Source organism: Chelonia mydas, chromosome 10, assembly GCF_015237465.2.
Source record: "Chelonia mydas isolate rCheMyd1 chromosome 10, rCheMyd1.pri.v2, whole genome shotgun sequence".
Classification (NCBI taxonomy): domain Eukaryota; kingdom Metazoa; phylum Chordata; order Testudines; family Cheloniidae; genus Chelonia; species Chelonia mydas.
Window position 1 is genome coordinate 1,638,431 of NC_051250.2, and position 143,504 is coordinate 1,781,934.

General features: G+C 50.0%; 2 protein-coding genes and 1 long non-coding RNA gene across 4 annotated transcripts in view; 2 read left to right on the forward strand and 1 right to left on the reverse strand.

The window, feature by feature from the left end:
* The first annotated feature begins 37,678 nt into the window (after positions 1-37,678).
* Positions 37,679-43,529, forward strand: LOC122461875. Its single transcript, XR_006284097.1, has 3 exons — positions 37,679-37,740; positions 38,261-38,326; positions 42,761-43,529. It is a non-coding gene; the product is annotated as an uncharacterized LOC122461875 (long non-coding RNA).
* Positions 43,530-55,751: 12,222 nt separating this feature from the next.
* Positions 55,752-117,991, reverse strand: USP31 (ubiquitin specific peptidase 31). Of its 2 annotated transcripts, XM_037910362.2 has the most exons (16): positions 117,259-117,990; positions 88,475-88,612; positions 85,515-85,603; positions 84,109-84,201; positions 82,513-82,648; positions 81,694-81,838; positions 77,132-77,312; positions 76,020-76,131; positions 74,507-74,601; positions 72,095-72,172; positions 71,460-71,589; positions 69,039-69,158; positions 68,298-68,523; positions 66,958-67,116; positions 64,937-65,089; positions 55,752-63,982 (listed from the first exon to the last, which is right to left on the reverse strand). In XM_037910362.2, exons 1-16 carry the CDS (start codon positions 117,862-117,864, stop codon positions 62,430-62,432), a joined length of 4,014 nt encoding a protein of 1,337 aa, XP_037766290.1. In that variant the 5' UTR covers positions 117,865-117,990; the 3' UTR covers positions 55,752-62,429. The 2 variants fall into 2 exon arrangements, with proteins under 2 accessions (XP_037766290.1, XP_037766291.1); XM_037910363.2 differs by lacking the exon at positions 69,039-69,158 and having other exon boundaries at positions 117,259-117,991.
* A 14,560-nt stretch (positions 117,992-132,551) lies between these two features.
* SCNN1G (sodium channel epithelial 1 subunit gamma) overlaps positions 132,552-143,504 on the forward strand; it is a 16,006-nt gene continuing 5,053 nt past the window's right edge. Inside the window, exons 1-8 of the mRNA XM_037910366.2 lie at positions 132,552-132,665; positions 136,983-137,307; positions 138,458-138,755; positions 139,386-139,579; positions 140,073-140,176; positions 140,659-140,822; positions 142,305-142,403; positions 143,315-143,432. Coding sequence (XP_037766294.1) covers positions 132,635-132,665; positions 136,983-137,307; positions 138,458-138,755; positions 139,386-139,579; positions 140,073-140,176; positions 140,659-140,822; positions 142,305-142,403; positions 143,315-143,432 — 1,333 coding nt within the window. The 5' untranslated portion in view covers positions 132,552-132,634. The remainder of the gene's footprint in view (positions 132,666-136,982; positions 137,308-138,457; positions 138,756-139,385; positions 139,580-140,072; positions 140,177-140,658; positions 140,823-142,304; positions 142,404-143,314; positions 143,433-143,504) is intronic.

Sequence of the window (143,504 nt, forward strand, 5' to 3'; positions counted from 1 at the left end):
ATCCAGCCGAAAAGATGGCGGTGTGACGTGATGAACATGATCGGGAGGGTTCATTTAATATTGTTCCTTCCTCAGCTGGGTGTGCGAGGTGCAGACAAGGGCCTGCAGGTTCCCGACAGGCGTGACACCCTAATCCAGCCAGTGCGGCCAGTACCTCCCCAGCCATGTAATCTCCGAAGCGCGGCCAGGGTCCAGCAGCAGGTCCCACCTAGATACATGCAGGGTCATAAGAATCGGGCCAAACCCCAGCTCGCAATTTTCAATCCCTCCTTGGAGCCCTGTTATTTTCTGCAAGCCGACTGTACGTACTGGGACGGGTGTTCCTGGGCCTGACAAGGGCTTTACACAAGATTTTAAAATACGATCACTTCAAAGAACAGGGAAATCTATCTGGGGGCAATTTTATGGGACCCATTTGTAACAGGTTTAACACTGACCCAGTTTCATATTTTCTTTAGCTCTATTGGGAGAGCTTAATTTCCTGTGAAATGCAGGTTGCAAATGAATTTGGATATGCAGCCAACCAGGAAAGTGGCTCAAATAAGTGATTTCATTTCAACTGATCAAAAACTCCAGCCTCTGCCAATGTCCTGGGCTGGGATGCGAAGCCATAAGCCTCTCAAGCCGGACAGTCTGACACATGCTTGGGGTTAATTTTGATTATATTTGTAACCTAGCAGAGTGAGTGAGACTACGTCTGAACCAGGTAGGAGAACCATCCCACTAGATGCTCGAGACAGGAGGGGTTTGCTTTACTGAGGTTTCATTGAATTTCATTGCTTTCCTCCAGGGAGTTCTTGGCACCGTTTCCCAGGCAGTGAGTGGTTCAGGAGAATGGCAGTTAGGTGCTATGTTCAATATTTTTGAATTTCGTTCTAGTTAGGGTGACCAGACATCCCGATCTTTGTCTTATATACTCAGCTATCCCACCCACCCACCCACCCCCGAAAAACAGTGTCCTGAGATGGCACCACAGCAAAGGCCCAAGCTGGCCCTGGGGGTGCCGCCTACCTGGGGAGAGAGAAAAGCGAGGGCCTGGCCACACCCAGGCATTGAAGGTCCCAATTCTCCTCCTGCTCCCACCTCAATGAGTGCAGAGTCCGAATTCACCCCTCGGGCACAGATCACGGAGTCTGGCAGTTCCGCAGTCAGCGGGAGTTTTCAGAAATACTTTGGAGGAAAGAATGAGCAATCTTTCATTTGCCATGGATGGACACTACAAACACCTGATTCTTGTCTGGTGTTAGCAACATTGACACAAAATAACGCACGTCTTGAGAACGAAAATCTAGCCACAGGGGTGGTTAAAGATACAGGGGTCAAATACAGCCCTGGGGTGAATGAGTGCAACTCCAGGGGAGTCCCTGAATTTGCATATTGCCCCCCAGGGGCTGAATTTGGCTCATATGTCCCGGTACTAGGGCAGTTACTGTATTTACATTTACATCTCTAGATGTGCATTCGTTTGTCCTTGGGGGGCCGGGGGGGGGAATATCTGCTAATGATTCTACATCATTAAACCTCCCAGCTGAGGCTTTGCCATCATTAGATTCGAAGTTCATTTAGCTGGGAGGCAGAGGAGTTTGCAGGGGGCTGCAAAGAGATTGCCAAGACAGGGGGGGCATAAACAAGAGCAAGCCACCAACTGCTAATGTTTAAAATGCCACAATTACGGACAGTCACGGTTCCCAAGAGGCTGGAGTTGCTCAGTCCCTGCTTCGGGCCTAGGAGCAGGAGTCACTGCTGCGGCCGGGGTGTCATATGAAAAGCAGGACATTTGAACCGTCTGTGAGCCACACAGCTGGTGTCCAACAGCATCTGCTTTGCTAATGGGAATATTTAGGAATATAACAACAACAAACCCCTAGAACAGACCCCAGCAATTATGCTAACGAGGAGTTTTGGGTCACGATCCACCGAATAAAATATACATCATGTAGGTTCGGGAGCAGGCCTCCTTCCCCTGCCTGGCCCGGGAGAAGGGGTTACCTTTATCGGGAAAGCACCCCTCCTTGCAGCTGGGCGATGGGGGAAGGTCCTGGCTGGTTTGATTTGTCCACACTGAAAGACTGGGGATCTCCGGCTCAGAGCGAAAGACCAACCTGGGTGCGTGCCAGCACCGGGCCCAAACACCCGCAAATTTTAGGGGACCCAGCACAAGAAGCAGGAGCTGAATTTTCCTCATGGCCCACACTTTTACAACAGGCCAAACCAAAACCCAGCCCCCAGCCATGCCAAAGAACTATGCGTATTTGAACCCTCAATCTTCGCACTCTGAGCCCCTCTTGAGTTTCTGCAGGAGGTTGATTTAGCTGCTTAGCAGCTGCTAACAAAGTGGCCCACCCACTACTAGCCAATAACCAATGAGGCTTTCACGGGGCTGCTGCCCCCTCCATCTCTTAGCGCCTGTCTCTCCATCCTCACCTTCCCCATAGGGTCCAGCAGCATAGTTTCAAACCAGAGTCTCCGCAGCGGCTGGGGTTGGACCTCGAGTCCCCCACGCAGGTTTGTGCTGTGGAGAGACCGTCAGGGCTCTGTGCTTGAAAGATCATTTTTAATTGCACCTACCAACCATTCCTGGTGCTGGTGACAAACAGATGCAAATATATGAGCAAGAGGGAAAGTCTCTTGGATTTTTAGAATACTCGGTAACAGCAAGAGACGGTGATGCATTATTTAAAGGCTCATCTAAGGAAGGAAAATAATTTCAGCTTAATTAGCTTTTTAGGACAATATAAGCAACGAGTGGACGCTGCAGGCAGCAGTGCAGGTGATGAAACGTGAAGCAGCTTGGCCTGCCGCCCTGTCAGTGGAAAGGCTGCCACGCATTGCACTGTCCCAGCGGCTCGGGTCACCTGGGGCTGCTCAGAACTATTCGTTAAAAGTCTCAAAGTACAGAAGGTTGCTTGACTCATGGCTAGCGGCTCTCTCAAGGCAGCTGGGAAAGACAAGCTCTTCCAAGGCCCCAGGGGCAGAGCAGAGCAGCACTGCAGCAGTGGGGACAGGCTCCAATACTCAGGGTAAGAATCCGTTCTAGTGGCCGGCTCCCAGGGAGAGGCCCCAAGAGCCCCAAGCACCATGAGCCCGGCTCCCTGTATGTGCAAGGCTCAGACCCGCCAAGCAAGCTCAGCCAAGGCCTAGGGGAAGCACAATGCATTCTCTGGACGTCCAGGTCCCAGCAATGGGACATTTCCAGGCTGTACAGCCATAAAGGGATACATAAGAATGGCCATATCAGGTCAGACCAATGGCCCTTCTAGCCCAGTATCCTGTGTCCTGACAGTGGCCAGTGCCAGGTGCCCCAGAGGGAATGAACAGAACAGGGAGTCATCCAGTGATCCATTCCCTGTCCCCCATTCCCAGCTCCTGGCAAACAGAGGCTAGGGACACCATCCCTGCCCAGTCTGGCTAATAGCCATTGAGGGACCTATCCTCCAGGGACTTATCTAGTTCTTTTTTGAACCCTGTTATGGTCTTGGCCTTCACAACATCCTCTGGCAAGGAGTTCCACAGGCTGTGACTGTGCGTTGTGTGAAAAAATACTTCCTTGTGTTTGTTTTAAACCAAGGGTAGTGGCATATGGGGGGTTCTGTTTGATTGCTGTACCCCGCAGGCCTGCGGAGCACAATCCACAACCCACGTTATGTTTTCCTGGTTGTAAGAAAACCGTAATGATGGACGACAATAAGCCTTAATGGGCAAGTGCAGCGGAGGAGTTCATTGATAAATTAGGTGTCACTGGGTTTAATCCAGAGTCATTAGGCATCCTGAACACTGACACGCCATTTGTTAAGCTAATGGATTGCTGGAGGTCACTGGGTAATCAGAAGGGGGTAGGAGGGTTATTAGTTTTTAATCAGACATTAATTGGCTAAAATCAATTACTTATTTGGCATTTGCAGTGTATTAGGGGTACTTTTTTTTAATCAGAATGCACTTCAGTTGGGAATGGGCTGGTGCAGCCAGAGCTGAGCGATTAGCCAGGGCCCAGGTCGAGCTGGGAAAGGGCAGCTTTCTTTGGTAATTTCTCCAGGCTACAAAGCACTGTGCCAGTGCGGCTAGGCCAGTGCTGAGCCCATAAAGAGCTGGCAAAGCCAGGACAGGGACACATGGTGAGGACAGTCGTCTGGTCTCCTGTGCACACACTTTGGAAACCAGAACAGGTTGCAAAGAGCTCCTGCTCTCACTCCTCCAAACGCTGCCCCCTTCCTCTCCGCCTGACCTGCCAGGGCTGAGCGCTGCCGGAGACGTCTGTAACTCAACACAGCCATGGAACGAGGTGGGTTTCACTTTCCTCTTTGCAACTGGCTGCTCTGCTGATGGCCACTCAGCCTCTATTTTGCTGTCCTGACACAACTGAAAAATTAAACCCGGAATTATAAAGCCAGCACCCACGTCATGCCATGGAGTGGGTGGGGCCCAGCGATAAAGCAATGGACTGGCAGACAGGAGATGACCTGGAATGCGGACGGGGTCGAGGAATTAGAGCAATGGAACCAGGACCCCTGGGTTCTATTCTTGACTAGGCCACCACTTGTGTGACCAGCCGGGGCCTCAATACAACGGTCACAGCCATATTCACGAGCTTCCCTTGCCGGGGCTGGCAGGGGTGTCTGAGCGCCCTGAGGAACGGCGTTAGAGCAGCTGGGGCCTCCCCATTTCTAAGCATTTCCATAATGAAGGTGAAAGGCTCATTCCTGAAGATTAACAGCAGCTGTCTAGCTTGCATCTACCCTCTACACACAGTGCAGCCTTCGCTGCCTATGCATCTACCAGATGCCAGTCACTCGAACTGTGCCCCGAGCCATGGCTCGCCCTAGCACAGACTATTACCACAGTAACAGCTTTTATAACTCTCCTCTCTCCCAGCCACAAGTGCCACTCAATACTGTGGGGAAAGGAAGAAATTATTTTGGAACAGTTCAGGTGATACCACATTTATCTAACAAGCTTCCAAATGAAAACTAGTATTTGGACTTATTGCGTTCTGGCTCAAAATTTGATTACATTTTTCTACAGCTGTAAATCTGCCTTCCTTTCTGCAACATTATTATTAAAGCTAGCATTGACTTGGTGGTGTGATACGTAAAATTTCAATCCTGGCTTTGACATTCCCGGAAGTTAAAAACCAATTACAGAGTGTGCTTTGCCTCGGGACAGAATGAATCACTGAGCACAGCCACTTCACCAAAAGAAATTAAAGGTTGGAGCAGCAACACGGGAAAGGCATTACGGTGAGAATCAAAGGTCAATTAAAGTAAAACGAAGTCTATTTTATTTTTAAATTTTTGCTTACATTTTCATTCCTTCCAAGGAACAAGGAAGTGAACTAAATTTGCACTTTTATTTATTGGCTAGGTAATAAATCGATGCTGAAGTTTGTTTCGAAAGCTAAGAGGAAACATTCAGGTGATAAAACTCCCAGTCCAATAACCCACATTAATCTCACCATAACAAAGGCTGCATAATAATTGAGGGCAGCCTATTCTTCCCCCAAAGATCAGCAGTGGCTCAAAGCGCTGGCTTACCTTTCTGGGAGAGCTCCAGCACTGCCATAATTAGCCACAGCTAGAAGAGGGGAGCAGCCAATTCTGGGGGAGGAAGGACTCTCCCTGGCCCTCTGCCCCTTCAGTACATGCAGGACAAGCCCCACAGGCCAGTCTAAGCACTCCAACCCAGCAAGGGCTAGGCACTGGGGACACAGCCTTCAGTAATGTTCTGCCCAGCCAGGACGCCTGGGTCTCTTCTTGGCTCTGGCACTGACTTGGGTGGCCTCTCTTCACTGCTCATCCCACAGCTCCCAGCATCACTCACTGGCCTCCCAAGAGGCCTGGTGCGTGTCCACGGAGAGACTGTGACAGGGCTCCAAGCAGAGACCGAGTCCCAGGGGTTTCAACCCGCTCTGAAACTGGCCAGTCAGCACCTCAGGTGTGTGTGTGTGTGGGGGGGTGTATTTCTGGACACACTGGAAAAGCGAAGAGTCTGGGACACTGGGGCAGGTGAGGGCAGCAGAACCAACCGGCCAGCATCTGGCAATCACCTGTAGGCCCCACGCCTGCCAGCACAGGGCACCCGGGCAGCCCTGCTGAGTATGGTTAGAGGTGTTAGGGGTGACAGTGGATGAGAAGCTGGCTATGAGTCAACAGTGTGCCCTTGTTGCCAAGAAGGCCAATGGCATTTTGGGATGTATAAGTAGGGGCATTGCCAGCAGATCGAGGGACGTGATCGTTCCCCTCTATTCGACATTGGTGAGGCCTCATCTGGAGTCCAGTTTTGGGCCCCACACTACAAGAAGGATGTGGAAAAATTGGAAAGAGTCCAGCAGAGGGCAACAAAAATGATTAGGGGTCTGGAACACATGACTTATGAGGAGAGGCTGAGGGAACTGGGATTGTTTAGTCTGCGGAAGAGAAGAATGAGGGGGGATTTGGTAGCTGCTTTCAACTACCTGAAAGGGGGTTCCAAAGAGGATGGCTCTAGACTGTTGTCAGTGGTAGCAGATGACAGAACAAGGAGTAATGGTCTCAAGTTGCAGTGGGGGAGGTTTAGGTTGGATATTAGGAAAAACTTTTTCACTAGGAGGGTGGTGAAGCACTGGAATGCGTTACCTAGGGAGGTGGTGGAATCTCCTTCCCTAGAAGTTTTTAAGGTCAGGCTTGACAAAGCCCTGGCTGGGATGATTTAGTTGGGGATTGGTCCTGCTTTGAGCAGGGGGTTGGACTAGGTGACCTCCTGAGGTCCCTTCCAACCCTGATACTCTATGATTTTATGACTCGGGTTACAGAAAGGAACAGGACATCCCAATGGCCAGGCTTCTCCCAGCCAAGGCCTGCCCCCTCCCCAATTCCCCCAGGCGAGGCCAACGCTTGGCTCCTTTCATAACCCCTTGGGACTGGTAATAGCTGCATTCAGGAAAGTGCAGGCCTACTGGGTTAACCCTATCTCTGCCAGCCACAGGATGGGGGCCACACCTAATCATAGAATCATAGAATATCAGGGTTGGAAGGGACCTCAGGAGGTCATCTAGTCCAACCCCCTGCTCAAAGCAGGACCAATCCCCAATTTTTGCCCCGATCCCTAAATGGCCCCCTCAAGGATTGAACTCACAACCCTGGGTTTAGCAGGCCAATGCTCAAACCACTGAGCTATCCCTCCCCCTCCATCATGAGCGGTAATAACTCCTGGAGGCAGAAGTTGGCATCTTCCTGTTTCTAACCTCCCTACTGTGAGTGGGGGCGGCAGGCGCCTAGGGCAGCTGCATTCGTTCCCATAAGCTGGGATCATTATAACCAATGAGACCCTAACTACAAACAGCCTACACTAGCCCCGCAGACAAAATCCTAACACTCATATTCCTGGGTCGGGCGCTCCAGCACCCCTCAGCCTTGCCAGCACACACCCTGCGGGGAGCGGTCAAAGCCAGCCAGCCTGCCTCCACTCCTACAGTGAAGAGGAACAAGACCAGTGGCTCATAAGAATCTGGGTGCTTGTGCCTTTTCCCCCAGAGCAGCCACGCGGGCTCCGGACCAGCAGGGACAGGAGTGGGCCCTGTTCCAATACATTTGGATAAATGGTCTTTCCTCAAATTACCATGCTCGGTGTTTTTGGTGAACTGTTGGTGTCAAGCTGTCCTGCCGTGACTCCAGGGCGTGAGCACCAGCCTCAGGGCAGACTGATCAGAACCAGGGACCAACCCCAAACTGGCTGTGAGCTCTATACATAGATATCATCAAGTGTAAACTCCTCGGTCACTAAAACAGCCTAACCATGGAGTCACAGACCATCCTCTTGGGTACTCCCACCTCTCTGGTCATCTAGGCAAACCTGCCTGTGAGACAGATGGTCCCTTACACCAAGGATCACAACAATGTTCAGGCTGCTCCTGGTCCCGAAGGACCAGTCATTTACCTCATGTCCATTGCACCTTAGATCTCACCCCAAAGACAACGCTTATGGCCAATCCTATAATAAACTAAAAAGAGTCATTAACTAGGAAAAGGAAACGAGAGTTATTTACAAGGTTGACTCAGGTAAACAAACATACACATGCCAGTGATTTTCAGTCTTAAGTTTCAAAAGGGAATAGAAGCTTCTCGCTGTGTGTGTCCTTCAGGGCTAACCCAGGCCAAACATTGGGATCTCCTGGAAGTCCAAGCAGCAGAAAGATACAGTTTCTTCTTGTTAGGGGTTTTTATCCCATCCCCCAGCCTTGTGCTTCTCAGCCGATGGGAGGAATTCATTTGCAAGACTCATTTTTTTGAGGGGGTGTGGGGGCAGGAGAGAGGGGACGAGCAATTGACAGTCTTTTGTCCCCTTTAAGGTTCCACAATAGTTTGGTGTCGATGGGCTCTCTCTCTGGGGCAAGGCGTGACGGCCTCTGCGGGAAGGCAGCATCTCACACGAGTGACTGTCTCTCCCATCGGGTGAGTTACGCAGTGACAGAGGGTTACAACGCGAGCCATTCACCTTATAACACGGGATACAGGTGCTGGAAGGGAGATTAATGCAGGCCGCAACTTACAAGCTTTTCATAAAGCCGAAACGCGTTTTTATAACTCTAATGCCTGTTCTAACAATCCTAACGCCAGGCGGATTCCAGCCAAGGAGCGGTCAGTGTTCAGCTGAGAAGTGGGTCCTTGGCATGAGCTGGCCCCTGGCCTGGCAGCGTCACAGAGGGGTTGGCCTGGCAGGGCTGAGTTAGCCATGTCTAACCTGTGTGCAGGTCAGGGCTGTGCTTGGAGAGGAGCTCATCATTAACTGATGCGTGGAGAAGAGGGGCGTGCTCATTAGTGCTGGGGTACAGGTTGGGGTAAAGGAGCCGGGCCGGCTGCACCCCTCCAGCCATTCCGTGGCTCTGCAGGAGAACAGCAGGCTTTGGAGGATGGGGGTTCAGACTTTTTTCAGGCTATGGTGCCAGCTTTGCCAGGAAGTGGGAAACAGGGAGCTCAGGCCCTGCCTGAAGCCTCCCAGGGAAGGGAGTCACACAGCTCCCACTCACGGCAGTTATTTCTGGCTGAGCAGACAGCTCACAGCGTCACCATGGCCTCTGCTTGGGGACCCAGGGAAACGTAACTGCAGTTGCAGTGCGAGAGGGCCTGTGCCTCCCCTCGGTGCCTGCCTGCGGGGGCCAAAGGCCACCACGCACTCAGTCGATGCCTCCTTCCATGCTGACTTTCTGTCTTTACTGAGCCCCCTCTGCTCTTCTGCAGCCATTCACCATCACCTGCTGTGGCCAACTCCCAACACCAGCCCTGGCGCCGATGCTCTGCGTCTGCCTGGCCCTAACCCGGAGACCGGCAGAATCCAGGCACACCGCTGCCTGCTGGAGCCGATCTGCCCTTCGGGGGCGGGAGGGGGCAGGAGTATCCATAAGAACAGGCTCAGAAAGGAGCCCGTCTCTCTGTCTGCACAATCCCCTCACCCTAATGCCTAAAGCACAGAAACATCACCACAGGCGTGCCCCTGGTGCCCCGTCAGCTAGAGAACTACAGCTCCCCGGCTCCATCCCGCTGCCAGGCACCAGCCCCAATCTCTGCTGCAGTAGGGCCCTCAGCAGCAAGGGGAGAGCATTTCCCTCTCCCTCAGCAAAACACACAAGACAAGCCCCGCAGGCAAACACAGCATGGGCAGCAGCCTCCAGCGAGCCTGCAGCTCCCGGGTGTGCCCCACACTTACAGGGACCGGGCCGTGGACTCCTGGAACGGCACCGACAGCCCCGCTCAGCTGTCAGAACCTCCCCGGGTCTGCTTGCCTCCCCGGAGGAGAGGCTCAGCTGCTCGCAGACTGGCCAGCCAGGGGGGTCCCAGGCACCGTCCCCTGAGCCACCCTGTAGAAGTCTGGCAGGATGCACTTCAGAGGAAGCTCTCGCCAGCTACTTCCGCACTCGAGAAGGGGTCACACGGGCTTTGAAGGTGCTGCTTTCTGTCCAGAGAGCTGGCGCTCGGACTCGAGGAGTTTGGACTCCATGGGACCCCGTTCTCCACTCACGCCTAGAAGCAACTACCCCAGACACCCCGAGAGCTGCACCCACATAACCCAGGGCATGGCTGGGAGCAGAGCTCCCCGCAGTACCTGCCGCTGAGCCGCTTTCTCACAGTTCTGCCCTTGGCCTGGCGCTGAGCTCGGAGCTGCTGCCCTCGTGGTGGACGCGGTCCAGGAGCCGATGTCCCAGCTGCAGCAAAGCAGCCCCCTGCATGCTGGGTTACTATCTCCACCTCGTGCAGCCGGCTCCATCCTCAGGGGACGTTGTCAGCTTGGGTCCCCTGGCGCTGGCCCGCTGGGTCCGGTTAGAGCTGCCTTAGGGGTCGTTTATCGAGTGCGAACGTTCGGATGGAAGCGTGGTTTCCGAGTGAACAGGGGCCTTTCAAGGAGATTAGCAGCAGCTCTCAGGCTCTTGGCAGATCACCAGCGTGGCCCTAGCTCAGATGGAGGAAGTCTGGGAGGCTGTCTCGACGTTAAAGTGCCCAGGAGAATGATGTGGGGCTCCAGGGACAGGGCAAAGGATTTGCTTTAAACCCCGGTTTGCACTGATGAGAGGCTGGCAGCAGAGCGCACCTTTGACAAGAGGGTCACCAGGCCAGGCAGGAAGCCCTCCAGCTCCTGCAGGAAACCTCCTCTGACTTTCGCTTCAGCGACGTGCTTTCCCCAGAAGCCGGTTGACTGGGTTTGGGCAGGGTCCGGGATTGCAGGCAGTGGCTGCTACACCCTATGCCATGACCGACCTGCTAATAGCCTTTTGTGAGCTTATAGCTTTCCTGGAGGCTTTGCAGTCCCGTTTCACGTTTACTTCTAAAAGTATCTTTCCGGGCCTGTTTAAGCCTGAGTTGCCAGGCCTGCTCCTCCCCTGCCCCCCAGCTACTGTAGCAAGAGCAAAGCTGGCCACAGCTGTACAGTTCTTTAAACATTTCATCCAGGTAAGAAAACACAGGCCTCCCGCTCCCGCATTGTCTCCTGGTGCTGGTCTGTGCCTGCTTCCATAGCCAGCACTTGGCCACACCCACTGCTCTTTAGTTTTACGCTTGCTTTCCTTAGCAGGCCCCAGTCTGCCGCGGCGGACGCCGAGACTATCCTTCAGGTGCCACCTGGCATTTCGAAACAAAAGGGCAGTCATTGCATGGTTGGGATGGATGCTGCGTCCCCTGGTTTATATTTACAAATCGGGAGCATGTCCATTTCGAGAAGCCAAGATGCTCATCGGGCTTGTTTGAAAGAGGCCGGCCTTGACGGGGCAGATTAGAATCCAGCTCTTTCCCAAGCTAACAACGAACCCTGGCTGCTGCACTGTCTTAAAGGGAGAAGTAAGATGCCACTGTACCACGTGGCACCAGGTAGCTGCCTGTGTTATTCTGCAATAGGCCAGATTTAGTTCCAGGCTGCAGCCCGGGCTACCTCCTCCCAGGTGCGAGTCTCCCCAGTACGATGGTTAGTGTGGCCCCGGGACACGCCGCAGGCCCCACCCGCTCGCTGAGAAGGGCAGAGGTTTCTGCTCTGCGCCGGCTGCAGGGCACTGGGACGTGGCTGTGCTGTGGAGCTGGGGGGCAACGCTGCAATACACCGAGCTTGCTCCACTGGCCCTCCCCCCGACAGAGCGCGGCCACACGGAGGAGACGCTGGGCGGAGAAGAGCCAAGAGAACCCCCCGGCTGCAACGGCTGGGATTGGGCTGCACCCGGTAGCTCCCGAGAGCCAACACCACAGCTGCAAGAGACGTGGCGGTGCCAACGGGCTTTATTTTTCTCATCGTAAAGCCAGGCTGTGCGCTCGCTAGGGCAGAGCCCGGCTGCTCCCTACACATCTGTCTATATGGCGCCCGGCACAGCGCTGGCTGGCGTCCCTAGACACTCCTGTAGGACGGGCAGGGCTGCTGGGAGAACTGCCTAGGAGGGACAGGCGTGGGCCCCAGCATGCACCACGTCTCGCACCCTCTTTGAGGTCTTCGGTGCCCCCTGGCCTGGGGGGGAACGGCCCGGCAGACGGAATCCTTGTTGCGCTGGGGGACACGTGGCAGCCCCGTGAGGTTCTGTAGCTGCAAAGAAACCTCAGCTGAGGTTTGGGTGAAGGTTGCAGCTGGCTCCCACTTGCTCTTAGGCACATCCCAGTACCAGCTGCCTTGGCAGAAAGTCTGTGGCCTGGATGCCCGAAGGATGCTGGGCGGGAGGGGGCATGGGGTGCCCGAGGGATACATGGCTCTTTGGCCGGGACGCGGCATCCCTTCCCTCAGAGGTCTCTGTCTCTTCCCTGCTGTGCTCATCAGTACCTGGCAGGAGGTGGGGCACGGCTGCTGCCAGAGAGCCCTGCGTGCGGCGCTCATTCCCAGTGCGTGCCGGCTGTCTGCACGTTTCCCTCCTCTCCCCGCCCCGAGCAGCGGTGCCGCCGCGCACCGGCATGCCCACAGCTTGGGGATGGCAGGAGCAGCGAGGTGGAACAACACCGGCGTGGGGAGGCACCGCCCCATGCCCATAAACGACCAGCAAGCACGTTCTCCTGAGGAGAAGGCATCTCACAGCATTAGTGACAGGCCAGTGCTCTCAAAAATAATTGATGTGTTGACAAACGAGGGCAGCTCGTCACTCCCACACCGGTTCGCACCATTTAAAGTGTTTGCAAATGTGAAGTGAGACAGCAAGGCTGGATGTGCAGCAACATGACACAGCTTGGAGCTCTGCAGTGAAAGGGTCTCATGGAGAGAGCAGCTATTGCGGAGCCAGCTGGTTTCCAGCCATGGCTGGGGGAAGCCTCACAAGACTTGGGGGCTCCATTGCACACACAAAGCTCACCCCAACTTCTCCAAACCACCTGGGGCTGGCAGTGCACCAGGCCAGACTGACTTGCAAGACACCAAGTTTCTCCTGGGTTCAGATAAACAAGAAACATTCCAAGCAAGGCTGTTCCCATCGCATTTCTGCTCCCATGTCTGGCTGGAGCTGCGCTCTCAAGAGAGATCCCCGATAGTCCACCCTGAGCATCCCTAGCGCCCAGCAGGCGTATCCTGGTCAGCGAAGCCAGGTTCCTTCCTGGACCCCTGCCATCTTCTGCCCCAGGTCTGCACACACAAGTGTTTTCTGTTAGTAATTGGGATTGGCCAATGGTCTGTTACTGGAGGCAGTGGGCTAGTGGGATTCCCCTCCAGCTCCCCGTGGAGCCCAAACGTTAGTGAAACATTTCCATTCCATCCTGGCGGCGCTTACTCTACCAAGATCTCTGTCAGGAGGGCGGGAAGTCTGCCAAGGATTCCGTTGTCCCACAGGGTAGCGGAGTTTGAGCAAGACGGTTCTCAGCAGAGGCCATCTCTGTTAGGGTAAGGGGGAGGCAGGAGCTCAGAACCACTCCAGTGCATGAGCAGTTGCAAAACTGATGTACATAGGGCGTGGGCTGGTCAAGCAGGTAAAACACTGTCATGAGTCCAAGAGATCCTTGAACTTCAACTCAGTGGAGACAAGGGATCAAATGCAAAGATCTGCTACTATCCTCCCAACAGCAGCCCGTAATCCGCATAAAGCTGTAGCCTCTGATCCAAATCTGATGAAGAAATTACAGTTCATAATTGATTGTAAGATGTGATTTGTTGCTCATCCTGGAAGCCAGCTGTAGCGTGCAGACCCTCGATGGTGCAGGGACGTTTGTATTGCTTCACAGCCTGGCTTACCGATGCTCCAGGCAGCCATGTGGACGTGGGCTAATCTGCCCTGCGAAGGAGCTCTCCCCAGCGCTGGAACAGCCCATTCCTCTGGCGTAAACGCAAAGGGGAGCGAACAGAGCTGCAGCACTTGCTATACTGGAGCAGAGTGCTTCCTTGTGAGCTCAGCGAGCACGGCTTTCCTGACAAGGACCCTCACCAAAGGCTCTTACGCAAAGTCAGCTTTCACGGGATAAGAGGGAAGGTCCTCTCATAGATCAGTGACTGGTTAAAAGATCAGAAACAAAGGGTAGGAATAAATTGTCAGTTTTCAAAATGAATAGTGGTGTCCCCCAGGGATCTGTACTGGGCCCAGTCCTATTCAACATACTCAAATGATCTGGGGAAAGTGGTAAGCAATGAGGTGGCAAAATTTGCAGATGATCTAAAATTACTCAGGATAGTTAATTCCAAAGCAGACTGCGAAGAGCTACAAAGGGATCGCTCAAAACTGGGTGACAAAATGGCAGATGAAATTCAATGTTGATCAGTGCAAAGTAATGCACATTGGAAAACATAATCCCAGCTACACATACAAAGAAAGATCTTGGATTCACTGTGGACAGTTCTCTGAAAACATCAGCTCAACGTGCAGTGACAGTCAAAAATGCTAACGGAATGTTAGGGACCATTAGGAAAGGGAGAGATAAGAAGACAGGAAATATCATAATGCCACTAGATAAAGCCATGGTACCCCAACATCTTGAATACTGTGTGCAGTTCTGGTAGCCCCATCTCAACAAAGATATACTGGAATTGGGAAAAGGTTCAGAGAAGGGCAACACACACAGACACCGACTTTTGTTTTTGCCAGTGAGTGTTCCTCTCCGCCCCCTCCCCTCCATGCAAACAGTAGGCAGGGCCTTGGGGGGAAGAGGCTGAGCAGGGGCAGGGCCTCAGGGCGCGGATGGGGTCTCGGGGGGAAGAGGCCACGTGGGAGCAGGGCCTTCGGGCAGAGCAGGGGGTGGGCATCCCCTATTATTTTCAGTGGGTGATGAAGCCCTGGAGCACCCACCGAGTTGGCATCTATGGCAACAAAAGTGATTGGGGCAGGGAACAGCTTCCATAAGAGGAGAGATGAAAAAGACAGGGACAGTTCACCTTGGAAAAGAGACGACTAAAGGGGAATATGACAGAGGTCTATAAAATCATGACTGGTGGGGAGAACGTGACTAGGAACATGTCGTTTACCCCTTCACATGACACCGGAACCAGGGCTCACCCAATGAAATTACCAGGCAGCAGCTTTAAAACAAACAAAAGGAAGTGCTTCCTCACACAGGGCACCGTCAACTTTTGGAACTCGTTGCCGGGAGATGTTGTGAAGGCCAAGGCTAGAACAGGGTTCAAAAAGTAATTAAATAAGTCGTGGAGGATAGTTCCACCAATGGCTATTAGCGGAGATGCAACCCCAGGCTCTGGGTGCCCCTAGCCTCCCACTGCCAGAACCTGGGGCTGGACGACAGGGGATGGATCACTCAATTGCCCTGCTCTGGTCATTCCCTCTGGGGCTCCTGCCATTGGCCACTGTCGGAAGACAGGATACGGGGCTGGACGGATCACTGGTCTGACCCAGTGTGGTCATTTTAATGTTCTTATGAAAAGCAAGTGAAAATATCCATGAATATTAAACTACATGTTGATTTACTAGTTTCCTCTGTTAGACTGAGAAAATTCAATGATTTCAATTTCAAGGACAATCTACTGCACCGTTTTACTGCTAAAGTTGGTTGCTGGGAGAATGTAATTTTAGATTTTAACCCTATGGCACAAAACCTTTAAAATGAATTAATACCTAGGTTCAGTCTGCATTTACAGCCACCAGTGGAATGACCGACTGTAGGTCTACGAGCATGAGCTAGCTCTCCCTTCCAGCACACACACACACACACACACACACACACTTCTGTGCAACAAAGACACATTCAAAGAAATCACTTTTCAGTGCCAATGGAGGACACTCTCAGGGTATGTCTACGCTGCCGTTAACACGCATGGGTGGCCTGTGCCAGCAGACTCGGGCTTACCGGGCTCGGGCTAAGAGGCGGTTTCATTGCGGTGTAGACGTCTGGGCTCGGGCTGGAACCCGGGATCTAGGACCCTGCGAGGGTTCCATAGCTCAGGCTCTGGCCCGAGCACAGACGTCTACACCGCAGTGAAACACACAGGGAGTCAGCTGGCCCGGGCCAGCCGTGGCTGTGTAATTGCAGTGTAGACACACCTAAGTATAGCTGTGGCTACGGAGCAAACTTTAGTTCTGGAGGGGCGCGTCCACACGGGGGTTTAACATGCTCTGAATGGCACCCTTCATTAGCTCAGCGTAACCCTGCTGCGTGGCCAGGTGTGGACGAGCCCTTCGAGAGCAGCAGACATCTCCGAAGCGCTGGATGCAGCCACACAGACCCGTGAGCTGGGCAGGCGAGAGCCTTTCGCAAGCACCCAGCCCACCACCCTGCGTCGGCGGGGCCTACACAGGCAGCATCCTCCTCGCGCTGCCTGGCTGAGCGACTCGCACCAGGGCCGAGCAAACGGCGGGTGTGAGCCCGGGCCAAGGGGCGGTGCCGGAGTTGCTACAGGCAGGGGAGGGCCACCGAGCTGCTGCAGGGCCACCCTGCAATGGCAAACGAGGAGATGCCGAGCCTGGCACAGACCGACCGAGTGACAGAACGAGACGGAGACGGACCCAGCGACCTTGGGAGCGCCTGGATGGGGAGAAATAAGGTTCCTCTGAGGAGAGCTGCCCCCTCATCCACCGCAGATGCCTATGTGGGAGGCAAGCTGCTTCTAGAGCCCCTGTGCACAGAGGGGGGACGTGGACTCCCAGGGCCCAGTGGCAGCGAGTCAGACGGTGCCGGGGGGGGGGGGAGGGGGCACAAGGGTTAGGGTGCTGGTCTGGGATTGGGAGACCTTGGTTCAGTTCCTGGCTCTGTCACGGACTCCCTGTTGCCCCGCGACAAATCACCCAGACACCGTGCCTCAGTTTCCCCTCTGTACAATGGGAATATAGCACGGCCCTACCCCAGGGCTGCAGGCAAGGTAAGTACATCACAGGTTGTGAGATGCTCAGACCCAGCGAGGGGGGGGTCAGGTCAGCACCTCATGGGGCAGCATGGCCAAGCTCACCAGTGCAGCGTGTCAATGCACACAGCCACCCCCAAACCAGTCTGTCCCTCCCAGCGCCTGGGCCCTGCCCCCAGTGCCGCTGCCCCATAGCCTCCCCCTCCCTCCCGGCCCATCTGGGTGCGCCCCCAGGTCAGCGCTCGGCTGCCCACAGCCCACTCAGAGCCCGGGTCTCAGCTTCACCCCCTTTGCTGCCCACGGGCCAGCTCCGCCCCTGCCACCCCTGGGAACCCCCTGGAAGGGGGTCGGGGGAGAAAACAGTCATGGGCCCTTGATGGCAAAGTCCCCCTGCTCTTTCCGGCGGGGGGGGGAGGGGGAGAGTTGTCCCCCCCACCCCATGGAACAGATCCCTGTGACTGTCCCTGACCCCCACAGATCCCAGGGACTAAGGAGGCAGGAGGGAAGCCAGGTCCACCCGCACAGGAACTCCGTGTCTCCAGCATCAGAGGAGCCGCCCCGGGGTCCCTGTGCCCCATCTGCACCAGCACTGCCCCCAGGCCCCACGGCTGAAGAGCAGGAATGGGAAAGGGAAAGGCCTGAGGCCAAAAGCACCCACAGCTGTGGGAAGTGAGAACTGTAAATATCTGACGCCATCCGGTGGAAACAGCCAGTAACAGGCCAGCTCCTCCTGACTGCGGCACGGAGGGGAGGGTGCGAGGCTCCAGCCAGGAGCCGAAGACGGGATCTATTCCCCACTAGCATGAAGGGGATGCTGCCCCCGCTGCAGTGACCCCCAGGACTCAGCGGCTACATAGCTTGGCTACGGTGGGTGCAGGCCACGCCTCAGGCGCTGAACTCTGCAGCGTCTGTTCCAGCAGCGCGGGCCTCTGCCCTGGCGTTACAGGAGAGTCGCCAGCAGCCGCCCAGAGTCAGATCCTCGGTACCTTATGCTCACGCTCAGGCCTCCAGGCACCAGAGGGCAAGATCATTAGAAAACACTTCAGCTGCTCCAACTGCATCCAGCCACGGCACCTGTACGTACAGACACAGGACCACAGTGCAAGGTGTGTCCCTAATGCACTGGTCTAACGTGCGCAAGCATCTCCCCTCCTCTAGTGCCTGATCCCAGTGCCTGTCCATCCTCCTCCTCGCTGCTAGAGGAGCCCTCTTATAACTTGGCTGGTAAAGGCTTATGCTTTATGTGCGGAAGATCCCAGGTTCAATCCCGCTCCGTGACCTTCCCATTGGCCCCCAGGGCTGCAGTAACTGGGCTTCTTGGAGACATGGATGAATTTATTCTCACAGCTCCCCTGGGAGGCAGAGAGGTTATCATCAGTGAGGCATTAAGTAACATGACCAAGGTCACACAGGGAGGCGGTGGCGGAGCTAGGAATTGACCCCAGCTAGTTCAGTTCTCAGGCTGATGTCTTACCCATAAGGTCATCCTTCTGCGTTGGCCTTGAGGGCTGTGCACGTGTGGCTATAGTTCTTTACCCTCTGATGGGAGAGTAGCTGCCCTCTCAGTCACTGACCTGAGCCAGGGGCTACCAGAATCCGCACTCTCTCTCCAGGAGCAGTCCAGCTGGCTGGTACAGCAGCCCAGCTCTCTCTCCAGCCAATTCCCATTCAGATAACACATCAGTGCTCCTCACAGGCAGCTAATGACGGACTCGAGACTAAACTCATCCCACTGAAGACAGCACATTAGACTTCAACCATTTCCCCAGCAATGAAAAGTCACTTCGTGGCCCCTTCTCTCCCGGGGTCAGGTTCTGCTCTCAGTTACACTGGTAAATCCCAGGCACCCCCAGTGAAAATCAGTAGAGCGACTCCGGATTAACTAAGAGCAGAATTTGACCAGAAGGACCCAGCAAAACCAGAAAAACATGCGCCAGGAAGGCAGATGAAATCCAGTGCCGACAAGCACGAGGTGAAGCACCCTGGAAGGTACCATCTGAACCACTCAGATGCTGATGGAGTCTAAATCAACAGACCCCTCAGGAAAAGACCTCCGAGTCTGTGAGGGCAGCTTGGCGAAAACAGCTCATTGGGCAGGAGCAGTCTGAGAAGCAAAGGCGCATGGGGGAAAAAGGACAGCATGATAGTATCAATATGATAATGCTGTTCCCTAAAATCAAAGGGGTGTGCTGCCCTGCAATTCTGTGCCCAGTCCTCATCACCCCATCTCAGAAAGGAGATGGCAGAGAAGGAAGAGGTGCTAAGAGGAAAGCAGCCATATAAAGAGAAGAGAGAGAGACTGGGACTGTTGCATTTAGAGAGAAGAGACCGAGAGACAATAATGCATGATCCAGAGAGGGTAAGTTGGACCCTGCTATTTACCCTCTAACAACACACGAACAAGGGGCCACCTACTGAATCCAAATTTACACCAGCCGGGGTCTGCTTCCCATCCCCCTCTGAACGTGTGTCTATGTGCACACCTCGCAGCTCCCAGGCCCTGGTGTACACCTCACTTACCCTCTTCTCCGGGGGAATCTCCCTAACAATCCCCGGGAAAGAGCTGAAGTTAGTTTGATGGCAAATAATCCTGAAGTGAGGTTGAAAGAATGGCTAATTTGCAGTGACTTTTCTAAAGCTAAATTAATGTCTTATAATACTAATAACTAATTAAAGCCACACTATAAATAGAACATAATTATAAAGCATCTGATGGGAACTAGTGTTTCTCCTAGTACTTTGTGGCTGATTGTTAAGCAGGACCCAATCCAGCATGTTGGTGACAAACTGTCTTCAAATCCCTCCCCCCTCTGTTTGCTCTGTGTATATAGCGCCTGGCACACTGGGGTTCTAGTCCATGACCAGGACTCCTAGACGCTATGCTCATCATCAGTAATATTAATACGGCCAAAAATCAGTCCGCAGGTGGGTTTTGCCCGACCACAGAAAAAAAGTGGCAGTTGTTGACAGCCATGGTACAATTTCAGATGCACCGAGTGCATGAGCTGACAAAGCATCACAGCGGTTGGTCCTCACCTGGGAACAGTCACGAAACAGGAACTGAGTCTTGCAAAGCTCCGGTGCTAATCTTCGGGCCCTTAGCTCCTGATCGCTACGGGAGCGACGACCAGCCAGTCACTCCCCGGGAAAGGAAGATTAGATCTGCAATAAGAAAATCGCACTCCCAGCAGAGTGATGGGACCAGCTGGGCAGCAGGAGGGTTGCCTCACCCAGCACAGGGCATTTCTGCAGGACTCTCGCCTAACCCTGCTCACGTGCACGTGCCCCCATCCAGCCACCAACTCCCTTTCATAGAACAAAGGGCCCAGGCTGGGGGTGGAGTGCTGCATGTAATATCACTAACACCTCTGGTCCCCCACAACATCCACTCTGCGGCCTGGCAGTAACATTGCATCGGAATCCCGGAAACCCCGGAACATACCTGGGACAACGCAGCTGCCCAGCAGCTCTCGTCTAGCTGGATGCAGCCTGGGGCCAGCAAGAGAGCAAGTGCATCCTAATTGCACACTAGAGGATTTGTTTTTGAAGTATGGCGATTACATAATAAAAACAGAGCTCTCCACATTGACTGCCGTCACCCTCCATAAATGTGTGTCTAGTACTGAACAGCGAATGGCCTATTACCTTCCATCACCAGCCCGCTACCCCACCTCAGACTACTGCCAGCGAGAGCTCGTGAACAAAACAAGAGACAACACAGGCATTGGCTCAAAATGCAAAACCGGAGTTCCCACCCAAAGCCAGCTGTACTGGGTCATCTTACACACACACCCTCCCCCTCCTCCTGGTTTGCAAAGAGAAGGCTCTGGTCCAGCCCAACAGAAAGTTTTGCTTCAAGCTAAAGCCTGACCCTGTTCTCCAAGATCCAGCTGACCTGGGCTAGGTGACCAGTGATTGACGGCTTTATGAATGGAATTGGAGACAAACAAACAAGCATCCTTCTCCCAAACTGCTTGGAGCATAACCAACCCTGGAGATGATCACATCAGGTGCCAAGGACTAGAAACCAACATAGCAATCGAGTGTGAATCAACTCGGCCCTGGACTCCAAACTCAGCTCTAGATACGCACGGGTCACTGTGCGAGCCTGCACGTGGAGTCGCCGGAGAGCAAGCTGTCCACAGCGCAAAACCCAGAGTCATTAATATGAGAGAACGCAAAGGTAGGTTATCTCCCACGTGGGGACAGAAGCAGCTGACCTCTCCTGTTAAACAAAAGATAAGTTGTACTTTACTTTCCATTTCCTGTTAGCAATATGTCATCTGCAGCTGCCTTTCATGGTGCCAGCTTTAATATGTAATCCATACCCTTGAAGTGGAGTATATCATCTGCTCATTACCAATGATAAATCATTTGCAAAATATTAAAATGCTTAAAGACTGTCATCTGGTCTTCATGAATTGCTTTGCAATCCATACGCTTCTGCCTGTTAAAGGAGAAAATGTATTAATCACAGAGCCGGGCAGCGCTATCATATTCCGCTTTATTTACCGTCTGGAATACAAAGCTATCAGAGGTTCACAGCAGTGGAGAAAGAACCACCTCCATGCCCTACCATTACCAGCCTTCCTAGATAAATCGGACCTCAGCTATGGAAACTCATTAAGGTCATTAGGAAACGTGCCAATTCTCCAGGGAGCCGGCTTCTCTTAGATTAAAAAGAGAGAGAGAAAGAGAAAGAGGGAGTGTTGCTAACTGTGCAGTTTATTCACATCTACACAAGTGCACAACCTCAGGGAGAGAATAATCTAATACATTCTCCGTCAATTTAAACTCATTTCAATAAAAAAAGAATTAGATGGCAGCAAATGGCAGCCAGAGCAGATGTTACAGTATTTTTGACACCCAAAAGAACAAGCTGATAGAAACGTACCGTGCAGAGAGGGTCCTGTTCACCTTAGAACGGGGGCTGGGAGGAAGCCAGTGCAAGAAGATAGGAATAAATCACTCAGGACAGAGAAATAAGGGAAGCGGGAGGGTGTGGAGCACCAGCAGGCCAGGATCCAGCTGTCAGTCCTGGAGTAAATAACGACGCAGCAGCAGGTATGAATCCAACAACTTTCCCCTCTGAAACAACCCCTTCCACTCCTGCTTTCAAATTGCTCTGCCTGCCTGCCACCTTCCGGAGGGCCTTCATTTTTCAGAGCTGAGCCGTGCGGGACGGAGCTTAGGCCCAGAGAGATTGTTCATTTGCATTCTCGTCATGCTACAAGGCCCTGACTGAGATCCAGCCCCATTGTGCTAGGTGCTGCACGAACACACAGCGCGAGACACAGTCCTCATGGGTGGGAGGGGGAACCTGGAGCTCAGAGTGATGAAGAGACTTGCCCAAGGTCACCCAGCAGGTCAGTGGCAGAGTTGGGAAAAGAACCCAGGTCTCCCACTTACCAGTCCGGTGCCACAGATGATAGAAAGTATCAGATCCAAGAGAAGCCAGGCCAATTCAGGGAATCCGTCTTTGAACCAACAACCCATCCCAAAAGCCATCTCTTCAGTAGCATAGAGCACCTGTACGAACACGCCCCACACTCCCAGGATGCGGCCACAAACACGCCCCCCCGGGGCACGGGGCCGGGGCTTAGTCAGGTATCAGGACCTGGCTGGAGTGGACAGAACTTCCTGCAGGCCAGACCAACCCCAATATCGACTCCCCAGAGTGCCATCCAAGGACACGCAGCTACTTCCCACATGCTCCTAACTTAGCCTGCTTTGCTGGGCCTGCCTGGCAAAGGGGCTTCCTTGGTGTGTGGCCATGCGCAGAGAGAGGCCTTCGTTCTGAGCTGCGGTCTCCGATGGCTCAGATAGAGTGGGGCTTTCCAAAGAGGTGGTGTCCCGCATGCTCTCTCCAGGGCCTCTCCAGGGCCAGCAAAGAGTAGCAGAACCAAAAGCCCCGTCCACATTGGCTACAGCTCCCTGGCAGCCTCTGCAGACTGAGGTCAGACAGGCTTCCCCACGCAGACGCATGGCAGGGGCGGAGCTGTGCTCAGCACGGAGTGCACCTGCCCAGGAGCAAGACGACAGGGTGCAATCGGCTGCATTGCATGCGGAGAGAAAATCAGTCCTGGGGGGAGGGGCTCTGTAGCCCGGGAGCCGAAGCAGGACTGAAGCGGTGCCTAGACCTTATACAGGGCCCCTCTGCCCAGGAGGGATTTTCACCGATAAGCTGCACCCCTCACGTTCCTGACAAGCGGCGAATGGGGCCCTTGGTTGAGCAAAGCCTGGGCGTGAGCCCTGTTCTCGTCAGCCCTGTGGAACCGAGTGCTTGTCGTCCTCCAGCTACACAGCTTCCTTCACCAAGTCGCAGTAAAGACCCCGATGATAAATGTGTCGGGGGCATGTTTCCCGGGGATGGAGAGCAGCGTGCGCTGCCCAGCTCTCACTCCCAGCTGGAGTAAGTTGGGCTGAACCCACCTCATGCTGAGGCCTCACTGAGCACGGACAGAGACCGAGCGGGAACCCGTCTGGCTGACCTGTGGGTTGGCATGGCTACAATGTGGGTTCGAGTTATTCAAGTGTGTTTAGATTTCACGAAATGCTTGTGAGTTGCTGCTTGCGCTAATCTCACTTAGGATACCTGGATCCCAGGCTACGTGTTAGTCTGTAAGCATTTGCTCTGGAACGGTAAACCCCACCCCCAGGCAGGAGAGACGCATTACCAGGTGTGACAGAGCTCCTGGGGCAAACTGCTATCTCCTGCCCACCACAGACACCGGACACGCCAGCGTGGAACATCAGATGACACCTCCTCTGGCAAACCACTATTTCACCCTCCAGCCACGGCGTTAATAACTTGTGGGGAAAAGTGCCCATCTGCTTTACTGCCCCACAGTCACAGTGTGGGGAGGAAACCAGGCCAAGCTGGTGGATGGTTGCAGCAACTCTGGACGAAGCAGAGAGTAGCCGGCTGAACCTGTCCAGGATCTGCCATCAAGCGGACAGGGATGCAGGTGCAGCAATGGACCCTGGAATGTCCCTAATGTGCCAGACTCTCTCCCACCCATCCTGTGCTGTAAGAACAGCGTTCGGTTCCCTGGTTTTGCTGAGCATCAGCGCGTGGTAAAGGGTCGGGAGCGCTCTTGTCCAGAGTGCACGAGCTGCTGTAGCAAAAGGGTGTCAAGAGATCAGCCACGGGGTCACAACCCCGTCCGCAGGATTCCTCCCTGGAACATGAACAGGCATTTGAGTTGGTCCTGCATGTTGTCTCCTGTCTGTCCACCAGAGATGCAAGATTGGGATCATCTGTCACAGCTTTCCAGGCAGCCTTAACTGTCACTGCATCTCCTCAAAGGTCTGGAGGAGCTACATGCTGGCACACACGGGCCTGAAATTGGTGTATAATTCAAGCAGCCACTAAGAATAGGAGTGGACGAATTCAGCTCCGTGGTGACAAGCTGAGCGTGGTGGCCCCGGCTGCAGAGCAGCGTTCGGCTGGAGCAAGCTCCAGGGCCAATGCAGATGTACGAAGGACCGAAGTGTCTGCTCCCCAGGAGGCTCCCCATCGTTGGTGCATTGAGGCAGTGCGGGAAGAGATTCATTTTCAGGTGTTCCAGTGAGGCTGGCATGTCAAGCTCCAATCACGTTTTGCTCCCAAGTACGTGACATTTGGTTGGAACGGCCATAACTGGCTTGCCCAGGGATCGAGGTGGGTCGACAGGCAAGAGGGTTGTCTTGATGGAAAGTCCTGGTCTCACGGAGAATCGCACTTCATAGCTGGAAATAAGTAGCCAAAAGATCTCTGTCTTGGTTGAGATTCCCTTCAATCCGGGGAAAGCCATTTCCAGAGCTGTACTTGCCAGCCTGCCTTTCAGGAAGCTCACAGGTGAGTGCATCTTGAACAAGCGGGGAGGCCAAGCAGACCCCGGGGAAAGCCGTCGTGGAGAGGTTTAAGGGGACTGATTTTTCTCCCCTGCTTCTCGGCTGAATCTGCAGTTACTAGCCAGCTCTTGGCTGAACCGCACCATCGGCCTACGGGGAGTAGCTTACAGCAGTTTGGCAGTAGCCCAAGGCCCCGCGCAGTGCCATAGGCTGCCGGTAGCCCACTAAGGACGGGGCCAACTTTCTTCCCTGACTCTGTTGTGTACGTCTTGAGTCAGACGAAGCACCTGGCATTGGGTGCGTTGTCCCCTCCTGAATCCAGCCTGAATGGAAGGCAGAGGAGGATTTACTACATCAATCTGCACCAACGTTAGTCTCTCCAGCTATGCCCTTGACAGGCGGGAAAGGAAGAGGGTTGGGGTTATTTCTATTTTTAAATACTCGCGGGGTACCTGCAGGAGACGGGGCAATGCAAACAGACATGACCGTGGCAGAACATACAGGGTTAGTTCAGTAACATCTCCACCTGCCTGCCCTTTCCCCAGCCTCTCCACCCTCTGAAACCCAAACGTGGGACCGAGACCCGAAGAGGCCAGGAAGCCTGAAGTTATCTGGCATCAGCCCGCTGAGCAGGAAGCATTTGTCTGTAGCCTTAGTGTCCTGACTCAGCATTTCTGAAGTCAATAATTTACACGAATGAAAGCCAGAGAGCAGCCGTCTGGGCGTGGACGGAGGGGGATCGGGACATGAAACAAGAGACAAGTGAAAGGTTTGAAGACATTTTCAAAGAAAACAGTGAATTAAAATCCCACAGCTCACAGCAAGAGGGTGAAGGAATTTGTATCAGATGCTGCTGGCTAGAATTTCATAGAATATCAGGGTTGGGAGGGACCTCAGGAGGTCATCTAGTCCCCCTGCTCAAAGCAGGACCAATCCCCAAATAATTTCAAAGAGACTTCGGTCCAACCCGCATTCCGGGGGTGGCACTTCCCTGGGCCCTTTGGTCAATGCAAGAATAGCCTGAATGGTGAAGAAGGAACCACTTGGCTTCATGGAAGCCAACCTTGGAGCAGCCGTTGTGGTGCGTCCATCCGAGAGATGCATGGAACAGCTTCGTACCAGCTGCACCAGACCTCTCGGTTATCAGGATACACGGGGGCTCCAGCACCGGCCTCCCCCGAAGCACTGTGTTCTCACAAACGTCATGGCTGGAAATGACGGTGGCTCCCTCCGAGTCAGGGCCATGATCTGCCACCCAGGCTGGGCCTTGGCCTGCGGCAGGGAAGCAGCAGAATGGGCCCTGCTGCTCTGTGGAGCTCGTTGGCTCAGGCGGTTTCACCTTCACTTCTAGCAGCTTAATCCAGACCTCCTGCCCCAGCAGGCTCCAAACCCCCTTCTCCCTCCCCACGCAAAAGAGACGCGTGCTAGTGGGAGCTGAGCCAGGCCCTGGGGAATCAGGCTCTTAAGGGCCTACTCTTGTTTCTGTTGTGGGGATTGGGGCCCCCTTGAGCCGGGTGCAGCAAGGACAGAGCTAGAGCCTGTCCCAGCCCCAGAGAGCTCGGGCTAGTTTGAGACCGATGCAATGAGAGTGCACCAAACCCCCGGGGTGGAAGTGGGGGGTGAGGGGAGCAGCAGGAAGCTAGGACTGTAACAGGGTTTAAAAGAGAACTGGATACATTCATGGAGGTTAAGTCCATTAGCCAGGATGGGTAAGGAATGGTGTCCCTAGCCTCTGTTTGTCAGAGGGTGGAGATGGATGGCAGGAGAGAGATCGCTGATCATTACCTGTTCGGTTCACTCCCTCTGGGGCACCTGGCATTGGCCACTGTCGGTAGACAGGATACGGGGCTGGATGGACCTTTGGTCTGACCCAGTATGGCCGTTCTTATGTTCTCCCATAGGGACACAGACTGGCCGCGTTTAAGAACCAGCACCTTGTCCAGGAACTAATTTCTTTCTCAAATAAAAACCAGCCCCATAACCAAGCAGCACAAGCCAATCACCACGGAGCACCCGACTCCTTGCAACCCCACCCTTTGCTGAGATGCCTGCAACCAGGGGAGGGTGGTGGCTTTACAGATGAACGCAGGCAGGAGGGGCAGCGGGAAGGGAGTACCAGGATGTCTGTGGGAGGAGCAGCGAAATTGGCATCATCAAGGCTCAGGGAGACCCCAGCTCCTGTGAGTGCAGCCCCCACCAGAGCTTCTGGACGTTCCAGAAGCCTCGGGAAGCAGAGGGGAAGCCAAGAGTGTCCGAGAGCTGTGTCCGTGACCTTTACAGACAAAGGCCAACACGCAGTGGGGAGAGGGGGAAAGGGCCCAACCAGCTCCCAGCGCCAGTCCCACAGACGGGGCAGAGCTCTTCTCCGTTCGGAAGAGGCTCCCTGGAGCCATCGACACTCCTGCAGAGCAGCTCCCCAGGGGCAAGCGCATCTGAACTCCTACCTGGCTGCTGAAGTAGAGGGGCACGGAATGAGCAGGGCAGGGGGGAAGCAAAACGCCCCTTGCCCCTCCCCACTCCCGAGAGCAGCTGGCCTGGGATGCCCATGAACGCATAGGGCAAATAACGACATTGTTAGAAATATTCTAGAAGCCCAAGAACGGCGGCCCATTAAGAAACGATGAGGTCCCTGCTTTCCAAGCAGCAGCAACGATCTACGTGCGTTGGCCTCCTGGGAGAGGGATTTAACATAGGGCGTCAGCTGGGGCCGACAGCTGTATTTGTCGTGGGGCTGATGAATAGTTTAAGAAACATTCGATACATTTCAGAAGATCAGTTCATCATGGCTTGGTTCAGGCTGAGGGGAAACATGCAGCCATCCATATTCCACGTGGTTATTAAGAAATTCACGTCGTGATGTTAGACATGAGGTTTCTTATCATTTTTCCACTGGATGAAACGGGTGTGAAAAGGAGACCACGTGGGGACGTGACAAATGGCTCCAGCAGCCAACAGTGAGTTCGTTATTCCTGATTTAAACATCTTCAGTGGGGGGTCGGGGGGGTGGGGGGGACACTTAGTTTCAAAGTAATGAGCACTTGCAGCTCCCAGCAGGGCTGGGATTGGGACTTGCCTTCAGTTACCAAATAAATACCTTTCACATGATTTGCTATCGTGGCAATTACCAGAAGTTCCCCTTGGGCCCCTGCAGGTCACAGCGACGGACTATCCCCGGATCTGGACACCCGGGGCTCCGGGAACAGGAGTTTTTAGACTGAATGACAGCTGGGTCAGAGCAAAGACCAGCGTGGCCAGCGAGCAGGGAAGGAGGTCATGGGCATTGAATGGGGCTTCAGAATGTGTTTGCATGTCACTCGTTACCTCCCCAAACGCTCGGCTCTATAGACACACATCCTGGTGTCTGCTGAGCTGCTACACGACAAATTAGTGTTGGTGTGTCACAGAACAGGCAGGCAGAGGCCGCGAACGGAGAGGAAGCAAAGGGCGGCCTGGCACGCATTCCGCTCGAGAAGGCGAGCCGGGGGGTAGAGCTCCTCCCTCCCTCCCTGTGCGATTTACCCGGCCAACAGATCTGCGCTAACGGTGGCTCAACAAGCCAGAGTTCGCTTTGAACGAGTCCCTCTCGGGCCATTGCAGCAAAGGAGTAACTCGTGTTCTCCAGCAGCAAAGCCCAGCTTCGCTATTTCCCGTCGGCACATTGGGTTTATATTCTCAGAAAGGCCGCCCAGGGCCCAGGGCGCCCGCTACACTCAGCGGCCGTAGCTGGAGTGGCAGCCGGCTGAAGACCACCGCGCTGCCAAAGCTGGTGAATTAGTGCAGAGGGGAAGGCACCGTGGCTCTCACAGTCCCTGCCGGGCTCATTGCTGCTGCTTGTCGGACACCGTTAAGGAAGTGATGCTGGTAGATAAGAGACCCCGCGCCCCTCCCAGGCCTCCCCAGCGGGAAGCAGTGCAGCGGGACCTGAGCCTTGGGGAAAGGGATGCCAGAGCCACAGCCTTTGCTGCCAGGGGCCGGCAGGAACATCGAACTCCAGAGGACATGAGACGAGTTCACTGACCAGCTCTCCCAGCCCACGACCCTGCTGGAGATGCACAAACACACCACCCTGTACCATCATTTTACGTTCAAACTCCCCCTTAGCGTCTCCCCCTATTTCCCCTCGGAGCGCTCACTGCCATGGAAAAGGTCCCCGCTCCAGCTGCTGCACAACCCACCTGCCCCACCATCAAAGCCATGTGCCAGCGGGGACCTAATGCCATCTCCCCCTAGCGCGGCCAGAGGGGCCTCAGTTTCTCTAGGGAGGAGAGGGCCTAGTTCTCAGGCAGAAATCCTTGTCTGCACTCGCTGCAGAACCCTGCTAGGCCCTTTGAGTGGAGGACGCGTCTACACGGCCATGGGCAGGAGCCCCTGCAGGCTGGTTAGCCAAAGCTAGCTTGGCGCTAGCTAGCGGGAGTACCAACAGCAGTGAAGATGCGACGGTGCACCGGCTGTACAAGCCCCAGTATGGCCAACCCCAAACGTTCAAAAACCATGAGTCAGGCTCACCCAAAATCCAGAGATTGGCTTTAAAGTCAGGAGATTGTGTAAAAATACTAGCTTTGGGGGGTCATTTGCCTTCTGCCTTTTAAGCCTTTAGGGTGCACTGGGGTCACATGTTGAAGCTTTCTCCATAGCCCTGAGGGCTAGAAACTCACTTTTTCTGTAAGAACGAAGGCTGAAATCATCACATCTCCACCTGACTCCAGGAGCTGGGGCTTTAAGGAAAACAATAATTATCATGACAAAATCATGAACGTGGGCAACGCTGAAGCCCGCCCAGATAAATCGAAGTATATTCATTGCGAGCCCGTACCAAGATCCACAGTGCCATGTCAGAGGCTGGCTCCCTCCGGTGAGCCCTGAAATCAGGGTATATAAAAGTGAGGTCACCATGTGGGACCCCAGAGTTGATGCACCCACAAAGAAGCTACAGAATCCCCACTGCAAAAGATGCCCAGACTAGCCGGAAAGGACTCGCCCCCGTGCCAAGACTAACAGAATAAGAAGTGATGGGTTGCATTGCAAAGCTTATAGTAAAGAAAAGAAGGAGAAACACAAATAACCAACATTTGAAATAAGTGAAATTGTTTCTGATGTTCTAAACTTAGCTCTTTTGGACCCACCAGCAGGGATCAGACTCTCAAACGTGCCTTAAAGAAACGTGGGTCATTGGTCCAAGGAGAAATAGCGGGAAGGCAATGAGTGTGTTAGGTACTAAAGAACTGATGATCATAAGTCAATGTAATGAGAAATCTTGGTGATTTGCATTGATCCTTGGTGTAACGACAATTGCCTGCAAGACGGTACCTACCTAGAACCTTAGTTGTGTCTATACTTGATTGATGAGCTGTATTGCATACTGAGGTGGTTCTGGGTGAATTAATAAATTGCTGATTGGGTAAAATAACCACATGCCCTGATCTGATAAATACTGCTCCAGTTAAAAGTTGACCTGAAAAGAGCCCAGCATTACATTAGTAAGTGAATGCTCACTGGACTCACTACAAGGTGGTCACCCTTTTCGATTCCATTCTCACCATGGCTTTAACATGCAGACTGGAAAATCTAGTTTGTTTAATTCATCTTCAAGGTCTAAGTGGAACCTCAGCAGATTCACAGAATCGCCCCCCTCTCGCACTGTAAAAGGCAGGGAGTGGCTGGCCAGGGATTCTCTGTGAGGGCTCCAGGTCTCTGGAATTTGCTGTCACTTGGGCTAAAGCAGCCCAAACGTGGTGACCTTTGGGGCATGCTGCAAAGGGCACCTGTTCCACAGGGGCCTGGAGAGGGCTCTGGGTGCACTCCCCACAATGCTGAATGGGTAGGGAGGGGGTCCTGAGGGCAGCTGGCTGGGATCTTGTGTGAGATGATTGGTTTTGCTGCTGGGGTTTTATTGTTTCATTAATGACGTGCTAGGGGACCTACCCCGTTCCCAAAAATACAATGCACCCTCCATCCTACCCTGCTGACAGCCCCTCCCTTTGCTGCTCCCCATCCAGCAGGCGCCGGCACAGGGGAGACGAGCGCTCGCTTTCAACAGGACCAATTGTGCCTCCTGCTCCTGGATAAAGCGCGCGGGGCTGGCTGAGACAGTGTCCCACCAACGGCCTTGTTCACACGAGGACTGGAGAGGAACAGTGTTAGATGCACCTAACCCTTGCCCTAACTTACAAGGAAAGGGCTGGGGAAAGGCACCTGCTTTCCTTGCATTTTGTCCTACCCTCACCCCTCGGGCCAGTGCCCTCTCCCTCCCCTGCTCATTCCCAGCTCTCTCTGCTGCTGCCCCATCTCTCAGCCCCCTCAGAGATCACCACATCCCCCCAGCTGGGTGACAGCACAGACTCCGCTCCCTACCGAGGAGGAAGTTAGACAACCTCTACTACGGATAAATCTATTTAAATCAGCAGGCCTGGAGAAACTTGCACCCAAATGAGTTGACCAAGAAGATCTCTGGCCCACTGAGGTTAATTTCTAATAAATCTGGAAGAACAGGGAATTCCAGAATACTGGAAGAGGGCTAACGTAATGACAATGTTCAAAAAGAGCGAACAGGATGACCCGGGTAACAACAGTCCAGTTAACCTGAACATCAGTCCCAGGAAAAATTATGGAAAAGCTGATACAGGATCAAAGGATAGGAATAAAGTGCCCGTCAACATGGTTATATGGAAAACAGGTCTTCACACAAACCTGATTTCATTCTTTGATGACATTACATTTGGTTGATAAGAGTAACTGTGTAGATTAATACACTTTAGTAAGGTGTGTCACATAGTACCATGCAACATTCTAATTTAAAAAATTAGCACTATACAATTTCAACAAAGCACACGTTACATAGATTATAAACAGACTGTCAAATCCCTGGAAAGAGTTTTCAATAGAAAATCACCATCTAATGGGGGTGTTTCTAGTGGTGTTCCGCAAGGATCAGTACCAGGTCTGACACACACATTCTCATCAATTACCAGGAAGTAAACATTAAATCATTGCTAATAACATTTGTGAATGACTCAAAAATTGGCGGAGTGGCAAATGTCGATGAGGACAGGGCAGTCAAAACAATCGGGATCGTTTGGTAAACCAGACCCATTCAAATTAAATGCATTTTAAAATACAGCAAAATGCAAAGTTACACATCGAAGTACCAATATTTCAGACCAGACCTACAGAATGTGGGGCAGGACCCTAGAAAGCGGTGACACTGGACAAGCAACTCAGCGTGAACTCCCAGCGCGATGCTGTGCCCAAAAGGACTGACGTGATCCCTGGATGCATAAATCAGAAGAGCAGTGGGCATGAGTGGGCAGTTGATTTTCCCTCTGGATAGGCCATGGGTGAGACAGGCGCTGGATACTGGGGGCCGTTCTAGTGACCATATTTTAAAAAGGCTGTTGAAAAATTGGAGCAGGGGCAGAAAAGAGCAACAAAGTGATTCAAGGGCTGGAGGAAACGCCCGGCAGCGAGAGACTCAGGCTGGTCTACACAACCGCTTAAGTCGATGTAACTTATGTCACTCAGAGGGGGTGAGAAAGCCCCCTCCCCCCGAGCGACGCAAGTTACATCAACCTAAGCGCTGTCCTGCCAACACAGCTTCCGCCTCTGGCAGAGGTGTGGAGTAACGATGCCGACGGGGAGAGCGCTCTCCTGTCAGCATAGAGCGTCTTCACCACACACGCCACAGCCGTGCGGCTGCGCCGATGTAGTGCGGTCGTGTCGACCTGCTCTTATTGGGCTCCATCTGTTTAGTTCGGCAAACAGACAGTCTACAGGTGACTTGATTACAGTGTACAGACCCCTTCGCGGGGAGAAACCACCCAGACTAAAAGGCTGTAATCTAGCAGAGAAAGGCATAGCAAGAGCCAATGGCTGGAAGATAAAGTCCATTAAATTTAAGCTAGAAATAACGCATTTTCTTTTTGTTTTTTGAACAGCGAGGGTGATTAACTGTTGGAGCAAACTCCCCAGGCAAGTGGTGGATTCTTCATCTCTTGACATCTTTCCGGAAGATGCTTTAGTCAAACAAGTGATTGGGCTCAGTACAGAGTAACTGGGTGAGACATAATTGCCTGCAACGTACAGGCCACCAGAGCAGATGATCTCGTGGCCCCCAGGCTCTGTTAGACTCTGTTAATCGAAGTCTTGTCCTTCTGCCGTCTCACTTCCTAGATTAGGGATCCAGTTGCAAATGTAAGGCACAAACTGGCAACTTAGCCGTAATTCCAGCTGAAACTACTTCTAAAAATACTGAGGCGGTCGTCGACTTAGGCTGAGCCCTCACTCTGCTCACGGACACGAGAGAGCAGGGGAAAGTGCCTCAGAGACAAAGGGCAATGGACGCCGAGGGGCCAGTCAGTGTGGGCGCTGAAGAGAGCGGGATGCAGAAGCAAAGTATTTCCCCCCTGACCTGACGGGCTGGGCTTTGGGAGTCATCCACTCCTCCACTTCTGTTATCAAAGGAAAAGGAGCCTGTCAAGTGAACCTACCTGGCCCTGCTGGATGATCCCGGATCACATCTTCAGGGAACATGAAAATCCACAGTTTCCTTACTGGGGTGAAAAACTCCTTCCGGATCACACATTTGGCATCAGTCTAACGCTGTCCATGTAAGCAAGAACAGTCGTCACAATGAGCCTCTAATAATCCCATCATCCAGCCTATTCCCAGGGCCCCAGTGGGCCCCGGCAGGAGTCCATTCACTCTGAAATCCTGGTAACAGACTCAATCCATGGAGAGAAAGTTCAAAACTCTCATTGTCCCTCAGCAGCCACCCCTCTTTCGAGCAGACGATTGACTGAGCGGCTTGTTAGACCAGCAGCCGTTCACATCTCAAGCCCCGACACTCGACTGGAAGTCCCATTTGACTATTAGCCCAGACGCAGCTAGTGTCTTAGGGCACCACAGTAAGGAACTGTTGACGAAAGGGGGATAGGATAGAGGTCTATAAAATTATGACTGGTGTGGGAAAAGTGCATTAGGAAGTGATATTCACCCCTTCACATAACACAGGAACCAGGGGTCACCCAATGAAATTAATAGGCAGCAGGTTTAACACAAACAAAAGGAAGTCACACACAAAGCCCAGTCAATCCATGGAACTCATTGCCAGGGGATGCTGTGAAGGCCACACTGTTGAACTGGGCTCAAAAAAGAATTAGATAAATTCATGGGGGACAGGACCATCCAGGACTGGCTCTAGGCACCAGCCAAGCAAGCACAGGTTTGGGGCGGCACGATTCCAGGGGCGGCGTCCGGCCACCCCCCTTTTTCTCTGCTTGGGCAGTTGAGCTCTCTGAGCTTGGGGTGGCAAAAAAAAACCTAGAGCTGGCCCTGGGACCATCAAGAGTTATTTGCCAACCCCATGCTCTGGGTGTCCCTAAGCCTCTGACTTGCCGGAAGATGGGACTAGATGACAGGGGATGGATCACTTGATAATTGCCCTGTTCATTTCCTCTGAAGCATCTGGCATCGGCCACTACCAGAAGACAGGATACTGGGCTCGGTGGACCATTGGTCTGACCCAGTCTGGCCATTCTGGTATAGCAGAGAGTCATCTTCTCACCCCACTATCCTTGCTCCCAAGCGGAGGTGACTGGAGTGACTGTCTCCGAGGACAGAGTGGAAACTCAACAGCCCACGCCATTGAATCAGCCATGGAGTAGCGGATGCTAAGCCTGGCCCTGGAGAGGCCTTTCCTCATCTCAGAGTTCGGCTCCCTTCTCCCTCTGCTTGGGGCCTGAGCACAGACGTACCAGAGACGGGCGGAAGTGGGAAGCAATGAACCCCATAGCGAAAGGCGTGGAGCTGGCATGGGGTGGAGCCCTAAGAACCTGCCATTTTCCCCCGAGTCTCTACAACCTCCACTGCAGTTCAATGAATAAAACCACCCATCAGCTCTGAACTCCTCACCAGCTTCCTTCCAGCCCAGACACAGAGCGAGGCCTTTTCAAACCTAAATGAGAGATTTCGCCAAGGCGCAGATGGAGGCGATAGCATGGCAAATCTCTGCAAGCGTGTAATTGTGCTCCAGACCGCAGCTATTCAGTGCAGCCCTCGAGGAGCGCTGTTCTCGGCACGGAGCTCGGCTGCACTCAGATGGTAATAGGAGAGGATCCTATCTCCCCACTCTTACCGGTCTCCTTTCTGTACCTCATAAAAAAGCTGCACACAGATGTCTCTCTGCCGGGGGAGACAATGATTTATCAGGAACACGATCATACAAGCCCCACTGATGCCCCTATTAACTGTCAGGAGAAGATGTGAGCCTCCTGAGCCCGTGGAGGGGCCAATAGCTCTCACTGGTTTCCACTGGCCCCTGTAGCTTCAATTAGCTACCTAGATATTTATGCAATACTCCGACAATTGAAAGACTCGGTGCTACAATAAAAATCCCTACGTGCAAAATGACTAGCGGCACGGGTGCGCCCTTACCTGCTAAATCCATCCCATAGTCAGGTCAGGCTGCCTCCAGGAGGCTGGTGGCCACGGTTTTATTAAAAGCTGTGCTTTTGCGGCAAGAGGTACTGGCTTTATGTTACCATAAATTGTCAACAGTTGGTCAGATCCCCGCAGAGAACGGATCGATACCCAGCAGAGGGGAAAAGTGCTGAGACAGGGAAAGCAATGCTCTAATTGGAACAAAATTTAAGAGTCCAGGGCTACCGCTGACAGTGCCTAATATGTTATAATTTATTGACGTCCCCTAAGATTAGGCTTTTGTTCTGGCTCTCGTCGTGAGGCTGCTGGGTGTTCATAAAATATCATAAAGCCTCGTACCTAAGTCCAGGGAATGGGCGACGCTTGTGCGCATATTGCCTGCTGCTTGTGTCCTACAGCCAGGGTAACGAATGATCCTCCCTCCGAGAGCGGAAACTCCATCGCTCGTGCTCTGCAGAGCGGAGCCCGTCTCCCACGCGTCTTTCTCTCGCTGACCTCTGTCAGCGCCCGTGATTTCCCTGCTAGTACAGTGCATATTAAATAGTGCCCCCTCCCTGACTGGGATCGTACAGCCCTACTTAAAGGTCATTCACAATCCTGGTACCCAGGAGAAGGCAGCTTCTTCTAGGGTTCGCAGCACTCAAAAGGCCCTTCTGCTGCACTGAAGTGAGGCTGGAAGCCAGGGTGCAAGTCTCCAGAAAGCGGCGCCAGGCCGGGGCTCGCAGTTTGCTCACGCTGCCCATCCGCCCGAACAGCACGATTTGGAGCGTGGCTTTTATGCCTCCACAGAACCGGCCAGCCACATCAACAGCCGACATCTGAACCCCACCCAAAGCCAGATCCCCACAGAGCTGGTCTGCGCACACAGGAAAGAAACCCCACCAGAATCACCGCCTAGGCTGGCACGGGAAGGGGAAACAGGCAGTTTGATTCGTAGGGACACGTTATAGCCCCACCAGCCAGCACAAGACTCTTCTCAGCCACCCGTCCTGAGGCGGGCCGAGCACACTCACGGCTCACCTGCAAGAGACACAGGAGATATTGCAAACGGCCCAGGGGCCGCGCTAGCCATGGAAATCCAGGCAGCTCCCAAGGGTGGCCGACTCTGCTTAGGGCCGCAGGGGTGCCAGGCCAAGCCTGCATGGTGCTGCAGCCCTGTGCACCAGGTCCAAAGCCACTCCTCAGATTTGGCCCAGCCAGCCCTCTGTCATGGAGGAGGGGTGGCCGGGCAAATCTGAGTGAGTGGTGCAGCAACCTGGTGGTTCTCCCCACACCCCATTTCTGCCATAGCCACTGAACTGTCAGAAGGATCACTGCACCCCCAGGAAGTCCAGTCCCCCCCCACCCAAGCTGAGAACCTCTGATCTCGGGGGTCGGAGGGGGCGGCACCCTGTGGCTTTGTCTAGGGAGGCGGATTGTCTTGAACTACCTGAAATGGCCAGTTATGCTTCCAGTCCCTGCCCCTCACCAGACCCGAGAGGGGCACGTAACCACCCCTGAGGGAGAGGCAGCCCAGGTTGCAGCCAGTGGGAGCCGCGGAGCCAGCGCTCGGGGTGGAGCCTCCAGATGGGGGCAGCACGCGGAGCCCCCTGGCTGCCCCTGTGCCTAGGAGCCAGAGGGATGGGACACCACGTCCTGGAGGCCACGCAGAGCTGGGCACGGAGCCTGTCTGCCCTGCTGTGGCCAAACAGACTTTTAGCGGCCTGGTCAGCAGTGCTGACCGGACCCAGCAGGGTCCCTTTTCGACCAGGCATTCCTGTCAAAAACCAGACGCCTGGCAACCATAGACTCGGATCAGCAAGCACTCAGGACCCAGGACTCACCTCACATGGGGGGAGCCAGAGTCCGACTGAGACGTGGGTCCAAGCCTGTTACTTTGCAGTGTGGACGCAGCTCAAGCCCCAGACCCGAGTCAGAGGATCTAACCACAGTATGGCCGCGTTAGCGTAGTGGAGAGACCCGAGCCCAGCAATCGTCAACCCAGGGTTCCAGCGGAGTAGCCTAGCAGCCCATCCCTGCCCCAGGCCGCACACAGTCCCAACTGACCAGGCAGGCTCAGGATGGGAGAAAGGAAACATCTGCCCTGCTCCACACATGGGGAACTGAGGCCCAGAGCTCAGGAACTTACTTCAGGTCCCATGGGGAGGCTGTACTAGAGCCGGGAACTGAGGTCTCCAGGCCCGGGCCTGCACCACAGGCTCATGGAGGCTCTGCGCAGCCAGCCGGGGAGTGCTAGCGATGGGCTGCAGGACCCTGGGCTCCCTCGGTCACTGTAGTGGGGTTTGCCCGGGTGGAATGGGGGGGGGTCAGTCCTGCAGCTTTGTGCTCCTGGGGGCACTGGAACAATCTAGTAAATCTCAGGTTCCCAGACTCGCTCCACCCCCTCCTTCACACATTGCAGAAAAGCCACCCCAAGAGGCAACCCCCAGCTCCATCCAGGACCCCATCCACACAAGCCAGGGCCCAGCCTTCCTGCTCCTCTGCCCCCCACTGACTCCTGACCGGCATGCCCAAGCTGAGCCTCTGGCTGCATTAACTGCAGAGGTCTGGGGGCACCACGCCCTCGTTTGCTTCCTAGGCTGCAGCGCCAGCTGGCCTCGTTAGTCCTTGGCTGACAGCACTGGCTGCAGCTCCGCACTAATCAGTGTGACCTTTTGTACTGGCTGTAGGTAAAAGGGCCTCCAAAGGTCACACTGGCGTGCAATGCAAGCGAATCCTTTCACGGCCACCCGGCAACAGGCTTCCCCACCCCGCCGCAGTGAATGAACTTCAGTCCAGGTCAGATTCACCCTTGCGCCGTGCTTGCTCTCCGACAGGGGCAGGGCTGGCTCCCGGTGTGAAACCACAGCCCCTTGCAGGAGACGCGTGAGAACGGCAGGGGTTCTGGAGGCACCGCGTCCCCTGGAGCGCAGCCCCTGCACCATCTGCTCCCCTCTGCAGCTGGCTAGCTCCGCTTCGGGGGCGCTCAGCCTGCAGAGTCCTTGTGCAGGGGCTGCCGCTGTGTCTGGCTGCGTGGGGCCCCGTCTCCACTTCATCCTTGTGCAGCGCACAAGGGCCAGCCCCCAGCCAGCCCTTAGATTGCAAACCCCGGGACGCAGGGCGCGGCCTGTGGGTTCACGCAGCACTAGCCCAGTGGGGAGAAGGACAGGGTCACTGTGGCTGAGGATCACAACTAAGCCCTGGGGAGGGTTTGGCGGGTGGTTCCACAGGCCAGTTTGAACCAGGACAGGAAATTTTACCTTTCCCAACAAGAGACGACTCTGTAATGACTGAACCGATCTCTGCACATTCCTACCAGCCGGAGTGCGGGGGAGAGAGGGTGAAGAGAAAGGAGCCTCACAGCCCAGCCCTGTGTGGGACTAAGGTAAGGTCTCGTTTACACTGGGACTTAGCCCCAGTTCCAACCTCTGGCATCGCCGCCCCGGGTGCAGCACAGCCCAGTTGCAATGCAGGGGCAGCTGCACCTTGCAAGTCACCACCGTCACCGTTCAGGGTAACTTAGGGTGACCAGGTGTACAATTTTCGACTGGAACACCAGGTTGTCACGGAGTTCCCGGGCCATGCTCTGGATCTGCTCCCTATGAAGCCAGGCAGGACTCTGGGGAAGTCTCCTTTCTATGAGCAGCCTGTCTGCAGGACACACAGCTCACACAGCTTCCCCCTTCCTGGGTCTGACCTTGGAGCATTCAGCCTCCTCTGCCCCTCCGTGCGCTTCCCACAGCGAGTCCGCCCAGGCGGGGTCCTGGGGGGGCCAGAGGGTCCTGCCCCCCAACTCCGCAGTCAGACGTGACTCTCAGCCAGCCAGCGAAACAGAGGTTTATCAGACGACAGGAACATGGTCTAACACAGAGTTTGCAGGTGCAGAGAACAGGACCCCTCAGCTGGGTCCATTTTGGGGGGCAGTGAGCCAGACAACCACGTCTGCCCTTCACTCCATGTCCCAGCCAGCCCCAAACTGAAAACTCCCTCCAGCCCCTCCTCCCCTGGGCTTTGTCCCTGTCCCGGGCCAGGAGGTCACCGGATTCCTTTGTTCTCCAACCCTTTAACTCTCACCTGGAAGGGGGGAAGGGCCCAGGCCATCAGTGGCCAGAAAACAGGGTGTCGGCCCTTCTCTGCGTCCAGACCCCTGCACACACCTGCCCTCTAGGGCTCTGCAATGATCATACACCCTTACCCCACCACCTAGATACTTAAGAACTGCCTAGGGGAAACTGAGGCACCCCTACACTATTCAGAGGAACCATTAAGAACAGTCCCACTTCATCACACAGGTCGAAAAAGGACCCTGGCGGCTCCGGTCAGCATCGCCGACTGGGCCATGAAAGGTCCAGTCAGGGGTGCTGCAAGGCTAAGGCAGGCTAGTCCCTACCTGTCCTGGCTGGCATCGCACTGCGACCCGGAAGCGGCCAGCAGGTCTGGCTCCTAGCCGGGGGGGCCACGGGGCTCTGCACGCTGCCCCTGCCCCGAGCACCGGCTCCACACTCCCCTTAGCCAGTTCCCAGCCAACTGGAGCTGGGGGGGGCCTGTAGCAGGCAAGAGCAGTGTGCGGAGCCTCCTGCCCCCCCCCCCCCACACACACACACCTACTAGTGTCGGACCTGCTGGCCGCTTCCGGGGTGCACGTAACGCAGCGTCAGGACAGGCAGGCAGCCTGCCTTAGCCCCGCTGCACCGCTGACCGGGAGCCACCCGAGGTAAGCCTGCACCCCAACCCTCTGCCACAGCCCTGAGACCCCCCCAACCCAGAGCCCCCTCCTACACCCCAACCCACTCATCCCTGGCCCCAGAACCCTCACTCCCTCGTACCCCAACCCCCAGCCCCGAGACCCCCCCCAACCCCCTCGTGCATGCCAAAGCACTCATCCCCAGCCCCACCCTAGAGCCCACACCACCAGCCCAGAGCCCATACCCCCTCCTGCAGCCCAGAGCCTCTCCAAACCTGGAGCCCCCTCCTACATCCCAAATCCCTGGTCCCAAACCAGAGTCTTCACACCCCAACTCCAGCCTCGGGCTCTGGTGCGTGTCAATGCTCCAAAGCCCACAACTGAGTTTGCCCCATAGTTACAAGTTCATAACGGTCTCCAATCCAGAGCCCGAGCCCCACCTGGGCGATGCAGCCATTTCTGCTAGCGCCTTTGATCTCCAGGAACAGGCAATCAGCAGACAATGACCCGCTGCCCGGGTGTGGCATCAACAGGCTGGGTTTTGCCTAACTGGAAGTGGGGGAATTTGCATTAACTTCTCCCTAGTGATTCCCCGAGAAGTCCACTGCACGCTTGGTTGTCCCACAAGTCCATCCTTGGCTGGCAGACTTTCAGTTAAGTCCTTTCCAACTCCCAGGCCTCGCATCACATCCCCCCTCCCGCCCCCTGAGAGGTTACATGTGACCCTGCATTTAATACAATGGACCCCAAAGGTACTTAACCCTAATGCAATAAGGTCTCCTGAGGATACTGCAGGAAACTGCCACATCTGTCTCTGCCGCTTGGGTTGGTTCTGCCTGTCTACGCCAGGGTTGGCCCTGGTGCAGCTGCCCCACTGGGGCCGGAGGCAGCAGCCAGTGCGCGGGGGTGGGGGGTGGGGGGCACACTCAGAGGCCTGGGATGGGCCCACTGGCTTGGGAGCCGCACTGGCTGCAAAGGGGCTACAACGGGAAATAGCACGGAAACCTGCCAGGCACCAGAATCTAAAGCCAATCAGCACCCCGTACTGCGGCCCGGAGAGCTCGCAGTCTGGTTTGATTGTTAGCGTTTGGGGGCAGGGTCCGAGTCTGTGTTCCGTGTTCATACAGCAGCTGGTACACTGGGGGGGCCGGTCCAGGACGGGGGCTCCTCGGCATTCCCACAAGACAAAACATGCTGAAGATTCTCCCTCACCAGGGAAAGGAAATGGAAGATTTGCCCTGGGTTCTGCAGGCCAGGCAGGCACCCGCAGGAAGCCAAATGAGGCAAAGGAAGGCACAGTGATGATGTTGAGAATCGCCTTCTCCTGACACAGAGCGTCTGGTCCAAAGCAAACCCCTCAGCTCAACCCCCACCTCATCATTAGAAATCTTAGCCTTGTTTCACAATAACCTAATCCTGGTTTAGCCCTGCAATAATCCTGGCCAAGCAGTCAAATAACAGCTGGGCTTGCACGCTCTGCTCTGGTACTTAACCTTCTCTGGTGACCTAGATTTAACCACTGCACGTTCTAAGCTACTGTCCGCTCATTTCAAAGACTACAAAGCACCTTATGCAGGACCCTTCATAAAGCTAAGGAGCAATACAATCTAATCACAGCAAGATCAAAGCTCTCAAGTGTTTTCCAATTGTCTGGTCAATACCCTTCCAGCTCTGTTAGGGGAGTTGCAGGGGGGTCTCAATTGAATAAGTGGCTGTAAAAACCTGCCAGGATTCGAAAAATATTGGCCAATAAGACTTAATATATTTTATTGTGTATAATTCCATAAAGCGTAAGGCTATATTAATATATCTTTACTATAATCATCGATAAATAAATGATGGGTGTATGATTTAATTTGACATCTGTCATACTCATCTCCATACAGGATATGAAGCAATTATGCTCTTTAAAATGTAATAAAAATATGGATTTCATCTGCGTCCGTGACCTTACGGTGAAATTTAGAGGCCAAAGCTGGGGGTAGCCAAGCAACAGAAAAGGAGAAATGCAAGGTATTCTGGGACGGCGAAGGGTAAGTGAAAACTCGCTGGTAGTGAGCTGTACAGCACTGTTGGCATGCAGGGGCCTTCACAATCAACACAATTGCTTGGCTGCTGCTCCAGGGTCAACACCCAGTGGGAGAGGACAAGAGGGGAGAGGGGCCTGTGGTTATGGCAGGAGAGCAGGGCTTGGAAATAGAGGGAATTTTCCAGTGACGTGGGTTTTTTTGATCAGAAAATGCTTATTTGTCGCCACCAAAACTCTTGGCGGAAGCGTGTCAGTTTCAAGGAAACTTTTATCCTTGGGAAGGTTTCTCAGGCCCAGGATGGAATTTCTGATCCAAAGAAGAGGGATCCCCCAGACTAGTTCATAGCCCAGTGCTCAGGGCACACACCTGGGGTAGGGGAGACCCAGGGTCAAGTCCCTACTCTGCCCAATTCGGCACAGATCACGAGAGATGAGACGGGGGGAGTGGCCGAACCACTGGGCTATTGGCTAGTCTGGGGGTGCCGCCATTTGTGAAAAACATGACGAGGGCTCTGGTTTGCTCCGCACTGCAATGAAAACAAGTTCTGAAACTTTGTTTTTTCCTCATGGCCCAGCCAGCCCTCCTCAGCAAGTCAGTGCCTGGCTTCACCACCAGCTCCCCGCAGGACCCCCGTTTAGTCTCCCTGGACCCCAGCTCCCGCTCTGTACCCTGGGGTAACAGCCCTGCCAGACGGCCCACGTGGGTGGTGGGAATGGAGTCCGTAAGTGTCTGCAGGGGATGCCTGTATGGCCGAGAGCAGGGCTCTGGAGGACAGGTCGTGACACGGGCTTGTTAAATAGATGTCGATCGCTTTGCCCTCTGGCCAGGAGCTCCAGAAGGGTAGAGCTCTCTACCCCTTCTACGGTGCAAAGGGAAAAGTGGTGCCATAGAGACACTAAATTTGGATATGCTGCCTACCCACAATTCCTCTGGTGGCACGTGAGGAGTCACTGTAACCGTGCATGAATTTGGATTTTGGGGGGTAGTGGGCTCTCAGAGCAGCCTGGTGGGGGAGGTATCTTGTGGCCAAGAGGTTATTTCCAACCAGTCAGGACTTTGCTCAAGAGTCTTATGAGTTCTTGGCCCCTCTCCTGTGCGGCTTTAGCTGTGAGAGGTGACCCAGATTGAGGACTCTGCAGCAAGACGTGACCGAGGACAGCAGCAGTGTTCTCCATTGAAACTCCACCTACCCAACACCTCAATACAGCTGCTCCGTTAAACTGCATTAAGGTGATGGCATCTCCTGAACAGCCAGCAAAGCACTTGAGACAGACGTGTAAAGAGCTACTCAGTCCGCTCCTACTCGCTGATTCCAAGCACGAGTTGGATTTGGTGGTGCAGTCCAGGGCCTAGCTCCTGTGGGACACTCTCAGCGGTGTGCAGGAAGGCAGCTGAGACTGACCACTGCCGGAGTGACCGGAGTGGGGCAAATTTTACTCTTTATTTGCTCTTTTGACTGTGGCTGTCTTTTCCCAAGCGCAAGCTCTGCTCCTTGCCTTCCCACCAAGCCCCTCGCACGCACAGCCTCAGAGTTCTTGTGAGCAGGGAGATTGTGCCTGTTACGGGCACCCACGGAGGGGCGTTTAGTTTCCCAGATTTCTGGGTGGGGGCTCAGGGTGGTTTAATTATTTGTCCGGAGGGACTCTAAATACATTGTACCCAGCCCCGTTGCTGCGGTGGCCCACCTGGCAGAAGGGTTACATGGCCAGCGTGTGAGGTTTCATTGATACAGGGGGCTGGAGCGAAGGCCGGCAGTGGCCGGGTCACTGAGGGAAAGGGAGCCTGGAGGGAGGATTTGGAAAAGAGGAAAGTTGTCTGGGTCAGGCCAGGTGACCCCACAGCAGGGGCCAGCCCAGGAGAAGGCCCAGGACAGTTTGTGGGCGAAGGAGCTTGGAGCTGCTTCTGCGACAGAGCTCACTGAGGGAGCCGGGGTGCTGGGTGGAGAGCCAGGCAGCTGGAGGAGACCTGGGCAGAGCCCACAGCAAGGCAGGGAATTCAGGGAGGGGTGTGTGGCGGAGGGGCCCTGCTGCCCAAAGATGGGGAGGAGGGGGCAGTAGCCAAGGCAAGGGCTGGCCTGGCCCCAGCCGCCAGAAAGGCTGAACTTTGGAGACACCGGGGAGGAAGAGCCAGCAGCTCAGCAGGAGACTGGAGGAAGAGAACACGAATCTGGGCCTGAGGCTGTGAGCCTGGAAGGTGGCAGAGAGGGGCGCTGGCAGGGACAGGAGCTGCAAGGGGGCAGGTTGGTGCCCACATTGCACAGAAGAGGCCTCGCGGCTGGAACACCCAGCTACAGCCGATTGCCCCGCAGGGCCTGGCCCGTTCCCTCAGCCCAGCCCCACACCACGTCCCCATGGGCCAGGGGCTGAGTGGTAGCTGATCCTCATGGCCAGCCGGGCTGCTGTGGGGCCAGTGAAGGCCAGCCAGAGGTGCCCCCTCCTTCCCCTATTTCCCTTCCAGGAGGCAGCAGCTCCTTGATTTGGGGGGGCGGGGGGAGGGGGAGGTGCTGAGGAGCAGCAGGGGGTGCTGGCTGAATGGGAGAGGCCAGTGGTGAGACCCCATATCTCTGCCACCCACCTCTGCACCCCTCCTGACCAGCAGCTGCAGCCACCCGAGGGCCCTGCCCCCCTCGCTGCTCCCGTGGCCCCACTGAGGCAGGCGGTGCCGTGCCGTGCACACGGAATACAGCAGCGGGGCCGGCAGGAGCCTGAACGCACGTCTCGCGTCCCGGCCCCCAGGGGCCGAGTTTGGGCTGCGGCCCGCGTGTTGCCTCCCGGGCTGCAGCCACGCACAGCCAGGGTCTCGCTGGCCCGCGGTTCCCACGGCCTCAGGGAGTGGCCAGCCCCGGAACCCGCTTCCAGCGGGAGGAGAGGAGTCCACAAGGCGAGTCTCCAGCAGGGATCAGAGACACACGCAATAGCCTAAGAAACCCTCAACCAGCCCTTGTGGGTCAGAGCAACGTACCCGGCTTGGCTGCCGGCGCTGCTCCCTCTGGACCCTGGGTCAGACTCGGTTCTCGTCGTCAGCGCCCTCCGCGGGGTTGGCCCAGGCTACCCACGGGGGCCTCAGCCTGCGTGCCCATGAGCTGCCCTGGCCACATCCCCCGAGACCATGGAACCGTCGTCCCCAAAGGCCAGGCTCGGACCTGCAGCAGGTGGAGACTTCTCAGCCACTGGCCCACGGCTCGTGAACTGGCTCCTGGGAGAGACCGGAGTGAGCAGGGGCCCCAGATCCCCAGAGCAAATGGCCCCCAGAGCCGCCTCCCCCTGGCAAACTGCCCCCCCCCCAGCCGCCTTCCCCAGGGCAAACTCGCCCCCACACTGACTCTCCAGAGCAAATGGCCCCCAGAGCCACCTCCCCCTGGCAAACTGCCCCCCCCAGCCGCCTTCCCCCGGGCAAACTCGCCCCCACACTGACTCTCCAGAGCAAATGGCCCCCAGAGCCGCCTCCCCTGGGCAAACCAGCCCCAGAGCTGCCTCCCCCTGGCAAACTGCCCCCCCAGCCACCTCCCCCTGGCAAACTGCCCCCCCCAGCCGCCTTCCCCCGGGCAAACTCGCCCCCACACTGACTCTCCAGAGCAAATGGCCCCAGAGCCGCCTCTCCTGGGCAAACCAGCCCCCAGAGCCGCCGCCCCCAGGCAACCTGCGCTCCCCAGAGCCGCCTCCCCTGGGCAAACCGGCCCCCAGAGTCACCTCCCCCAACAGGCAAAACAGCCCCTCCCCTCTGCCCCCAGAGCCTCTTGCTGTGATTTTTGGGCAAAAATCCACAAGGGACTAGAAATAGCAACAAACTAACTTCCTCTCTGACCTCTCCTGAGGACCGAGGAGAGGCCAGGTCACCCATTAACCTCCAGCACCAGGGTCCTTTCATCCCTCCGCTTTCCAGCCAGGCGTAAGTCACATGGCCCAGTCGAGAGTTAGGTGGGGACTGGTAACAAGGACTGCTGTGCTCCTGAGCCTTTGTCAGAGGGATACTCGCATGGCAGGGCCTGCCCGTTACTCTGGCTAGTCTCCCAAGGCCTGTGACCCTTGTCCAATATGCTTTGAACATCTCCCAACTTGGTGTCCTGTTACCTGCACACTCTAGGGCACCCACATTTACCTTTCTGTGGGCTCAAGGCGTAACCCCATTAATGTAGGCACCCCCACCCTTTACTAGGTTCTAGGGCTCAGGGCCACCCATACCCAACTCCTAGGGCTCAGAGTGTAACTTGGTTAATTTAAGTACCCCTCCTTATCCAATTCCCAGGGCTCAGGGCATAATCTTCTGCCAGTTTGTGGGGCCTTTTACCAGTGAAAGAGCCTTACACAAGGATATCCTTAACCTCTATTTATTATCAGTTCCCAAACCAGAACGCACACGCTGAGCATTTGATGCTCACCACTCCCAATAAGGCAGACAAACGTTTCCTAGGGGCCAGTCAGGATCAGGTCATCCAGGGCTCCTCCAACTTCTGCGTGATATAGTTGGCAGGGTGTTGAGATCTGGCAGCTCTGATCTTGGGCTGGGTCCTGGGGTTAGGTTCCAAAGAACTTCCTGTTGGACCCCAGTTTATATAGTTAAACCGGAATTCTGCTTAGCTGTACCTTAACCAATCATTTTAAACTAAAGTTCTACAAAACAGTGTTTTGTACCAATCCTAGCCCACTACAAAACAATTCTTTAACCAATCAGACCCCACCACTATAGCTGATTTAAATCTTGCAAAATTAGTTATGCAACGGACAAACAATTAAAGAATCAGACAGAAACCATTCAGATAAACAAGAGAGAAGTAGGGACCATAAAACAATAAAGAAGTGTTGATTTCACACTCACAACTGTTGATAAGCGATTCCCTGCCAGACAGATGCCATCAGACAAAGTTTTCTTTAAACCTCTTAAGATCTGTATCTTTATCTGGTGAAGGTGGATTCTATTAGAACAGGATCTCCTTAACAGCCCGATATTTCATTGTTTGGATAGAACTGAGAGAGAATGTGACTTTCTGCTTCTTGGCTCATGGCTGCTGCCGTCCTAACGTAGCTGCAGAAAAAGATCTCTGGCCTTACAGTCCCCCTCTCCCATTCAGAAAGTTTGCATGGCTCCCAGGAGGTCACAGCTTGCTCGCCTGCTGAGGTCTCTAAGCATTTGATGGACGCTTGACTCTAGTGATCAAGTGTCATTGCTCTAACAGCCTACGGCAAAGTCGCCAAGCCAGAGGCTCAGATCCCAGACCAGCAACTCTGGGTCAGCTTCCGAGCACCCCCCATAGGGCTGGCTCCTTAGCAGCGCCAAGGCGGGAGTCAAGGCTAACTAGGGCATCACCCCTCCTTCCTTTCCCAGCATCCCCGGCGTTTCTTAGCTTTGCCAGCGAGGACACTAGTTCTGCTCTGGTAATGCTCAATCTAGAGCCTGGGCAGGCCTGTTCCTGCTGTGGAAATTCATGTGGCGTTTAAAGCTTCACCATCGCTCATCTAGCGACCTGGAGTCTCACCCAGCTGGGTACTGGGTCCATTTTGGGTGCTGCCACCCCCCGGGAAATCTATTTGCGAACATCCCCACTGCAGACAAAACCTGGCAGAGGATTTTGAACTGCTCAGAAATCTTTGCTTTGCATTCCTTCACCCTCACTGCCCTGCAGAGGATGCATGCGTCCCTTGTAAACAAAGCACAACTCCGGGGGGGGGGAGCCAGTCTTGTCTATTGCAGCCAGCTGCTGCCTCCCCGAGCTCTCCATCTATGTACCGAGCAGGCACAACACAGTAACCGGCTGCCAAAGCAACATTCAATCCAGCCCTCAATTTAATCAATACAGAACAGGCTGGTCCGGGGGGACTGCAAAACCCTATTTAAGGCTACTCAGATCAGGCTGCTTTGAGAAGGGCAGACTTTCCTTATGGAGGATACAGACTCCGAGGAAGAAGCTGTCACTTGTACCAATGCACTGGCCCAATTAAGCTCCTGCATTATTCAGAACATGATCTAGAAGCTTCAGAGCCAAGTGTCAGCACGTCAGCGCCCGATGCGTCACCTGGCCCCTCCGGAGTCCAGGCCTCTGTGTAGGGGAAGCTTCCAACGGCAGGAACACACGGGATTGGTCTTGGGCTCCGAGTATCAGCTACTGTCCTGCCTGCAAGGGGAGACGCACTGGAGAGGAGCCAGCCCCCCAGTTGAGCCTGGGGTCGCGGCGCGTTCACACCAGTGAACAGTCACATCGTGGTCACGTCTGTGGTAGCTCCTGCAGAGCGGTGGGCACTAAGGGAAACCATGGCGTCCGCTCAGCAGAGCCCTTTAGTCCAGAGGCACAACGGACCCGCTAGTCTCTGGGCTGCTGCTGCAGACGCAGCTAGCGGAGGGAGCCCAAGTTAACTAACAAACCCAGAGCTGTGCTGACACAGGCGAGGCAGATTCCCAGAGCCAGGTGCTCAGCCGGCCACGACACCTGGTTTCCTGCTCCCTACGGAGCCCAGGAGTCAGAGCCCACTTTGCCTAATGGAAAAGACAAGCCCAGGAGGGGAAGGAGCAGCATGCAGACAGTGCTGCTAATAGGCAAATGCAGGGGAATCCCTGCAGCAGCTGGGAAAGAACAGAGCACGGGGCCCCCACCTCCGCCAGCCTCAAGCAGCCCTGGGACCTGGATGCTTCCAGACAATCACCACAATCCCATCTGAAGTCTCACCCCAGCGGCTGAAGAAGGGACAGAGCAAGACTCCACTAGGGAGCTGCAGCATCGGTCTCTTCATTAGCTTCTCCGGGCTCGTGTCTGACACCAGCGGTAAATGAGATAGTTAAAGCATGGCTGGTTTCTCAGCTTGGTTAAAATCAATGTGGTGACGCTGGCAGACCAGGTGCCAGCTCCTGCCAAGGCCCCTACACTTCACTGGACACGGAGATGGAGCGTATCACCAACCAGCAATTCCAGATAGCTGGAAACCAGTCTGGCTGACCTGTGCATTAGCCTTGTTAAAACCGATGTGAAGCTGAAGGTGTTTAGACTAGGGTAGGGCTGTCAATTAACGCAGTTAACATACATGATTAACTCAAAAAAATTAATCGTGATTAAAAAAATTAATTGCTATTAATTGCCATTTTAATCACACTGTTAACCAATAGAAATTAAATATTTTGGATGTTTTTCTATGTTTTCATATATATTGTATTCTGTGTTGTAATTGAAATCAAAGTGTATATTACTTTTGATTATAAATATTTGCACTGTAAAAATGATAGACAAAAGAAAGTATTTCTCAGTTCACCTCACACAAGGACTGTAATGCAATCTCTGTCGTGAAAGTGCAACTTACAAATGTAGATTTTTTTTTTGTTACATAAAACTGCACTCAAACAAAACAATGCAACTTCAGAGCCTACAAGTCCACTCAGTCCTATTTCCCGCGCAGCCAATCGCTAAGAGAAACCAGTTTGTTTACATTTACAGGAGATAATGCTGCTCTCTTCTTATTTACAGCGTCACCAGAAAGTGAGAACAGGCATTTGCATGGCACTTTTGTAGCCAGCGTTGCACGGTATTTACATGCCAGATATGCTAATCATTCACATGCCCCTTCGTGCTTTGGCCACCATTCCAGAGGACATGCTTCCACGCGGATGCCACTCATTAAAAAAATAATGAGTTAATTATATTTGTAACTGAACTCCTCAGGAGGAGAATTGTATGGCCCCTGCTCTGTTTTACCCGCAGTCTGCCCTATAGTTCATGTTCTAGCAGTCTCGGATGATGACCCAGTACATGTTGTTCATTTTAAGAACATTTTCACTGCAGATTTCACAAAACACAAAGAAGGTACCAATGGGAGATTTCTAAAGCTAGCTACAGCACTTGACCCAAGGTTTAAGAATATGAAGTGCCTTCCAAAATCTGAGAGGGACGAGGTGTGGAGCATGCTTTCAGAAGCCTTAAAAGAGCAACACTCCGATGCAGAAACTACAAAACCCGAACCGTCAAAAGGGAAAAATCAACCTTGTGCTGGTGGCATCTGACTCGGATGATGCAAATAAACATGCGTGAGCCTGCACTGCTTTGGATTGTTATTAAGCAGAACCCGTCATCAGCATGGATGCACGTCCACTGGAATGGTGGTTGAAGCGTGAAGGGACATATGAATCTTTAGCACATCTGGAATGCAAATATCTTGCGACGCCGGCTACAGCTGTGCCTTGCGAATGCCTGTTCTCACTTTCAGAAGACATTGTAAACAAGAAGCCGGCAGCATTATCTCCTGCACATGTAAACAAACTTGTTTGTCTTAGCGATTGCCTGAATAAGAAGTAGGACTGAGTGGACTTGCAGGCTTTACAATTTTACATTGTTTTACTTTTGAATGCAGGTTTTTTGTACATAATTCTATATTTGTAAGTTCAACTTTCATGATAAAGAGATTGCACTACAGTACTTGTATTAGGTGAATTGAAAAATACTATTTTTTGTTTTTTTACAGCGCAAATACTTGTAATCAAAAATGTAAAGCGAGCATTGTACATTTTGTATTCTGTGTTTGTAACGGAAATCAATATTTGAAAATGTAGAAAACATCAAAAAATATTTAAATAAATGGTATTCTATCATTAACAGTGCAATTAATTTTTTTTAAAGTGCTTGGCAGCCCTAGTTTAGACTATATGAAATGCTTGTAGGATGCTACATGTATTGATCTCGCTTATAATATCTGCAGCCCATGGTCTAAAGTTACATTGAGTGTTTGCATTGCAAACCTCTGTCCCTGTGTAGCTCACCGAACAGGAAAGCAGCATGAATTATTGCAAAGTGCTGGTCCTGCATACCAGGGCCCACTGAAACCAAACGAGCCGTTGTGAAATAAAGGCCAAAGACTTTGTTGATTGTCCACACACACACTCCCCCACCATGAAAAGGAGACAGGTGCTGACACTTGTTCCATCAGTTTGAACTCCAGAGGAAGGGAATAAAAATCCCTGACTAGAATAAACGTGACCAAGGTGCCGTTTGGAATTTGGAGAGGAGGATACTTATAAGCTTAAGCAAGGGATCCCCAAGCTGCTTGGCGTGGGTTAGCCCTCCAGGGCAGACAGATCTTGCATATTAGAGCAGCTTCTATTATCTTATGAAACCCAAGGCTAACTCACTTGTGTGCTTGTACATTTACCTGCTTTAACCTCGTAAGTAACATTTCTTTTCCTTAGTTTAAGTAGTTTACTACAGGACTGGCTACAAGTGTTGTCTTTGGTGAGAGATCTGAGGTGCAAATGACTGGTCTTTTGGGACTGGGAGTAGCCTGAATATTGTTCTGATATTCTATGTAAAGGGACCATCTACCACAAAGACAGGCTTACCTGGGTGGCAAGACAGACTGGAATGCCCAAGGGGACTGTATGACTCCATGGCAAGGCCATTCTAATGCTTGAGGAATTCACACTTGTTACTTGGTTGTGAAAGGTAAGCATTGAACACAACCAGTTTGGGGTTTGTGCCCTGAGGATGGCACTCTCGGCCGTGTGGCAAATGCCTCTTGATTTTGTTATGAAGTTTCCAGAGGCCTCCAAGACACTGGCAGCCTAGTAAATGGCTGAGTCTTGTTCCCCCTTAATGGCTGGCCTCATACGTGCCCCGAGTCAGAGGTGCTGGCATTCATTTCAGAACTGTGCCATTCGCACTGCACTGATGGACACAAGCTGGAGTATGGGTACATGGGGCCAGGGGCAGGACAAGGCGTCAACAAGGGAAGGAATATTAAGCTCAGCAGCCTCCAGAAGCAGCAGGTTTAGCTCAGGCTCCCACTGCAGCTGGGAGGGAGCTGGAGTCCCCGTGACAGATCTGGAGATCAGTCCACTTTTGGCCACCAGCAGTTGTCTAGCTCCCCGCCCTGCTGCACAAGGAGTCTCCATAGGAAGGGAGGCTGCAGTGGCTCCACTTCCTCTTTTGAGCCGTGTGCCCCAGAGACGGGGCATCCTCCCAGCGCATGCGGCAGGCAGGATAAGCGCATGGAGCAGAGCGTGGCAGACGAGACAGGAGCGTCTGACCCCTGGGGACAAGGGGCCGGAAGACGACAATCGAGGAGAGCGACTCGCCTGGTCATCAGAGGCTACATGTCTGAGGAGAGTCTCCCCAACCCCTCCTGCAAACACCATCCCCACTGCAGTGGCTCCACCAGCCCCAGAACGACAGCCTGAACCCCGCCAGCAGACGCACGGCGCCAGTCTCAGCAGCCCTACGTGTTCAAAAGCACAGGTCAGACCCAGAAAGTCATGAGGTTTTAAAAAGAAAGGTGGAGTCAGGCTCTTGGCCCGTCTTTGGTTGTTCCCAGCCCTGGTGCTGCTGCCACTCAGTGGTGGAGGTACCTGCTAGAGGACCCTGCCTAGACCAGGGTACGTCGCTCCGCATTGGGCTCAGAAGTCACCATTCCATCCTTAACCGGCCCTTCTGGTCCTGGGAGCCGGACTGGGACGTTACCCTAGGTACAGCTGTTCAAGCCTCCATACTGCGTCCCCTCAGTGCTCCAACCTGGGGTGCCTTTTACACGGCTTCATTGTGAGCATTACCACTCCCGGTGTCCGCACACCCCGCCTCCAGCCTCTACGTTACTCCCAGCTGTGCTGCAAGAGTGCGACAGCCGCCCACTCCCGAACTGTGTTACCAAGTGACACCAGCAAATTCCCCGTCCCAGACTTATCCCCAGAAATGTGCGTCTTGTACCGCCCAGCTCTCTCCTCCTCTGGACAATGCGAGCTTATAGAAAGTCCATCCATTCATGAATAGGAAATAATATGCACAACCCCTGTTATCTCCAATGGAGGTTCCCAAACACTTCAACCAAACACACTGATTTAGGTAAAACTATTTTATTAACTACAGATATCTTTTAAGTGACTACAAGTAATGAGGCATAAAAGGTAAAACAAATACCTAACTTAATGAGCTAAGTGAATTCAAAGCAAAATGGCTCTCTCACCACATGCTTTTGCAGTCTGACTGAATCTTTCAGCCAGGATCCCTCCCCAGTCCAGTGATGCTTCCTTTGTCTTTCAAGTATTGTCGATGCCGTGAGTAGAGATGAAGGGAGAGAAGATTTGGGGGCTCTGTTCCCCTTTTCTTATACTTTGCCTTTCCTTTGGAAAATCATCTCCAGCTGGGGTTCAGGAGATAGAATGTCTGTGCGGACAAGAACTTCCAGCTGTTCCTTGGCCATAATGTAAATTTCTTGCTCACCCCCTTTTTCCTGCCAAAGAATGACCACTTAACCAGGTAACTGTCCATCTGATGTTGATGACACCTGGCTCCAGTGTTGGCTAGCCTTTTGTCTCTGGGGAACTGGTTTGAAGTGGTTTCCCCAGACTTGGAACATGTCTTATAGAGTAGAATCTTATAACTTTACATACAATCTTGCCACGCACATTTTACCAGGACAATAATGTTCAGCGGAATACATGTTTTTGAATGAAACCTCACAAGGCATACTTTGTACAAAATCCATTATAGTTTTGTAGAAAGGATGAACATAGGGATACAGATTGTCACTGTGCTTCCGGTTCAAGCAGCCCAGCTCCATACATACTTAGCCATGACAACAGGAGCCACCTCCCAGCCTGCCTGACCACAGCTTGGAGTGTTCATTGACATCAGAATTCGTCACAAGCAAACAGCTGGTTGGAGCTGTAATCAGCCATCAGAACTGGAGATTTCTCCAATCCCTTCTCCTCCAGTCCCACAACCAGGCTGGAGCACTCCCTCCAGCACGTTCGCCAGCACAGCCTGGAACAAGCCAAGCAATGGAGCTGGAGAATTACTGTACATCCCTGTTCTGACAGCACAGAATCAATCAGCAACTCATCTACATTCCCGGAGAGCTCCCATGTTCTCGTCACTGACGGGGAAAAACCATCACTGCATAACCCACCAAATGAAAAACAATATTTAATTAGGACAGAGCTAGGCAAGCACACAATTAAATGTTCTATTACTATCAGTCTTACCCAGTTTAAGCCTCAGTTCAATAAGGGGCCATTAAAAAAGGCTAATCGAATAGTGAGATGTACATAGGGAAGTTACATGTTGCATTTCAATAACTGCTCCAGCGCAAGAGATCTGAGGAGAGTTCTGCCGAAACCAGCATGAAAACAAAAGGCAAATGGGAGCAAGAGGCAGGAGTCAGACAAGACCTGAATGCGAAGCCTCCCAGCTCCCTCCCGTGAGAATCGGAGAGGAGACGGGAGCAGCCGCAGCTGTAGGACTCTGCAGTTCCTCCTGGAGAGGCAGCTGGAGAATTGAACCAGCTGCCTTTGCTAAGCAGAGGCCCAAGACTTCCCATTTTACTAGGGAGCCTGACAGTGAGGCTGCTTGAGAGGAGCCTGCACCCTGCATAAGGGGACCGTCCCCAGACGCCAGCCTGGGGGCATGGCAGACACGGGAAGGGCTGGAGGAATCCACCCAAGGGAGCCAAACAGGAATCAGAGCGATTCAGACTGCCAGCCTGCTCCCCGCAGACCACCACTCACCACGATAAATGAGGCTCGCGCCAGCTTGTCGTCTCCCCTCCTCAGGGCATCACAAGGGGATTCCAGTCCAACATAGCAGCTGCCATCGGCAGCACACGAACCAGAACATCCAACATCCTGAGTGTCCGAGAGAGAGGAGGCCTGAAAGAAAAGCGGGATGGGGCAGGGGGTCTGCTTCTCCTTAACCTTAGCAAACAGGAACCATGCCTGGTCTTCCCCGCTTCTGCTGGAGGACTCCTTGGTGGCCTGGAGTGGAAGGCTTCCCAGCCCTCTGAGGAAGAGATGCGAGTGTTGTGCCTTTTACTGAGCGCGCTCTCCGACCCACCGTCGGTCAGGAGATGGAATTCAACTTCTAGATCCCTACTGCCCTGGGCAGCAACGGAACCCTCTGGTTTCCCAGGCTGCCTCCCCCGCCGTGCAAGGGTGAACTGACATTGAAGACGACACACTGGATCTTTCTGTCTTTGCTGAAGAGCACACGGCGAAGTGATTCAGGGCCAGGGAGCGGCCTGGGTTGCCTGAAGTTCCCAGCGGCACCATACCAACCTACCACGCCATCCCAGGCCCAAGCAGAGCTGAGCTGCGCAGAGCAGTACGAGGGTGGATTTCTGGGAGGGACTGGGTGAAGCCCTGGTTTAGCTGCGAACACTTTTCCAAGCGGAGCAGGAAGTGACCTTGTGGAGAGGGGCCTTGGGCAGGAGGCAGTGGAGTGAAGTAGGATTTGTCGTGCATCCAACAAGGGGCTCTGAGCCAACACCGGAATCACGGACATTCGCTCCCTTTAGGTCTGCGCTGCACCTTGGAGAACCAATTCCATGAAAATCCTGCCTCAGTGGTATATAAACCCACCGAGCCCAAGGCATCAAAACATTTCACTCCTCTCGGAGTCTGCAGACCTGAGGAGCCTCCAGATGAGTTTCTGAAACTTGCCTCCCTGTCAGGGTTTAACAGGATGGTTGTGCCATCTAGCGGCCACAAAGGAGATTCTACACTACCCACCAGCAAGACACGAACCATGTAATTTGAACGTTGTAAAATCTCATCTAACTCTAAGAAGTGCCTTTGGATCTGGCTTATCTCCTATTATTTGCTCACAGGGACAAGAGACAACCCCGCCCCCGGTCACTAAACTGCCATGTCAGGTATAAAGACTCTGTATACCACCTGTACGCTAGACACACTGCACTCAAAGCCACGTAGTCCTTGTACTCTAGAGCTCACAAGTCCAGGCAGTAGCATGCGAACAGAGGAGGGCGAGAGAATGCCTGGTGAAGCCAGGGGGCTGACTGGAGGTGAGTGGCCACAGCATGACAATGCCATCTTTATGTGTGTCCCTGGGCCTGGCCTGAAGGAGAGAACTGGCAGGAGAGATGTGGTGTCAGACCAGGTTCAGGAAAGGGTTTGAGCATAGGGACGCATGGAGGAAGGGAGGCCAACCCAGAAATGGCAGTGAGACCCCGAAGGGAGAAGTTAGTCTGTGGCCAAGGTGGAGCGAAGTGGAGAAAGGGGAAAAACAGGGACTATCGCAAATATGAAGAAGGGGCAGGCTTATGAGGTGAATCCGAACCACATGCCTTGGGTAGCAGGCACCAACCCCTCACCTCTGAAGAAAGCTCATACAACCAAGATGCATGGTAATAAATTTATTGTATTTTATTACATTTTCCCACTTTTTCCACTTAATTCCAATTCCTTGTATTCAAAACTCTTCTTTCTGAAAGAAAATGATCTTTTAACATAAAAATATAAATTCTGCATATTAAAAGTGCATACACCTCGAATAATAAAACATACAAATAAATAATAAAAGGCATCACAGTCTCATGCACTTGTCCTCAAATAATTTAAAAGTTTTTATGGTACAATGTTCAACGCCAAGTAAAGACAGCCTGCTTTCCAGATTACTGTACAGTTCAAAAACATTAAAATACAGAAGAGTATCAAAGGTAGGGTGATCCCCACTGCCCAGTGTCAGCGTACAGTGATATGACATGCAGCTTTTAGAACTGTAGATATTCCAGTGTAAAATCTGAAATTTGGTGACCAGAAGAGAAACTGCATTTGTAATGGGACTTAAAATTCAATTTTAACCAATGGTGAGGCACAGTTGGTGAGCAAACCTGTATACTCTGAAGGCCAAGTGTTCTAGCCATGTGTAGCCTATATACCCTGGTGTTTAATACTACCCAAGGCTGTATAGCACCTAGAAACATTTCCATATTGCATTGCACAAATGCTGCATCCTAACACAAGCTTTCTTGAAAAGGGTTTGTGCTGCAGGACCTTAAGAGTGGAATAGAATGTATGTTTGCACCTACTTTTAATCTGTGCCATTTAAATACTATTTGCAGGTATACTGGATGTTAGTGGCTTTTTAAAAAACCCCGCTAAGCTTTGAAAAACCGGAAAGATACTGTAGGAATCTTCATTTTACCTTTGTTCTGCAAAATAAAGCTCCCAGTGGTAACAAACGCTTTATGGTGCTTTTATTAAGAAAACCATGTAGTACTTTCATCTCACCACAGATTAAAACTAAATTTTAGTTGCCTCCACAGATAACATGAGATACTGCCAAATTATTTCAGAGTCGTAGGCAAATGACAGCAAAGATAAAGAGGATTACAGTAAAATGATTTGGAATGTCATTTCAAAACAAAAACGTTCTTTATAACTGCTTTTGAGCTGAGAAAAAAAGGGTCCTGGAACAGATGCCACAAAGAAATGGGGGCGGTAAGGATGTCCTAGATGTGACCAGTGACTGACTGGATTGTTGGCGATGGAAAAGATGTCTGTATAAGAGGGAATATCTCTTATCGGGGTCACACTCAGTTTTCCAGAAAAATTATAAACACATTTCATTGTGGCTCTTCAGTTTTCCGTACTAAAAATGCCTAATCCCTCAAGAAGTCTTGAAACCCATCTTTGAATTAAGAGGGCACAGTCCCTTAGACCAGCTGTTCAACCTCCTAGGGCACCTGTACCAAGCTAAGACCTCAGCCAACCCCATGATGCTCCCATTAGGCCGTGCATGCTCTACCAACCATGGAGTCTGCACTCACACAGGACTGAGGCTTGGTGGTCATAGCCTGGGGTACACAATGGATTGTAGACAGCCAGTGAACAGCAGGGCCTAGGACAAAAGCTTATCATTCAGGGAGGAAACTAAGATCCCAGTCACCAAAGCCTGCTGTGCCAACGTAGGCAACATGCCAATGGCTGGTAACCACTCCCTGAGAGACTGAAATTCTACAAAAGCTCTTTTAGACTGTCAACACTGCTACGGGTGACCTCCTTGTCTCACAGCATGATGTACAGAATGGGTCATTAAAACCAAATAGAAAGTGGCAGGCTACATACAGAACATAACAGAGTCAGGCTATTCCGGTTAAAAAAAATCTATAAAAAACCAGTTTGTTCTCATTTCAACACTTCAGATTCCTTTCTGACTTTACTCTACACTGCAGTCTTGTCAATAATCCAAAATTCTGCAAAGGAAAGAGAATCAAAGATGTGCAAATAAAGCAAGAAACCAGATACATGCTCCTCTCTGGTGCTTGATACTTTCTGTGCTGACATGCAGCTGCACTGGGACTCAAAACCAGAGACCCAGAGTCTACCTAGTAGCTTGTGATACTGACAGTGCAATCTCTAGTTTATCTTTAATGCTTGCATAGTTAATAAGTGCATGCAGTCAGGAAACAGCAAGAATTGCCATGCAAAAATGGTCTTCATTTCCTAGGAAGAATAGTTGGTCATGCTCAAATTTCTGTTGTGACAAGGAGACAGCTCTGTGTGTAGAGACTGGGGAACTTGCAGTGGGCCAAATGGACTGTAATTAAACTGGTAGTTTTCTATCTAAAGCATGTGGTTTTTGACTTAGCCATACAGATCGCATAGAGTTTTAGAGTTAAAAGTTTGTACATCCATCCAAAGTGAGCCACCTATCACACTTACAAAGAATTGTAGGCACCAGTTTGTCTATCAAATGCAAGTAACACAAAGTACAAGGTGCCTCTATAAATACATTTCATTTAAAATGTACTTATAGTTAACATACTACTAAATACTACCCATAAAACCTTGCCCAGAAGGGTGAAAATAATTTCTTCAGATGGCTCTAGGAAGAATCTAGCTACGGAATGAAGGCTCAGCTCTTCCGCAATCAGAAGGCAAGACATCAGGATTACAAGCGAGTAACTAGAGACATTTGAATCTCCACAGTTTAAGAAATGAATTCATTCACACCAGGCCCACCCAGAGATGGTTATAACCATCTATTAAGCCCTTCAAGATGACTAACTCTCACCCTTCTCCTCCAAGGATTGTGTGGCTTTGCTGGAAGTTCAAAGACAGAGCTAACACTGGAATTCCCTACTCAAAGGACTCTCACATCTAGTAATTTTCTCTTCCAGTTTACCAGTCTCTGATCTTACAGGATTCTCACCTGTGAGCTAAACAAGCTGGAGACCAGACTCGACCCCACTAAAGGCTACACTGGCAATTCAACAGAGGCCCAAAGGCTGCACCTGACTAATAAAATGGAGCAGGATTACAGCCACTTGTCTTTAATTCAGAAATGCAGGCATGAAGACTACAGGACACAGCATACAAACCCATGAGATCAGAATGGCATCCTCGGTCCTGCCATCCCCCCAGGTTGCATCTCCTCCACATTAGGTATGAGCTGCTCTGGGAGCCAAAGCTAAATTAAGTTACTGTAAACCAGGTACAGATAACTGCTTCAGGGCAGTCCAAGACCTTTAAAGGACTAAGACAGAAACCCCTGCCAGACCTGGCTTTTAGGACTTGCAAAACTCACAGCCAAAGGGACCCCGTACTGGGTTTACCCCTAATTTAGCATTGCTCTGTTGAGTTGGACAACAGCACACACCAACTGCTTCCCCTTCCTCTCATCTTGCAGGAAGGAGAAAAGGTGGATTGATGGGGAAGTGAGGGAAAGAGATTGAGATGTCCCTCCTCCCCAAATCTCCTCCTCACTGGGAAGCCTCCAAAATCACGCAGATGGCCCAGAAAAATCTGCTCCCCATAACTGGTTCAGTTAGGGCTAGCAGGACAGATGCTTGGCCTAGATGCATATTCAGGGTGGTTCTTTTCTGGTCAAGCATCACATATCCCCAGAATTTCACATTCTGTCTGCTATCAACAGAACCCAAGGGCAGAGGATGCAGAGAAAAGCAGCGAACGACCATCACACTTTCCAGACAGTTTTGTGTTCGGGTTTCATCTGCCCATAAAGATACAGCTCCAGTTCTAGTTACTGGTAAGAGTCATGGCCATCATATTTTACTCACTTTGCCCAAAGTTGTGCACTTTATGAGACCAGCAACAGAAAACCACCGCCCTATATAAACCGAAGTGATTTGCTGTATGGCTCAGCCTGCCTAGTCAAAAATATACTGCAGCAAAAATAGATATGAAGTGCAGGCAGTCTGCCACAGGAGAACAAACGTCACTCACTCTGAGAGATTTCGTTATTATACTCTTCCCTAGAAATGAAAATTAATGGGAAGAGGGCGATATTCTAAAAACTTCAGATGGGCGGGATTGACCAGACGTAAGTGTCCTGTGTATCATAGTTCCTGTTTTCAAAGGCGCAGATACCAACTCGCATTGGACAGTTTGCAGAAGAGGAGAGGATTTTGGAGCTAGCAGGAATTCCCAAGAGGGATTATTCGCAGACCCCAGAGAAAGATTGGAGTTACCTACCAGAACGGGGCAGTTTGGCTGTTTTTGATCTTAACTATTAGAATATTTGGCAACAATAAACTTCTTGTTCCCATTTTGGTGCTGCAGCTTATGTCTATATAGCAAACTCACCGCATGGTACTGGCGCATTGGATTAGCATTGGTCTACAACACAATCTCAAGACATTGCTGCAAATTTGCTTCAATAAGGCAGTGAACACAAGTAGTAAAGCTACCACTTGGAAACCCTAAATCAACTTTCAGCTGTATGTAATACAGGACTTGCACAACGAATGAGTGCACAAGAGGGGAAAGCTATTCCATAAGGTCACTTTGCACAATGCCACCTCATTAGAAAGTGCATCAAACTAGGCCCAGCCTATAGTGAGATGTCGGACCATGTTAGCACTGGCTACTGGAAAGGTGTTTCTGCTAGAAGAGCTGTCGCAACAAAGGAGCTAACATGGTTTGCGCTCTCAAGACGACAAAGCCTTAAACTAATGCTTCAATATCAGAAATTTTAGGTAGAAATTTACAACTAGAGGAATATGCCCAGTAACTCCTGCCTGTTTAGGAAACACGGTACAAGAAACAAAACAATCCAGCTTCACAAATTAAAATAAATTTTCCATGCTTCTCGCCCCCTTTTTGCTCCATTAAGTGTGCTATAGGAACAGGAATGAATGGAGTCTATGGCCATGTTTGGGTTTTAAAACATAATCCACGACATGGAAAGTCAGGTAGAGTACAGAGAAGTGTTACAGGCTAGAGCGCTGCTTCTGGGTATCAAGAATGCTTGTCCTGCAGAGCACATGGTCTGGACTGGATGGTGTGGGTTACACTGCACATGGGTTCATATTCACAGGTTACACAGAGCTTTGTGGTATGCACAATCATGTATGAGGCCGTATATGCAAGTCTTGTGTATTACCAAGATGAAGCTACCCTGAAAGTAAATTTCTCAACAGCTTGTTGCAGATGAACTAAGTGTAAGTGATCAAAGAGCAGCCACAATCAGTGACCTGTGAGCAACTTGCCCACGAGGTTCAAGAGAGGAGACTGAACTGGATATTTAACAATAACTGTTTGTTCCAGGGTCATTTGTTACTGAAATACTGAGCAGGAAAGGTTAATAAATAGGTCTGTCCACACACTAAGCTCACAGAGCCAGAAGTGTTCATGTGACAGGCAAAGAATTAATGTACATAATAATGTAAACTGGAGATGATTTGTGCACACAGTACAACTTGGCTATTATACACCACTTATCACAAAACACAATTCCATACATGAAGGACAGTTTGTTGTTTTCTTAAAATGAGAATGCAATTCATCATCATCATCATCTCATGAAATAAAAATAGACAATGCCACATGTGTGTCAAAGGACTTGAGGGAAGAGAAGCCACCTTTCAAAGAGAAAGTGTGTGCAAAGATGTTGCCGATGTAGTGTTTTAACCTTGACAGAATTTCCCAAGGACAAGAAACCAGACTTGTAAGATACTGTTGCAGCTGGACTCATCAGCAAGCATTAGAAACATAGAATGAAGAGAAGAATGTGGGACTACACTATTAGTCCAAATACAACCCCGCAGCATTTTGGCCTGGCCACACAGAGATGCGTTGAAACACACTCGGAAAATGCAAAAAGGCAGCAGAGAACATGTGGTTATCTATTCACTTCTCCAGCAGATAGAGAGATGCCACTACAATGAAGCATCTGAGCATGTGTGTGAGAAAATGCTTCTCAGGGGTTTAACGATAAGGGTCCTACCAGCTTCACTATTATTCAAGACTCAGAATTCCAGCTGTCTTTCTAGGCATTGTAATAATCTTTCACCATGAATATTTCACAGCTAATGGCTGGCAACTGACTAGTCATTTTCTCTGTTGCTTAGGTAACACTTCAAAGGAAGAAGGAAGCTAGAGCAGACAGTGGAGTCTCCAGATATGCAACAACAAAAAATTAAGCCTGTTGGAATGAAAATATGAACCTGTTCTGCACACACATACATGGGAGTACCTTTTGGATCTGTCCGGTCACTAATGCTAACCCTCCTATACTGGCTGAGTATATACCTGAGAAACAACATTAGTGTTGAGATATTGCCCTTTAAAAAGCTTGAAAAATGGGGGACTGGGGAGAGCACAAAGAAGCAGCAGTCTCTCTTTTTCACAGTTCCCTTAGCATCTTCTGCAGCCAAGAACCAGGCCACACATCAACACAGATGGAGCCTGCTTAGACTAAAACCAATGGAATATTAGTTCACAGTTCTATAAAGCACGCTAGTTACAGTATAATGGAGTCACAGGTTTCAAACCTGGTGTCTGAAGAAAGTTGTTGCATTTTTCTATAAAGAGACTGTACAAGTGCTATGGGACAGTTGTGTTTATATTCTATGACTCCAGCTGGACTTCACTTGGTATCAATGCTGGCCAGCTGTGGCTATTTGGTTTGATGGCAGAATCAAAAGGCGCTTTACCAATTTGCAGTTAAGTTCTCCTCAAACACACATTAGGCACATAAACAAAGAAACAACAAGAACTCAGCATAAATTAGCTCTCAGCAGGAGAAAGAAAAACACCTGGATTGCAGCATCTCACTGAGGTTTCGGAGAAGGCCGTGCAGACATGTGCATGCTGGAAGGTAACTTTTTCAATGACTTGTCAGCAGCCTGTTTGTCACTGGAAGGAGACTGCGCTCCGGGGTCTAGCTGGGAAGACTTGGATTTGCGGCTGGACAGCAGAGAATGTTTGCTGGATGTGGCATCTTTTGGGGCAAGCTTCTCTTTCACAGCAACCTTGGTGTTTGCATGAGAGGATGGTGGGAGGCTGCTCTTCTCCGACTTGTCTTCTGCCACATTTTTACTGCCTGGCTTGGAGGAGCCACCTGCAGTCTTTTTTGAAAGCATTGTTGTCTTCCCCAGATCAGCCGACCGTCGGGTCTCCTTCTGCCTCAGGGCTGATTTGAAGAAAGACAGCCCTTTATCTTCCGACTTACTGTCCCTCTTTAAACCTGAACGCATGCTGATGCTTGGGGACCTCAGGCTGGCCATAGAGGAGCTCCGCACATGCTTGCTGTCCATTGCTCTGCTCTCGCTTCTAGGCTGGCTTATCCGAGGAGAGCTAGTTCTTGAGCTAGAATTGACACTGGTCTTATCCGAACCAAGGCTTACCTTGGAGCCCTCCCTGCTGAGGCTTCGGTCTGAAGTCCTGCTCTTCCCAGCAGAGGGCCCCCGTGTCACTGAGCCCGAAGTAGTTTTCTTGGCAGCTGTGGAGGATGGGGAAGAAACTGACTTGTGTTTCTGTTGAGCCCATGACAAAGCAGTTTCCTGGAGTTTGGCACCAGATTCCTTTCTAGCCTGGCCAGAAGCAGGAGATGCATGTCGCCCACTAGTCCTGGAAGAATCTGTCTTGCTTCTGGAACGGGAAATCTTCTGAGAGGTCTTTAAAGGAGGGGCAGAGGCAGAAGAAGGGTGAGAAATTGGGGATTCTTGGCTAGACAAGACTGTCCTTCCTTTCCTCAAACTTTTATCTGGCTCAGAAATGCCTTTGGAGCTGGGAGCTTTCTTGGGGGTGCCATCTGCCTTCTCAGAGAGCAGCCCTGTCCCACTGGGGGCTTTCACCTCTTTGACTGGAGAGCTCTCTACAGAGTCACTCTGATCCACAAAAGCAATTTGATTGTTGTTATCAAAAGGGTCCAGAGCCAGATGGCTCCTGTCTGCTTGCACCGAGCTTTTCCCATACGGGTCCATGAAAGCAGAATTCGATTTCCTTGCAGTAGATTCCTCTCTGAATAACCCTTCCATGACAGCCAGAGGGGCTCTGCCCACAGTCCTATGTTCTTGCCTCCTGCTGCTGTCGCTTGATTCTGGGTAACTGCTGGAGAGATTCCTTAAGCTGCCAAAGCAGGAGGTGGACACTTTATCATCAGCAGCCTCCCCGATCTTCTCCAGTGTCGAGGCAGAAGTGCGCACAGGTGAGTCTCCAGGGAAGCGTGAAGGAGAGTTGGAGCGCATCTGCAGCTTTGCAGACAGCGACCAGGATGGCCGGACGCCATTTTCATTTACTGCCAGAGGGCTGGTGACAGAGGATCTAGAAGACAAGCTCTGACGCTGGACACTTCTTACAAAGGGTCGAGTCGAGAACCCCCCTGCAGGGGAAGAGAGCAACACTTACTTTTGTAACTCAGAAAGCTAAGCCAGCAGCACATAGAGAAATCCTGGAGAAGCAGGGTGCGGCCAGCAGCTATTGGGATATTTGTAAAGGTGAATCTGCTAGCATTCTCTTTCCCGGGGAAATGAGAAGATCGCGCCCCATGCGTGCTTTGAGCATAGCAACACGACACCAGCAGTTCTCATACTGTGGGTCAGGACCCCAAAGTGGGTAATGACACCACTTTAATGGGGTTGCCATGGCTGGCTTAGACTTGCTGGGACTCAGGGCCAAAGCCCAAGCCCCACCACCCGGGGCCGAAGCCGAAACCTGAGGGCTTTAGCCCTGGGCGGTGGGGCTCAGGTTACAGGACCCTGCCTGGGGCTGAAAACCCTTGGTCTTCGGCTTTGGCACCCCCAGGACAGCAGGGCTCGAGTGGGCTCAGGCTTGAGCCCGCCTCCTGGGGCCATGTAGGAATTTTGTTGTCAGAAGAGGGTTGTGGTGCGATGAAGTTTGAAAACGCCTGCTCTACACTAAACTCACGTGGAGTGTCAGTCTGATATTGCTCCCCACAAACATGGAAGAACTTAATTCTCAAAAAAACAAAAAACCGTTTTCTAGAGGGGCTGGGCACACGCTGTGGTTTCCACCTTACATTTTCTTCCTCTAAAAGGCCCTCTATGCTGGTTCCCACACTCCCCAAAAGGGCAGCCCATCAGTGCCACTCAGTCTCCTAGCACTCCTTGATCCACTGTCTGTTGCTCCCAGAGGCTGGGGACACTGCCTGCCTGCCTCCCGAGCACACCCTGCTCAGCTTAGGGAGCCCACTCCCAGGGCTGTGTGCATTCTGCTGCTATCCTAGGAGAGAGTCTGTATTGAGAGGAAACACTGGATCCACAGACCGGTTTTGATTTTATAACCCCCTGCCCACACTGTGTGCCGGAACGCTCACCATCATCTTCACTCCGTTCACCAGTCAGCTCAACTGATTCCGAAAGCGAGGCCAGAGACGTGCGTCGTGAGGAAGCTGCTGAGGCGATGCTGGGCTGTTTGCTGCCAGGAAGCCGGCTCACCCAGTGTTCACACAGAGAAGAGCTTGTAGAGCCTGCAGAGGGGTCAGGGCACTGAGATCAGACCAGCAGCATGTGGCCAATTACAGATCACACACCCCCTACCAAGGCACTGATTGATCACAACCAAACAACATTCCTACCATTAGGATTCAACTCTAACTCCCAGAAACCAGAGCTGTGCCTACACGACTGCAATGTTCTGACTAGCTGAAGCAATAACTCCACCTTCACGTCACAGGGTTTGGCCCATGAAGTGAAACTCTTCCTCCAGCAGCATGTGAACGGCAGCAAGACTGCCACTAGAGCAGAACGCAGCCCAGGCTGCCACTCAGCCCCACGGCAGCGATCCTGACCCTGCCCGACACCCCTGTGCCTTCGCTTCTACCCGACCCCTCAATGGATGGAGTCACTCCCTTCAGCTGACTGACTGGCTGGCTGCATTTGGTTGACTTAGTGAATTACTGAGATTCTACCAATGACAGACCAGGTTATATTTATACCATATCACTGTAATTGGATGAACAAACTAACTTCAGACTGGTTAGCTTTAAAAAAAAACAAAAAAAACCCATTTTAATTGAAGAATAATGTTCCGGCAATCTGACTGGCTGCTACATATACAAACATCCAAATCAAAATGGGCTCCAAGACTCACCTATTTACTCTTTCCCCTTCGCTTTCTCCCCTTCATATTCAACTTTCCCCTTACTATATTCTTCAACTCGCAGCCCCTCAGAGGTGATATCCCCCTCTAACCCTGCCCCACCCCAGTGCGTGCACACGTACCATTTCCCTGGAGGAGATTTTTCTTCCTTTTGTGGGAAGGAGGGGAGAAAAAAATCAGTCTCCCTTTGTGGCTATTAAGTCTCCTGAGATTTCTTTAAGGCCCTGCCCATATCACATCTTACCCATGATTTTGTAACCAGTTAGAGGCACAGCCACTTCAACCAGTTACGAACAACCCTTCAGTTTGTGGCCAGGGGGCATGGATCAACAGTCATGTTGCACTCCCCATCGGTACCTGGCCTGGGCCAGGGAAGCTAACGATCCAACCAGCAGCCCAAATGTGGTGATGCAACCTGGGTACAGGGCACCTGACGCACGGTGCACACACACTTAGAAGTAGTTTGTTTGTAGGAGTGCATTCTGGGAAGAGGCTAAGCAGCCAGCCTACAGCAGGGAGAGCATGCCTGGAGAACATGCAGGTGGAGCTGCCCCAGGGACACATGGAGCTGTACACGTGGACTGGCCTCCTATCAAAAGGGGACTGACCAAAGCCCTGTATACACAAGATCAGCGTGCCCTAGATAAAAAACAGAGCTGAACTTGATCCAGGAAGGAAGCCCCGTGCCTCTGGCAGGGTGAAGGGACAAAGCTGAGCGCAGTAACTGAACTGGAAGCTCCTTGGGCACGGACACTAGCCAGGTTGGTTACGGTTCCCTCTGCACTGAGGAGACCGAAGTCCGGCCAGCAGCGTTTTTATCTCTGTGGTACAAGTGCCTGTGCATTAGCTACAGGAGTGGGTCCCCCAGAGAACAGAGCCAGTGCAAGAGCGGCAGCGGAAGAATTTCCCAGCGTCTAGAAGAGGCCTCAGTGGGAGCAAACTCAGGCCAATGCTCTAGGACGGCCAGAGCTTGGGCTGTAAGCTCTTTGGGAGCCGTCTCTATTCCTGCCTGGTCAGCACAAGCTGAAATCATCACTAAGAACGGGCAGCCACAAGGGCTAGCAGCACAGCTAGTGAGCTACGCCAGCTCCCTGACCACTCCCACAGCAGCCCTGTGCACCAGGGGCTGACGAGGAGTGAGACACAAGGCTGATCTGATCATTAAGCTAAAGCCCTTCCTTCAGTTCTATAAGAAAAGACCAGGTAAGTTCCTTGACCAAGCCAGCACAGCTTTACCTGCCACAGAGCTGTTAGCTGACCACGATGGGATCGTCGTGCGCCTCTGGTAGAAGAGGATATAAGCCGTCTGCTTGCAGACTTCATTTTCTGCCAGCTGCAGCACATCAGTATCATCGAAGCAGTACCACAAGCCATCTACAGAGTTCTTACAATATGCTGTGAGAAAGAAGAGTGTGTTAGAGACCTCACAGCACCAGGCACCATTCACTTCATTCCTGCCAACCCAGCAGCCAAATCCACTGTATGACAAACTGCAAGTAATCTCTTCCGCTACCACAAGCTCAGTTAGACAAAGTGGAGAAGGATGGATCACAGATTTATTATCCTGGCTACCCATACTCTGAATGGCCAGCAGGAAGCTTGCTGAAGACACCAGAGATGTGCATTGCCCACATGCCGGTGCCTACAGTTGCCCCATGCTGTCCAGAGAAGGGACCCCTGCTTTGGGGCAGCTCTATTTGTTTTATTTTCTGTTTGTGGCATTTTGCCTCTGTTGCTGTATTTTGTCTCTTAACTGAACCTATTCAGAACGATGCAGGACTATACCATCCAGAGAACACACACAGAAGGAATGGCATGTGTCTCATCACTGGGCTGGGAGTGCACAAGCACAGACATTGAAAGGTGTTAAATTCCTGTCTCTCGCCAGCTGTTCCTTAGAGCTACATAAGGCCACGCAAGTAGGGATCTGCTGGGATATGCACACACATAGCTGAAGCATCACCACATCACATATACAACACAAACTCTGGTGGCAGGCGAGCACTGAACAGCATTTTGTAAGATGTAAGGAGGGTTAACTTGACTGTCCAGTCTAAGGATTATGGCTTGTTAGCATTTTTATCTACAAAAAAAGCAGTTAGGATGACTGGGAGAAACTAATTTTTGTCAGATTTGATTGTAGTTTCATCTAATGTGTAGCTCATTTCTAAAACCCTATTGGCACTCCAGACTCAGGCAAACTCCTGTCAGAGTCAAACAGGGCTTTAAGTACCTACCCAGTAGCCCTCATCACCATGTACTCCAAGCACCTAGAGTTGGAGTCCGCTATTTTACTGTGTTTCTAGAATTACTGGCACTAGAAGAAGCTGTCCTACCAAACAGCCTGTGCACGTGTGAAGGGAGTTTGGGCCTACAGGGCATTGTTCCAGTTCCCTGTAAGCAGGTCACAAAAGGCCATAAAAACACACCTATAAAATTGGACACTAAGTGGCCCCTTATTAGCAGGCTCAGGGGAGCCAAGCTAGATTCCTGCAGGTTTGGGAAGGCGGCATATTAGTGAGGCTACAGAGATCCACCCTGGAAAGTGCATCAGTCTAAAGCTGCAGAGCACTTGCCTGTATAGTGCCCTCCTTGCATAGTGCCGTGGTGATTGCACACAGCATACAGGTCATAGACATAGTCCTCGGGATCCCTTCCAAGACCGTAGGGTCGTCTCCATGGGGACCAGTGAGACGGCAGACTCCAGCTACTCTGACTGCGTTTGACGACGTGAGGGGTCATATCCAAGCCGGTCAAAGGGAATTTGACCATGTTTTGAAGTTTCATTCTTCGGTCTCCTTCCTGTTTAAAAGGAAATGTGTGTTACAATGGCAGGGAGGATCCAGAGCTTGAGGAGAAGAGGAATGCATGATGCAGAAGCACACAGTCACACCGTAAGGGACTTCTCTCTGCAGCTCCTCTCTCCAGAGGCTACTGAGCCACCAACACAGCAGCAAGAGAAACTAGAGCAAAGTTCCAAAGCCGAAAGCGGTTATGGCAGACAGAAGAACGCACAGGAAGGCAGGCAATGCCGACATGTTCCGGTGCGCAGTAAATGCGGCTTTGAACCGCAGTGTCAGTTGTGTTGAGGAACTTTGGTTTGCACAAGAACCACAACTTCAGGTGTCAATACAAGCCCATCTAGGATATTCATACTTCTAGTGAGCACAATTGGCCACTTGGGGACAGTATTCCATTGCAATGCAGCCAAAAGGCAAAGTGCTAATCAACTGCCTAGCTTCAGAGGCTCAGTAGTTTGAAAGCCCATTTTTCAGTGTTCCTTTTGGAGTCTCCCACTTCATGCACCTGTTTCTTACCTGTCTAAACCTCTTTAGATGTATGATGAGAACATCAGGTAAAGTCCATAGGCTCAGTGTAATACTCCCCTGCTGCAGCTGCTTGCAATGGGGGCAGCGCCATGCATCATCTGGAGCAAGCTAAGAACAAGGAGCATTAGCAGCTGTTAGCTGGCAAACATCTCAATTAAACCATTTACCTACAGCCATTGCTCACTTATGCGCTCAGACCCAGTGCCTCCAGACACCGGCTCCAAATACCTTCACTGTCTGGCTGGCATGCTGGCCAACCGGGGCTTCCAGCAGCACAGAGGAGCTCCCCAAATTGATGGTGCATAATAAACATGGAGGGGATGGATGCAGGAGACACTTCAGCCAGTGCAGCTGTGCAAAGCACCTACTTCCATTTCCAAACACTCCCTTCCGTGTTCTCTCTCTCTCTCTCACACACACACACGTAATAAATGGACAGGTCTGGCAGTATGAGAAAGCCATTTTTTGCTGAGGGCGAGAACACTCTTGCCCACGGTCTTCATGGCTAAATGGATCACGGACAAATACACAGCTGAAGTCAGTCTGGCTCATCAGGGTGTTAGTATTGTTAAAATAGGTACTGGAATTACAAGGATGTGTTTTGTGTTTAAAAACTTTATTGAATGCTTGTGAGCTGCTGCATTAATCTCACATATAACATCTGTATCCCATACTGTAAGGTAATATTTGAACATTTGTATTCTAAGCCTTTGCAACTGTGCAAATTACCAGACAGGAGAAACATTATTTATTGTGAAATGCTGGTCTCCCACAGAAGGGGTTCTATCCTGCTGGATAAGAAGGCCCATCAGCGCCAGATGGGCTAGAGTGGAATATCAAAGGACAAAAGACTGGTGTTTACTCTCCGCCCACATCCAATGAGGAAGAGTCTTGCAAGTGAATTCCTCCCATCAGCTCAGTTTGCAGCTCAAAGCAGAAGGGGACCATGGGTATAAAAGCCCCTAACAAGGAGGGGCTGTATCTCTATGCTGTTTGGACTCGAGGGCAAGGCTTATTTGGCATAAGCAAAAGATCTGTCAGGTTTAGCCCTAAAGGTCATATAAAGCTTATTTATCATAGAAGCTTTTATTATCTTTTAAAAAACTTAGACTAACTCATTTGTGAGTATCTATGTTCCTGCTTTAACCTTGTAAAAAACTCTTGTATCCTTTTCCTACGCAAATCTTTAGATAGTTTATTATAGGATGGGCTACAGGCGTGGTCTCTGGGGGGAGATCCAAAGTGCAAGTGACCTGGGATAAGTGACTGGTCCTTTGAGACTGGAGTGTCCTGAATATTGCTGTGATACTTGGTGTAAGGGATGTTCTAACATAAAAGTCAGTTTACCAGGGTGGCAAGACAGAATTGGGAGTATCCAAGGGGACTGTCTATGACTCTGTGATTAGGCTGTGATAGTGCCTGAGGAGTTTACACTTGCCACTTGGTTGGTGAAATCTACGTACAGAGCTCACAGCCAGTCTGGGGTTGGTCCCTGGTTCCGAACACTTCGCCCTGAGGTTGGTACTCATGCTTCTGAGCCACCGCAGAGCAGCTTGACCTTAGTTTGGGGGCTACGCTGCTTTCTATGTGTACGTACAGCCCCTGCCCAAGAAATGGGGAACCCAATTTAACGTTCTGGACTGTGCCAGCCCGTTTCATGGACAGGCATGTAGATCACATGTGCATGCATGAAAGTGACATTTGCATGTTACCCTCCTTTACAGCCCCATGTTTATCATGTACAGAACATCCCTCCCAGAAGCCATGAAAAGGCTGCTCTCTGAAAGCACCTGACACCAAGCTAGCAGTCTCTCCCTCTAACGTTCCCTAGCTTGAAGAAGTTCTTCTACAAGAGGTTAAGTACAGCATGATCTAGACGAGGGAAGTCTCCAGCCTTCCTAATAGTCTCCATCTAGCAGGGAGTGCTAAGAGAAAGAGGCAAGACCATTGGAGTGAAGGAACCGTCAGCATGCTTGCTGAGGAGGCCTGTGAGCATGGCGGCTCAGACTGAGCACTGTCGCTCCAAGGTGCACTTGTAGAGGCGTTGGAGGCAGCCTGCACTGCAAGAGAAAAAAATCCTCCCGGTCTGCCTCAGAGACTTGGGAACACACAATAGCATAGTTCCGTGAGAAGAAAGAGAAGCCCACACGGTCTCCAGACTATCGTAAAGGAGATCTGCAGAAAGCATTACCCCTTCGAAAGGCAGACGCTGCCAAGGCAGGGGAGGAGAATTTGAACCTGAGGCTCTGACACCCCAGTGAGTCCATGTCTGCAGAACAGCTACTCCAGCAAACTAGTGAATCTAGGTAGCACAGGAAGTGACTAAAGCAGCAGAGAAGATGATGGAATCCCATTCTCCTCCAGAACTTCCCGCTCCATATTTAAAGAGGCCAGGCCCTGGACTCCTACCTGTTCCTCTTTGGTGTAAAGTTGGAAACACTGAGATAAAGTGCAGGACTGAGGTTGGTGATGAAGCTCCCTCTGCTGACGGACACTTTCAGAGTCTGGGACGTACTCATCCTCCATGTTCACAAACAAACTGCATCAGGGAAACAAGGCATTTACCAGCTGTACAATACACACATCCCAACGTCACAGATGAGCCATTGCAAGGCTGGAAGTATTGCTTGCTTGATCTGTCCCATCCCATAGGTAGCCAGCCTTGGTAAGAGGCTGCTCTACAGCAATTCACTCGAAGAAAGGAAAGCAGTTTTCACTCAGCCTTGGGTCTAGATCAGGTAGCAGAAAAGCCACCCCATGATTTTCCCCTTAAGACCCCTCGGACATGAATGGGAGCTGTGCACATGGAGCAAATGGTTTGTGATGGAGAAGCCAGCTCGTATATTTCAGAATCCAGGCTAAACAGAAGTAGGGATCCCACCACACAGAAGCTCCCGTAGCTAGATCCTCCTGTCTTTACAGCTACAGTTTCACCTGAACATCTCAGAAGCTGGAGATTTTATGGGATTTAACATTTTGCTGTATTTCCTATCATGCCAGGCTGTTTGCAAATATTTCCCTGCAGTTAATGCAATCATACTTACTAATCTTTAGTCTCTTTGTCCCATTCTACCACTAACTTCACATGAGCAGTTCCACCCTGTCCACATGATTTCAGTGCCCTGGAGAGAGAAGCAGACATTGTAGGGTTAGAACAGCACTGACTCTAAAACTCAAATCACCCTCTACTGTGTATGTGTGTATCTATATCTATACCCACTGTGCACCTTCACCCCCTGAGCTAACCTAGCAGGGCCCTATGAAGTAGGAACTCAGCTGGATCAGAGAAGCAAGCCTTTCAGCTTAGCTACTACTGCCGCTAACCGGCTGCATCGATACAGACAGAGTACTCAAAAGAAAAAAAAAATCCAGCAAGAACAGCTTATCCATAAAGTCTCCATTCACAAGAATGACCAGATATGCTGGGGGATTTTCCTTTGTGCTATCAGCAGGGAATCAAATAAGGAAATGATACCGAAAACAAACTACTTGTCAATTCATGTGCTAGACACACCTCACTGTGCAAAATGGGGCAAAGAAAAGAACTCAAACAGCAAGTTATGAAGCCAGCAACATGTGCGACCAGAGAAACATAGCATGAACCAGATTTTCTGTTAGCCAATTGGATTCCAGCATTTTCTCCCTTGAAAAATGGCTGCTTTTGTCTGTAATCAAGACTGACAAGAATTTTAAAGGGTTTCTCACATCACATTGGAGGCCCTAGCCACTCAGTGTACTATGGCATGTAAGAGAGAAGAGTGGTGCCACAAAACTTTGCCCCAGTGAACTGGCCAAATTCCAATTTGGGGATCTACCTGTGGTATTTCATTATGCCTAAGGATATGATTCTGTCACGGAGGTCACAGGTTCCGTGATTTTCCAGGATCTCCGTGACTCTTTCTGGGGCAGGGCTGAAGCAGTGGCTGGGGTTTGGTCAGCATCGCTTGGGCTGGAGCAGCGGCAGTCAGCCCTGCTGCAGGAGCAGCCCCTGGGGCCAGCTGGATTGCCCCCAGGGCGGGGCAGCAGCAGACAGCCCATGCCGCAGGGGGCTGGAACAGCTGCAAGCCCCTGGCAGTGATCTATTTATCCATCCGTCCCCCCCCTCCTACCCTACCCCCTGCGCAGGGTATTTTTAGTAAAAGTCAGGGACAGGTCACAAGCTTCTGTGAATTTTTGTTTATTACCCACAACCTGTCCCTGACTTTTACTAAAAATAACCATGACAGAATCTTAACTTAATTATGCCCATCACTTCCGTATTTTATTGCTGGCCATCATATTCCCTTGGGTACAGTTTCTTGCTTCATTCCTTGTCTTAAGGATAATGCAGTAATGTCACACGCTGCTCCTATGGTTTTGCATTCCAATCTATTCTAGCTACATATGTGACTCTGCTCACACATTATCTAAGCACCTAGATGAGTGTACATTGCAATGATGGGTGAAGTGGTTCTTGAGTAAGTTCCTGAAGCATTGTGGGATGGGAGTACTAGAGAAAGGCAGAATTACTATAATATGTTCCACTCTGGGGGCAGAAACCCAATTTTAGAGATGACGTTTTAGAGCCCACAGTCCCTTCCTTGTTTTCCTTCGACACTAGCATGTTTAATGCCAGTTAACAGCCTGCAAGTTGAACTCCTCTCGCTCCTAGAGATGGTCCCATCCTGGGCACAGCTGAACAGCCCTTGCTCAGTACATTATACATGGCTTGCGATGGGCAGCGGGTGGAGCCCCCCTTTGGGGAGGCTAACCCCCAACTCTGCCCCTTCTGCCTGCACCCTCCCCACAGCCGGAGCCCCAAGACCCCCTGCCTCAGCTGGAAGAGCCCCAGGCCAGCTGAAGCCCCGAGTGCCCCCACCTCGGCTGGAGGAGCCCCGGGCTGGCCGAAGCCATGCCGTGCCTCCCCTCCCCGGACCCAGTCTGCCTGGGGAAAAGTGTCTGTTACAAGATGCTTTTGATATGCCCCATGCAGGTTCCAGGGCGGCTGCGGAGGTGGTATGTGCCGCCTCAGCTGCCCCGCAACCTGCATGGGGCATAATAAAGCAGAAACTTCACCGCCAAACCCCACAACCAAGGGTCTGGCAGCAACGGCAAGGGAGGCAGAGCCTCCCCTGGCCTATTCTATCTGCTGCCCATGTGGCTTGCAGTCATGTTACGCCGTCTGTTACCATCTCCAGTGCCGCACACCTGCCTCTCAAAGCTTCTCTCCCCATTTATTTCCAATCACTTGCTCTCCTTCTCCACACAGTACCAACTAGGAGTTTTCTAATGGAATTTTCTTACAACAAATATAAAATACATCCACGGCCATCCAGGTTTAGAAAGTCTGTCTGTGCTCCCACACGTAAGGCACCCGCCTCCTAAGGGCTAAGCAGCAATACTCAACTGCAACACGAGAACAAGCGAGTGGTGAACTGGGAAACCCTCTGCCCCCCGGGGGACAAGGCCGCGCTTACCGTTCCACAGTGGGGTGGCAGAGGGGTCGCTCCTCCTGAGGTAATAGGTACGTTATGCCCACAACACTAACCACCCGCAAGCTGAATGGACACACCTATGGTAAACAGGGAAAAATGTTAACTGGTTGAGCGACTGAAGTTAGATTTATTCTAAGAGGCTGGTTCACTCCCTGCAAGTGCTAAGGCAGATCTGCCCCTCTGAGTATGCGTTTCACAAGAGAAAACAAGTAGATTAAGTTCTCGTGGCTACTCTGCTAAGAGTAGATGTTCCTGCACCTGGAAGCCAATGCAGGGACACTTGAAAGAGCTGAGGTTTGGGAGAATCACCAGGAACTCCTCCGTAGTGATAGGCAATGTCTCCTCTCTCCCCTCACCTGCTTGTTCTTACACAGACTTTTCCAACAGACATGTCTACTCTAAGAGCCACCTAGCATGCTTGTGGGAGCCATGAAAACATCAACTAATGTTTCAAAGTCTTTTCTAAGGCAGATTTCTCAATTAAGAAGGTTAATGGCAGAACTACAAAACAAAGGCTGGCACATGTTTGATCTTACAAATGACTCATTACAGCTTCAAGCCTCAGATTTTTGCAATTTAAACTGTGAACAGTTTGAGGCTTATTGAGTGGGGGTGTGAGGAAAATGAGCAATCATCTCATTGAAACAATTTATAAACAAAGGACTCACTGGGGCAAAAGTTCCCCAGGAATAAAGAGTTGGAAAGATCAGCTTGGGTTCTAAGCAGACGGCCAAAGTACTAAGGGGACAGGAAAATTCTCTGGCTTGCCATCTAACCTGATCTCAGCTCCTCCATCCACCTCGCGCAAAAACCGAAGACAAGCAGGGCCCGCATCAGGCTGAAGCCAAACGGCACCCAGAGCACTCTAGTGCACCTGCTCTCCTTGGCATTGCATTTCTATCGCTTGCCTCTGCTCCGCTGGAGGTGCCCAGCTCCAGGGCAATCCCTTTGGTGCTCCCCCAGAATGGGTCACACACCAAATTTCAGACATCTGCTCATCCCAATTTTTCCAAACCCAGGCTTTTTATATCGGGGGGAAATTCCAGGTATGAGACATAAACATTTAGTGGCTCTACGGTTTAGACTGAAAGGCTCTGTTCTAAGGGGTGTAAAAGGTAAACGTCTCCTGCTAGCTGGTTTAAGTTATGGAAGGAAGTGTAAGACAAGAGTTCTTCTCGCGTGCTGCTCTCAGAATGCCGAAGACAGCTCTTGACAGAAATCCTTTACGTGGAAGCTGACTTCATTTAGCCCCTGCCCAGGCGAGCACCTATACGTTTTCAAGGTGGTAAATAAAAGCGGGCAATTCGGCAAACGCCACATGCAGCTGACCTTCAGACCGCACACCACCCCCCAGTATATATTTCATGTAAGGAATGTTCCATCACCACACACACAGCACCTTCGCCACTTCCAATCAACTGGATTTTCCATCAGCTTCAAGCTACGAAGACAAAGAGGTGGAAATTCCAGGAGCAGAAGTGTCAGTCTATTTTACCTGAATGCAGGCCGAGGGCCGCAGAATATTCTGCATCTTCTCCAGGATTTTCTTCTGAAGGAGATCCCACACAATTGTTTTCTCCAGGTGCAACACAAAGGGCTGGCCAAACCTATCGAAGGGAGCAACGTTTTAAGAAGCCGTTAAAAGATTAGTCTTTTTGAAGGGACGATCCTGTTATTTTCCCTTTTCTCACTGCATGTCTACAACATGACACTGAACAGCATCAACCCTGCCAAAGCCTGGAGTTTCAAAGGTAAAGAGGACACACTGTATGAGATTGCCAGCATTGGCCCAATTCTGCTCCCAGCAGAGTCCGGGGCAAAGCTCACCCTCTCCTCGTTAACTCCAGTTATCATCTCAGGAAAACACATACGGCCCAATTCTACCCTCACCCCACCTCCACTGACTTCAGTGGAGCCCAGGCCTCTGAGACCTATTGAGATCACAATCAAGCCCAGATGGATTTTGGGGGAGGGAGAGTGAACATTTAGTGGTACACCCTGGAGCACATAGGGACAAATTACACATTACAAATGTTAAGCCTGTCTCAGAGGTCACATTCAAAAGGGCCTTGTCAGTTGGTTCTAGCTTCCCACCACAAAGTCCAATTTTCAAGCTGAATTACAAAGACGAGGAAGGAGAATAAACTTCTCATTATAAAATATTTCCCAATCCCACTCGAGCACCTCAGCAAGAGCAGATAGAGCCTTGACATTTGGCAGGGAGGCACATCAGGTACGAGTGTGAACTGCACCACCCTCAAAGGACAGGCTGGCTCATCAGAGGTGATTTCAGGCCACCTGATGGGATCTAATTCCCTATGACACACACAGTTCCCATTAGCATTCACAGAAGTTGCGCCCATTTAACTGCAGACTCAACTATTAATGGTTTCAAATGAACCCAATGGCTACATCACTGAACATATGTTTTTAGTGGGCCAACAAGTCTTCACACATCACTCTGGTCCCAACAAGAGTTCGGACTTTACACTGTGGCTCCAGAGAGGTGTCTATGTTGTCGTCTCAGTACACGGAGAGTTATAACAGAGAATCCTGGCTTTCCATGGAGGCCACAACCAGAGGTGTAGCCTGGAAGCTGGCGTTTACCTTTTCCCCTGCTGTCCGGTAGATGCTCTGTTGCAGATCAGCAATACAATCTTGTCACTGGCTGCTGAGCGAGTAGAGGTTTCCTGTTTCCCTGACTTCACCGCCCCTTGTGTATAAGATGTTGTTCTGTGGTGATCAGTGCCATATTTCAAGTTATTCAGGTTATTGTTCACATGAATTCCTGGAACATCAGGGGAGAGAAGGCATTTTAAATGGTTTTCCTCTACAATTGGATCCTTGTGCCCTCCACTGACAGGGGAGTGTCAACATGCTCTCAAGAAGTCTTCTTCTAATTTAGAACAGCATGTCAGTGTAAAATCAGTGCTTCTAGATTGGGTCACTTAGATTAGATTCATTGTCAAATACTTTAATTCTATAAAAAAGTTATTTTACATATGTGATTATTTCTATACAACAGAGATACAATATAAAACACACACACACACCGTATCTCACACTGGAAACCCAGTTCAATTGTTGCATAGGCACCTGTAGTTTTAGGTCAGGTCATTTTGTTTGTACATAGAAGGAGAACTGTTTGAAGGAGTAAACGAAAAAACCCTTGCTCATTTTCAAATATAAAATTTTGCTTTTGTTCTCCTACATCCCACTCTCAGATGTTTCCTCCTCTAGTTGGTGAAATCTGTACCTGCCAAATTGCCAACAGAGCTCCAGCAAATCTAGCTTCTTTTGGTCTCCTTCTCTGCCTGTGCACCAGCAGCATGCAGTTCAGCTGGAAAATGCACAAATTGGCTGAAGCATATGTTAGCACCCGCTGTTGCAAAGAAGACAGGAGAAACTCAGTGCTTTCATCCTGCAGGATCTGAGTTACTCCTATTGACTTGAATGAGAGTTACCCAGACACGGAGAGCACAGGGGCCCCAAGGGCCTTAGAAAGAGAGAGGCACATTTTGTTTATTCCTGAAACATCACCAGCAATCTGATTTTCATAGCAAAATTTTAGCTTTGTGTCAGAGTTCAGGACAACTGCCGCGGTCCCTTTAGCAGCCCAAAAGTTGCACCCACTCTTGTGCTTCCAGCCCTCCAGCTGTTGCCAGAGAGCGAGTGCCCTTGCGGTGCCACTAACGGGAAATACAGAGGCAGGTGCTCTGAACTGTAACACATATGATGACAGTGTATTTGGGATCTGTAACAATCTGAATTGCACGAGTGCCAACAGCGGTAAAAGCAAGTACTGAAGAAGGAAAAGCACAGAGACAAGTGTCTCAGTCGTCATTTTGGGAAAAGAAATAGCAAAAAGACTGGGGAAAACGAATTTTGAACAGCTGAAGAAAAATGGGCTGGTTGAGTTATGCAGAGAAATGCTTTCAGAGCGGATTTGTCTAAATCAATCAATTTGTTGTACTCTAATGACCAGCTGAGGAATGATGGTTCAGGTTTGCAGAAAACCTCCAGCCTGCTGGAGGAGGATTCAGCAGATGGAGAGCCCTGCAACTATGTTCCATCCAGACCAAGCCCACCACTGTAACAGGAATGGTGGACAGCTCAATAGCTGGAGCAGGAGAAGCAGGAAACCCAACAGCTTGCAGAGCAGGAGCAGCAGTGTCTGTATGAGAGAGAAGAGGACAAGAAGCAGCACTACCAGCTCCAGACAGAGCGACTGCAACAGAAGAGCAGTCGCCCAGTAGGTGGAACCAGTCCCCAGTACCTGTACTGATGGGTGGTATCCCTCGCTTTAGGGAGGGGAATGATAGGGATGTGTTCCAACATGCTTTTGAACTGGGGTGCTAGCTGAATAAAATGGGGGGAAGGAACATGGTAAGGTACCTTGCTCCACTGCTGTCTGGGACAAAGGCCTTGGATATTTTTACCCTTACGGGAAGTGAGGACTATAAAGATGACAGTTAACAAGCTTTGTTACAAAAGTTTAAACTGACCCCCAAAACGTATAGGAGAAGGTTTCAGGGAGTTTAGAACAAAAGGGACATGACCTATGCTGAGATTTCAACTAAAACGAGGAGTTATGCAAGGAAAGGGGGAGCGGGTTGTGGGGTGACCATGGTCAAGGAGACCTACATATTAATGGGGCTGACAGCCTGAGCTCACACTGTCAGCACCGGAGCAGAAGGAAGGGCCCAGCTGTAAGCCTGTGCCCAGCTGACAGTTCAGGCTGTCAGCAGTGCATCGGAGGAGAGAGGAGGGGAGCGCAGGGCTGTCTGTGTCCCACAATGCCCCACTTCAGTTGGTGGATTGGATGTGCTTCTGGGGAGGACGTGCACCACCGACAGAAGGCACAAGAAGGAGCTTTAATTACTGTGGTGGCTGTGAGTCAACTTAACTTTGAAGTGTAGACAAGTCCTCGGCTAGTCTCAGACAGGCAAGGACAGGCAGAGGGCAAAAATGCCTATAGCATAGCTGACTAGGGGAAGGGACATCCCATTTCCACTGCCAGTGTCCATGAGGAGTCTGGTTACATCCCCAGAGCATGCAGACTGAGGGGCGAGGCGTGAGTGCTTGGTGCTCAGGAGAAGGGACAAGACCTACTGACCTAAAGGGAAATTAACTGGGCCCTAAAATGCAGATCAGGAAATAAAGTTCTCTGCCAGCCCCTAAAAAGGGACCCCGGGGCAGAACAGAGCCTGATGATGGCAATGTCTCCAGCCAAAAGGAGGGAGACTGAGGTAGCTGTGGTGCACTGACAAATCTACGATACCTACCCCAGTGTGGGAAATGCACAAGTACAGGGTAAGACAGCTGCTGGGAGATAGTGAAGGATCCTGAGCCAGGTGGGAGAGGGAATTCTGCTCACCTTGACTCAGTGGGGGTTAGGGGGGTGGACAAAAGGAACCAATGGTGTGGGGGATCAATACTCCATCACCTGCACCCAGAGGAGCTGAGGTGGGGCCACGGGAGTCCTGGAGCCCAACTTCAGGGGAGGTGGGGCAGAGAAAGGAATCTGGCTATGGGGGAAGTTTGAAGACATTCCCTTGGCTTGACTTTTCCTGTTCAAAGCAGCGCATTGTTGACAGCCACTGCAGAACTATTTCTCTCTATGGTCCAAAGAACGGCTGCTTGTAAAATTCCTGGGTGGTGGGAAGTGGGGAACCTCAATCCAGAACAGAAGCAACTGACCCCTTAGGGCACCACAGAACATGACACATGCTCCCTAGAAACTGCACGAGCAGTGGGAGAATTAGGTCTCAAGTTTCCATCCAAAGGGTTTGGGGTAGCAGGGCAAGAAGGTGCTTGTGAAAGCTCAGTTCCATATGTTTAAAGAGGAAAATTATGTAGGATGCTGGTCAGACAACGCCTTACAGATTTTTGAAGGATGTATGCTAGTTTGCTAGCAGGTTTGTTATCTGAACAGGTGAAATGTAACACAGAGAAGTAATGGCACAGCTGCCATCCAGGGAATACCCCCACCGAGGCACTCACTCAATGTGTTCCCCTCGAAAGTCAGTCAGCACCCTCATTACACCCACTTCTGTAGGGGGAGAGATGTGACAGACTGACAATATCCTGAATGAGCTTTAATGAATTAAGTTACACCTTACTGAATTATGGTTAATACCTCTGGGGTACATTGTATTAGAAATGCAAGTGTTTATTTACTATCATGAGATTGTATGGAACTTCTTTAGCAGGAAGACAGGATTAATGCAATCTCTGAAAGGTACTAGGACCATCAAAGATCTTTTTGCAACATGCGTGAAATGAATTTCCTAGGAAGTACCTGGAGGTAAGGGGAATGCCAACCTCTTGAAGATACATCCTGAAGAGAGGGGCCCATTTTGTACCAATTACCTACTTCTGGAAACGCCAGGTCAAAGACCCCTGAACTGTATAACGTGTGAACTGAACGTGTTATGAGTGTGCTTGTTCTGAGCTGAAGCTGTGATGAACTGGTAACCCTAAGAACTCTCCTAGGGAGGGGTACTGATGGACTTGTCCTGCCACAATCCATGTAAGGCTTGGGGTTCTTAGTACACTTAAAAGCATGTCTGTAGGTTCTTTTATTGTTTTTAATAGGTTTTCCTCTGCAATGCTTTTTACCGGTAGAATAAAGTAGGCTTGATTGGGAAGTCTGTGCGGAAACATATCTGTAACAATTATACTTGTTATCCATCTCTAAAGAGAAAACATGCAGGTGTTCTTGAGCAATTTGTCCATGCTGGGAAGTATTCAGTGAAGGCAGGGATTGTGCAGCTTGGAGACACTGGGTCAGAAGGAGAGGGACACATGTCTCCATCCAAGAGAGGCAACAGCTGGGGAGCTGGACGCCTGAGTGAGTGCCCTTGCTGAACTACTAACGAGCAATACAGGTGCAGTTGCCCTGTACTGTAACAGATTGCTTGGCAGCACCCCTCCACCACAAGGTTTGGTAATGCCAGGTTCCAAGCTAAGCCGTCTATGTTTGGAATGCCAGCCCGTGGAAGCAGAGCTCAATTCAGAGTCAGCAAACCAGGAGACACTCCACGTACCGCGTTAGGCCAAGGACATATATAACCAAAAGCCCCCTTTTCAAACAAATTCCCCTCAGCCAATACTCCAGTAGGGGTGGAGTTGGAGGGAAGAGGTGTTTAGAAGACCTACCCACTTACCTCTCTGACTAAGGATCCCCTCAGGCCTAAATATCTCGGGGGTCTCAAAGGCAAAAATGCAGTCGCTGTCCTGAACGGTGTCCAGGTCATCGGCATCACAGAAGGAGCGATGGAACCCATCATAGTACATCTCAGTCAGCACAATCTACAAGGCAGAAGTGGAATAGCAGCCATTAGACCACCAGTGCCAGCCACTGCCGAACTGCAAACTCCCAGGATGGCAAAAGAAGTTAACGAATGGACTTTCGCTGAAGCATTTCTGACGGAGGATAGGAATTCTCCAGTCTTACAGTACCAGCCAATAAGGAGAAATTGGGGAGGGTCTGGCCATGAGGGAGTAGCTGGGATCAAGGGAACACATGCAGAGGTTTTCGTGGGACCCTTCGAGTGTCATCTTAGTAGTTTTCCCTTCAGAGTCTCAAAACCTGAGGACATTTCCCATGAGCCCCTGCTGGTTTCTCAATAGTGAGCAGAGTACACATGTGCACTCTAGGGCTGTTAGGCAGAAGCACCAGGCTTTCCCTTCCTCAAGTAACAGAGCAAAAAGGAGCAGAAGCAGCAATGCACCTGGAGGCCCGAGCAGGGAACTGGTATAACCTACAGGCAGCCAAACTGATTCATGGGGGAGTTACACATAAGAGACAGTGCGTTCGGTCTAGTTTCTGCAGTCACCCATTTCCTCCATAAATTTAGGTCCACTGATCTGAACCCCGAGCACCCATTGTTACCTGCCACATCAACCAGAAAAAAAAAAAAAACCAGGTCGCAACTCCTGAAGGACACCAGTGGCAGCCCGGTAACCGAAGATCAGCCCATTACCTGCTCAGTGGGTATCTTGGTTTCCATGGATACTGCTTCACGCAACTTCGCCACTGTTCCAAACAGAGGCACTGCCACACCGATGCGCATACAATGCGAACACTTCCCTTGATACACCACAGTGATATACAGAGGTCTGCAGAGAATACAGGGAAGAACTGGGATGGCTGAACATTTCTATACAGTACCTAGGAAAAAAACAGCCTGAGCTAAGCTTGGTCAGATCGACAAAGCAGGCTGCAGAACCCTGAATGGGGACTTTTACATTGCACACATCATAAGAACACAGACCATTTCTGATCTAGTTATGACTTAATCTCCAGGCCATTTAGGAATGGGGAAACAGTGTAAGGATGTCACTCAGTCCTTGGGTTGCGACCCAAGCCTAGTTCCCACATAGAGTTCCCTAAGAGGCTGGTTGCATCATCAGTAATGAAGTCATACATGCCTATTCTGGGCCACATTACCCTGGAGCTATTCAGGCAACAAGACCCACCCAGCAGATGCTTTGGAGTCCCAAACGTCTACCAGACCCTTAAATAAAGGAGGGATGGATACCTATCTTGCTCCAAGTTGGAGGTATGTTCTCTGTGGTGTTAGCCTCTACTCTATGTACTAACTGGGGAGTCCTCCCAAGGAAGTGGAATCACAGAATACAGTTCCTCAATGAGGCCGCCCTAGGTGACCTCTTGATTGAAGGGCAATCCTAATTTTACCTCAAGGATCCTTGTAACATGGCCCAGATCAATCAAAGCTGACATCCTAAAGGCACTCTCAAAGAAGTGCTGCTGGGAAAACCCACTGGGTTAAAGAGAATGGGAAGAGTGGAAGCATTTTTGTAGCCTCTTTTCTACAGCTGGTTGGAAGTTTTCCCCCAGAACATTTTCCCATTGGCAAAAGCCAATAGCAAAATGGCCTTTCTGCAACCAAATATTTTCTGTTTACATTTTTTAAAAAATTTTATATTCTAGAATCAAAAAAGTGTAGGGCTGGAAAGGACTTTGAGAGGTCATCTAGTCCATCTCTTGCACTGAGGTAGGAACACGTCAATCTAGGTCATTCTCTGGCAGATGTTTGTCCAACCCAATGACTGGGATTCTACAGCTTCCCTAGGCAACCTATTCCAGTGCTTAACTAGCCTTATAGTTAGAAAGTTTTTCTTAATATCCAACCTAAATCTCTCTCTTGCTGCAAACTCAGCTCATTACTTCTTCTCCTACACTTGGTGAAACTGGAGATTAAAAAAAAAAAAAAAAAAGTCAAAATCGGAACAAAAAACTTTAATCCAAAATGAAATTTTGGAATTAAGTTTTGTAGGAAATTTCAATCTTTATTGTTTTCATTCTGCTTTGTATAAGAAAAGCTTTTAGATCTATGGAATTCTCTGAGAAATAAGAAATCTAGTTCCCGCACAGCTCATCTTTTCAGCATTTTTTGGGGGCTCAGAATACGGCTCTACCAGTCCATTCAATTCAACCCTAATCTGCCACAAATCTTGTTGGCGTCTCAATCTCTTCTATAAAAAGATTTGCAATGCTACCAAGCATTGGGAAAGGCGCCCAAAATTTAACTTCGAGGCACAGATTAGCACATTACCGTGTATGAGGCAGAGGAATTGGTAGAGAGATGCAGAGGAAAGGGTCAAAGGTGTTACTCTGCTTCTGACAATGAGGGCACGTCAGAGAGGACCTGTTAAAAACATCAATCGGATTAAAGTTACATCTCCCATTTAACTAGGGACAAGCAAACCATCAAGAACAAAAACGGTGACCCTGCTCTTCCCTCCTGATCAAACCCCTTCCCCCACACACTCCAGCAAGGCTCTGCGCATTTTGCTGTAAATGAAAGGCGCCTAATTCCCAGATGCTCACGCAGTAATTAGTCTCTGAGCTCATTTATTACACGACATGACAGGAAGACAGGCTCCTCTCTATTATTCCACTTTGCCTCCACTAAGAGACATTTGTGAAATTAACAATTCACCCATATTTGATTCTAATATAAAGAGACTGACAAGGACTATTCTCCCCCAGACACGTGGGCGAGGGATGGTTATGCAGGCAGCACTGCATGGGCCTCAATCTCATTCACTCAGAAAGAAAGGAGACTCCTCACAGACACACATGCGCAGGCACACACCCGGAGTATTTCATATCCCAAATTAACAAGCCATAAGGTCACTAAGTCTGCTCATGATTCTGTAACATCCCAAAGGTTTCTTTCTTTGCCACTGGGGAGCCTCAGGGACATACTGGGAAGACCGTTTAACAACTCAATCTCCTACACCTGACTGGCAGCAGTGCTGCTGGGAGAGTTTGGAAATTGGCCTGTTTTTTTCAACTTCAGCTCTCAGGTGGAAAACTGTGGCTGTTCCCATGAACAAAGGGGCAGTGAAGGACTAAGCGCAGAATTTCTTTTCTGCTAGAAGGCTTCCTCATTAATGATAATTACTACAAGCTTGTTTGGGATTCTAAACTCAAGCAGCCACCACATGCCTCCAGTTCACACCACAGGCTCCTGACTTGGCACAACCCAGGCAGATCTCAGACATGCGAAATTGTGTCTCACACCTTTGCTCCCTGACCAATCGGGCTGGAAACGCCATGGCGGCTTAGGTTGGGGGTGAAGGCTGAAACAAGCACTCCTGATTTACTGGCAAGAGGGAAACAAACGTACGTTTTCCACTGAAGTGACAAAGAATTTTAGTGCAATAAAACTGGCCGTTACTCCCCTTTGGAGCAAGATTTCATTTACCAGAGTGAGAGACAACCACTAAGGGAGTCTGATCAAGTGGGGCACGGAGACACAGCAGCACTGTAAACAAAATGGAGGACTGCAGAGAGTTACTTGCCTGCCACCTCTCCGCCCCGCCTGCCCCCACACCACACACAGCCCTGCTGCACCGCACCGGGCTCTGCCACCAGGGATGAAAGAATCTTATTGTGATTATAAAGACATGCACATAAACCCCCATAATCCAAGTGTGCTGGAAGTTACTGTACCTGTACTGAGCTTGAAAGAGTTCCTGTACGAAAGTGCTACTGATTGGAAAGCCTGGTGCCTCGAGCAGTGCAGCATCTTCCAATGGTGGCTGAAAAGGAAAAGCAGTTCTAAATGGAAGCCTGCCAGGATATGCAGGAGTGCCACACCAATCACATACAAGAGCCAAGTTAGGTTCTCCTGAGCTAAACATACCAGGACAAAACCAAGTATTTGAAATTGCAAGTGCTTTCAGGCCCACAGAGGGGACTAGAGCAACTGAGCAGCATCTTCACTGGACATAGCTAGCATATCAGTAAGCTGCCAAACTTAACTGGTGGCAGAGTCAGGGGTCACCATTCACACCGGATTGTGCTGGTGCACACTTGCCATGCATTGACTGAGAAGGCTCTTTGCAGCCACAGGGGCCAGGAACAGCCCTCTGGCTACTGCATTTGTTACAGGAGAGATATCATGGCTGGGAAGTAGGGCTGTTGATTAATCGCAGTTAACCCATGTGAACAACAAAAAATTAATCGCGATTAATCGCAGTTTTAATCTCACTGTTAAATTGAAATTTATTAAATATTTGTGGGTGGTTTTTTTACATTTTCAAATATATTGATTTCAATTACAACACAGAATACGAAATGTACAGTGCTCTCTTTATATCATTACAAATATTTGCACTGTAAAAACGATAAATAAAATAGTATTTTTCAATTCAGCTCATACTAGTACTATATGCAATCTCTATCGTGAAAGTGCAACTTACAAATGTAGATTTTTGTTATATAACTGCATTCAAAAACAAAACAAAGTCCACTCAGTCCTTCTTCTTGTTCAGCCAATCGTTAAGACAAACAAATTTGTTTCCATTTGCAGGAGATAATGCTGCCCTCTTCTTATTTACAATGTCTCCTGAAAGTGAGAACGGGCATTCGCATGGCACTTTTGTAGCTGGCATTGCAAAGTATTTACTAAACATTCATTTGCCCCTTCGTGCTTCGGCCACCATTCCAGAGGATATGCTTCCATGCTGATGATGCTCATTAAAAAAATAATGCTGTTATAAATATAAAGGGAAGGGTAACCACCTTTCTGTATACAGTGCTACAAAATCCCTCCTGGCCAGAGGCAACATCCTGTTACCTGTGAAGGGTTAACAAACTCAGCTAACCTGGCTGGCACCTGACCCAAAGGACCAATAAGGGGACAAGATACTTTCAAATCTTGGGGGAAGGAAAGCTTTTGTTTTGTGCTCTTTGTTTACGGGGTTGTTCTCTCTTGGGACAGAGAGGCCAGACAGAAATCCATCTTCTCCAACCCATCCTAATCCAAGTCTCCAATATTGCAACCAGTATAGGTAAGCCAGGCAAGGCGGATTAGTTTATCTTTTGTTTTTTTATGTGAATTTTCCCTGTGTTAAGAGGGAGGTTTATTCCTGTTTTTTCCTGTAACTTTAAGGTTTTGCCCAGAGGAGGGATCCTCTGTGTTTTGAATCTGAATACCCTTTAAAGTATTTTCCATCCTGATTTTACAGAGGTGATTCTTTCACCTTTTCTTTAATTAAAATTCTTCTTTTAAGATCCTGATTGATTTTTCATTGTTCTCAAGATCCAAGGGTTTGGATCTATGTTCACCTGTACAAATTGGTGAGGATTATCATCAAACCTTCCCCAGGAAAGGGGGTGTAGGGCTTGGGGGGATATTTTGGGGGAAGAAGTCTCCAAGTGGGCTCTTTCCCTGGTCTTTGTTTAAAATGCTTAGTGGTGGCAGCATACTGTTCAAGGACAAGGCAAAGTTTGTACCTTGGGGAAGATTCTTACCAGCTTAGGTTAAAAAAAGTTCAGGGGGTCTTTTATGCGGGTCCCCACATCTGTACCCTAGAGTTCAGACTGGGGAAGGAACCCTGACAAATGCATTAATTAAATTTGTGACTGAACTCGTCAGGGGGAGAATTGTATGTCTCCTGTTCTGTTTTTCTCGCATTCTGCCATATAGTTCACGTTATAGCAGTCTCAGATGATGACCCAGCACATGTTGTTTTAAGAACACTTTCACAGCAGTTTTGACAAAATACGAAGAAGGTACCAAGGTGAGATTTCTAAAGGTAGCTACAGCACTTGACCCAAGGTTTAAAAATCTGAAGTGCCTTCCAAAATCTGAGGGGGACAAGGTGTGGAGCATGCTTTCAGAAGTCTTTAAAAGAGCAACATTTCGATAAGGAAACTACAGAACCCAAACCTCCAAAAAAGAAAATGATTCAGATGATGAAAACGAACATGTGTCAGTCCGTACTGCTTTGGATCGTTTTTGAGCAGAACCTGTCATCAGCACGGAGGCATGTCCTCTGGAATGGCGGTCGAAGCATGAAATACAACATGAATCTTTAGCACATCTGTCACGTAAATATCTTGCGACACCTGCTACAGCAGTGCCATGCAAATGCCTGTTCTCACTTTCAGGTGACATTATCTCCTACAAATGTAGACAAACATGTTTGTCTGAGCAATTGGCTAAACAAGAAATAGGACTAAGCGGACTTGTAGGCTCTAAAGTTTTACATTGTTTTATTTTTGAATGCAGGTTTTTTTGTACATAATTCTACATTTGTATGTTCAATTTTCATGATAAAGAGATTACGCTACAGTAGTTGTATTAGGTAAATTGAAAAATATTATTTCTTTTGGTTTTTACAGTGTAAATATTTGTAATCAAAAATATAAAGTGAGCACCGTACACTTTGTATTCTGTGTTGTTACTGAAACCAATATATTTGAAAATGTAGAAAATATCCAAAAATATTTAAATAAATAGTACTCTTATTGTTTAACAGTGCAATTAATCGCAATTGATTTTTTTAATTGCTTGACAGCCATACTGGGAAGCTAATACAGAGATATTTTGTTTCAAAAGGAAAGCTTCCCTGGAACCACTACAAAAGAAATGCCCCTGCTGGCCTGTGCTGGATTTGCCTTACCTTCAGTGGAGGTCTGCCATTGTATTTCACTAAATTGTTCAGGTCTTCATGAACTCTGTCTAACAGCCAGAGCAGAAATTCCTGTGCATCATGCTGTGAGTTCCCTCGGTACTGCATGGAGTTCTTCGAGACAATGCTCTGCAGAGGAACAGCAAAGAGGCCTTCAGAACACAGTATAAGCCCAGGGTCAGAACATCTGCGTTCAGGAACAGCGCTGTGATCAGAAACAGGCTCAGCTAGCCACTATATTCAGAAACATACAGCTTCCCTGTTGTCGAGGCGCAGCGTTTACAGGCGGAAGGGGCAGTGGGTTCTGTGCCAAGCTTGCAGTAAGCCGAGAGCCGCAGGAGATGTGGAAGGTGCTCTCTGACCTGAAAACCGGACAGCAGGGCTACGACAGAGGCTGCCAAGGGGCCTGGTTTCTATTTTAGACAGACATGTAAGTGATGCACTGGCTGATGCAAAGAGATCAGCACCAAAACGACCAGTCTGTAGAACTAGTACTAGCTAAAAATCAGGCAGGTGCATTTTAGACCCTCTACAGTGGAGCAGCAGCACGTGCAGGGAGGCTGGCACAGGAGTCTCTTGGAGAAGGTGTAAAACGCCCCTGGCATGTCCCCCACATCCCTCCCAGAACAAGAGGAAAAATCCAGCTCCATTATTAATATTCTGTTTTGAGGGACGATCTACATTCCTAGTCTAGCCAGGCCAGCAATACTCACCTGGCATGGATGGGGCACCTATATTGTAACACAGCTTTGTCAGTTCTAAACCCATGCTAGGAATCATGTCACAGCCTAAAAGGGTCTAACTTCCTGCAACACAGATGCTACTATGTACACAGTAGTACAGTTAGATTCATAGTACACCCGGGCCATAAAATTCCCCATTATTTCAAATCGATAAACATGTCTTCACGGTGTCTCTGAGCTTGCGCAGTGTTGCTGTGCACAGTTAACCAATCGCCTGTTCAATCCAGAAGTGGCTGCATTTCAGTGATAAGTGAAGTGATCTACAGGTAGGTAAATGTCAAGGCAGTTTGCAAAGTGCTTTGGAATCATTTTGGATAGGAGTTCACGACATATCTTGATTAGCTTCATACTCAACGTATGGAATCCTTAGCTTTAAGCTTTTGCTATTAAAACATGTCTTTGGGCTCAAGCTTGTGTCAAAGAGCCAGAAGTCAGATGAATCACATAATCCTCCATTGAGAACACTCAACCCTTAAAGATAGCTACATAAATCCAAAATTTATCTGGATTAGCAAATAGAAATTCCAGCCGCTGCTACAATCCTGGTCAAGGGGCTGCATGCCCGAAAGCACATTTACCAAGTGTTTCATCAACAAAGCAAGTGCAATTTTTCCCTTTTGTAAATATAAAGCATCAACGACCCAGTGCACAAACCTAGAATGGAGAGCATGGTTTGCCTTCATATCAGATATGTTGCTACAAACAGGACTTAGCTGTCTGCCTGGAGAGGCAAGGAACTGGGAAGTTTGCCAGAGAACTGCACATTTATCTAGCTATCAGAAAAGTACTATTTATCATACCACTACTGTCCTGGACTGAAGCCATTAAAGACAGGCTGCCATCAAGAACTACATCTCCCAAAGGAACAGCACCAGCAGACAGCAATACCTGATGGAGTCCCTTCACCACTTCTGTAGAGCAGAAGTGATTTCAAATGCTGGTTGTTAGATTTTACTCTCAGAGCCACACATTCGGAGCGGGGGAGGCAGACATCTGGTCTTTTACCATTGTCTATACATAGGAACATCATGGCTCTGGAGCTTAGAGTTGTGTTTGAAAGGGGTCTCAGAGCTAAAGCAACCCTAGTATTGACAAGCTAAACTGATAATTGATATTTCAACCTGCTTTCTCTAGCTGAACACATGGTCTTTACAAGCATGCGGCAGATAACTCCTCAGACCCATGTCATCTAGCCTGGATTCTACCTCCAATATTCCCATCTACACAAAAGGCTCCTGTCTTAAATGCTCCAAAGCCATTTCCCCACTCCCCAAACCCATCTTCAGTAAATTCTGACAAGGCCACTCTGCCCCCGAAGCAGACTGTGCCGTCACACTCCACTTTATTAATCATGTTTATCATGGTAGTGCTAAGGACCTGCCAGGAATGAAGCCCCATTGTGCCAGGCACTGTACAAATACACAGTTGCAGACAGTTCCTCTCCTGAAGGGCATACAACCTAAATAGACCAGACAGACAGGGTCAGGGAAGGGACAGAACACAGAAGCAGAGTAAACACTCTGATGGTAGCAAAGGGCATAACCACCACCAACCCAACAAATACTCCCCAAAGAGACTGCAGGTGGCGATGAGAGAGAGAGAAACGCACACACACAGCACCACTGGAGCAGGGATTCAGAGAGACTCTACCCACACCAGGGAAAGCTGTAACACAGGAGCTACACTGGCTACTTGTCGGGAGCCAGAGGAATGAACCTAACTTACATTTGAGTTCCCAGAAACGTATTCGAAGCATGTGCACGCACCCAGGATATCTGCCCAGACTTGATTCTTCCTGGACATAGACAGGAACTGCTTCTTGGAGTTTACGAGCTGTGAAAACCTGCAGTTCAGCTTCAACACCGCTGCAGTTTCAGGGATTGTGCTGGCCAGACTGTTGCTTACAACGCTGCTGCCCGTCTTTAGCCATCCCGCCACACAACATCCAGGCCCCAAACCAAACTGACCAGAGATCGAGAGACCCAAAAATGCCAAATATTGCTGGAGCAGCTTTGCCCAGCTTTTGCTAATGACTCCTGGCCAATAATGGGAAATCGGATATGGCGTGACAGGTGGAGAGATCGGCCATGTCGAGAGGGGGCTTACTGAGCAACAGCAACCGCCATTTCCTCAGTGTCATGGACCTGTCGAGTAAGTCGCCTGGGAAAGCGGCCCAGCACCTTCCTTTGGCCTGTCATTAGCCAGGAGGGACCCACATCTAAACCGTTCCTGTGTCTTAGTCTCAGCAATTGTATCCAGAAAATAATTGTCAGACTCCTCATTGAGCAAGGCTCAACTGCCAGGGTGTGCAAGTTGCAGGTGATCTGAAAACTACTGTGAAGAAATTGAAAAATAGTTCTCTTTCCATACCAGGCATGTGACAGGACAAGCTTTCCCAATGCAACCGTTGCCAGTCCAGTAACAAAATATTCCTGCAGGACCAGGAACAAGAAAATGGGGCTGTAAGAGCAACACAATCAGCGATAACGGCACAACCAACACAGGGGATTGCTGGAAGAGACCAGACATTCTGCACACATGCTCATGTTCTCAAGCCCCCCCTTCTCTAATCAGACTTTACAACAGATTTGAGAAAGGAAGTTGGGCTACGTATTTTATCCCTCTTGGAAATGGAGTCACCACAGGGGAGGGAAATGGGCCAATCAATATTGATTCTAGTTCCTCAGTAATCTGCCCACTTGTCCCGAAGCAGCAAATGAGAGGAAGTGGAAGCTAAGGCCTATAATCTGCTCTCAATACAGATGTGCAATTCCCACTGACATTAGTGGATTTACTACTCATGCCTGCACAGGGACTAGTGTCTTCCCACCTGCAAAGTCTTGTATACACCTGAGACCCATTATCCTCCTCATCCACCACCACCACCACAGCACCCCCACAAACCAAAGGGTTGCCATACAGAGAGTCATAGCTTGCAGACATTTTAAACCTAGTCGACTCTGTCAGGAATGGCAGGGGAACTTGTGGGTCTACAGTCCCGGAAAGCCTCACGGAAAGGACAGTGTCCTGACAGAACACACAGTACTAACAGAGGCCTTTGCATACTGTATCAGAAACAGGCAACGTAATAGCATTCACAAGCAGGCAGCACTGAACTGGGCTGGAGGTATTTGCAGAACATTGTAGTTTTAAACCACATAGCCCAGCAACTGGCAAGAATGCGGCTGAAGCAGAGATGAAGGAAGAGCAAAGTTATGAGGGTCCATCAGTAGCCAACATCCTGGCTCTGTAGAAGCATTTGATTCAGAAGCTCTTGGACATGATTAGGGGATTATCCCCACCCCACCCCCTCATGCATCTTCTATATATTTACACTAGTATGTTGGCCTGCTCTCTGATCACTTCTCCACCACCATCTTTTTAAGAATAAGGCTATGTCTACTCTGCATCATTTACAACGGCTCACTTGAAGCGCTACAGTGGTGCAGCTGAAGCCAGTGGGGGAGAGCTCTGTATGTGCAAGTGCTTACCCACGCAGCTGTTGTAGATACTGGTTCATCGAGGCTGGATCCTTCCCTGCCACTTTAAACATTATGCTTCAACGGGAGGAAGTTAGAGCAGGGAGGTCCCTCTCCCATCTCTGAGTTCTCTCAAGTACATTTAATGGAGTGAATCTTTACAACATGGCAAATGAGGACAGACCTTGGCTTGCAGCCAGTACCAACAGCATTAATATCCAGCACTCGTACTTTCAATGGATATCAGCAACACGAGGGAAACAAGCAAAGACTAACTTGCTGTAAACATTCAGACCCCATTTTAACTAATATCCAGGGGACAGCTCACATCCTCTTTTTGGTTTCAGGGGAGTCCACCAGCAGGGAAACAAGGAGGCAACATTGGCGAGATTTCATGGTATGTGGAAAGCAAACTCCAAACCTCCCAGAAAGGCAGAAAATAAGGATTCAGGCCCTCCACGCTTCCCTTCCAGCAGGAACATCTAGTTAATTATGGTAATTTTACCCATTTGTAATATTTAATATAGAGAATCTAGGCGACAATCACAGATTTGCAATTCTCTCTCTCAGATCACTTTCCTGCCAAATCCCCCTGTACACATCCATCAAGTGTTATCCAGGACAAGATAGTAATTCCTGACATATAGGACAAAATATTTGGAAGTTATACTAAAAACTCAATGGGCACAAGCAGGAGAAGCCTTTAAGATGCGACCTTGTCATTTTTATATTTGTTTAGCTTATAGCTGCTCTCACAATATCAGATGCGAGCAAACAGCTGGAAAGCCTAATGTGGACAGTGTTTGGCTTCTTGTTAACCAATGTAGTGCAACATAAGCTTTTTTGATGCTGATTTGGTGAATCTAATGACAGGGGGAAAAAACCACCAGTTTTGGGGAATTGCATTTCACTTATTACATTCCAGGATACAATGAGACTCACATTCTTTGTTCCTAGATGAAAGACCTTGCATTAGGCTGTTTTAAAAACACATCCAAATGAGTTCCTTACCAGGTATAATAACCCACTTTTCGCCTTTATTTACCACTCCACCAAACTGTGTCATCTGCAAATTTACCTAGCAATTTCATACTTTCTTCCAGATCATTTCTAAAGATATTGAATAGCATCAGGCAGAAAGCATGTCCCTAAGGGACCCCACTGGCAACACTCCCATTGGAGGATGATTCTTCCTTTACAATTATTTTTTGCTATCAGTTCACCAGTTTTTAGTACACTTTGTATGGGCAGCAATGATTTTGTATCATGCTAGTTTTTTTTAATCAGAACCTCAAGCATGAAGTCGATGGGAGTTCTGCAATTCGGGCCAACAGTTTCTGAAGAAACTATCTACAGCAGGGGTCAGCAACCTATGGCACGCGTGCCAAAGATGGCACGCTGCTGCCTGCCGGGTCCCAGCTGCCGGCCCCGCTCAGCCTGCTGCCAAACCCAGGCTGGGACCCCGGCAGGCAGCAGCGTGCCATTAAAAATCCTGCATGCCCTGGCCCGCTCTTCTCCACTCCCCCCCGGGAAGGGTAAAGAAGCTTGGTCCTGCCGGCTGCTACTGCAGGGCAGGCAAGCTCCCCCACCTCCCTCCTCTCCCCCTTCCCCCAGCATGCTGGGTTCCTGCCCCTCCTCCTCTCCCTCCCTGCCGCTGATCACTGATGGCCCTTGCAGGGGAGGAGAAGAAGCAGAGAGCTGCTCCGGGGAGGGGACGGGGCCTTGGGGAACCAGGGTGGAATGGAATCAGGGCATATCCCCACCAGCCCCCTGCTGTGAGCCGCTCTGGGCAGAGGGCTGGGGAGTACCCCCACGACCCTAGCCCTCTGCCCTGACCCACACACACCCAGCCCTCTGCCCTGATCCTGACACCCCTACACACACAGCCAGCCCTCCCATGCCCTGACTCCTGCACCCCCCTCATACACCTCCAGCCCTCTGCCCTGACCTCTGCACCCCCCACAACCCGAGCCTTGACTCCAGCACCCCCCTCACACATCCCCAGCCTCCTGCCCTGACCCCTGTAGCCCCCCCGACCCCAGCCTTTACTCCAGCACCCCACACATACCCAGCCCCCCCACACCCCATGCCCTGACTCTTGCACCCCCCACATTCTCACCCCCCCACACACACACACACACTCTCTCTCCTACCTGAACCCCTCGCACCAAATGGGAGCTGCCCAGGTAAGCACTCCACACCCAAACCTCCTGCCCGAACCCTGAGGCCCCTCCCTCATTCTAGCTCCTGGCCAGACCCTGCACCCCAACCTGCTCCTTCACCCCCAGCCCTGTGCTCAGTGCACTCCCACCCTCAGCTCAGTGCAGAGAGGAAGAGAATGGGCTAGGACCAGCGAGAAGGTAGGTACCCACTCTATGTGGGCAGGGCCGGGATCCCAGACCAGCAGCGGGCTGAGCGGGGCCGGCAGCTGGGACCCTGGCGGGCAGGAGCCGGCAGACAGAATCCCAGACCAGCAGCAGGCTGAGTGGCAGTGGGCTGAGCCGCTCAGCCCACTGCCGGTCTGGGGTTCTGGCTGCTGCCTCTTGCCCGCCAGGCATTTTAATTTAATTTTAAATGAAGCTTTTAAACATTTTGAAAACCTTGTTTACTTCACATACGACAATAGTTTAGTTATATAATATATAGACTTATAGAGAGAGACCTTCTAAAAAACGTTAAAATGTATTACTGGCACGCAAAACCCTAAATTCAAGCAAATAAATGAAGACTTGGCATACCACTTCTGAAAGGTTGCCAATCCCGATCTGCATTGTGGTACCACCTTATTTTTAAGAAAACGCAGAAACTGATCCACATCACAGAACACTTGAGGAAATTCCACATAACTGAACATTGACAAGGCACACCAGGCAAGTGCCAAAGACTCAGACACAATCCACGCTCTGCCTTCCCGTGGCAGAGGCCTCTTCCGAGCTCCTGCAAATCCCGACAATCGCCCTCCACACACACACCCAAAGCCTGACTCATCCCCATATCTGCCCACAGACCAGTCCACCTCACCTGGGGCACATGCACAACACAGCTGGAGGAGTATGGCGGTAAGAGTACAGAAGACCTGATGGATTTGTGCAGTCTAAACTCGATTATCCAGAATTAGGGGAATAACTAAGTATTTTAAAGTTTCAAGAGTGAGCTATACCCTAGGTATTAGAGCCAATGTATGAAGTTTAATGCTCCAAGAGAATGTGGCTGAAGTTGGATTAGCTAGAAAAACCCAAAGAAATGTCGGAAAAACAGGACAATTTTTCCCCTAAAGCAGCATTTTTACACATTTCCTCAGCATTCATTAGTACATATTTTGCTGAAAAGGTTACACAGAAAATTCAATTGGTCCTTGAATTATTGGGCCAACTTTGTAGACCAAATTCAACTCATTCAAATGAGTAAGAGGGACTTCAGTCCCAGTTTAAGTGCTAATCTCAATACAACCTTACTCCAATGCCTCCACAATAATAAATTTGCACTTTACAGCCTTGTCAGAGCATTCACCCTTCCCACCAGACAGCACTTCACCCACTGAAAAACTGCCTAGGATATTATCCCCAGAGGCAGAAAGTCTACATCACAGACCAGCCTCACAACCATCCTTCTCAGTGGCCAGAGGACGAAGAGGAAGAGAGGGACAAGCAAGAAGCAGTTCTATGACCTTATCTTGATTAGGCGTGATGTTAGCCTGTTAGCTTTAACTCTACCAGTTTAGCATGCCAAAGGCAGCATGCCTTGTTTATACTAGATTTTAAAATATTAGTTATATGCTAATATGTGCTATCACCACACCTTAAAATCCTAGTCTAGACAAAGCCTCAGAGGAAAGTCTGCAGAACCCCTCTTGGAAGTATATAAGGTAAAAGTGAGCTTTCTATATAGAAATAGTCTACAGAAATCTAGGCCTAAGTTGCCCCATTTCCCCTTCCCCACTATTGTCTGCACATCATTCCAATCAAAAGCCTAGTCGCATTTGACCAAAAGCTTCACTGATGAGTTTTCATGCCACAAGGAAGCCAGCCAATACTGTAGAAATGGAAGTCTCTGTTCATAATGGAGAGAAAAAAGCCAGGCAACTAGAAGCAAACAGCACATCTTGGGTGGTATCTTCCTTCTCTGCCTCACAGGTGTCTCCAGGATACTTATCCTGCCCCAACTCCCTAACATCGAGAAGGGAGCAGGCAGAGAATAAAGACAGTTGACTGTGGAGATGGATCGCTAGGTCACTGGAGGTGAATCAGGAAGTACCACAGAACATCAGCTGCAGGTCCCTCATGAGTTGCTTTGCTCTGGAGACTCCACCGACAGTAGCAGCACCCTCCCGGTTCTATTCAGGTCCCTTTTGCCATCCCTGCTGTGAAGTGGGTTTGTTCCTGAAACTTTTATATTTGCTGGTATGTGAAATGTTACATGTCTTTCTTCTAATAAGATGCTGTGGCAGCAAAGTAATCAAAGGACAAGCAAGGTAGAAAGGAAGCAAGAGACATATAGCAAAGAACACAGTACAATCTGGCTGTACCGCTAAGGAGCACAATTAAACCTAGAGGAAAGATCAAGAGTAGACTCTTAATTACAAGTGCAATTTAGTAAGATAAAAAAAAAAAAAAAGATGTTCTTTAAATTTACACTCAATTGCTTGGTAATGGGATAGGGTCCTTCTCACTGCCAGGTCAACAGTTCAAGTCAAGCCCATTCTCATAGCCTGCTGCCCAGTCACTAGATGAGAACACACTACACTGATCTCTGGGCAGTTCAAAATTGGCAGGTGCTCACACCACACCAAGAAAACCCACCACAATTAGTACTAGATTAATGAAACTGTCCAAGTTGTCAGACAATTAAGAAAAATTGGATGGGCCACAAACGCAGAATAAGGAAGCCCCCTTGCACTCAAGTGGTGCCCACACTGAGAATTTCCTGCAGTTTTCCCACTGTTAGCCTAGCACCTGTACAGATCTACTAGGGTACACAAGCCACATGCCTTCCTTTGCTCAAGCAGCTCCAGATGACAGTGCTAAAATGCCTGTGCTGATTCAGAGTAGTAAAACTGAACAGATACTTAGGCCAGCAGTGAGAAAACAGCATCAAATTCTCAGTGTAGACAAGGCCCTAAGATAGCGCCTCTACATCAGGACAGCGTGGGGAAGCCTGTTCTGCTGCCCATGCTATATAAGTTCAGTGTACAGCCTATTTCACTATACAGTAACTCCAGCATTTACCACCAATTACAATCTCACAAAAATTAGAGGGTAGAAATGTGAAACAGGGTCACTAGGAAGAAGGGGACGTTTGCAAATTCCACACTCAGATCCTGTCTACACTGAGGGAACTACATGCACATAAACCCCTAGTGTGAGAACCTTACCCAGACACAAGTTGCTGTTCACACCAGTGTTGTGTGTCTAAATTAGGGGATCTGCATTGGTGCAGCTACATCAGTGCAGAACACCACACACAAGACCAAACAACTAGTTTAATTTACTGCTCTAATCACAAACAGTAAATAAAATCACATGGAACAGAATGATTAGCCTTTCATTTGCTGTTTCTGTTCCCTGGCACACACAAGATTCTAATGGAAAAATATGGGCCTGCTATTTTCCAGTACATCTGTGGTAGGAAACAGCTGTTAAAAGGATTTTGTATGTACACGGATGAGGCTAGCTCATTAGAGGTCTGAAAACATAATGGCACAGATGTGCACAGGAAAGATATCTATTCTTTATCTTTCAATACAGAACACCAGTGACGTTCAGACAGATTTTTATCACACACAAACCTCATTCTGCATTTGGGAGATGATGTTAGAGGCAGAACATCCCATGTTGAGAGAGAGAGAGAGATCTCCATAGCACCAACGTGTCCACCTCCACCCTGCTCCACACACACACACACACACACACACACACACACACACACACGCCCCTCCCCAGCCAGCTATCCTTCTCTATAAAGGTGAAATAGAAATCCGGAAACTGCAGAGTTTGTTTCTCCAAGAGCAAAACACCATGGAACTAAAAAGGGGTTGGACAGTCAAGATCTTCTATTTGTCCCCAAAACAGGACACAGTGTCCCTGAAACACTGGAGACTTCAACCAAAAAGCCACCTGGGCTTGCAATGACTGGTGTGAGGCCACCACATGTTCCTTCCTGGCCTGCCCGCCACTGGGCTGACTCCTCCATCGAGGGACCAGCATGGCCTCCAGATACAGAGGACAGTACAGAGGAGGAGCTGCCTTAACTGTAGGCAGGGAAATGGTGCCAAGGATGCAGAAGCAGATGAAATAGTCTCCCTTCCCCACACCCTTAACAGTAGCAGTAACAACTGGGGTGGGGGGGGTGGGGGGAGATGAGGCAGAAATAGAAGAGGTAATACAGCAACAAAGGAAAGGTTTGTTTAGAGTAGGAAGAAAGCCAATGTTGACCTAATCTCAGCCTAAACACATCGGCCAACTCTGAGCAAACCTCAAGCTTTTTTCCCCATCAGATGTATCCAAAGAGGAGACTGAATCCCAGCGGAGGCTGCAACAGGAAGAGGGATTCCATGTTCCTCTCCCTGCCCCACTGATTGCAGTGCCTCCTTGGGGACAGAGAAGGAAAGGGCATCTCTGTGAGGGGGCAAAGAGAAAATGTTTGGGTGGGGGGGGAGAACACAACAAAAACAGAGCACAAATACAAAATGGGAAAAGGAGATGCTGTTGCTTCCCAATAGAGAGATAAGAAAACAGAGAGGAAAGGGGGGGGGGGGAAAGCTCTGCCCAACACTCCTGTCACATTCCAGCGTGCAATGCATACCAATGAGGGGTTCCATCCCCCCTTGCCCTGAAACCTTGGGTGCCTCACAAAGTTTTGCTGTTGTATCTCCTAACCTGGGTCACTCTCAAACAGCATGCAGGGCACGCCCTGAGTGTCTGTGTGTAGCTGCAGCCCGGGTCCAGCAATTCTGACTCGAGGAGCCTGTCAGCTACATACCAGCTACACTCTGGCTTCCAGCAGCCTTGCTTACTATGTGCAGGGTGACCCCAACACACTCCCAGTCCCAAATTTTCCCCAAAATGTGTATTCTGCACTGTCCAGCCCTCTCCTGGGCAGTTCAGTTAAAGTAGCAAACTACTGGAAATTTGTTCCCTTACAGTGGCAACAGACCTAATATCTGGAGTTACCCAAACAGTTCAGTTTAAACACTAGATTAGTTTTGATTAAAAACAAGTTTATTTAACTTCAAAGAGATATAGTTGTACTCACTCAAGGCATTAAAGTCAAACGATTACAAAATAAAATGCCTTCTAGTAGCTAAAACTTAAACTAGATTTGATTCAAAGTAAAATCCTCACCACATTACCAGCTACGCTGCTGACCACATTTTCATGTCAGAATCACACCCAAAGTCAAAAGGCTGGTTCCTTTGTTTTCTTAGATGAGACAGAGATAAGGAGAGAAAAAGATAACTTGGGGTGATTTTTATAGTCCAGTCACACTTTGAAATGCATTGTCCTGAGGGTTACCCAGGGACAAAGTTTCTTCCAGCTGACAGGACAGAGCCATGGAGTGTCCTGGTGAAAGAGGTTCTATGTTGTTGCTACTAAAAGGCAGATCAATCTGTTCCTGTCCCCCCCTCATTGCCAAAAATGGCCACCAGAACAGTGATCGCCAATCAACTTTTATGACAGCTCACTAGAGGAATCGGCTTGTCCTTTGTCTTTGAGTTACCGGTTTACCCTTCTAGCTGTTCCAAGAACCCTGTTTACTGCTTAAATATATTTACTTCAGTTTACATGTATTTGTTTAGGATAGACCTGTTTAACTACTGCTTAGTCAGGGCTACATAGGTTTGAACATGTGCTAACAATGTCCTAGGGGGGAATTCATAACTTTACATATAATGTTGCTACACACATTGCTCCATGATATTATTGACTAGTGAGTTATTAGTTTTCAAATGATACCTCCCAAGGCATATTCTGTACAAAGATAATTACACTGGGGTGCAGGGTGTGAATACAGGGGTGCATTCGGTCACAACCCACTCCCCAGACAGAGGGAGGCTTAGCATCCCCCAGATTTCCAGCTGATCTGGAGAGTCATTCCTCAAACAAGTGTTAGATGGTGGCAACCAGGCACGGGCTCAAGCACAAGTGCCACATCTCCTGCAGCAGAGGATGCAGCAGACCTTAGGTCACCATCAACTCGCCCTTCAATTTAAGAAGGATCAGATATTGGGGAGGGATCTGGAGAAGGGAGAGGGGGGATAGCCAAAATAATCCTCTCACTAACCCTCCCAAAAGTCCTAATTCTAGACCTACAAAGGGCTAAGTGGCAAGGGGGGGTTAGCATACAGTCACATGGCTACTAAAGCCATTGAGAGAAAGAGGTCTCTCCACAGGGCTTTTTGGCTTCTTGGTGGTGAACATTCTGGAACATGGGGACTAACAAGAAAGATCAGCCAGTCGGAAGACTGTGGCACAAATTCACTTCACCATGATTTCTACTCTAGTTTAAGATGGGTCAGAAGGACAGTCCTGTGAAATGGCACATTTGTATTTCAAAACAGTACCTCTCAATGACTGTTGTATCCCAGTGAATAGAAAAAGCCACCTCAAAAGGTAGACATTTCAAGAAAGCTTTTATATACTTAGTCCACAGAGAAACAGCCAGTTTTATGGCTCCTGGTGAAGTTTTGCTCCAGGTTTTATAGGGCTCCCTCACGGCTGAGTACGTTTGTATGTATTACAGTTAACCTTCCCAGCCTTCGCACATAAAGTAATGCCATCTGGCCAGACAAACAGTAAGCCATCCATTATTATTGTGTAGATGGAGAGGAATAAGCCACATGCAAACAACATCTCAATGGCTGTTTAAAAGCTCCCTGCTCTGTCTCAGATGGACATTAAGCTGACAATGCACTGAGCTCACCACTAGCCTCCCAAGCGTGTTTGACTGTCATGCTACCCTGGAACTAAAAATAAGGTGCTTATAACTTTGATAAACTGAACCCTTTTCCTTTGTGATAGATTTTACAGCCTTGTAGTAAATTCAGTCTTTCAGAATTTAAGAAAGAAATACAGCCATCAATTGGCCATCATGAAGATCAATCAGGCTTTTCCGTCTTACTGCATATGAAATTGCTAGGAGAAGCGTTAAGGCTCTTTATCCTTATCCAAAATTGCTTAATGAGTCTTGTTGCCAAACACAGCTAAGCATGGCATTCCAAAGAGGAAAGCGGAAGCCTCTCTGGCAGCTCCCCCCCTCCCCGAAGCTGCTGCTATGTTCTGTTCTACACCAGAGCACTCGCCTTCTTCAGAGAGACAAGTGTGGTAATTAGCTTTTCCCTAAAGAAAGTCACAGCCTCAATAGAAACTGAGCATATTAAGAAGCAGCACAGTGGATTCCTACCCCATGTTTCATACAAATTCATAGATCAATGAACACTGCCCAGCTTTCCCTATGCCAGCAGTCTGGCAAAACACTAGCAGTTAGCCCCATTCCTCTAGTTTTAACCTTTAATGATCCTATTTCTAGTTTTCTCTAATTTTGTTGAAGAAAAAACAATTTGTCAGGGACACCATAATCATAAGCCTTCCAGTAAAATAACCCACTCCTTTGGCCACACAGCAATTGGGGATGGTACTGTGTAGACAACCCTGCTATTAAAAATATAAACATTCAGTGAATCAATCGATATAGCTAGACCTGGGTCTCAATGCTACTGGGCAAAATACCAAGGGATGGGATGCTGTTTTCACATGAGCAGGATTCAAAATGTAGTTAAAATGCAGAGACAGGGCACAGGACTGGGACTCAGGAGACCTCAGTTCCCCGCCACTGACCTGCTGTGCAATCTTAAGCAAGTCACTTCCCTTTGCAGTTTGCCTTCCCACCTTTTTACATTAGATTGTAAACCCACTGGGGCAGGGACCTTGCTTTTATTTCTTCTGTAAAGCTCCTAGCACATTTCATGTGCTGTAAAATGTGAGAACTTAACTGTCATGTCAGTCACATCCAAAATGATCAGATGTCACTAACTATTCTTAAAGGCCAAATTTCAAATGGGACCTTGAATAGGCTCAATTCCGTGGCAAGCACACTCATTTATAAATGCTAGTCTGCAAATGAAGGGTTAGGACATATGGATTAATTTCAGTCTCATTGGAACAAGTCACTCACTTATTTTATCATGTCCCAGTGGGTGACTAAAAGGGGCAGCTTGATGTTTTTGCTGCTTATGCTTTGGCTATATGATAAAAATTGTGACATAAGTTACAGTGCCCAGCCACCTCTGAGATCACACACCTCATTAGAAAAAGCTTTTAGGGCTATCTGGCAAAGCAACATACAGCTACAACTGTACAGTTGCTTACCCCTCCTTGTGTTTGTTTCCTTTCCCTTCTAAAAATGTCAGGCCTCATTGCCACTCTTCTTCCTTACTGCAGACCTGGCTGTACAATGGAGGCAGCTTCTCCTGACTGTTCAACATTGAAATTTGCTTTCTGTTTCTAACTTCCTTCTCCTTTACCACTCACAGCCTAACCCACTCAAATTGCCAGCAAACCACTGAACTTGACAGATCAAAGCAACAGCCTGATGACGACCTAATCTCAGTGAGCCCGCCTCAAGGTCAGAGCAAAAAGGCAGCAAACACTGACTAGCATTTTGAAAGATGTGTGGGGTCTTCTAGTGGCAACTACAGACGAGTAGTAAAAGCAAAGCTCAGATTTTACTGATGATTAAACAAAAAAAATTAACTTGGGAAGATTACCAGAGACTTTAGCGAACAGCAGGTCACATTTACTCCCGATAACATGCCAGAAGTGCTTCAATTGTTTTAAAGTAAAGTTTAAAAACCTTCTGTTCAATTTTAGTAAGAAAAGGCACCTGACAATGATACCAACTAACAGAGCAGCTGTGGGATTAGCACTCAATTCACCACATCTACACTAACCTTTTTTTTGGAAGTCTCCCATCATTACATCTCTACCAGTGGTAGCAAAGATGGGGCAACGGTGTTTCAAGCACAACGTCACCTTGCCTAGATCTACGCCAGCCTAGACAAGCACAGTGCCAAACACCCAGCAGTCTACACTAGCGCTACCAACATGTGAAACTGGCTGAAAAAGGCAAACATGACGTGACTGGGTTCAAGCCTGCATCCCATCCCCTCGCGCTGAAGCAAAACGGACAGGCTGGGGTGATCACTCGCTGAGTGGAGCGCACTCCATAAACACATTACTGCCTCACTGCAAACTCCACTAAACATGATCAACTGGGAAATGCTCCCGAAACAAGTTTTAAACAGTGCATAGAGTTGCTTCTTTCACAAGAAGAACTATCCATACAACAGGAAAATGGTGGGCCTGGAGCCAAGGTTAGAACCACATACTGTTTCATGTTTCAGAGTAGCAGCCGTGTTAGTCTGTATTCGCAAAAAGAAAAAGGAGGACTTGTGGCACCTTAGAGACTAATAAATTTATCTGAACATAAGCTTTCGTGAGGGGTGAGGGAAGGGGGGAATAAACATGGGGAAATAGTTTTACTTTGTATAATGACCCATCCTCTCCCAGTCTCTATTCAAGCCTAAGTTAATTGTATCCAGTATGCAAATTAATTCAAATTGCAAACTGGATACAATTAACTTAGGCTTGAATAGAGACTGGGAGAGGATGGGTCATTATACAAAGTAAAACTATTTCCCCATGTTTATTCCACCCCCCACTGTTCCTCAGACGTCCTTGTCAACTGCTGGAAATGGCCCACCTTGATTATCACTACAAAAGGTTTTTCCCCCCCCAACCCTCCTGCTGGTAATATCTCACCTTAAGTGATCACTCTCGTTACAGTGTGTATGATAACACCCATTGTTTCATGTTCTCTATGTATATAAATCTCCCCACTGTATTTTCCACTGAATGCATCCGATGAAGTGAGCTGTAGCTCACGAAAGCTTATGCTCAAATAAATTGGTTAGTCTCTAAGGTGCCACAAGTCCTCCTATACTGTTTCATAGACAACTATTTTAAAACAAACATGCAATTGACCTTTTGCACAGAATAAAAAGAACTGACCACTATGCTGAACGTGCAGGGTACAAGATATTAAACTCTGACCTGAAGGGGGATCCCATTGCCCGTATAACAATGAACTGGTTTCCTAAAAGGACTATCTTTTAGTCTAATGCATGGGATGGAAGCTAAGAAGCTCATGGCCCAAATGACTGCATGTGTAGGGGAAAAGTTCTGCCCAGGAGGTCAGCATGGGCCAGGCAGCCCAGGCCAGGCAGCAGACTGGGAATTTCTAACCTCTCTCCATCTACCAGGAAAGTAGGATCAATAGCAATGGACTTAAGCACTCATTAAGAGTCACCTTTTTAAAGGTCAGAAGCAGAATTAACAGACGAATGACCAGAGTCCAATGTTTATCCAACTTACAAAGAAACTGAGTTTTACTGTCCCTATAGACGTCAGTGATCACAAGGCAGCATGTGTTAACGTTTGGATAAAAGACATATAACCAATCTGTACTAAAAGAACTGCCTTTACGCAGGACGTAGTTCAATTGTCTATTGCAGCCATTTGCAAACTTTTTTTTCGTGGACCACTTGAAAATTGCTAAGGGCCTCGGCGGACCACTTAATGATCTTTCCAATTGTTGTTTGTACTGTTTGGATAAAAGCGCTATATAAAAAAAAAACCTTAATTAACTTTTTTTGTCTACAAATGAAAGCACACAACTCAGATTTTAATATCAGTAGTCTTACCTTTCTAATGCGATGGATGTGCCCTCTCTCCCCCGGCCCCAGCAGCCCCCGAACTGGAGCTGGGAAGGAGGAGAGTCACTCTCCAGCAGCCGCAGCCCTGGAGCTGGGGAAAGTCGCCTCTTTCTCTGGCCTCCACAGCCCTGCATGTCCCAAATTCCCTCAATCCCTCCTCACCCCACTGCCCCCTCCCACCTACTCCCCAAGGCCACTACCTTATCTTACAAGTGTGTCTTCTCCAGGGTCCAGGCACCTAATTAGTGGAGCCACGCCTATGTGGCTCCACTAATTAGGTGAGTGGCCCATCACTCTCTCATGTGCGGTCGCTCAGGCACGCACCTTAGAGGGAACTATCCGCAGACCACCTGAATGGAGCTTGTGGGCCATTGGTGGTCCGCGGACCACAGTTTAAGAACCTCTGGTCTACTGCAACTGTTAAGGAATTTACACAACAGAGCTAGCTCTTATTTAAGCAGATTGAAACCAGAAATATTTTATTATTTCTACTAAGATTTCACATAGCAAGCTCATACCATAGTGGGAATTGTCAACAGTCAGCAGTGGAAGGCAATAACCCATTCCTGGAAACATGTCAGTGGTCTTAGGAAAGCACTGCTTCATACCATAGTGATGATATTCAAATACATATATTGGATCAATTTATTCCTTCATCCCTAGATTTGCTCAACATTTCACCATTTGTACAGACTTGACCTAAACTGATACAGAACATAACGAACTCGTACTAACTGGTAAGAAATTTCCCTGTTACACAAGAAGCATTCCTCTCTCAGAGGTTTTATTTATATAAGGATTTCATTGTTCATACCGCATGCACTTTGAACACATTTGTCCACAGAACATTTTGCTTTACTACTGTCCCTGGATTGCACTCAAATGCTATTGTGGAGTATGGGCAACTCTTCTAGCAGTAAAATTCCTATGTTTCTACTCCCCCACATACAGGCGCGCGTCCCCAGAAGTAAAGCCTCTGAGGATGGATTGCTCTTTCCCCCACATAGATGGTTTAGATTCTCCACCTTTTCAAACATGTGACACTTACAATATCTAAACCAATGATTGTGCGCTAACTCCATCCAGCATGAGATGCTACCTCTGTCCAAGGCGCAGAAGCAGTAACATTCATTAAAGCCAATTAAAGTGCCTGATATTCTAAATATTCAACACTCATCCTGACCTTTAGCTACCACCATCCCTAATTTGCGCAGTCAGTTCCACAGTGATGTCTGTGTATGGTATTTCTAATGCACCCAACCCTACCCTGCACTCGGTTTTCCCAGGACTGTGGATTGCTAAATTTTGCAGAGCAATTAACTACATCCGGTTCTAAGACTTCAGCACCTCCACAATATTTACAAGATTGCTTCTCATGGTACTGGCGCTTACATCAAGAATGTCCCCAAAGCATGTGCATCTTGAAACCCTAGGATTTATTTCTATATAAATACTAAGTATTATAAATTACACGAACAATAGAATGGGTGCAGTTTTGTCAATATAGCATAGTGATCAAATTTATAGCACTCCTGGCAGTTATCCATCAGCTCTGCTAAGCATTCAGCTCAGTATCAAATGTCAAAATTTACAAAATACAAATGCTCCTTTAAGTCAAAGTTACCAAAAAAAAAAAAAAAAAGGCAGTCCTCAACTCGTAGAATGTAAAGCGTCACCATCAACATGCTCTAGCCAACTAAGGATGCTTTACAGCCTATGTACTCAGGTCCTGAGTTGATGGGCAGTTAGTATGTAAAGTTCAAAAGAGAATATATAATATTGTTCCCAGGAGAAGCCCCATGAGAAGAACAAGAGCCCAAGGAAGGTCAGTTAGGGGAGTTTGGAGAGTGCTGAAAGTGGAATTTTCAAAGCCTAATTCTCACTGCTTTTAATGGAAATTGGACACCGAGATCCTTTAAGCAGCTTTAAAAATCTCTCTGGCACAGATTGTTCTGTGTGTGTTAGAGCCCAAAGCTGTTCAGAGGAAGAAATGGCAAGCCTGAGGCACAGCTACTGCTTACCCAGCAATTGCGTGTTGCCAATGCCACAACATTACCAAGAGGAGAAAGGAAGCAGAGGCTGCGAAATTGGCACTAGTTAGCAGAGCTGCTGCTCTCATTAGGCAGAAAAAAAGCCGAACAGCCAGGAGAAGCTGGTTGTTGCATTTTGTCAGGGCACAAGAGCCACAGAAAGCAGAGTCCCCCCCAAGCAGAGAGCGGGAACACACGCCACCTCTACATTCAACAGTGCTTCTTCCGCAGAATCTCCCCCTCCAACCCTGCCCAGCTCCATTACATAGTGCTATTCTCCCAAAGCTAGTGCCGAGAAGCTACCGTACAAACACACAGATGCAAGTACCAAGACGTCAGAGGAGAGGAAGAGCTGCCATCAAGTCGTTTTTCTAAAAAGCCAGAGACCACGTGAAAACTCAGGAGAAGAAGGGCTAGTGTCTGGCAAAGAGAGATTTAACAGAGTACAATTACAGTAAGAACAAGTTAAAGCGATTCTATAGTTCTAAACGCAAAGATGTTGAGTCCCTTGGCAGGCTAGAATCCATCTGCTGGGCAGGAGTTCACAATCTGGGAGGAGATTATCTCAGCTGCATGCCTCACTGCATCTCTGCCCCCTTTCTGGTCTCCGGGAGAGCCCTCCCCCCAGTCAGGCCCCATGCCTTTACCTCTCCTGGGACAGAATTCCATAATTCTCCCACTCTTACCCAGCATGCTGTAGCCCAGGGCCCACTGCACCAATCACAGTTATCAAGCAGGTCTGACTAGGTTCTTCCCTTGAGGAATTCTGGACCAGTGGTCACTACATATACCAAACAGCTTCCTCAAAACCAAAGCATTGCTATGTTGTTTATTGTTTAGTAGGAATAAAGCACTTAGAGAAAAAGGATTTTAGAACAATATACTTGTATGTCTATCTTACCTAGTGGTTTACCATCCCCAACGGTAACCTAGATAGGCCTACCTTCTTCAGACACCTCCAGCTGGTACCTGTATCTTAATCTAGTTCCCCAAGCAACTCCCCCCTCTCAACAGGCAGAGAGAGTCCCTTTTTACATTGCTACAGTCCTTTTGAGCTTCTGGCTTCCTCCTGTCGGAGCACTGTCTCTCAACAAATCAGGTGTTCGCTGAGAAGTGGCTTATCTTGAGCTAGGCTTATTAAAATTTAGGACTGGAAAGTACCTTCTCTTCAAGATAATTTGCTGCTTTTTCTCTTCCAGCTTATTTTTTCATACAGCTCCCTGTGATGCTATCTAATTAAAATATGACCATGCAAATCATTGCTGCTACCACTGTTAGATAATTGCAACTAATCTTATACAAAATGTGACACGTGGCCAGAAAGGGTTAAGCAGCTTGCAGGATAATTGACCCAGAATCAACCATTAGAGAGATGGTAGATCAGTATGTAAATGGTCATTAGGGCCATTCCATGGTAGATGGTCTAGAACTTTGAAATGTAAACGTGTATTGTTAGAAATTAGAGGTGATATTAATTGTATGTATGTACTCATATCTTGTTAAATGCAAGCCATGTAAACACACAGTTCCTGTCACTATAGCTATTGATTCAGAGATCAAAAGGGAATATTAACATTTAGATTAATCTTGGGTGCAATAATGTCATTGTGTATGTGTCTCTTTAGAGTTTGTGATAGACTGCCTAATGGATAAATTGCCTTGTGTTAAATTGGGTAGCTAATCACCAGTGATTCTTAGGAAATCAAAGTATCCGTGATTGCCTATTGTTCGCCTAAGGACTCCGAACTGTATAAAGATGCCTTGGGTCTCAATCCATTTTATCTCAGATCTGCTTGATGCTTCATGCAGGGGAAGCTTAAGCCCAAGATTGAGATCTCCAGCCCTAACCTGGAATTACCCCGAATATAATTATTGGACTATAACCTATGAACTAATTCTGAAAGAACTCTTTGCAACTACAAAGCTCACCATCTCTGCTATGAATCAATCTCAAGAATTGTACTCATGTCTGTATGTATACTGATCTTTTAACCAATACTCCCTCTTTTTTTAAATAAATATTAGTTTAGTTAGTAAGAATTGGCTGTAAGCATGTATTTGGGTAGGATCTAGAATATTCATTAACCTGGGAGGTAATGTGTCCGAGCCTTTGGGATTGGTAGAACTTTATGTGATGAAGAAGATTTCCAGTAATCCTCCCCATATTTGACTTGGGTGTAGTGGAGGCCTGAGGCTGGGTGGCTTTAAGGAAACTGTGTTGCTGGCTTCTGGGGAACCAGTGAGGTATTAGAGAAGCTGTTTTGTGCTGGAGGTAAATTTAAGTATTGGAATATCCACCAGCTTTGGGGATTGTCTGCCCCATTCTTTGGAGTTCACCCTAATTGAGTGACCTCAGTTGGCTCCCCTGGGACCCTGGTCACACACCCTAACTAAACCAAACCAATATATTTATGCAATAAACATCTCATCAATCAGATCAACTCACAGCATTCATCAGTTATAGGACAGTTCCACTTCTATCAGAGAGCTTAATGAGTAACTCCAAACATCATCTTCCCACAATGGAGCCTTACCTTAAAGTTGGAATTGGTTGCAGACACCATCTGTGGATCTACCCACAATGGATTACACACAAAGCATCGGTCTGGAACAACGATAATCCAGTGGAACTGGGTAAGCACGTTTATTAGTGTATAATGAGCTTTGGACACCCCCTTTATCAGAGGCCAGGACATAAATCCAGGGCTTTATTTAAAAATAAAACAGGTCCTAGGAGACTGGAGAGATCCTGAGACACTCACAAAACATGCCACATCTGATCAAAGAGTGGATAGTGATTCTAGCTCTATAAACATTATCTTTTCACTACAGAACTAGCTACAGCAAGCTCCACAGAGTTACCGTGAGAGGTATGTTCTACAAACTCTCTGTCTTAACCGGATTTTCTGGGTTATTAAAAAAAATACGATTATGTGATTCATGGACCATGGGTTAGGCAATTTCTCACAGGCAAACTGAACGGGAAGAACACACGTTAACCGCTACAAAAACATAGTGTAGGATAAAGGGTGTTTGGAGCCTTCATCCACTCTGAGGTGCCTGTCAATAAGGGTTCAGAGGGAGGTGCCCTCTCTCAGAGGACAAGTCGTAAGGGCAAGCAGATAGAAGAGACACTCAAGGACCAAGGAGGAGACAAGAGTCAGCCGGGGTGCAAGTGACAGTAGGAGTCAACAACCCCGGCAGATCAGCATTTTCTCCCCATCCCAACTTACTCCACAGAGAGAAGGGAAAATTGTGTTTGTCCAGCAACTGTCCAGCTCCATCCCAAGTCACAGAGCAGAGGGGACTGGAATTTCCACAGCATGCTGGCTGCTACACTAACAGTTACAGGAACTTTACCTTTGGGTAATTATTTTCTGGTAACAAGCTTTTAGGGCTTCCAAAAAGTCTGCACAGGAAGTTATTAGGATGGGGTGCAATATTGCTCTCCTCTAGATACCTTCAAACTTTAACAAACATATTAAAGACTGACTAAGGAAAGGATAGAATTAGGAAACAGTGTGTTGCTTCTGATAACAGGATAACATTCATTTAGCTAAAAGAAAAGGAGGACTTGTGGCACCTTAGAGACTAACAAATTTATTTGAGCATAAGCTTTCGTGAGCTACTGGCACTGAGTAAGGTCCATCTTCACATCTGCAAGGAGTGAGCAAGCAGGTTTATACCAGATACAAAGTGATTTGATGATTACACTCTGCCATGTGCTAGCTAGGCTGCCTCTTTACAAGGGGCAAGCTGTTTCTAGTGAATTGACTTTTTGCATTCTCTGTCCTGAAGTGTAACCATCCTGAGCCTGCCGTTAAATCCTGTGTTTAATGGGATTATTTGCTAACTGACAGATTTGCACAATGCCTCTTTAAAGGTATATGTAAATACTCTTGTGTGGCTAAGGCGGGGACTGTAAAGTACGGGAAAAAGTAGAACTTGAATTTTTCCATTTAAAAGCAAGAGCTAAATGAATGGTTTCAGAGTAGCAGCCGTGTTAGTCTGTATCCGCAAAAAGAAAAGGAGGACTTGTGGCACCTTAGAGACTAACATATTTATTTGAGCATAAGCTTTCGTGAGCTTTTCTTTTTGCGGATACAGACTAACACGGCTGCTACTGTGAAACCAGTAAGTTAGGGTGTGAATCTATTGTCCGTGTGGCCCCTCTGAATAGGATAAACAGGAGTATATCAAAGCATGCTAGGGAACTTTCAGTGCATTGCAGCAGGGTTCACACGGACAGCTAGTGAGCTTAGATTTACACTCCATCTTACTGACTGTTCATTCAGACAATCCCTCAACAGCATTCCCCATGATATGTTGCTTGACAGATCATCCAGAAGGCTCCTCAGGTGACTCAAACGATGGTATGCGAGAGAGGCATATAACGAATGCCTAGAAAGAGGTGTTCGCCTAGCAGTTGTGGGGTTTTTGAGAGGAATGGGAATGCAGAAAAAAAGAGTTCTACTAAAACCTTTTGAAGGCAGGAGTTATTTCTATCTAGGTATCATTGTTATTAATCATGAACATGATGGTAGTGCTTAAAGACTAAACAAGTGAGGCCTCATGGATGCCTTGTACAAGCACAAGAGTAGTAGATGCTCCCTTCCCCCACTTCCATCGCTATTTTGTCACTGCAATGTAAACTCCTCTGCTATCTGAAGTCATTTATAAATTTCCAAATGCAAGTTCAACTGATTATTTGATCATGGCAGTCGAAGGAGTAATTGGTAACAGTTTATATGACCCATTCAAAGACTAGTTTTTAGACTGTGGACTCCTTGGGACAAGACTGTCCTTTCTCTATTCAGGAAGCACTTTGCACACTCCAGGCACTATCAGAAAAAAAATGATTAGAAGTATCTGTGTCCCCAAGCACGTCTAGAAATGGTTTCATTATTCCTGCAGTTCAAGGGGTCTGTTCTTCAAGTGCTTATACAGCCCAGCACGATATTCAGTATTGAAAACTCAAGTGTTCACTCACATGAGGACCCCACACAGCAACCATGCACAATGTAATCGCTGAATATGCAGTTAGCTGTGCCACGCACACATGACAGGGACAGCAGCTAGTGGGGCCCAGCTCACAAATGAATTAACAGACCTCCACAACAAAAAACATGGAAATAGCAGGACTGCAATGGAAAGACATCAGTGGATTTCCTGTGTGGAAACAGACAAGATTGCTGGCCATTGTCCCAAATTCAGAAGATTAGGGAGCCTAAATTGTGTCCGTGCAACCCCCAAATGGGCAATTTAACAGGAATCAAGAGGGCACACCTAGTAGATACATCGGGTGGGTCAGGATATTACTGTATTCATCTTCAGTAAGAAAGTGCAGCATGTGAAGATTACATATTCTGGAATTTGATGGGACCTAGTTGCTCAGATCAAAGTACAGCACTGCATGCTGGGACCTGCAATCTCCACTGGTCACACCATCATTTGGATAACGGAGCCCTATGGTGCCTTCAAGAGCCACATCAGACGCACAAACCATACTTCCGGCTGCTCTGGCTATAATCCAGTACATCCTCTCTTCATCCTGCCATGCAGGAAAAGAATTCACCATTTAGATGAACAAAATGAAGTCTCCACTATCTCTTAATCCTGCAAGGGAGAGCTGAATTCTGATGCTCCAAAGAGTCATTGTTTCAAAGAAGGTAATTTAGTAGTACTGTACTCTCACTATGCTAGGAGTAAAGTTAGCCCAGGAATAACCTCTTACTGTAGCTTTGTCAGGTGCCTTTCATCCCAAAGGACCGACAGTGCTTTAAAGACTACAGACACAAGATCACTTCCCCCACCACCACAGAAGTGACCTGACTTCTGGGGCAAACATGACAGCTATTTAACAGCACAATACTTTACAGTAGCTTTGGGCAGAAACTAAAACTGCAGAAAAAATGTTTAAGTAGGCAGAATGCACCCAAGTAAAACAGGAGTTGGCACAGATGTAGAGATTAAAATCCTCCACTCTTGCAAAAAGTGAAATTGGATATTTGCATGTGGTCAGAAACTTGGTCTGAGTGTAAGAATCTACCCTTTAAAATGACTGACTCTGTAAGAATGGCATCTTACTATTCAACAGATCTACTTTCTGCATGTAATCAGTCAGACTTGCTCACTTGAGTGACAAAAACAAGTTTTAATTTTAACACATTAGCACTGCAGAATCCATACAGCAATGGAACAGCAAGGTGGATGCTTTCTGGGCTCTCACAAAACCAAGAGAATTGTTTATCAAGTTTGAATAGAACACTAAAAATAAAAATACTGGAGTTACTAAGGATAGAATCTGATCTCCAGAATATTTATTACTGGTGACGATACATGAGCCAGAAAGCACCTCATTTGATTTATAGCTTGAGTCTGTGGCACTATCATGTAAAATGCAAGTCTGCTTTTTTGAAGACACTTAGAAGCTAAGTTAGGTCTCTGGAGCTGCTGAAATACAAATGTTGAATCCCACAAGGCCCCTTATGGAGAAGCATGTTTCAAATTAGAACCATGCTTTGCATTCCTCCTGAAAGACAGCATCAATACAGTACTCTTCTGCACCATACTGGGAAGTCATGCCCACTGAATCATGAACACCAGGTCCTACAGCACCTGCAGCTAGACTACAAAAATTGGAAGTCATATTACAGCAACAATGCAGTGGTTCTCAACCTGTGGCCCTATCAGCACACAGCTGCAGCCCATGTGACATCCTCAGGGCCACACAAGTACTATATATATTGTGTGGATGTCATCCACATAACAGAGAGAGAACTTCATGTGCGGCCCACAGTAGTAAATAGGTTGAGAACCACTGCATTAGTGGTAAGCTGCTAGGGCAGTCATGCAAACCTGCTCTGTCCTGTCACGGTGCCATGACTACACCAGTGCTTGCAATATTCATGGCAGCAGTTGTAATACAGGTAATAATTTTTCTTGTGTAGACCAAATCTAGGATGAGAGTTCTCCGAGGAACACCAAGCAGTAACCTAACCCAATAATGCTTATGACTAGACCACAAGTTAAAACTATCCCAGTTTTCACATCCGGAAATAGAAATGTCAAAGAAAAAGCTTGGCCTGAGGCAAAAGCAAGCAGCTGTTACAGGAGACTACTTGAGAAAGAGTACTATTTACACACAACAAACTGTTCATTGCTCAGCTTTGTGAGCCAGACGACTGAAGTGTACCTTCTGCTCACAGCCACAAGTTGGTTCCACCAGGCAGCTTTCAATTAGCAACATATGGGCCACATATCTAGAAATAAGAAAAGGAGTACTTGTGGCACCTTAGAGACTAACCAATTTATTTGAGCATAAGCTTTCGTGAGCTACAGCTCACTTCATTGGATACATAATGTTTTTATACACACAGACTATGAAAAAATGGGTGTTTATCACTACAAACACCCATTTTTTCATGGTCTGTGTGTATAAAAACATCCTCACTGTATTTTCCACTTTATGCATCCAATGAATGAGCTGTAGCTCACGAAAGCTTTAACCAATTTATTTGAGCATAAGCTTTCGTGAGCTACAGCTCATTCATTGGATGCATAAAGTGGAAAATACAGTGAGGATGTTTTTATACACACAGACCATGAAAAAATGGGTGTTTGTAGTGATAAACACCCATTTTTTCATAGTCTGTGTGTATAAAAACATTATGTATCCAATGAAGTGAGCTGTAGCTCACGAAAGCTTATGCTCATATAAATTGGTTAGTCTCTAAGGTGCCACAAGTACTCCTTTTCTTTTTGCGAATACAGACTAATACGGCTGTTACTCTGAAACATATCTAGAAATAGTATTTCAGACATGTCAAGAACCCCAAAATTCTGTTCCACGGGACTTTGGAATAAGCTTTAAGACAGGAAAAGACCACCAAAACAAAGTCTGGTACACACTTAACTTGCTATGAGCCTGGTTTTATATTGATGTTAATAAGTTAAAAACTTATTCAGAGAAGGGTTCTCAGGCAAATTAGTCCCAAGGGCAAGGTTAGCCACTGGCACATGAGACTGGATCTGAGTAAAGAGAGAGGAGGGCTAACTTAAAAGTAAACTAGCTTAAGAAGGTAAGTAGTGTATTGCTAGCATAGCCAGGTTAAAAAGCAACTGCTGCTCTACAGACAAGAAACAAGCTGTTTGCAAACACTGCCAAGTTTACCTTCACACTCAATTTCAACATTTAGTTTTTTGCTTTGCATGACAGACGTTTCAAACTTTGAAAACTCCAATCTGCTGTTTGTCTGTTTACAGACAGCTAGCATTTTTGCTTACTCAGAACTGTGAGAAACAACATTCTACATAGGTATTGGTTATCCCAGAGAGTCACTAGTGACTGCCAATGTACAACATGCCTTATGAATCTGCTTATACTTCACCTAGTGGTACACATCTGGTCCCAGCTTCTTAATAGAACCAAAATAAATATTTGTGGCCAAGAATAAAAAGATAAATATCCACTAAAAAGAGTTTCTTTCTCCTGAAAACACTTAATTGAAACAATAAAGGAATCTCCCTAGTGCACTGGTATTCAAACTTGTTTTCTGGTGACCCAATTGAAGAAAATTGTTGACGCCTGCAACTCAGGGCTGGGGCAGAGGGTTGGGGTGCAGGGGATGGAATGCTTGGGGACATGAAGGGATGCAGGAGTGGGGACAGGACTCTGGGTTCAGGCTCTGGGGTGGGGACAGGGATGAGGGGTTTGGGGTGCAGAAAGCAGCTCCAGATTTGGGGGAGGGCTCAGGGCTGGGGATTGGCAGGCAGGGTTGGTCCCAGTCAGCAGCACAGCAGGGATGCTAAGGCAGGCTTCCTGCCTGTCCTAGTACTACAGACTACACTGTGCCACAGAGGAGGCCAGCAGCAGGTCCGGCTCCTAGGCAGAGACCCGCAAAGTGGCTCCACATGGTTCTTGCCTGCAGATACCACACCCCCCAGCTCCCATTGGCTGGTTCACGGCCAATGGGAGTGCAGCGCCAGTGCTCAGGGCAGGGTCAGTGCCTGGAACCCCAGGGCCTGCCCCACCTAGGAGCCAGATCTGCTGTTGGCTGCTTCCAGGCACAGTGCGGTGTCGGAACAAGTAGGAACTAGCCTGCCTTAGCCAGGCAGCACCGCCGATGCGCCTTTTAACCGCCCAGTCGGCAGTGCTGACGAGAGCCGCCGGGACCCAGTGCCTGACATTCCTTGACCCAGTACTGGGTTGCGACCCGCAGTTTGAAAACCACTGCCCTAGTGTAGACCAAAGCCCTCACGCTTGTAAATAAAATAGCTAAACATTAGGTCAGCCTATGTCCTACTAAAGTATGACCTTGTATAACCTGCCTTTCCTCTTGCTTTTTCAGTTACAAGTTCTCCTCTTAGTCATTATAAACGGTGAAAGATTTCCACATAGCCTGGGGCCAGCTAATGGGCGTGAACACGGAATGGCAGGTGCCCGTGTAGGGGACCATAGCACAGCTGTCCAATAAAAATCAGACCCAGTTCAAGCAAAGGGCTGCTGAGGGCAAAACGCAGCGCCGGCAGGCGAGCCAGAGCGGGGAGCGCCCTGAGCAGAGGCACAGACATGCCCGATGGGTTTGCACCCCAGCCCCGCACCTGCGCTGCTCAGTGGCGGGCGTGGCGCGGAGCACGTGTTCCACAGATTACACCCATGGGCCAGAGGCCGGCGCCGGGGAAAGGGCCAGCAGCGGCCCCCGGCCCAAAGGCGAGCCCAGGCAGCCGCGCCCCCGAGGCTGCCCCGCCTCACCTTGAACTCGCGGCTGTGCTGCGGGGTGTACTCCAGCGTCCAGAGCGCCCGCACCAGCTGCGCCAGCTGCTCGGTGACCTCGCCCTTGGGCGGCGGCGGGGGGGCGCCGTCGCCGGGCGGGGGGGCGCCGTCCGCGGTGCAGGGCGGCTCGCCGCCCGCCTGGCCCCGGTAGTGCTCCAGCGCCAGGTACTCGGCGAAGAGCTCGGTGTTGCTGAGGCACTGCAGGACGGCGTTCATGAAGCACGTGTTCCCGTGGTTCTTCAGCCCGGCCACCCCGGGCACCGGCTCCAGCGCCTCGGGCGGCGGCGGCGGCAGCGGCGGCTCGGGGCTGGGCGGCGGCGGCGGCGGCCGGGCCGGCTGGAAGCAGCTGCCCAGGCCGCGGGCCGCCGCCGCCGGCGGGGGCAGGCGCGGGGGCTGCGGGCCGCGGGCCGCCTCGGGCTCGCTGCTGTAGTGCGACAGGGTGGAGAGGGTCTTGAGCACCCGGCTCATGAAGCCGCTGAGCGAGCGGGCCGAGCCCGCGCCGGCCCGGCCCCGGAACAGCCGCTTGCTGAAGGAGCGTTTCTCCGGGGGGCCGCCGGCCGGCCCGGGGCCGCCCACCCTGGACATGGCTCCCGAGCCCACGGCACATCCCCGGCGGGCGCTGCGATCGGCCGCTCGGGCCGCGGCCTCCCGTAGCCTCTGCAGCCCGGCTCCCGTCCCCGCTGGGCGGCGAGCAGAGCGGCGGGGGGGGCTCACCGGGACTCCACGGAGCGGCGGGGGCGGGGCCGCCGCGGGTCACGTGCCCGCCGTGAGGCCGCCGGCGCCATGTTGGGCGCGGGCCGGCCGGGCGCCATCTTTACTAGGGCGGCACGTTCGGAGCCCGCTACAGGGGCCAGAGCGGGCGGCCAGGGTCCCCTTCCACTTCGCTGCGCAGCCCCAGCCCCAGCCCCAGCCCCGAGTACAGCAGCGGCCCTGGCGGGAAACCTTTCCGGGGCCGCAACGGGCGCCGTCCGCAGGATCCTGCCTAGCGCCCCCCTCAGCGCCTGCCCGCCCGGCGACCCCGCCCCAGGGCCCGGGAGACCCTAGGCCGGGCAAGGGGCGGGGGGTGGCACCAGCGGCCATCTTCTGCCCCCAACTGCCCCGCCTGTCCCTGTTCTGTCACCAACTGCCACCTTCTGTCACCAACTGCCCCGCCTGTCCCTGTTCTGTCACCATCTGCCTCGCCTGTCACCAACTGCCCCGCCTGTCCCTGTTCTGTCACCAACTGCCACCTTCTGTCACCAACTGCCCTGCCTGTGCCTCTTCTGCCATCAGCTGCCCTGCCTGTGCCTCTTCTGCCCCCAACTGCCCTGCCTGTCACCAACTGCCCTGCCTGTGCCTCTTCTGCCATCAGCTGCCCTGCCTGTGCCTCTTCTGCCCCCAACTGCCCCGCCTGTCCCTCTTCTGTCCCCAACTGCCCTGCCTGTCACCAACTGCCCTGCCTATCCCTGTTCTGTCACCAACTGCCATATTCTGTCACCAACTGCCCTGCCTTTCACCAACTGCCATCTTCTGCCACCAACTGCCCCGCCTGTCCCTGTTCTGCCACCAACTGCCATCTTCTGCCACCAACTACCCCGCCTGTCCCTGTTCTGTCACCAACTGCCTTGCCTGTCACCAACTGCCCCGCCTGTCCCTGTTCTGTCACCATCTGCCTCGCCTGTCTCTGTTCTGCCATCAACTGCCCCGCCTGTCACCAACTGCCCCACCTGTCCCTGGTCTGTCACCAACTGCCCTGCCTGTCACCAGCTGCCATCTTCTGTCACCAACTGCCACCAACTGCCCTGCCTGTCCCTGTTCTGTCACCAACTACCATCTTCTGTCACCAACTGTCACCAACTGCCTCGCCTGTCACCAGCAGCCATCTTCAGTCCCCAACTGCCCCGCCTGACCCTCTTCTGTCCCCAACTGCCCCGCCTGTCACCAACTGCCCTGCCTATCCCTGTTCTGTCACCAACTGCCACCAACTGCCCCACCTGTCCCTGTTCTGCCAACTACCTCGCCTGCTACTAACTGCCTCGCCTGTCCCTGTTCTGTCACCAACTGCCCCGCCTGTCCCCAGCAGCCTCGCCTGTCGCTAACTGCCCCGCCTGTCCCTCTTCTGTCACCAGCTGCCTTGCCTGTCCCCAGCAGCTGTGTTCTGCCACAGCCTGTCACCAACTGTCCCACCTGTCACCAGTGGCCATATTCTACCACCAATGGTCACATTCTGTCACAGCCTGTCATCAAGTGCCCTGCTTGTCACTAGTAGGGTTACCACCCAGCCAGTATTTGACTGGCCTGGCTGTTTTGGGGGGCGGGGGTTAATGGATTTGCCAGTTGCCAGAAAAATAATTTAATCTGCCGGGTTTGGTTTGGTTTTTTTTGCTGGGTCTAAAGATTTGCATTATCACAATATACTGGGATATCTAATGTTAAAAGTTTCTTTTTAGTGTATGCACAACATGTCTCAAGTGGCATGTGACCAGGATTCATCACCAAATTTAGTCCACTGGTTGGATCACTGGCAGGGAGTGCGACGTGAACCGTGTTTCATGACCCCCCAGAAGTTTCTGTGTCCAGATAAAGATGCTGCAGTGTTCACACTTCCATAGTTAAACAATAACAGATCAAAACTGTTGAAAATATAGCAGCTGTCTGCCCACCAACATGCAAGTGCACTGTGCATGTGTGTGAGAGAGGATTTGAGTCGCGAGGGAGGAGACGTGAGGCATATTAAATAATGGAAGATCAGGGCAATGGTGCAAGTGATCCTACTACACCCCTGAAAAAAATCTCGCACATTCAGTGACAACTGGCTAAAAGAAACAGACTACAAAGACCGGCTGGCAAAATGTGCTGATAAAACAAATGTCCGTTTATTATCAATGATGTTATCAGTCTTATCTATATGTGTTACCTCTCTAGATACTATAAGTGGCTGTTGAAGGGGGGGAGTTGTGGAGTTACCTTGTCGTTTGGGTTATGGCAAGCGTGCCTTGTTGGGGGAAGGGGTTGCTGGGTTTTTTGCATTCAAAGATGGTAACCCCAGTCACCGTGGCCGTGTTCTGCCACTAACTGCCCCACCTATCACTAGTGGCCATGTTCTGCCACCAGCTGCCCTGCCTGTCACCAGTGGCCATGTTATGTCACAGCCTGTTACAACTTCCCCATCTCTCACCAGTGGCCATGTTCTCATGGAGGACAGGAGAGATACTCAAGGACTGGGAAAGGGCAAATACAGTACCTATTTGTAAAAAGGGGAATAAGGAAACCCAGGGAGTTATAGACCGGTTGGCTTCACGTCAGTACCTGGCAAAATAATGGAACAAATGATCAATTTGTAAGCACCCAGAACAAAATAAGATAAGTAACAGTCAACATTGATTTGTCAAGAACAAATCATGTCTAACCAACCTGATATCCCCCTTTGACTGGGTAACAAGCCTTGTGGATAGAGGGAAGCAGTATATACGATATACCTCGACTTTAATAAGGCTTTTGACACTGTCTCTCACGGTCTCATAAACAAACTAGAGAAATACAGCCTAGACAAGCCTACTATAAGGTGGGTGCAAAACTGCTTGGGAAACTGTACTCAGAAAGCCAATGCTCAAACCACTGAGCTATCTCTCCTCCTCAGAGAGTAATTATCAATGGTTCACAATCAAGCTGGAAGGGCATATTGAGTGCGGTCCTGCATGAATCTGTCCTGGGTCTGGTTCTATTCACTATCTTCATAAATGATTTGGATAATGGTATATAGAGAGTACACTTATAAAGTCTGCGGATAATACCAAAATAGGAAGGGTTGCAAGCACTTTGGAGGACAGGATTAGAATTCAAAATGATCTTGATAAACTGGAGAAATTGTCTGAAAATTAATAGGATGAAATTCAATAAGGACAAATGCAAAGTATTACACTTAGGAAGAAATAATCAACTGCACAAATACAAAATGGGAAATGAGTGCCTAGGAAGGAGTACTGCCAAGAAAAGAATCTGGGGGTTATAGTGGATCACAAATTAAATGTGAGTTAACAGTATAATACCATTGCAAAAAAAGCAAAATCATTCTGGGATGTATTAGCAGGAGTGTCATAGGAAAAACATGAGAAGTAATTCTTCTACTCTACTCAGCACTGATAAGGCCTCAACTGGAGTAGTGTGTCCAGTTCTAGGCACCACGCTTTGGGGAAAATGTAGATAAATTGGAGAAAGTTCAGGGGAGAGCAACAAAAAATGATTAAACATCTAGAAAACATGACCTTGAGGAAAGTTTGAAAAAAATGGATTTGTTTAGTCTGGGGAAGAGAAGACTGAGGTGGGACATGATAACAGTCTTCAAGTACAAAAAAGGTTGTTACAAAAAGGAGGGTGATAAACTGTTCTCATGAGGACAAGACAAGAAGTAATGAGCTTAGATTGCAGCAAGGGAGGTTTAGATTAGACATTAGGAAAAACTTCCTTACTCTAAAGGGTAGTTAAGCACTAGAACAAATTACCTAGGGAGGTTGTGGAATTTCCATCATTGGAGGTTTTTAAGAACTGATTAGACTGACACCTGTCAGAGATGGTCTAGATAATACCTTAGTCCTGCCTCAGTGGGCAGGGGACTGGATTAGATGACCTATTGAGGTCCCTTGCAGTTCTACATTTCATAGAATTGTAGGACTGGAAGGGACCTCGTGAGGTCTTCTACTCCAGTCCCTGCACTCATGGCAGGACTAAGGTATTATCTAGACCAAGGGGTCTCAAACAGCGGCCACTGAAGTTATTTCCTGTGGCCTGCCGTAGGCGCTGACTCCACCAGCAGCCAAGCTGCCCTCCACCCCTTCTTCCCCCCCTGAGCACGCTGCATCCCCGCTCCTCCACTTACCTCCCAGCGCATCCCGCCACTAAACAGCTGTTTGGCGGCACTTAGGACTTTCCGGGAGGGAGGGGGAAGGAGCAGGGACCCAGCATGCTCAGGGGAGGAGGCAGAGAAGAGGCGGGGCCAGGGCGGGGATTTGCGGAAGGGGTTGGAATAGGGCAGGGTTGGGGTGGGGACTTTGGGGAACAGATTGGAATGGGGGTGGGGCCTCATGGACTAGACCAGCAGTCTGAGGTATGAAGTTCAGCATGTATGGTTCTTTGCTGTGAGTAGTTGCAAAGAATGTTTGTTAAAAGAGGCAACATATTTTGATTGAATAGTTACTTTAAAAAGTTCCTGCCATTACGGTGATGTTGATAGACTGTTAGTGTAGATCATCATCAGTGTTACTGACCACATAAGGAATAATTACAGGTGTTTATATTTTATTAAATCCCTCTTCGCATTACAGTTTTTAAAAAGTTATTACATTGACTTTTAATAGCACACTATATTAGTCTTCATTTTTTTCATTTTTGACTATACTTTTGTATCGTTGTATGAAAAGGTTTCAGTGATGCGGCCCTCAGGCCAATGTACTAGTGCTCATGCGGCCCTCGTGGTGATCTGAGTTTGAGATCCTTGATCTAGACCATTCCTGACAGGTGTTTGTCTAACCTGCTCTTAAAAATCTCCAATGATGGAGATTCCAAAACCTCCCTAGGCAATTTATTCCAATGCTTGATCACCCTGAAAGTTAGGAACTTTTTCCTAATGTCCAACCTAACCCTCCCTTGCTGCAATTTAAGCCCATTGCTTCTTGTCCTGTCCTCAGTGGTTAAGGAGAACAATTTTTCTCCCTCCTCCTTGTAATAATAAAGGCAAAAAGTTCTGAGACATTCACAGTTGCTCCTGCGATCACGCTTTTAAAAAACCTCAGAAAATCACAAGACGTGTGATATATCACAAGAGCTGGAAAGTCTGCTGCCTGCCACCATGCCTGCTGCCACCCACTGACACCCTCCCCTGGTGCCCATATCACTCACCACTACCATCACTGCCCCTCCCTCTCACAACATGCCACAATTGCTCCCACCTGTCAGCAACTGCCATTCTCATTGCCACCTGGGCAGTCTCTGTTCTGTGAATGAAAACTGGAGGTGAGCCTCCAGGACTGCCAGTCCAGCACATTTCCCCAGCATAAGGTTCACTTAAAGAGTAAGGATTATGCCTGCAGACCCACCCCATACTCACATGCTCATGTCAGCTTTTGACATCCCCCGACAACGGGGCCCTGGCCTGGCTAGCTTCTAGGTGCTACCTCATTATAAATGTTAAAATAATAATAATTTTGTTCTCATCCCAAAGCATCTTCACTGACATGGCAAACAGTGCGGCATCCCCATCCATTCCTGCCCATGGCTCATCCCTCCCTTAAGCCCAGCCTCATCATGTCCCTGCACACTGTGTCCCACCATCTAGTTGGTGGTTGGCCTCTAGGTCTGGCTGACCTTGGTTGCATTGGCATTAATAACAATTAATAACTTCTCCAAGCAAAGGGAAACTTACCCTTGGGGCACCCTGCTGCCATTCTCTACCCTGAGACCACCCTCACATAGTGCCCGGGGCAGCGCTCCTTGCTCCCAGGCTCAGTCAGACAGTTACCTTCAACCTCAGGCACTAATCATTAGTTCACCCCCATGTGCACATGCCATGCACTCTTATTTCTCCAGGCCCGCATTTCCTGTAGATTTCCTCTGTTTTCTTTGGCACCAATGACCCTTCAGTGTGTGCCAGTCCCATGGCTCCAACGCCTGGCTTTCCTCCATGTTCAGGGATTGGCAGCAGCTCAAGGGCTGGGCTTCCTATATTTATTTGTAAAGAGGTAACTGTGTAAAGATCACTACGAATGGGAGGGAGGTCAACTAAATATTTCTCTTCTCTTTTTAGGGGAGAGTGGAAGGGAGGTCCAAAGGGGAAACCCAGCAGGGCCCCCCGGTGTGTTTACTGAGCTAGGGGGGAGTTAAGGACAGTTCAGAGCTGTAATAACTAAACCTATTTGAAAGAGAATGTGGTTTTACAAAATAGGGAGTGATAAGAGCCCAGGAGACATGGCAAATTTAAAGATGAAAACTATGGGGGAGATCCTGCGCTGCAACTCACGAGAGACAGTGCACAGAAAGTGCAGTCAAGGGAGGGAGGGAGGACAAGGTGACTTTAAGCCCCCTTTGTGCCTTCCAGATTCTGAGCCTCTAACGGGGCCTAAACATCCCTCAACATAATTTAGAGCAACTACGAGGATAAGGTAGGGCCACCAGGTATCCGGTTTTGGACCAGAACACCCAGTCAAAAAGGGATCCTGGCAGCTCCGGTCAGCACCACTGACCGGGCCATTGACTGTCCGGTGGGCAGTGGCAGCATGTGGCGGGGCTGGCAGGTTCCCTGCTAGCCACCGTGCTGCATGGCTCCCAGGTCAGGAAGCAGCCAGCATGTCAGGCTCCTAGCCTAAGGGGCGGCCAGGGGGGTCTGCGTGCTGCCCTGCCCCCCGCCCGCTGGCGCAGCTCCCATTGGCTGGGTCGGGTCAAGGTAGGGGAGGAACTAGCGCAACTTGCAAGCACTCAGCAGGCGGCTGTTGAGGGGTCGTGTGGCGTGCACCTCTCCCGCTGCTGCCCGGCTTCTCCTCCTCACGCTCCTCCTGCTGCTGGGCTCGAGCTGCGGCGTGTGCCCTGCAGCGAACCGGGGTCTGTCTGTCACCCCATCGCTGGCACCCAGGAGTTTGAGGTATGTGTATCCTCATCTCCGAGTGCTAGGAATGGGGCTGCACCCCCATCCCCCCCCCACTGCATCCCTCCCCGTCCCAACCCCACTGCGCTCCCATCCCCCGTCACTGCATCCCTCCCCGTCCCAACCCCACCGCGCTCCCATCCCCCGTCACTGCATCCCTCCCCGTCCCAACCCCACCGCACCCCCATCCCCCATCACTGCATCCCTCCCCGTCCCAACCCCACCGCACCCCCATCCCCCGTCACTGCATCCCTCCCCGTCCCAACCCCACCGCACCCCCATCCCCCGTCACTGCATCCCTCCCCGTCCCAACCCCACAGCACCCCCATCCCCGTCACTGCATCCCTCCCCGTCCCAACCCCACCGCACCCCCATCCCCCGTCACTGCATCCCTCCCCGTCCCAACCCCACCGCACCCCCATCTCCCGTCACTGCATCCCTCCCCGTCCCAACCCCACAGCACCCCCATCCCCGTCACTGCATCCCTCCCCGTCCCAACCCCACCGCGCTCCCATCCCCCGTCACTGCATCCCTCCCCGTCCCAACCCCACCGCACCCCCATCCCCCGTCACTGCATCCCTCCCCGTCCCAACCCCACCGCACCCCCATCACTGCATCCCTCCCCGTCCCAACCCCACCGCACCCTCATACCCCGTCACTGCATCCCTCCCCGTCCCAACCCCACCGCGCTCCCATCCCCCGTCACTGCATCCCTCCCCGTCCCAACCCCACCGCGCCCCCATCCCCCGTCACTGCATCCCTCCCCGTCCCAACCCCACCGCGCCCCCATCCCCCGTCACTGCATCCCTCCCCGTCCCAACCCCACCGCGCCCCCATCCCCCGTCACTGCATCCCTCCCCGTCCCAACCCCACCGCGCCCCCATCCCCCGTCACTGCATCCCTCCCCGTCCCAACCCCACCGCGCCCCCATCCCCCGTCACTGCATCCCTCCCCGTCCCAACCCCACCGCGCCCCCATCCCCCGTCACTGCATCCCTCCCCGTCCCAACCCCACAGCACCCCCATCCCCGTCACTGCATCCCTCCCGGTCCCAACCCCACCGCACCCCCATCCCCTGTCACTGCATCCCTCCCCGTCCCAACCCCACAGCACCCCCATCCCCGTCACTGCATCCCTCCTGGTCCCAACCCCACCGCACCCCCCTGCCCCTCATTGTATCCCAACCGCACCCCGCACCCCTATCCCCCCATCATTGCATCCTTCCCATTTCCCACCTGTCCTGCCCCCCACACCTACCCATCCCAGCCCTGTACCCCTTACAGCCCACTCCCACCCATCCTCTCTACATCCTAGAGCCACCACCCCATGTCCCTCACCCCCACATCCCTGCACGCCATTCACTTCCATACACTGCTGCACTCCCATTATATCCCTATACATCCCTGCGCCCCCCACATCCTCATGCACCTGGAGCCTTATGCCTCTCCCTGCATCCCCATCGACCCCACATTCCCCCCCCATGCACTCCTCTCTCCTTCACTGCCCCCTCTCACCCCCACCCTGCTCTCGTCCTTGGCCTCTTTCCCTCCCCATCCTCTCTCCTCCACCCCACCCCCTCTTTTCCCCTCCAGCCCACCCTCCTCTGTTCCCGGCTGGATGATTTAGGCAGCCCCTGGAAAAGTGTATGTAAAAGTGTCTCTGTGTAGGCAAGTGTGCATGCAGGCATTGTATGCGTGTAAGAGACTGTGTCTTTGTGTAGGGAGGTGCGTGTATTGCTGCACGTGTGTATACCTGTGTGAGTAAAATTTGCAGCCTAACTCTTTGACTTTTGCTGGGCACAAAAAATTGATGACATAAAATCTGTGTGTATTCATTTCATAACAAGTTTTTAAAAGAGAAGGGAACTCTAAAAGCAATGTATTATTTCTTAAAAAATGAATGTTGTTGACTAGTAATTGCAGAAGAGCCAATGGATCACACATTTCTTCCCACCTTTGCCTAGCTACATTATAAACTCTTTGTTGCAGACTCTCTCTTTTTATGTGTTTGTCCAGCACCTACCACCCTGGAGCCCTGATCGTAGTTTGGGTCTCTAGGCACTAAACAACAAGTCTAATATTAAATTATGTGGAAGTCTATGAGTTAGTGCATGCTGGATGTGTACACATGAAGACACGTGTGTATCTGCATGTAGGTGTGGGAGTCAATTTCAACAGATTTATTTATATAGGTATCTGGACAGCTGTGCATTTCTGTGGTTGTGCTCTATGGATTTATATTTGGGCTTCAGGAGTGAGCCTTTACTGGACCCAGCGCAGCTGTGAGAATTCCACACATAAAATTACAGTAACTTTAGTGAACAAAAAACATGGAGCTGGTTACGAGAAATGGGAAGAGGGGAAGGAAAGAATCGTGAAAACCTTTGTGAAATTTCATTTTTTTAAATGACCGTTTTTGACTATTTTGCTGCCAGCTCTTGTGTCCTGTAACAAATAAAACCTGAATTTAGCATAATACAGCTGTCAAAACAAGAACTATGCCTGTCTGGGCCTTGCAGTGAAAAGGAGCACGCAAGAAAGCGTGTGGGAGAGCAAGCAATGGAGGGAGGGGGGATAGAGTGAGCAGGGGGTAGCGCTCGGAAAGGGGTGGGGCCTCAGGGAAGGGGCGGGGCAGTGGGAGGGGCACGGCTGTTCAGTTTTCTGGAACTAGAAAGTTGGCAACCCTAGCATAACCCCACCCCCAATCCTTTCCAAGCCCAGCCTCTAATACCCTCTGTGGCAGGGCCTCAATCTGCTCCAAGCCCCACTCCCAAAATGTCCCCTATGCCCAGTTCAATTGAGGGGGCAGTTTAGAGCCATTTATATCAATCCTACAATGCTCCTGCACTGGGAGAATTCTCCTGGGCCCATTGTGGCTCATTTTACAGCCCCTGTGTGTTACTATAGCAGTGTACCAGGGCCAGAATCACTCCCTGCAAATCCACCAGGAACTTCTGAAGTGAAGGCCCGTACTGTGTGAAGCGTGCCACGTACTGACTCACTCAAGACACTTTCCACATCACCTGAGTCTTCCTTGGCAGATTCCCACCCAAATAACGACTATGCCTAACGCTACCCAGCTTGTGACAGCTGAGGAGACCACGACCTGGGTGGCGGCTTCACGCACATTTCCTGCGCTTTCATAGAAAAGAATGCGGTGCACAACAGGATTTGTGAGGAGCAGGACCCTTGCTATGAAGATGGCAGGGAAAGGGGGCTCAATTATTGTAGGGAACCCAAACTGTTGCCCTACTGAGATTATATTTTTTTTACTTACCGTGCATAGATTTTATATTGTGTGCATCCACTTTTGTTGTTGTTATTATCATCATCGTTATTTATTATTTCTACTGTGAGAACACTAGAGGCCCTGATCCAGGCCCCTTTGCACCAGGCCCTGTACAAGGGGTGAGAGCTAGGCCAAGAATTTGGGCAGCTGTAAAAGTGGCATAAAATGACCATGAGCTCCTCCTCCTCTGGAGCTGTGCCTAGCTCACTCAGAGGCCAGGCCAACGTCTTTTATCAGAAACAAGAAAATGGCCTTTCTTTGCAAGTTCTATCCCCTCACACTGGCCCAGCAATGGAGCCCAACATAAATCAGTTCTGTACTGATCAGCATCCTATATTACCTGGTATCATATTGCACTCAGATGTGCGGTTTGGTAATTTACTGCTGCAAACCATATCTAGCAGTCTTTCCAGTCAGCTTGGCTTTGCCTAAGCTTGCGGTTTGGAGACATGCCTCACTGCTCTGATATTGTGGTTCGCACACAAATCCTCACATACAGTCGTTCTCATTCCTAAAAGTACTTTGGTTAGTTGACATTTTTTGTAGAAGGTATTTTACCACCTCTCACGCATGGCAGTATTTCTGTGGCTTCCCGTAAGCCAACTCTTTGTTATGTTTTACCATGCTCTGAAGGTCTGAGTGCCTGTGTGTGCACATCACAGCTGGTGTTTATCTGATCAGGGCAGTTCTCTTTCCAAAGCTCCAGTTTACTCTTCTGCAGGGTGGTCAATTAGCAATATTGCAATGAGCCAGCTAGTGTCTGTGTGTGTACTGCTGCCCTCTACTGGCTAGAATCAAAACTGCTCATTAAAGTACGGTTATAATTACAGTATCATTCAGAGGCCCCCAGTCCGGACTTGGCTCTATAGAAACATATAGTAAGAGATAGTCTGACGCAAAGAGCAAGCCTCTTTACTGCTACTAGCTAGTGGAGATTCTCCTTAACTCAGTGGTAGGAGCCTGTGGTTTGAATTAGGAGGATCTGGGTTCTGTCCCAACGGCTGGTTTGAAGTTCCAAGCATGGACCGCCCTGGCAGCTGGGAAGACTTAGCTGGCCAAGCATTTGTTAAAATATGTCTGTGTCTTGTTTATCTCCACTGTACAAGAACCCTCCTTTTACCTGCATGTTTGTTACAAAAATTCCCTATGTTTTTATTTTCAGACAATTTACAGTATTTAAATTGTTCTGTAAGTGGATGCATGGATCTGGAAGAAGTCTTTGTGCCTAGTACGTTAACGTTGGTTAGAATATGATGTTAGATTTTATTAATAGGTTTCCCCTACATCCCACTGACATCAGTCATATGCAACTATTGGGCAGCAGCAGGGCGTTCAGAAGTGACTTTTCTCCGCTTCGTGAGGTCTGACTTGTATAACCTGTTATGGGCACAGTCTGAGATTCACGGTGGTGTGAATGAGGCCCACCAAATCCATACCACTGACTTGATACATAAAGCAGCAGGGGCTTCTGATCACCCACCACAAAAAGAGAAACAGGATTACACAGACTAGTTCACACACTGGGATCAGAAAACAAGTGACACATTCTTGATATTCACAATTGCCCGTCTCCCCAGGCTTCCCCAAAAACCCAGGGGAGGGAGGAAAGGCCAAAGACTCCATGAAGTCAGTTGGGGACCTTACCATGTCAATTATTAACCAAGGAGGTGCTCAGATACTGTAGTGATGGATGCCAGTCCAGAACACTGAAATACGTTAAGCTCAGGAATGCTTCTCTTAGGTGTGTGGGATTAGTGAGATAAGCAATTGTAATTTTTACAATGACTGCTTTAGCATGTCAGCACTTTGTCTGCAGACACCTTATGGATCCCATCACGCGCCCTCTGTGAATGTAATGGAATAGTTCCAGGTACAGCTGATTTCAGACACGGCCTGTGGACAGCCCTCCTCTTTCTCCCCTCTCTATTGGCAGCACCAGTGGAAACTCTGAAATTCTAGTCATGATGTTGTTTGCAGCTCTTGGGCTTAGTGATGCAAGGCTGCCACTTCCACACCCTGTAAATGACCCAGAACTGTATAAAGATTAGCCAGCTCCCTGTGACCAACTTCAGACTGTAGGGGAAGGGAACTGTTCCAAGTTTGGGTTCAGACACTGCTGAGATCACAAGAAGCCAAGAACATTTCATCACGGGGGCCATTCTTTCCCCAAACTCCTCAACGCCCACTTTCCAAGCTCCCAAGTGCTAGCACACGTGGAGTGTGAGACCAGTGCCAATGCCACTTCAGGAAGCAGTGGGACCAGAGAGCCTGAGCTGTGTAAGTTTTCCTCCATACCAGGCCCATTCCCTCCATAACATTGTGTCTCTGGGCTAAAACCACAAAGGGACGTAGGTGTTGCAATGCTCAATCTAAGCCCCGCCCTTCTGAGGTAGTTAGATACTGAACTCCGGGCCCTAGGAAGGCGCCTAGCTCTGCTTGGGATTCACAGCCATGAACTTTCTCCTGGAATTAGGCACCTAAGCCAGGTCAGCCTCCCTTTCTCAATAAAGAACAGAGAGCAGGAGACCCCATTACAGCAGTAGCCCGGGGGCATGATCAGGGCACTCACCTGGGATGTGGGAAAGCTGTTTTCAAATCCCTACTCTGCTTGATTTGCAGCAGGGACTTGAATTTGGGTTTCTTACATCCCAGGCGAGTCACCTGATGGCCCGCCATGCTAGGGGATTCTGCTGAAGCTGGTCCAGGGCTCGGGCCTGGGTGAGGGTGACGAGCCGGTCAGCACTAGGATGTAGGTGGTTGGTGCACACCAACTGGCAGACACCTCAGCCACTTTGCCAGAGAAACAGCATCTATGGAGTTAGGCCGCAACTTGAGCAGGAGGTTGGAGGATTTCAGTTAGCACCAAAGCTCTTTTGTGGAGCTAACCCTCTGCTGTTATCTCTGGCCCTTTGTTTCTCCCATAGCAGCACGTATGTCTGACAAAGAGCCAGGATGATTAGCCATGTGCCCTGTTTCCTGGCTTGCTGTCTGCCGCCAGCCTCGATACACCTCGGGCAGCAGGCAGACTGGTGGTCGAGGGGGAGTTCCTGTGCAGCCCTGCTTTCCACACAGAGCTGGCTGCAGAGGGAAACTGACCAGAACTGCACAGTTCCCTGCCTGGGGGCATGTTTCCCCCTGAGAATTATGTGAGTCCCACAATGTGTAGAGATGAGCAACCAAAACATTTGTCTAACCCTCCACATGGCTGTCCCATGGAGGCATTTGTTCCTCCTTGTTAATACATGAGGAAAAACACTTTGGGGAAGTACCAGGGGAGCATACTGTAAAGAGAATCACGGGGAATAACCCCCTCCCCACATGTGCACAAAATACCCTAATAGCCTCGTATACCTCATCCCCCCAACCACACACTCATGCACACCCTGCCCTCCAAGAGATTTCTTAGTGCTCAGAGGACATCTCTCTCCACCATCTCCCAAGATCTGGGAGGAACCTGCGCTCACGTTGGGGTCTCCCACAGGTTGTACCTGTGTGATAACCCCCCCCCCCCCCAGACACACACACACACACCCCACCACCACCACCAGGCAGCAGGAGGGACATCCAGAGCAGGTGCTCATCCAGGACAGTGGTTTTCAACCTTTTTTCATTTGGATGGAGGTGCGGACCCTTTGGAAATCTTAGACACAGCCTGGGACCCCCAGGGTCCATGGACCATAGGTTGAGAACGCTGATCTAGAACCTCGACAAGGGACTGACCTTGCCTGGAGTGAGGGAGTGAAGAGCCGGGAGGGCAGGCAGGCTCTTGGGCCCAGGGCTGACACCAGGGGGACAGGAGGCTCCGTTTGGGAATCCTCGGACAGTATCATTGTGACTTGCTCTCCGTTGGGGCAGGTTTTATGTGTCTTGTGTTTGTGTCAACATTGAGACTGCGCCTTGTTCCTTTGAAAGTAATGTTCAGAAAAGCCAGGCAGAGGGTGCAGTGGGGAGCGCTGCCCCACACCCATGGACAGGAGGGGAAGTGCCCCACGCTTTAACCCCTTCTCCTGCTCCATCCCCTCCAGGGTTTTCACCAGGATGGCCCCGGTCCACAGGCTACTGTCCTGGGAATGGGAACCCCGGGCAGCGCTCCGCACTGCTCTGCGGCTGGCCGGTCCAGTGCGCCCAGGCTCACCCCATGTCCCACCAGAGGGGGCAGCCCCGCAAGGCCCCTGCCTGCAGCCCGGGCCGCCCCACTCCCCGCAGCTGCAGCCCCACCGGCTCCGGAGGGAACGGGCCCCCGCCGCACGCAGGGGCAGGCTCAGCACCAGGCCGGCCGGCAGGGGGCGCCGCGGGGCCGCCGCGGGCCGGGCAGCGGCAGGGGGCGGGGCGGGGCGGGGGCGGGGGCGGGGGCGGGGCGGCCGCAGCAGGTGCGGGTCGGGGCGCACCGCTCGCATCCCGCACTGACACCTGCCGCCTCCTGCCTGCAGCACCCGCCGGCCGCCGCACCGGCCGCATGGAGTCCCGCAGGCCAGGAGACGCCCGAGGTGAGAGCGCCCCGGGGTGCCCCGTCACTGGGGTCCTGCCCCGGAGCAGAGCTGGGTCCGGGGGAAGGGAACCCGGGCGCCCCGGAGCAGAGCGGGGCTCGGGGGGGACGGAGCAGAGCGGGACCCGGGGGGAGGGACCCGGGGGGGACGGAGCAGAGCGGGACCCGGGGGGAGGGACCCGGGGGGGACGGAGCAGAGCGGGACCCGGGGGGAGGGACCCCGGGGGAGACGGCGGGACGGAGCAGAGCTGGGTCCGGAGTAAGGGACCCCGGGCGCCCCGGAGCAGAGCGGGGCTCGGGGGAGGGACCCGGCGGGGACGGAGCAGAGCGGGGCTCGGGGGGAGGGACCCCGGGGGGGACGGAGCAGAGCGGGACCCGGGGGGAGGGACCCCGGGGGGGACGGCGGGACGGAGCAGAGCTGGGTCCGGAGTAAGGGACCCCGGGCGCCCCGGAGCAGAGCGGGGCTCGGGGGAGGGACCCGGCGGGGACGGAGCAGAGCGGGGCTCGGGTGGAGGGACCCGGAGGGGACGGGGGGACGGAGCAGAGCGGAGCCCGGGGGGGGGACGGAGCAGAGCGGGACCCGGGGAAAGGGACCTGGGGGGGACGGAACAGATCGGGGCCCGGGGGGAGGGACCCCCGGGGGGACGGGGGAACGGAGCAGAGCGGAGCCCGGGGGGAGGGACCCGGGGGGGACGGAGCAGAGCGGGGCCCGGGGAAAGGGACCCGGGGAGTGCGCACCTGTCAGTCCTTGGGCGCTCAGGGTCCACGGGCATCTCCTCCGCCCTATGGCCTCGGCGCTGACTCCTGCAGTCTCTGCGCTGGGATGAGCCGGGCAGCCTGCGCCAGGCACTGCGATGCCCCCTCCTGTGTCTCCGGGCAGCCAGAGCCTTCCCCCGGGCCGAGGGTCTCGTGTCCCCAGCTCCCCTCCCCGGCCTGGAGACACCGGCGCCGTTGGGAAAGACCGGAGCGTTTTAAAGGCGATTCTGTCTCTGCAGCTACCCCAGCGCCTGCCTCCGAGCAGCTGGCGGGGCTGAGCGCCCCTGGCTGGGCTCCTGGCTGGTCCGCCTGCCTGGAGAGCTGGCGGCAACGCACAGCTCCTGGGGCATGGCAGAGCTTTTCAGCCTTTCATTCTCTTCCTGAGGGAAGGGTCCCAGGACCGCTTGGGACGGGGGGCTGCTCATGTACTGCTGCTTCCCGGCGGGAGCCTTGGGGCCTTGATCCTTCCCTCCTTGTATAGGCAAAACCCAGGGCCAGGAGAGTGCTGGGGATGGACCCTGCAGGTCTGTCCCACCAGTGGGAGTTCTGCACAAGGGTTTGTGCCCAAGGAGGCCAGGTGAACCTCAGGGCAGGGGGTGACAAAGGAGAGCCCCAATTAGCAGAGAAGTGAGGCTGGTGCCTTCCAGGGCTGCTTCAGTTCCACTTCCTAGAAACATCTGGGTAGAAAATAAGTGTGTATCTTTCAGGTTAAAATCAGCAAACACTTGTAATAATGGATAACTTAAACCACACGGGAAAGCTCCTGCCTGGCTCTTGCTTTCAAATGCAGAGGGACCCTTCCCTTGTCACAGATCATGGCCCTGATCCTGTGGAAACTCATGCACCTGGGTAACTTTACTCATCTCAGTAGCCCTATTAACTTAAATGGGACTGACTGCACCAGTAAAGTTGCTCACTTGATTAAATGTGTTGTAATTGGCCCCAGCGTCTGTACGTACAAGATGATGATTTCCTATTTCTTGAGTAAACTTCATTTTTCTGAGTAACAGCCGTGTTAGTCTGTATTTGCAAAAAGAAAAGGAGGACTTGTGGCACCTTAGAGACTGACCAATTTATTTGAGCATAAGCTTTCGTGAGCTACAGCTCACTTCATCGGATGCATACTGTGGAAAGTACAGAAGACGTTTTTATACACACAAACCATGAAAAAATGGGTGATTATCACTACAAAAGGTTTTCTCTACCCCCCACCCCACTCTCCTGCTGGTAATAGCTTATGTAAAGTGATCACTCTCCTTACAATGTGTATGATAATCATTTTTCTAACATTTTGTACACGACTGGAGATCTGCAGCTGTGTGTGTCTTTACGTCTGGTTTTGAACAGTGGGATTTTCCTTTAAAAGATTCATGAATTCAAGAGACTTGGGCAAATCTGCAATAAGAACATATTGTGGAATGTTAGGTTTCAGAGTAGCAGCCGTGTTAGTCTGTATTCACCATTTCAATGTGCCATTTGTGTGGAAGTGTTTTGCTATTTTTTGCACAAATACATGTGACAGTGACACTTCCTAGTTGGGAAATATTTAGAAAAATGATCAGTGATGCACTTAGCAGCTGGCACTGCACCAGGACACTTTCTAGGTGCTCAAGTTCCATGATACAGAATAATAGGCTAGGGCCAGTAACTGCGGGTTCCTGTCTCTGTAGCTGCCAGGTGTTTCTATTGTAATCAGAGGCCTGTGCTTCCCAGCCTGGCAGCTGTGTCAGTGAGAGGCTATGTCTTCTGCAGTTTCCACAGTATGCATCCGATGAAGTGAGCTGTAGCTCACGAAAGCTTATGCTCAAATAAATTGGTTAGTCTCTAAGGTGCCACAAGTCCTCCTTTTCTTTATGCCGATGTCATTATCCTGTTTGCCCTGGAAGTGCCTGTAATTCTCACTTAGGGCCCAATCCTGCAAACAGTTCTGCGTAAGAGTAACTTTACTCATGTCAGTAAACCCCGGCGTTGAGATCAACAGTATTTGCAGGATTGGGCCACAGTGAATTTGGTGCAGGAGGAGCAGATGAGCTCTAAGGCAGGGGGCCCTGGCTTAACACAGATCACCCGGATAATTAGCAAAGGGAGCAAGCAAGAAATACCAGAGATTAATGAGTTTGCATATGCCTCTGCTAGATTTGTGAATGCCCTCCAGAGACCGCTGTCTGCTTAGGGAAGTGGCCTTGTACTCACTTGGTTCCATATTGTTTTAAAATACTGAATACCTTTCCCAGATAGGGTTGCCAACCCTCTAGGATTGGCCTGGAGTCTCCAGGAATCAGCACTGATCACCTGGTGACTATTGAAAGTAATCTGGGAGATTTTAATAGGATATTTTAAATGACATTTTGTCATGTTGGGGGAAAACATCTCCCAGAATAGTTTCAGTCAGAGTTGGCAACTCTACTCCGAGACCTGAAGAAAAGCTCTGTAATGCAAAATCATAGAATCATAGAAGATTAGGGTTGGAAGAGACCTCAGGAGGTCATCTAGTCCAACCCCCTGCTCAAAACAGGACCAACCCCAACTAAATCAGCCCAGCCAGAGCTTTGTCAAGCCGGGCCTTAAAAACCTCTAAGATTCCACCACCTCCCTAGGTAACCCATTCTAGTGCTTCACCACCCTCCTAGTGAAATAGTTTTTCCTAATATCCAACCTAGACATCCCCCACTGCAACTTGAGACCATTGCTCCTTGTACTGTCATCTGCCACCACTGAAGAGCTGAGCTCCATCCTCTTTGGAACGCCCCCTTCAGGTAGCTGAAAGCAGCTATCAAATCCCCCCTCATTCTTCTCTTCTGTAGACTAAACAATCCCAGTTCCCTCAGCCTCTCCTCATAAGTCATGTGCCCCAGCCCCCTAATCATGTTCGTTGCCCTCCGCTGGACTCTCTCCAATTTGTCCACATCCTTTCTGTAGTGGGGGCCCCAAAACTGGACACAATACTCCAGGTGTGGCCTCACCAGTGCCGAAAAGAGGGGAATAATCACTTCCCTCGATCTGCTGGCAATGCTCCTACTAATACATCCCAAAATGCCATTGGCCTTCTTGGCAACAAGGGCACACTGTTGACTCATATCCAGCTTCTCGTCCACTGTAACCCCTAGGTCCTTTTCTGCAGAACTGCTGCCGAGCCATTCGGTCCCTAGTCTGTAGTGGTGCGTGGAATTCTTCCGTCCTAAGTGCAGGACTCTGCACTTGTCCTTGTTGAACCTCATCAGATTTCTTTTGGCCCAGTCCTCCAATTTGTCTAAATCACTCTGGACCCTATCCTTACCCTCCAGCATATCTATCTCCGCCCCCCCCCCCCGCCCCAGCTTAGTGTCATCTGCGAACTTGCTAAGGGTGCAATCCATCCCATCATCCAGATCACTCATAAAGATGTTGAACAAAACCGGCCCCAGGACTGACCACTGGGGCACTCCACTTGATACCGGCTGCCAACTAGACATTGAGCCGTTGATCACAAAAGCTTGTCTCTCTCACCAATTGCTGGTACAATAAAAGATATTACCTCACCCATTTTGTTTCTTTAACATATTTTTTCACCCTCCATGTGTAGAGTTAAACATGGCTCCTGGGCAGATGATCAAAGCCAAGATCAAGAAGACTTTGCCAGTGACTGGCCCTCAGGCTCCAACAGTCAGTGAGCTGATGCATTGGTACTGCATGAACACCAATACACATGGCTGCCGGCGTATCGTGGTATCAAGGGGACGCTTGCGCAGGTTCATCTGGATCCTGCTCACCTTGAGCGCCGTGGGGCTGATCCTGTGGCAGTGTGCTGAGCTCGTCATGTCCTATTACACGGCCTCTGTCTCAGTCACCGTGCAGTTCCAGAAGCTGCCCTTCCCCGCTGTCACCATCTGCAATATCAACCCTTACAAGTAAGCCATGAGGGGCCAGGGGATGGCTAATTACTGTATGAATGGCAGGGTCATGCCATTGTGGCCAGGGTGAGCATGCTTTCAAAGGACACGAGGAAAGTGTTTCTCAGACATTTGTTAAATAATTTTTCCTCAAAACTCTGTCCAGCACTGAGCCCCTCAGGAAGCTTATCCTACTGCTCTGACACCCCTGCTCTTTAATTCCATCACCTTATTGTTAGCTCTGCCCCCTTCCCACAGCACCCTAAAATGCTGCACCTCTACTTTCTGGCTGTTTACACTCGTCAGACATTTGTAGCCATATTTGACTTACCAGCGCTGAGCCAAGCTAGATGCATTTAGCTCGTTTTATCTCTCTGCACACATCAACCCCCCCAGTTCCCTCTCTGAATGCCGTCTTTCCAGTAATGGAGAGCTCAGGCCTAACTAATATTCCAGGCACAAACTCTCCAACGGGGGGCAGAGAGTTTTCCATCTCCTCTTGCTTGGATGGGATGCCTTGGCATATGCCGTCCAAAATCACATTGGGTTCTTTTTCCTGCCAAACTGTATTGCACACTTCTGTCTAATCTGCTGTCCGCTCTCCCCACCCCAGTCTCTCTCTGCCATTCTTGCTTTCTGGTCTCTCCTGCCCACGGAGGATCTGCATTTCAGATTGTATTGTCCCAGCTGCATTGTCCCCAGGATAAATCTTTTCCATTTCTTGTCCATCTTTCTGCTCTCTCTAGTTTTGGCAATTCCTCCTCATTTAGTGCAATCCCCCAATATCTATCTATTACTGCCTTCTCTAGCCTCTCCAGCTCATTAATTAAGATTTTAAAGAAGCTCAGATCTTACAGTGACCTCTTCACAGCTCAGTCTGTTGCTGTTTATAATGGCCTGTTGTCCATAATCCTTCATTCAATGGGCAATCTCTAGGATCTAGTTTTTACCCAAGCCAATTCAAATTAATTGTGTGAATAAAAGTTCCAAGTGAAGCATCAGTACTAAGTCAGTCTAGGGAGGAGAATGAGGAAGAGCTGGGTGTCCCCTATAATGGGCTATTCATTGTACAATGCGTAGGACAGGATAGGACTGCATGAAGTATTCCAGCAGGTTGACACCGGGAGAATATGGCATATTATTTACTATTACCTTCTCTCCAATGTAGATATAGTGCAATGAAAGAGCATTTGTCTGAACTGGACAAAGAGACAAAAAATGCTTTGGAGACTTTATATGGCTTTTCAGAGGGCAAATCCAAGATACGTCGGGATGCAGATGACTGGAACGCTACAGAGAGCAAATTTCTTGAAAGAATCCCTTTGCTAAAGTTCAAAGACCTCTCTAAGAAGACTGTTACTGAGATTCCAAGTGGCAATAAGCGGAAAATTGAGACTAGTGTCTTTCACCAAGGTTCCAGCATGGTGAATACTGGGGATCCACAAGATGTTGTGGGCTTTCAGTTGGTGAGTTCCATTCCTACGTGGTGACTGGGTGCGGTGTTGGCACAGGGAGTGGATGTGCTAGGGCAGGCACGACTGTTTGAGTAGATGACAAGTGTAGCAGTGGAGGGAAATGATAAAACTTTCAAGAGTTAATTGAGGCTTTAGTGAGGAATAGATACAAAGAATAGATACTTTTTCTCGGGGAGAAAAAGTTCTTTTTGAAATCCAGCCTAAACTGCTTCCTCCTTATTGCCAACCATGACACCAGGGAGGTCATTTCTTAGATCCCCCATGATGAGCCCCCACTAGCCATGCTTCTTTAAGGTTACACACATTCAGTTCCTGATGTCCATGCTCACAGGAAAGGCCACTGGTGCCCAGATGAGCCACTTTGCTTCCTCTGTACCTTTTCCAGACTGATCTGCCTTCAGAATGCACACAGTTCTCAACACGAGGTCTACCAAGGACCTACTGAAGAGGAACTGTTTGTATCCCGTAATACCTTATTTGTCTTTTTTTCCTCCCCCCGCAACTAGAAACTTCTTGCTTGAGTAGCACTGTTCAGTAGAAATCATATTGCAAACCCTTCAGTGGAAAATTATACCACATCTTCCTCATCTGAAACTCATTTTCCTCCTTTATTCTTATTAGTGTGACCCAAACAACAGCAGCGACTGTGCAGTTTACACATTCAGCTCTGGGGTAAATGCTATTCAAGAATGGTACAAGCTGCACTATATGAACATCATGGCACAAATACCCCTGGAGACGAAAGTGAATATGGGCTACTCCGCTGAGGATCTTCTGCTGACGTGTTTCTTCGATGGGATATCTTGCGACACAAGGTCAGTGCACAAAAATTACTCACCAGCCTAACTTCTCACTTCTTAAAATAAACGTCAAACAATTAGGAATTAAATGTTTGTTATTTACAGAGTGCAAATCGGTGCGCTCAGGAATATACAGAGCATAGAGGAAGACACCGTCCCTTGCTTACTATCTAGATTAGGCGGACTGCACCATTCAGACTGACAATCAGCCAATCACCAGGCTCAGAATGGTGAAGACAGATGTGTAAATTTTAACATTGTGTTACACACGTCTTGCTCTGACAGATTATCGCTGACAGGTTTAGCAGTAAACGTGCATTTGAAGGTGGGTTGAATGAAGGAGGATAGTCATTTGGAGCACAAAGAAAGACTGTTAAAATGAACTTCAAGCACCAAACCTGCTTGTTCTCTCTCCTCTCAGGCTCATGGGTGATCCAGTGAGTAATTTACATTGCCATGGGCAGTTAGACCAGAGCCTAGGATGAAAAAAATGTTTGCTTTCTTTTAGAAACTTCACCCCTTTCCATCATCCACTGCACGGCAACTGCTACACCTTCAATAGTGGAGAAGACGGGAAAGTCCTGACCACCTCCACAGGAGGCAGCGAGTATGGTAAGGGGACCAAGCTGGTAGAGACATTCGAAAGCAGACTGTTCAGGGAACTGCATCCTAAGGGGGTTGACAGACATGTCGGCATTAGACATGTTATCTGATTGGGTTGGTTCAAATGAACATTTCCCCAAGCTGTTGCCAAATCACATGAATCAACTGTTGTTGCATCACTAGAGTTTTTCCACCTGAAATTATTCCTCTCCAGTTATGTAACTTGGTTTTTTAACAGGTTTTCAGTAACATTCGAAGTCATCACTAGTAGTTATTATTAGTTGTGCTGGATGCTAAAGATTAGCTGCAGGAGTGCTTGGACACTCCAATGATATCCAGACAATTCCACTTGAAGCCAGATGTTTAATGCAAACGGATGATGACAGTTAAAACTGAAGAAGATTGTACAGTGACCATAGACGAGTCAACTCTCCCTAAGCTAGGGCTCTAGCTTTTTTTAACCCCGTCAATGCTATTTCTTTGTTCTGCAGGATTGCAGGTCGTTCTTTACATAGAGGAAGCAGATTACAATCCCTTCCTGGTGACCTCGACGGGGGCCAAAATCATTGTCCACGACCAGCAGGAATATCCCTTTATTGAAGATATTGGCACTGAGATTGAGACTGCAGTGGCCACCTCCATTGGGATGCACTTTGTGAGTGGCAGAGATCTTTCTTCTCGGGCTCATGAACGCTTACAAACACTGTGTTAATTGTGTTAAATAGATCCCCGCTGCTGCCTCACAGCATCCAGGAAAGCTAGCAGAGAGCTGGGAGGGTACATTTATGCCCCAGGCCTGGCTATCTAAAGCACCTTAGAAAGCATGAGGCCAGAGAGAGAGCCACTGTAACTGAGCTGTGTTTGAGCACTCTCCTGACTCACGTTTTACTGCTCAGGGGTGAGAGCTGTTGGAAATACAGGCCTGTGGGAATCCCACACCTACGGGTGATCCTGGTTTTATCCCATGGATTTCTTGAGGATTTTGATGTTTTCTACAACGTCTGAGGCACCATCCACACCATCAAACCCCTGCTTTAACTCATGTTCTGTAGCACAGTACAGACATGGTTGTGGGTCAAATCAGGTGGTTTGGCTGCCAGAGCAGACGAGCTAAAGCACAACTCTGACATCTGGCTATTCTGATTGGCTAGATGGGTCTGTGCTTACTGCCCTCCTGGCTGTGAAGAGGCCCTTCCAGGTGGCCATGACTGCACTCGCCTGCCTCGGGAAATCTCCCACCATTGCTATCACTCAGGGTAGGGTGGAGGCTGAAATAAGGTGCTGGGAGTTTCCCAAAGTAGTATTTGGAGTGGCTGGGTGTGTCAAGCCATGCCCTGATAGTCATGCATTAGAAAGGACAGTAGGATAAAGTCTGACAGGTTCACATGTGCATATAGTTGACTATCTTCCAGGTGTCTGGATAAGCATTAGGGACAAGTGACTTTATAGTGTCTAAAAATATGGGACTTTCCCAAAGAGGCTTGTAGCTTTCTATAAAAGCAGGCATGAGTAATCAGCAGCAGAGGGTTAGATCTATAGAGACCTAAAATACCTCCCAATCCTGCCTAACCCCCATGTCCTTGTTTTGATGCCTATAGAATAAGAACAACTCCACATACCACATCAGCAAAACTCTACTAGACCAACTCTAGATATTGAAACACGTGGTTTGCCTTGGCATTCCTCAACTAAGCCATACACTGCCTTAAAGTCCCAGAGTCGTGTCTTGAGACAGCTGGCCACAGAACAAGACTTGGTGCAGAGTGAATAAGATTGACAGCACACAAACTCTGATGTGGAAGAAGTGCCCTTTCGTAGCAGGGAGCCATTGCAAATATTCTGAATGTGTAGGCGGTTAGACTTTGAGTACCCTGAATTATGGTAGGCAGGAGGCATCTCATGGAGGCGTCAAATATAATTAGGAAAAAATCTAAAAACAATTCTAGCCACATAATCTCCTACATAGAAGCAACCTACGTCCTACAGGCTAATTCACATAAGCTAGCTTCAGTCCTGCCCCATCATTGTTATCATTTAGGACTGTGCTCCCAGGGTGTCCAATAAGCAGCACTGAATGGTCTCTTTCCTTCAGCTCGGCTGGGGTCTCTCAAGTCAACATTTGTTTTCTGGTTTTCAGACTCGGTCTCACAAGCTAAGCAAACCGTACAGCGACTGCACAGAGACTGGCACTGACATTCCAGTAGCGAACCTCTACAACAAGAGCTACTCGCTCCAGGTAAAGCTCTGTTACTCTTGCTTTTTCAGAGACCAGGTGGGGGATGTAATATTAATAAAATTATTATATCTGCTCTGGGACCAACTTCTGTTGGTGAGAGAGACGAGCTTTCGAGCCGCACGGAGCTCTTCCTCAGGTTTTTCAGCCATTTGGGCGATCCCCTTGTACAAACAGCACAGTATTCTGCAGTGCTAGCCCCCAGCCCTGCAGGAGCACTGCTGCAGTTGAATGCTTTGGATCACAGCTGTAGAATACCGTAGTACTTTTAAAATCAGGGTTTTGTTCCAAAATGATTGAAGCTTGAAGTTGCCTTGGGGATTCTGTCATATAGCAGGAACATTAGCTCATTATGAAATTCTCTGGCACTGCTGGACTGGAAAATATTGGCCAAACAAATGTTGCAGCTTAGTAAGCCTTGAAGCCAGAAATTGTGACCCCTGTCAGATAAGACTCCATGAATAACTGATACTATCTAATCTGTGTCCAACCAGCAGAACACTTACAAAGAAAGTTTCCACTAGTTTTGCAAGGCTCCTGTAATAGGCTCCACCTTGAGAGCATCAAGCATCCTGGTTTCCTCCATGATAATTCCCATTGCTCTTGTATTAATTGCTACTTTTTGCAAATCCAGTACCTGGGCTTGATTTTTCTTTTAATGGGTATTAAAATGCCAGCACCCGGTGATGTGATGCCAGCTGAGGTCACACGGGCTTCCAGCAGAGTTAGTGCATTAAAGCATGGAGCCCGGCACTGCAGTTAGTAGGGACTGAAGATGGGGCCCCACCCACTGGAAATGCCAGCTGAAAATGTTAGTTCCAGCTGGTTCCAGCTGACAACCCATTTTGGAACAGAGCAGTAACCTAGAAGCAACCCAGGCCTGCTTGTGCATTTGTTGGTTTCTTTCCCTGCAGATTTGCCTGCATTCCTGTTTCCAGAGGGCCATGGTGGATACCTGTGGCTGTGCCCAGTACGCCCAGCCCTTACCTCCCGGGGCAGAATACTGCAACTACAAGAAATACCCCAACTGGAGTAAGTTCTCCACAGCATGAGTAAAGCCCCCGCACAACCTCCTTTACCGCCTAGTTACAACCACCAAATGTC

What these genes read in the sequence shown, in the direction of transcription:
- USP31 (XM_037910362.2), bottom strand. Translation starts at nt 117,864, where the DNA reads ATGTCCAGGGTGGGCGGCCCCGGGCCGGCCGGCGGCCCCCCGGAGAAA. An exon ending in CTCTTTCAAGCTCAGTACAG is followed by an intron (nt 84,202 to 85,514) that starts GTACAGTAACTT and finishes TGTTTTTAACAG; the next exon opens with GTCCTCTCTGACGTGCCCTC. An exon ending in ATCTAAAGAGGTTTAGACAG is followed by an intron (nt 68,524 to 69,038) that starts GTAAGAAACAGG and finishes CCTTTTAAACAG; the next exon opens with GAAGGAGACCGAAGAATGAA.